Raw genomic sequence first — 144179 nt, 5'->3', positions numbered from 1 at the left:
TTAAAATGCAGCTATTTTTTCATTAAAAATATTATAGTATTAAATGCCTTTATTTGTTGTTCAACTGCTCAGTCGTATCCAACTCTTTGGAACCCCATGGACTGCAGCATGTCAGGCTTCCCTGTCCTTCACCATTTTTCAGAGCTTGCTCAAACTTACATCAATTGAGTCGGTAATGCCATCCAACCATCTCATCTTCTGTCATCCCCTTCTCCTCCCACCTTCAATCTTTCCCAGAATCAGGGTCTTTTCCAATGAGTCAGCTCTTCGCATCAGGTGGCCAAAGTACTGGAGCTTCAGCTTCAGCATCAATCCCTCAAACGAATATTTGGGATTGATTTCCTTTAGGATGGACTGGTTGATCTCCTTGCAGCCCAAGGGACTCTTAAGAGTCTTCTCCAACACCACAGTTCAAAAGTATCAATTCTTTGGCGTTCAGCCTTCTTTATGGTCCAACTCTAACATCCATGATTTTATTAAGATTATTTTAAATGAATTCATAAATATTTCTTGAATTTCTCAATGTCAAATTTTAATACAGTAACTACAGACTATGGACACAGGATCCTGGTGGGCTATAGTCCATGGGGTCTCAGAGTTGAACACGACCGAATGACTAAGCACAGCACAGCATATAGACAATATATAATTGTTCAGAAAACATAAGGAGGGTTCTCTCCAAAATAAAAGCTTAATCAGATAAATCCCTTGATTAAAATTCTTTCAAAATCACTCTCAGTTTTCCAAATAAAAATCTGGCACCTTGCTCAAAATAGCTCATCAAATGTTGGATTTAACAGTATCTTCTAAAATTTAATATGCAAGTCTATTTTAGTTCAGGAATTCTACTTCTAGAAAGCTACCCTCCACATAAGAGTTCATGACTATAGTCAAGAATGTTCACTGCAGAATTATTACAATATAAAAAAATTAATAAAATCTCAATGTGCAGCAACAGGGTCTAATGCTACAGCCATAGCAAGTTGCAGAAAAACATAGAATCCCATTTTTCTAAAAAAAAAGGTCAGTAAATAGAAATATCTTTAAGCATACACAGTAAATTTCTGGAAAGATATACATCAAACTGATAATGAAAGCTAGCTCTAGGAATTAGAAAACATTTTTCTCTTAGAGTTCTATGGCATTGCTTTTATATTTAGCTTTTTAATATATCTGAAAATTATTTGGTATGTGATATGAGATGGGTGAGTCTAATTTATTTTTAAATGAACAGCCAACTGCTGTAAGACTTTTGCTGAATACTCTTTCCTTGTAGATTTGAAATGTTACTTTTATCCTATAAACTGTGTGTGTGTGTACAGTACTGATATGACAGTCCATTCTATCCCACTACTTTTAATCTCTTCCAGTACCAGCCCCAAATGTAGGAAACAACTGTAGCTTTATAGTATGCATTTTGAGGGGGTGGTTAAATAATTTTATTTCTTTTTGGCCATGCTGGGTCTTCACTGCTGTGTGGGTTTTTCTCTAGTTGTGGAAAACAGGGGCCACCCTCCAGCTATGGTGAGCAGGCTTCTCACTGCAGTGACTTCTCTTGTTGCAGAGCACAGGGTTCTAAGGCATATGGGCTTCAGTAGTTGTGGCTCCTGGGCTCTAGAGCACAGACTCAGCAGTTGTGGTACATGGGTTTAACTACTTGTAGCATGTGGGATTATCCCGGACTAGAGATCGAATACGTGTCTCCTGCGTTGGCAGACAGATTCTTTACCACTGAGCCACCAGGGAAGCCCTACAGTATGTTTTGACAGCAGGAAGGTCAAATCCCCTCATTATTCTTATTCAAAACCTTTTGGGCATTTTGGCATAAATATTTTTCTAGGGAAAACTTTAGAATCAATGTATTAATTCCAAAGATATATTAAATGTGTATGTATGATTTAGGGAAACTTCATTTTAGTAAAATTGAGTCTCTCCATTGAGGAATATGGCATGTCTCTATTTATTTTGGTCTTTTTTTTTCTGTTCTTCAGTAATAAACTTTTTTTCGTTTAGAGTTAAGTTCACTTTGGGTTCTTTTAGTTTTTATTCTTATTATTGTGAAATATATCTCTTTTTTAAAAAATTATATTTTAAGACTGATCTTGCTGGCATTTAAGAAAGCTGTTGATTTTTACAGACTTAAAACTGGTCACCTTACAGAAATCAGGTACGGAACTTCATTTTGTCATAATTGTCTGACTTGCTTAGATTCTGTGTTCAGTTCAGTCACTCACTCTTGTCCAACTCTTTGTGACCCCATGGACCACAGCACGCCAGGCCTCCCTGTCCATCACCAACTCCCTGAGTTTACCCAAACTCACATCCATTGAGTCGGTAATGCCATCCAACCATCTCATCCTCTGTGGTCCCCTTCTCCTCTCACCTTCAATCCCCCCCAGCATCAGGGTCTTTTCAAATGAGTCAGCTCTTCACATCAGGTGGCCAAAGTATTGGAGTTTCAGCTTCAACATCAGTCCTTCCAATGAATACTCAGGACTGATCTCCTTTAGGATGGACTGGTTGGATCTCCTTGCTGTCCAAGGGACTCTAAAGAGTCTTCTCCAACACCACAGTTCAAAAGCATCAGTTCTTCAGCACTTAGCTTTCTTTACAGTCCAACTCTCACATTCATACATGACTACTGGAAAAACCATAGCCTTGACTAGACGGACCTTTGTTGGCAAAGTAATATCTCTGCTTTTGAATATGCTATCTAGGTTGGTCATAACTTTCCTTCCAAGGAGTAAGCATCTTTTAATTTCATGGCTACAGTCACCATCTGCAGTGATTCTGGAGCCCAAAAAATAAAGTCTGACACTGTTTCCCCATCTATTTCCCATGAAATGATGGGACCAGATGCCATGATCTTCGTTTTCTGAATGCTGAGCTTTAAGCCAACTTTTTCACTCTCCTCTTTCACTTTCATCAAGAGACTTTTAGTTCCTCTTCACTTTCTGCCATAAGGGTGGTGTCATCTGCATATCTGAGATTCTGTGTACTATAAAACAACTGAAAAGAGCTGAAAAGTGCAATGAAACAATAAAAACATGCTGCTCTTAACCGACACTGCATTCATTCCTGAATAAATACAGCTTATTTATGAGTGAGTATTCAAGGCACCACGAGCGCAGTATTCCTGGCAGCCAAAAAGCACAGGGAACATAGTTTGAGGGCATGGGAGCAATCTTCTCTATTAACAAATCAGACTATGTGAAAAGGACACTAAAATGTTACAAATCTCCAAAGTATAAAACAAAGTAATTCATCAATGTTAGAAATACACATTACCTCCTCAGGAAATCCAAATCTTTTAGCTGGGATCTTTTGAATGTACTTGTTAAGCAGGTCTTTTGTCAAATAATCATAGTTGCTAAAAGCAGTCTCGGAATAAATGGTTCCCTATGTTTAAAATAAAACAGGAAAAAACAAAGTACATAAAATTAAATTTTAATTGGAAAGACAACAAGGCAGTCTGTCATCCAACACTAACAATTAAGTGGTTTAAGTTTAATAGCGGTTTAAGTTCACATTTGTAATGTTAATTTTTCTCAATATGGTCAAAGAAATACAGTCAACCTCTACTAAAAAAGGATAATCTGAATGCTCATTTTGTGACCTCCCCTCCCCTAATAACCACCCAAGCTTGGGATGTTTTCATAAAAGACTTGGCTTCTGAAAGCATAATCATATGAACATATCAGAGAAGCCCTTAACTGGGGACAATAGAACAGGATAGTCTATTTTGTCTTCCACTAAGGCTTCTATGTTTTACGATGGAAAACTGGCCTATGGTTAAGTAGGACTTAGAAAATACAATATTTTCATGGCTTTTTATCTGGAAAGAAATCACAAACAAAAAATTTGAATCCAATATAAATAAATTAAAATTTTGTTTAAGAATTATTTTATTCAACTTTTAGTAGCTTTCAATGGTTTATAAAAAAAAAATTACTCAAAAGCTGTTTAACACAGGATAAAGCTGCTTGTTATTGGCTCATAACTACAACAGATTATTCGAAGGAGAGGAGAAGACAGGAGAGATGAGAATGTGAGGAAGAAACTTGGCAGTATTAATTACTCCAAACAATATTGGGGTGATATACTGGTTTCTGATTAATCAACTTCTCAGGCTTTCATTTAAAGAGGATGGAATCTTCCAGAGGTATTAAGCTTTAGACATTAAACCCCAAAACATCTCTGGAGGACAAATGTGACTTTAGTATTATGGTTACAGCATCAACACATCATTAAAGGTTGTCCAGAAATGCGTATGTGGAGACCAACATTCCAAAGAATCAACATTCAGAATGGAAATCTATCCAATCTGTCCTATAAATATTTAAGAATGGGTAGAAAAGGTAATGTCAACCCCAAAGGATTAAAAGGATGTGAAGCTTCTGGCTAGGAACCTGCATTTGTTAAAGATAAGATCTCTCTAACATCCACAAATCAGCTCATGCTTTAGTTTCCACTGAGTAGCATAGATAACTATCTATAGATATTATCTACATATATATATATATTATCTGTAACTATATAGATATTAATAGATCCACAGGTAATACCCCCAGACTAGGGGATGATCACTCTCTTAGCAATGACCAGGAATCATCACAGAGAAGTGAATTTGAGCTGAGTTTTGCAGGATATGTGCAAAGTCTCATTTATTATCCCTCTTGGATTATGTGGTCGACATAAAAGGACCAAGGAAGCTTAAAGTTCTGTCTTTAAAAGAAAAAACCTATTCATTTATTTTGGCTGCGTTGAGTCTTAGCTACAGAATGCAGGATCTTCATTGCATAGGTTATGTCTTATGAACGCGAAAGTCGCTCAGTCACGTCTGACTCTTTGTGACCCGATGGACTATACAGTCCATGCAATTCTCCAGGCCAGAATACTGGAGTGGGTAGCCTTTCTCTTCTCCAGGGGATCTTCCCAACCCAGGAATCGAACCCAGGTCGTCCACATTGCAGGTGGATTCTTTACCAACTGAACTATCAGGGAAGCCCAACATAATGTGACAGTTTCTGAAGCTGAACATATGGTAATTTTTTCCCCTATTGTTTACATTATGTTTCAGAGAAGTTTTCCCTTGACTTTCAGTTGACCTTCAACTGGAAATCCTTTCCTAGAACTTTGACTTGAAGTTTCTCTCTCTCCTAATAAAGAATTAATGACATACCAAGAAACAACAAGATAATCTAGGAAAATTCATTCCTTAAAGCAGTGATTCTCAACCTTCACTGAATCTGAATATCCTTCACTGAGAAAGTGAACCAGCTTTTAAAAACACCAATACCTGGTTTCCATAGTTGGGTTCAGTTCAGTTCAGTCGCTCAGTCGTGTCTGACCGTTTGCAACCCCATGGACTGCAACACGCCAGGCCTCCCTGTCCATCACCAACTCCTGGAGTTTACTCAAATTCATGTCAATTGAGTCGGTGATGCCATCCAACCATCTCATCCTCTGTTGTGCCCTTCTCCTCCCGCCTTCAATTTTTCCCAGCATCAGGGTCTTTTCCAATGAGTCAGCTCTTCGCATCAGGTGGCCAAAGTACTGGAGTTTCAGCTTCAACATCAGTCCCTCCAATGAACACCCAGGACTGATCTCCTTTAGGATGGACTGGTTAGATCTCCTTGCAGTCCTAGAGACTTTCAAGAGTCTTCTCCAAAACCACAGTTCAAAAGCATCAATTCTTCGGCGCTCAGTTTTCTTTGTAGTCCAACTCTCATGTCCATACATGACCACTGGAAAAACCATAGCCTTGACTAGATGGACCTTTGTTGGCAAAATAATGTCTCTGCTTTTCAATATGCTGTCTAGGTTGGTCATAACTTTCCTTCCAAGGAGTAAGTGTCTTTTAATTTCATGGCTGCAGTCACCATCTGCAGTGATTTTGGAGCCCAGAAAAATAAAGTCTGACACTGTTTCCATTGTTTCCCCATCTGTTTGCCATGAAGTGATGGGACCGGATGCCATGATCTTAGTTTTCTGAATGTTGAGTTTTAAGTCAACTTTTTCACTGTCCTCTTTCACTTTCATCAAGAGGCTCTCTAGTTTTTCTTCGCTTTCTGCCATAAGGGTGGTGTCATCTGCACATCTGAAGTTATAGATTTTTCTCCCAGCAATCTTGATTCTAGCTTGTGCTTCATCCAGCCCAGCATTTCAAGCTTATATATCACTATTTTGTAACTATTTCACAGATAATTCTCGTATACAGCCAGGATTGAGAATCACTGACTTAATTTAACCTTCTTGACAATCTGGTTGTAAATCAAAGCGTACTTCTTTCTGATTTTATCTATTTTTAAAAGCCAATCTTTTCTAGTACACATGCATATTAACAAATACCTCTATGAACAACACAAATGAAATCAGAAAAGCACAATTTGTCAAGAGCTTTCATATTGAACATTTACGTACGGGGGCAACACTATTGATCCTTACTCCACTGCTGGCCCATTCCAAAGCTAAGGACTTGGTGAGGTTGTAAACACCTTCTCTGGCAGCTCCGCTATGCCTTTAAAAGACAAAATACAAACATCACCATCAGCTTCTATTGACCATGTCTCATATTACCTAAACTGATAGGTTTACCAGTGACCTGTCAGAGTCCCGCAAGAAGATTCTTATTATGAGTCCCTGTCTGAGCCATAAAAAAGAACCAGGTCCTTCAATATTAAAGTGAAACTATAGCTATCTGCTCGTCAAACAAATCTCACATAAGTCAAGGCCCACATCTTCCTGTTTGCATGCATGTTCCGTCACGTGCAACTCTTTTGAGATCCCATGGACTGTAGCCCTCCAGGCTCCTCTGTCCAGGGAATTTTCCAGGCAACACTACTGGAGTGGGTTGCCATTTCCTACTCCAGGGGATCATCCCAACCCAGGGAATGAACCTGCGTCTCTTGCATCTCCTGCACTGGTAGGTGGATTTTACCATTGCGCCACCTGGGAAGCCCCAAGGCCCACACAAGTTCCCCCCAAATCACCATGTGCAAAACAGGAATATTTTGAGGAACTTTTAATTATGAAAGAAAATAAGTAAACTGGTAATTTGGAGGGTTACAAGTGTGGTTATTCTTTAAATCAATTTTAGGTAATAAGGTATATGAAATTCATATGTCAGGCTAGAAATAATATCAAAAGAACTTCTAGACATACCAAAATTTAAATAAATGTTAAGATATTTCCAGGGAAGAGGTTCAAAATATTTTGGTCTGCACCCATATGGTGCAAAAGGTAGAGACATACCATGGTTTAGAATTTCCAAGCATGTAACCACTCCTTACTAGAGATTACCGCTAGAGCCCCAATTTCCTGATGAAAGCCCACTCCCACCCCAGTGTCGGCTGCAGAGCCCTAGCAGGACTCCAGGCAGAAGCCAACTGCTCCCATCTGCCAGAGTTACCTGAGCAACCTCATCATCATCAAATGCAGCCAACACCTGTGTCACACTACATCCACCCATCCCGGGGGGATTCACACGACGGGTTTCCTTGCTTGACACCAATGCTAGGAGGGGCCCTTCTGGAGTACCTCCCAGCTGGGCAGGGTCACAGGGTTAATGCGTTGCTTTACACCACCGGAAGCAAGAGGCGGGAACAGAACAGATGAGCGTCTGCAGGACGCACAGTCAAGTCCGGGCCCTCTTCTGTGAGGAGGACCTAGAGGTGCTTCTCCCCTTGTCCTCATCCCCTGACCACCAGGGCCACCACATGAAGTCCAGACTCTCGAACAGCCCTCAACCCCCCACACGCCTCTCGAGAGAAAGAAGCAGGTGGAAGACCAGAGACAGAAAGCACTTTCTGAATTTCAGCATGGGAAGCAGTCTGCAGAATGTGAGCAAGAGGCGGGTGAAGGGTGGCGGAATACACCCCCCCGAAGTATGCTGCTGCCCTGGTGGAGCGATCATTTTCAGCTGGGGTCCCTTGAAAAACAGCAGATGCAGAGAGAGGCTTTCTCAGAGAGAGGCTTTCTCTGAACTCCCCTTATTGGCCAAATGGAACTGAGTGTCATAAATCCCTTCCCCGGGAGTCTCTTCAACCAGGGGAGGCTGACTGTTGTCACGGGTGGGAGACTAGAGGTCAACGCCACATCCGAACAAACATCGTCACCGACTATCATATCTCCCATCTATTCTTCAAAAGGCCCATCCATCTTTCCTAAAGATCATCTACTCCCCACCCCAAGAGGCCTATAACCCCTCTCCCCATTCCCTATTAAGTGAAAATGAAAGTCAGTCATGTCTGATTCTTGGCAACCCCATGGACTATACAGTCCATGGAATTCTTTAGGCCAGAATACTGGAGTGGGTAGCCTTTCCCTTCTCCAGGGGCTCTTCCCAACCAAGGGACTGAACCCAGGTCTCCGTATTGCAGATTCTTTACCAGCTGAGCCATGAAGGAAGCCCAAGAATACTGGAGTGGGTAGCCTCTCCCTTCTCCAGTGGATCTTCCCGACTCAGGAATCGAACCAGGGTCTCCTGCATTACAGGTGGATTCTTTACCAACTGAAAGATCAGGGAAGCCCATTCCCTACTAAGACTGTGTTTAATCCTAAATTCAAAGCCCCAACAGGCAGTCACTTATTTTTCCCTGGGTATCTCCCATGTATACATGAGGTACACATGTGAATCAACTTCTTTTTGTTTTTCTCTTGCTCATCTGTCTTTTATTACAGGGGTCTCAGCTAAGAGCTCAGAAGGGCACAGGGAAAATTATTTTTCCTCCCCTGCATAGTTCTCTCAAGGTTAGCTGATGAAGAGAAGGACATTTAATACAGACTCAGTGCAACCACAATAGCATCTTCAGACTACATCTCCACACTCAAAGATCTACTGAAGAGGCTGGCAGAGAAGAGTGTGATGTCAGAAGGGAAACTGCTGCTGGATGGTGAGACCACCTACGACAGGTATGACAACCTGAAGGCCCCAGCTCTCTGTTCGTTCCATAAGGAAGAAAGGATATGCCCTGCCTCTGCAGTATTTGGCACTGAAGAAAATTACACAGAAATTGAAAGTTACTCTGGATCTTTGAAACAGCACATCCTAATCTGTTTGTTTCTGGGGATTGAAAAAAAAAAAAAGGTAACATTTGTGAAGAAAAAGCAGAGAGTTTATCCAGAGAGATTTACTGCTTATCCAGTGTTGCAGTGAAAAGGGGGGCAAAGAAAAAGTGAGTTTTTCTTTCCTTTCCTGAGAACAAAGAAGATGGAGAGAACAGTGAGCAGATCCGGTTATTCCTCGTTTTTACTTTAACTGTTCCTAACCTGTTCTGCCCCCTAACTCTGCATGGACTACATTCTGCACCTACTGTCCTTTAACTCTGTGCTAATTACATCCTGAATTTGGTGCCACCTGTACAGAAGTCTCTTGGCAAACCACCCCTTGTGATTTTTCTCTTTTTCATTATAGAAAGAGGGCCGGAGTACAGTTCATAAAAGACAATGGATCCAACCACCAGGCTACTGGACTGCCAGACCCAATTATTGGGCTATCTGAACCAACCTATGACTGTTTTTGAATCAGTGCAAGAGGAAGAAGAATACAAGATCCTTATACCTTTATTCCTCATCTCCAATCCCTGACTGCTAGCCCTCATCTATATAATCCTCCAGATTCCTCTAGGAAGGCGGGGGCACAGCTCTTGAGGCACAAGCCTACTGTGTTCACCCCTCCACTGGCTGAGGATTAAAGCCACCTTTCTAGTTCCTCTAAACTCTCTGTATTTTTTTCTTCAGCTTCAATGGGCATAGGAAAGTAAGATTTTGGCAATATCACCAGCAGTCCTGTGTTCTGAAGGATTTGATTCTGGCTGGCATTGCTGGGAGTTCCAGGTGGGTGAGACACCTGAATGGACCACAGGGTTTATAAAAACACCCTTTCCAGGAAGGGAAAGTGACCCCCATCAAAACAGAACAGATGGCGGACAATTCAGCTGCAGGTTGGTGACCGTGCTATATGGGCTTTGTTCCAGCCACTCTTCTTTTAAAGCAAAAGCCCAGAGAGAAGGAAGGGAAGGGCATTTATCTGGACTACAAGTTCTGTGAGATTTCATTTCACCATCTGAATAACAAGCCTCATAGCCATTCTTTCACCGAGAACAGTTTCTGAAATACTAAGGCCTTATTTCTGTATCAGATGTGATTTAAAATGTCTACCAATCTGTGCAGGAGGAGATTATGAGTGATAAACCACCTGAAAGGCTAACACACTGCTTCATTTCCTTCCTATAATTTATGAATAGGAGGTAGAATAACATCCAACTCTCAGTGAATCTAGCACTAACAAAACTTTTAAATCCTTCTAAAACTTAAAACATATAAATGAAATCATACATACATGATCTTTTCCATCTGGCTTCTTTCACTCAGAATATTATTTTCGGATTTATCCACATTGCTGCATGAATCAATAGTTCACTTTTCATTTCTGAGGAATACATTATATAGCTAAACCATAATTTGTTTATTCATTCATTCATTGATAGGTATTTGGGCCATGAATTCTCTCTCCATGAGAGATACCAAGCCTGTCTCTTGCCCTTGTAATTATTGACAATGACCCAAAAGATCAGCCGGTCAGTCTAAGCTCCTTTGCATAGATTGTAGTGGAAATTGGACTACTCTTAGATGACACTGAAAATGTCAGGAAATGATCAGAACCAGAGAAGCATGTGTGAAAACAACAATGCAATTCAAACACACAAACAAGAGATACTCAGGTAGCCTTTTAACAAATGAATAGATGATCCACTGAGATACTATATCTTGCCCATCAGAGTTGTCCAGAAATTGACAATACACATTTTTCGTGAGGTTCTGAGGAACAGGCACTCTCGTTCATTGCTGATGGGACAGCAAAAAGCAAAGAAACTTGCAAATGCCTAACAGGATGCCTTTACCCTCCACCCAGCAATCCAACTTTGGGGATGTACCCTGAAGATGCTACTGCTGCTGTTGCTAAATCACTTCAGTCATGTCCGACTCTCTGTAACTCTATGGACTGTAGCCCAGCAGGCTTCTCTGTTCATGGGATTCTCCAGGTAAGAATATTGAAGTGGGTTGTCATGCCCTTCTCCAGGGGATCTTCCTGACCCAAGGATGGAACCCATATCTCTTATGTCTCCTGCATCTGCAGATGGGCTCTTTACAACTAGCACCACTTGGAAAGCCCACCCTAAAGATATACCTCTGCAAATATGAAAGAAGTATTTATAATGTTATTCATTGCAGAATTATCTGTAATAGCAAAATATAGAAACACAAATTTCTATTAAGTTTGAGACAATGTGTGCTTTTGAAATAATCAATTTGAAAAGAAGTCTGTGACTTCATAGTAGTATACTAAAAAAGTTAATAATATTAATAACATATATTAAAGAAGTGATGGTTGTAATGTTAATAAAAGTCTTTCTACAAAAGAGTATCATCTAAAGAATCTGCCTGTAATGCAGGAGACCTAGGTTCAATCCCTAAGTTGGAAAGATCCCCTGGAGAAGGAAATGCACTCCAGTATTCTTGCCTAGAGAATCCCATGAACAGAGGAGCCTGGTGGGCTACAGTCCATGGGGTTGCAAAGAGTCGTACATGACTAACTAAGCACTGTACCATCAACTAAAAAGCACAGAAGCAACTATGAAGTCAGAAAAACCCACATTTTCACAGCCCCAGTGTAATGAGTGATTCACAAAAGGGTCAACAATGGTTGCTAAAATCATGGTGGCAAACAATATTAACAGAGTACCAAATTATTGCCGTATCAATTACTTACTAATTGTAAAGGGATTAAGATCACCACCTTACTTAACAGGTTATTTCTGGGATGAAAGAGTATGGAGGACTTGACTTTCTACATTATATAGTTGTTTGTTTAAACTAGCATGCATAATTTAATACTAAGATAGGTCTACTCCACAAAAACAGAAATTCTGTGTTAGAAAGTTTTTTATAAAATTTTAATTTAAAAAATGGAAAGAATCAGAGCTTACAAGATACAAAAGGAATCAGCATAACTCATTTTTTTTTTTAATCATACTCTTTAACTATTAAACTTGGTCAAGTAGCTTCCTGGTATGTTTTTCAACTTTTTGTTTTGATTAGCCTTTTAGCTATTATGAAAGAATCTACTATGCCAGTAGGCTGTTCATTTACTTTCTTTAAAAAAAAATGTTAACCAACTATAAACCAATATAAAATAAAAAAGTTTAAAAAAATTTTTTAAATCAGTTTCCAAAATAAAAATTTATTAAAATCAGAATAAGAGTCAAATAGGTCAAATTCTATTATGGAATAATAATTTACTAGCAGTTCTATTTAAATCTGGATAGGTATATCCATAAGGCTCAAAACTAAATTATCATAGATTGGTTTCATTTCATCATTTTAACCAGAAAGATGTCTCCAGATACATTTAGTTACATCTGGATTAGGACTGCCAGATAAAATACAAGACATTCAGTTAAATGCGAATTTTTACAGGAGACAACAAATCATTTTTAGCGTAAGCATGCCCCATGTGGAAATTCCCTGGCAGTCCAGTGGTTAGGACTCCACCCTTCTAACTGCAGGAGGGCATGGGTTCTATCCCTGGTGAGAGAATTAAAAACCCGCAAGTGCACTGTGTGGCCAAAACAGACAAAAACAACAAGAATGCTCCATGAGATATTTGGGACATACTGATAAAAAAAAATTATTTAACTGGGCCTATTACTGTTTTTATTTCCTTGGAAAATTGGGTAACCCTAATAGGAATGGTAATGTTTTAGAAGTACGTTTCAAAGTTCAATAAAGGGAATTTTAAGTATTGGAGTCCCAATGCATTATAGGGATTAACAATCTCTATTTAAGAAAACCGCTCTAACCTACTCCCCAGCTATTCAATGGACAAACCCAAAGACATAGGAAGAAAAAAATGTAAGTGCTTACACAGCTCCTGGAAATCCATTTTTAGTCAGTACAGTGATATTGACAATAGATCCTCCATGTTCTTTCATCCAGGAGTTGTAAACTGCAGGAGACAGAAAGACAATCCTATTAAATAGTGTCCTGACTCTTCCCTGATACCGTGTTCCAGCTTGCTGCTTATACGATATTTTTAAAATTCTAATTTATATTTTTTTATAAAAATATTGAGGTATAATTTACTTTGACAGCACATATAGATAACATAAAATTCATCCATTTTCTGTGTATGACTTAATGGTTTTTAATAAATACATATCACCACAATCCAGTTTTCAAATATTTCTGTCACTCCAAAAAGTCCCTTTGTGACCATTTGCAGTCCAACCCATCCCCAGGCAAACGTTCATCTACATTCTCTTTCTATAGATTTGCCCTTTCTGAATATTTCATATATTTGGTCATTTGTGCCTGCCTTCTTTAACTCAGAATAGTTTTGGGGAGGTTCATCCATACTGTAACACATGAAAATAAAAATGTTACTTTCTATTGCTAAATAGTATTCTATCATGTGTACATTCCATATTTTATTTACCCATTCACCAACTGATGAACAACTGGACAGTTTCCACTTTTGGATGATTATGAATACAAGTCTTTGTGTGGACATATGTATTTGCTTCTAGTAGGGAGCTACCAACAAGTGGAACTGCTGTGTCATATGCTAAATCTGCATATGACCTGGTAGCTCAGATAGTAAAAAATCTACCTGCAATGCAGGAGACCCTGGTTCAATCCCTGGGTCAGAAGATCCCCTGGAGAAGTAAATAGCTACCCATTCCAGTATTCCTGGGCTCCAAAATCACTGCAGATGGTGACTGCAGCCATGAAATTAAAAGACACTTGCTCCTTGGAAGAAAAGCAGTAACAAACCTAAACAGCATATTAAAAAGCAGAGACATTACTTTGCTGACAAAGGTCCATATAGTCAAAGCTATGGTTTTTCCTGTAGTCAGGTATGGATGTGAGAGCTGGACCATAGAGAAGGCTGAGCATTGAAGTGAAAAGAAAGTGAAAGTGGCTCAGTTGTGTTCAACTCTTTGTGACCCCATGGACTATACAGTCCATGGAATTCCCCAGGCCAGAATACTGGAGTGGGTAACCTTTCTCTTCTCCATGGGATCTTCCGAACCCAGGGATGGGAACCCAGGTCTCCCACATTGCAGGCAGATTCTTTAACAGCTGAGCCACAAGGGAAGCCCTATTAAACAGTGCTTGACTCTTACCTGATACCATTCCAGCTTGCGGCTTATATGATATTTTTAAAATTCTAATTTATATTTTCTTTTTATAAAAATTTTTATTGAGGCACTGAAGAATTGATGGTTTTGAACCATGGTACTGGAGAAGACTCTTGAGAGTCCCTTGGACTGCAAGGAGATCAAACCAGTCCATCCTAAAGGAAATTAATCCTGAATATTCATTGGAGGGACTGATGCTGAAACTGAAGCTCCAGTAATTTGGCCACCTGATGCAAAGAGCTGACTCATTAGAAAAAGACCCTGATGCTGGGAAGATAGAAGGCAGGAGGAGAAGGGGACCACAGAGGATGAGATGGTGGATGGCATCACCGACTCAACAGACATGAGTTTGAGCAAGCCCTGGTGGATGGTGAAGGAGAGGGAAACCTGGCGTGCTGCAGTCCATGAGGTCGCGAAGAGTTGGACACAACTGAGCAACTGAACAGTAACAACCAGTATTCGTGCCTGGAAAATTCCATTGACAGAGGAGCCTGGTGGGCTACAGTGCATGGGGTCGCAAATAGTCTGACACAACTGAGCGACTAACAAACACACATACATGTTAAATCTATGCTTAACTTTTTAAGAAACTGCTTAACTATTTTCCAAAGTGTTTTCACCATTTTACAGTCTCATCAGAAATGCAGGAGGGTTCCAGTTTCTCCACAAAATTATCTGGCTTTTTGGTTAAAGCCATTCTAATGGGTATAGTGTGGTATCTCACTGAGACTTTGATTTGCATTTTTTTAATGACTTAAATGGTGTTAAGAATCTTCTCATGTGCTTATTCACCATTTGTATATCTTATTTGGTGACCCATCTATTCAAATCTTTTGCCTTTTTTTAAAATTTGGGTTGCTTTTATAAGACTTTTTGTATATTCTGGATATAAGTCTGTTATCAGATATGTGATTTGTAAAACGTTCTTCCCAATCTGTGGTTTATTTTTTCATTTTCTTATTGGTGTCATTTGAAGCACAAACATGTTTAATTTTGATTAAGTCTAATTACAATTTTTTATTTAATTGATGTATTTTTAGTGGGTATCTTAGGATTCTGCCTAACCCAAAGTCATAAAGATTTTTTCCCTTACTTGCTTCTAAGTTTTATAATTTTATTTCCTGAGTTTAGGTCCATGATCCTAATTTTGGACTTTCAGTTAACTTTTATTTATTATGTGAGGTAAGACTCTTTTGCATGTGGATATCCAACTTTACCGGCACTGTTTGTTGATGAGACTCTCATTTCCCCAGAGAACTGCCTCGGCACATCTGATGAAAATCAATTGATCATAAATATTAGGATTTACTTCTGGATTCTCAATTCTGTTTCATTGATCTATACATCTATTCTTATGCCAGTGTTATACTGTCTCATCTTAAAATCAATAAACAGTTTTGAAATCAAGAAGTATTTCTTCTTTTGTAAAATTGCTTTGGCTATTTTGAGTCCTTTGCATGTCCATATATATTCTAGGATCAGTTTGTCCATTTTTGCAAAAGGATTGATAAGGATTGCATTGAACCTACAGATCAATTTGGAAAGAACTACCATCTTAAAAATATTAAGTCTTTCAATTCATAAACACAGAATGTCTTTCCATTTATCTACATCTTCTCTCGTTTCTCTCAGCAATGTTTTGCAGTTGTTAGCATATAAACCTTATACTATTTTGCTAACTTTATTTGTAAATATTTTATCCTTTTTGAAGGCAATTTGAAATTTAGGCAAACTTTCTATTCACACAAATCAAGGCAATATTAGAGATGTACATCAGGACTCACTTCAGTGGACGTCCAGTTTTTAGAATGGAAAGACCAGAGAACAATTCAATACCTATTCTATTAAAAGCTTGAGCAAAAGCAAGCTTTTCTATCCACTACTATTTAATGCTTTCTAGTGAATTCTCACCAAATCGTGTTATGACAGAAAAAAAGGAGGTAAAACCACAAGAAAACATAAAATACAATATTTTTTAAATCTAAGGCAATTTTTTCATACCCTGGTGGCTCAGATGGTAAAGAATTTGCCTACAATGCAAGAGACCCTGGTTCGATCCCTGGGTTGGGAAGATCCCCTGGAGAAGAGAATGGCAACCCACTCCAGTATTCTTGTCTGGAGAATTCCATGGACAGAGGAGCATGGTGAGCTACAGTCCATGGGTGGCAAAGAGTTGGAAATGACTGAGTAACTGGTCCAGTGGCTAAGACTCCATGCTCCCAATGCAAGGGGCCTGGGTTCGATCCCTGGTCAGGGAACTAGATTTCACATGCTGCAACTAAAAGATCCTACTTGCCACAACTAAGACCCAATGCAGCCAAATAAATAAATAAACAAATATTTTTTTTAAAAAGAATTAATAATTAGGAAGTGTGAAGATGTAGAAACAAAGAATAGGTGTTGGGCTGGGAAACTGGTAAAAACTTATAAATCAGACACATAGCAGAGTCCCTGAAAGATACAGATAAAGGTTTGACACACATTCCTAAGTTGTTTTTACAGGAAGACCCTCACCAGATGAAAACTGCTGACTGCAAGCACGCATAAGCTAGACCAGTTGAAACCAAAAGATCAGTGATGCTCAAAACTTCACCTGGATGCCAACCAAGCTGAAAATTGTGCATGAGCTGATCACCTGCCCTGCAGCTCCCTCCCTAACACTGACATTAAAAACTCTCCCTTGGGGCTTCCCTGGTGGCTCAGTGGTACACAATCTGCATGCCAGCGAAGGACACATGGGTTCCATCTCCCATCTGGGAAGATCCCACAGGCTGCAGAGCAACTAAAGCTGGTACGCCACAACTACTGGGCCTGTGCGCTAGAGCCCAGGAGCCTCAACTGCTGAAGCTCGCCTGCCCTAGAGCCTGTGCTCTATACCAAGAGAAGCCACTGCAATAAGCCTTCCCACTGCAACTAGAGTAGGCCCCGCTCTCTACACTACAGAAAAGTGAGAGCAGCAACAAGACCCAGGACAGCCAAAAGTAAAATAAGTTATGGGGAAAAAAAACAAAACCCTTCCCTGAAAGCTATTAGGGAGTTCACATCTTTTGAGCATAAGCTGCTCACTCTCCCCATACTTTCCTTCACGGCAACCCAAAGTTCAGTTGACTGGCTTCACCACATGCAGGCGAGCAGACCCAAGTTTGATTCAGTAACATATCAGTATAGCTTCCTAGATTTCTGTTGGAACAAAATATTCTAGGCTTTTCGTGCACATTTACTCCCCCAGACCTGTAATAAGCTGTTTCACTAAGGAATCCCAGTTCCTTTTAACTGGAAGTAACATTCAGAGATCACATAAAGGATGCTAGGAGAACACACTGTCACTGAATTAATAGCTGTTTCTTTTCAGGGGACAAAGCCAGGGAATACATATTTTATTTTAAAGAAAAAATATATCTTGAGTCCATGCTAATGTTTCTAATTAAATTCTGGACTATAGGGGTTTTTATTCAGCCTCATCTGTCTACATTCACTTCTCCTTTTGCCAATGCCAAAAATCTTGGTTCTCAATTGCACTAAAATAACTTATTTACAGAGATATGGAGGCCTGGCATGCTGCAGTCCATGGGGTCGCAAAGAGTCAGGCACGACTGAGCGACTGAACTAAACTGATTTACTCGCTTTAGCCCACAGGACACGCCATAAGTCTCCGAATAATATCGCCAACACTACTAGATTTTAAGGGAAATTCCAATATGATTATGTGATAATTGATCTTACTGAATTACTGTATATTTCCTTTGGTGTGATAATGGTATTGCAGTTGCATAGACAACATTTCTTTATTCTTTAAAAATGTAAGTCAAAGTGTGATGATGTATGCAATTCACTTTTAAATTATTTGTGAAAAGGGTGTGGGGTGTTGATGGGAGATAGAAAGGGAGCGAGGATGAGAGGGGGAAAGACACAGAGATTAGAGAATGCAAATACAGCAAAATGTTAGCACTTGGTGAACCTAAATGAAAGGTATACAGACAGGGATCAGAGATACAGTAAGTTCAGTTCCAGACCGTCACAACAATGCAATATTGCAATAAAGTGAATCACACAAATTTTTTTTCTTTCCCAGTGCATATAAAAGTTATGTTTACACTATACTATAGTCTATTAAATGTACAACAGCATTATGTCTAAAAAAAAAGTACCTTAATTTAAAAAATATTTTATCACTAAAAAATGCTAACCATCACCTGAGCCTTCAGCAAGTCATAATCTTTTTGCAATAGTATCATCAAAAATCACTGATCACAAATCATCATAACAAATATAATAATGAAAAAGTTTGAAATATTGTGCTAACTACCAAAATACGACACAGAGACCCAAAGTAAGCAAAAGCTGTTAGAAAAACATTGCTGACAGATTTGCTTGATGGGCAATAAAACAAAACATAATAAAACAAGGTATGCCTTAGAAGAGTTCATTGCATTATTATTTCTTTAGCTTTTTCATATATTCAAAATTTTTCCAAAAACAAATGGAGAGAAAAAAATTTCTACATTAGTAAAATGAATAATTAAAGGTTATAAAAAAGTCTAAATTCACCAGAAATTTAAACGTGGATCTTTACACAATTCTTTAACAGCCGCATATGGTATCAAAGAGTACAAGCTGAAGAAGCTGAAACTTCAGGGCAGTCATGACTTAAATCATTTTAATTACATAAACAATACACATTCAATTTAGAAAAATTAGAAAAAGCAGAGAAGCAAAAAGAAAAAGATGAAAATAATATGTAATTTTACCTCCCAGAGATGTCAATGTTTTATTAGAAACTCTTTTAGAATTATCTCTATTTATATATAGCCATATAATAAATATATACTGTTTTTTGCAGAAATGTGATCACACTGGATAGAGTGTTTTAAACCTTTTTTTTCACTCAGTGATATCTAGGAATATCTTTTCATACTGAGAAGTAGACTTTTGTACCTATATTTTTAGTGGCTGCATAGTACTTTATCCTATAGATGTATAAACTTCACTCAACTAATATTTTACTTTAAAATATTTAAATGGTTTTCAGTTTTTCACTATTATTATTCTGGTATAGAAAAATATATGTCCCATATTCCTTGCTGTCAAAACCAAAAGCTAAGTCCCATTGTTTAAAGTAAAAACAAAATAAAAACTATAGGCCTTGGATTCTTTAATTCAATTCTGGCTAATAAAAATCATAACTGAATCTAGACTCTGCAAAGTTCTATTTAATGGAACTGATGGTTTGTAAGAGATTGCTGACTTGAGTGCTGGAAGATGTCAAAGCACTGAACTATGAAGGCTGAGTCAGAGACTAAAACCTGTCTCCTAGCACTCATTCTCCTCTTCTTACAAGAAATTGAATTTGTACTTAGGCACACAGCTAAAGATTCTATTTCCCAGTATCACTTATAGGTAGGCATAATCATTTAACTGAGTTTGAGTTGATGATGAATGTCAGTAAATGTAATGGTGCTACTTCCAGACAATGCTGTTAAAAAGAATGAATTTTACACTTCTCTGAATTCCTGCTGTCTAGAATGCAGTTATGATGGCAGGAACTGAAGCAACCATTTTGGACTAGGGAATGGACATGTTAAAGACTGTAAACAAGAACAAAGTCCTTATTCCCTAAGGATTATGAAACTACCATACTATCCCTGGACTATACACCTTGAATTTTTATGTGAGGGAGAAATTAACTATCTTATTCAAGCTCCTATATTTTTCTGGATCTCTACACTTCAGTAGTCAATCCTGTTGTCACAATTAATACAGAACTCTGTATTACCAGTTAGGTAAAGTCTGAAAATGTCTTCAAGACCTTTGACTTAGAAATGTTAAGAATATAAAGCCTAATCCATGTTGGGGTAAAGACCCTGTGGGTCAGAATTATACTCATTTCACATTTTGCAGCATAGAAATGTCCTGAATAGCTTGTAAGGAAACTCTTCAGTTACCCAATTTCAGGGTTGAGTATTACCACCTATGAAAGATAACCTTTAATCCAAAAACTATGCATGTGTGCTAGTTAATTATTAGTCAGAAAAAATGTAGACTCTGGTATTCTCCTTGAAGGTTTCACAGAATTAATAGGTCCTTACAATAGATTTAACAGATTCATTTCTTAAAAACAAAGTAAGTATGGAGTTTTCCTTAATTTAATGAAGCACTTTGTAGCTATATCTTTGTACAAATTCTTAATCATTTTTACATAACTTCCTAGAAATAAAATCAACAGATCAAGCAAATTCATATTTTTAAAATACTGCCAAATTACTCTCCAGAAATATAGCAATTTACATGGCTATATTGTATATAAGTTAAATTAGGGCAATAAGTGTTGATGACAATAAGTGTTGTGAGGGACTCAGTGTTCTGAGCCCCTCACAATTTCTCTTTCAGGTGCCCTATGATCTTAACATAAATACACTTTTTGACTTTTTGGATTATTGATCACACTTGCCTGCTTTGCACATGTAGAAGGTGCCCGTCAGGTTGGTTTCAATCACAGCATTCCACCCCTTTGAACTGATTTTTTCAGCAGGAGAGAAGAACTGGCCTCCTCCATTGTTTACTAAGAAATTGATCTTACCATAAATATCTAAGGTGGATTTGACCAAATTATTTACCTAAAGAAAAACAGTAAAAGTGAACTAGTTATAGACAAATACTGTATGACAGCATTTATATGTAGAATCTAAAAAGTACAACAAACTAGTGAATATAACAACAAAAAAAGAAGCAGATTCATAGAGACAGAGCATAAACCAGTGGTTAGCAGCGTCAAGAGGGAAGCAGGGAGCAACAATGTAGGGGTAGGAGATTAAGAGCTACAGCCTGTTAGGTATAATCTAAGTTAAATGAATATATTATACAACATGGGGAATATAGCAAATATTTTATGGTAACTATAAATGGAGTATCACCTTTAAAATTATGAATCACTATATTATACACCTGCAACCTATGTAATATTATACATCAATTATACTCCAGCAAACAAATAAAATTTTAAGAGTGAACTGGTTAATAACTAACTTGCTACTTGGACTTTATCATGTGCTTTAGGAGAGTAGCAGAGCTTACAATATCTCACAGTGAATAGTAACTCTGAGAACCATAATAAATGAAGACGTAGTCACAATAAATAAACCTGAAAACCCTGTGTCACCCACAGATCAATATGCTAAATACCCATATGCTTCAATATGCTTCATATCAATATGCTTCAATACCCATAGATCATAATGCTAAATTTAGAATTTTGATGACAAGATTTATCCAAGGATTTGGATCACTCATCCAATAATCTGTAAACTGTAAATATATATAATATCCTGGGTGTTCATTGGAAGGACTCATGTTGAAGCTGAAACTCCAATACTTTGGCCACCTGATGCGAAGAGCTGACTCATTTGAAAAGACCCTGATGCTGGGAAAGATTGAGGGCAGGAGGAGAAGGGGACAACAGACGATGAGATGGTTGGACGGCATCACTGACTCAATGGACATGGGTTTGGGTGGACTCCGGAAGTTGGTGATGGACAGGGAGGCCTGGTGTGCTGCAGTTCACAGGGTCGCAGAGTCGGACACAACTGAGCGACTGAACTGAACTGAACTGAATCTGTAAACAACTAACTCAGAATATTGGAGAGTGATGAAATAGACATTACAAAATGAGTTAAATGGCAGAGGGCATGAAAGGTAGCCTCCAGACTAAACTGTTCTTGCTTAGCTTCCCTCCATGTCTTCCCTTCCTCTCTTTCTCCTGAGACTACTTGCTGAGCGCCAAAGAATGGATGCTTTTGAACTGTGGTGTTGGACAAGACTCTTGAGAGTCCCTTGAACTGCAAGGAGATCCAACCAGTCCATCCTAAAGGAGATCAGTCCTGGGTGTTCATTGGAGGGACTGATGCTGAAGCTGAAACTCTAATACTTTGGCCACCTGATGCCGAAAGCTGACTCATTTGAAAAGACCCTGATGTTGGGAAAGATTGAGGGCGGGAGGAGAAGGGGACAACAGAGGATGAGATGGTTGGATGGCATCACCAACACAGTGGACATAGGTTTGGGTGGACTCTGGGAGTTGGTGATGGACAGGGAGGCCTGGTGTGCTGCAGTTCATGGGGTCGCAAAGAGTCGGACATGACTGAGCGAGTGAACTCAGAACTCAGCAAGATGGATGGACCTTGAAAATACCATACTATGTGAAATAAGAAAAACAAATACTATATGACCTCACTTATATGTGGAATCTAAAACATGACACAAATCAACATGTCTACAAGACAAAAACAGACTCACAGATACACAGAACACATTTGTGGTTGCCAAGGAGGAGGGAAGAATTGGGAGTGTGGGATTAGCAGACACAAGGCATTATATAAAGGATGGATAAACAACAAGGTCCCACTATATAGCGTACGAAACTATATTCAATATCCTGTGATGAACCATAATGGAAAAGAATATGAAAAAGGACACACACACACACATATATATAACTGAGTCACTTTGCTATACAGCAAAAATTAAACATGACATTGTAAATCAACTGTATTTCAATTTAAAAAAAAAAGAGAGATTAGCTTTACCTCCTCTTCATTACGGATGTTACATTTTATGGGAGTAACTTGAGCCTGGACCGTAGGAGACAGACTGGCATTCAGTTCATCTGCAGCAGATTTTAACCTATCAAACTTACGGGACGCAATGACCACATTACATCCTGAGGAGACAACAGTCAAAGAACAAGTAAATATTGATATATTTTCATTAATTGTCTACATTCCAAAAGCAAAAATGTTTAGAAAATATGAACAGAAATATGAATGAGAACGTCTGTTATGGTAATAGGAACTGAACTGATCCTAATTCAAACAGAACAACTAAAATAACTAAAACACTGAACAAATTATGCAACAAGGATTTCCAGGCATTGGGTATCAGGGGGCACAGGACAGTGACAGTGAACACAGGAAACAAATGTGAGCCCTATTATTATTCCAGACTGCTGCCTAGAGAGAGTCTTCAGACTGCAGCGTAGGCAGGAAGAATCCATTCAGAGCCCAGCAGGCTCCTGGGTAGAAGAGATGAAGTTGGGAGTCTGAGGAGGCTAAGACAGCTAGATTAAACAGCAACACAGAGACAAAGGAGGTACACAGGGAGAGAACTCCAGAGATCTCTCGAGTTCCCTCAGATCTTCAGCTGCGCACTGATCGGTACATATGAGAAAAGACACTATCTGAGGCTGGGGAAAGAACCAACCAAAATAAGCAGAAGGAACAAACCCTGACACTCGTACAGCACTAGACAAAAGTTAGTGTTCCAACCAGGAAAACACTCTGACAAGGTATTGGGCAAAGTACCCGGAGGGTATGGCCTCAATAGTGAAGCAAAATTAACGCTAGACTAAAGGCTGTTTAGGACAGTACTTAACAGAAAGAAAGCCTCTTTAAAGTATCAAACTGCTACCAAGTTAACTACATCACAGAACAAAGTTCAGCAATGTTTGCAACAATACAAAAATATCCATACAATGATAATAACATAGTTACCTAGGACCAAAGCACCCAAGATTAAGCATCTTGTTACTCCCCATGTTCTGCAACACAAACCCAGGCATATTGCTCTGAAGCAACAGCATACTTAAGAAAAATAAGTAATTTTTATTTTTTAATTTTGCAGAATGCAAAACTTTTGGTCGAGAGATTGAAGGAAGCGAAAGAAAAACAGCAGGAACAGATTGCCAAGAGAGGGAGGCTGTCCTCTCTGGGAGCTTCTACTTTCCAGTCCAGTCAAAATGTTCTATGAGTAACAAATAAATGTTAGTAACATTTGTTAACAAGTAACAAATAAAATGTTCCATGAGTAACAAGATGTTCTAAGAGTAACAAATAAATAAGAGCAGACATCAAAAAAAACAAAAAACAAAAAAACCAGCCTCCAACAAAGTAAAATTCAAATGTCTGAGATCCACTGAAAATCCACAAGGTACATAAAGAAGCAACGAAATACAACCCAGAATGAGGAGAGAAGTTAATTAATAAAAAGAGACCCAGGAATAACATTGACAACATAATTAAACAAACCAGAGATACAGTGGAAAATATTAAAAGCAGCCAGAGAAAAAGAACACAAAACACACAAAGACAGAAGACTTCTTTTCAAAAACAACACAAGCCAAGACAAGTACTTGAAAGTCCTAGGGGTGGGGAGATGACATGGGGGTTTTGGAACCTAGAACTCTTACCCCGTGAAAACAGATTTAAATTCCAGTTTCAGGGAAGAATGAATGGTGCTGTTATCCACTAAAATGAAGCCTGAATTGTTTGATGTTATCAGCTGGGGTTTGAAAAACGTACTGCTTGCCATTGTGTGTTTCTCCTCCCATTAATACATTAATGTTCCCACTTTTGTTAAATTATATATATCTATTAAATAATTAAATAATATAAATATTAAAAAATAATGGCAAAATAAAGATTCATTCACACATATAGTATCCAGAAGAATTCTTGAAAACAGAACTTCACTACAAAAAGATTAAAGGAAGTTCTTTAAGCAGAAAGGCAATAATACCAGATGAAAATCTAAATCTACAGAAAAGAAAAGAGAGAACCAGAAATGGTCACTATGTGAGTAAATAAATATGAAGACTTTTCTTATTTCTATTGAAATCCTGCAAAAGTTGGTGCTTGTTGAAAGTAAAAATGGTATCAATGTATTGTAGGCGTTATCACACATGTAAAAGCAGAATGTATGAGGACAGCATTTAATTGTTACATGAATGTCTCCTGTACTGGGAGGCGGGGTTTTCACCTGTACCACGACCTGGGAAGCCCACTGTATCCCTTACACTAATAGAGCATTTAAGCCTGTACTGGATAATAATTAACAGTCTCCTCCCACTCACTTTCGTCTCCTGGAGGACTGGGACCCTGTCATTGTTATAACTGTTATACTACAAACAGGCCACATATTCAATATTAACATATGGAACAGATGACATTTGGAAAGGTTAAAAAGTAAAATGGCTCTGCATTTTGGCCAGAACTAGTTGTATACACGGAGAAGGCAATGGCACCCCACTCCAGTACTCTTGCCTGGAAAATCCCACGGATGGAGGAGCCTGGTAGGCTGCAGTCCACGGGATCGATAAGAGGCGGGATCGCTAAGAGGCGGACACAACTGAATGACTTCACTTTCACTTTTCACTTTCATGTATTGGAGAAGGAAATGGCAACCCCCTCCAGTGTTCTTGCCTGGAGAATCCCAGGGACAGCAGAACGCTAGAAGCACAAGCAGAGCCTGGTGGGCTGCCGTCTATAGGGTCGCACAGAGTTGGATACGACTGAAGCGACTTAGCAGCAGCAGCAGTTGTATACGAGGAGATAGTTTCTGTATATTAAAATAAGTCACTTAAAAAAAACTATCTTTCAAGCTGAGGTTATAATTTAGTGAATTCCATATGCAGACAATTTTTGGAAATTCTGATAGGTAATCTGAGAGCTTTACAAAGCAAGTATTAACTTCACCATGAATTCCTTGTAAGACAAGACTAAAAGAGAATTCAATTTATCAAAATTGATGTGTAATTTTCAACAAAGCATATATTATATTGTTAGGAAATAGCTCAACTGGAATTCCATCACATCCACTAGCTTTGTTCATAGTGATGCTTTCTAAGGCCCACTTGACTTCACATTCCAGGGTATCTAGCTCTAGGTGAGTGATCACACCATCATGATTATCTGGGTCGTGAAGATCTTTTTTGTACAGTTCTTCTGTGTATTCTTGCCACCTCTTCTTAATATCTTCTGTTTCTGTTAGGTCCATACCATTTCTGTCCTTTATCGAGCCCATCTTTGCATGAAATGTTCTCTTGGTATCTCTAATTTTCTTTAAGAGATCTCTAGTCTTTCCCATTCTGTTGTTTTCCTCTATTTCTTTGCATTGACCGCTGAGGAAGGCTTTCTTATCTCTCCTTGCTATTCTTTGGAACTCTGCATTCAGATGCTTATATCTTTCCTTTTCTCCTTTGCTTTTTGCTTCTCTTCTATTCACAGCTATTTGTAAGGCCTCCCCAGACAGCCATTTTGCTTTTTTGCATTTCTTTTTCATGGGGATGGTCTTGATACCTGTCTTCTGTACAATGTCACGAACCTGCATCCACAGTTCATCAGGCACTCTATCAGATCTAGTCCCTTAAATCTATTTCTCACTTCCACTGTATAATCATAAGGGATTTGATTTAGGTCTTACCTGAATGATCTAGTGGTTTTCCCCACTGTCTTCAACTTAAGTCTGAATTTGGCAATAAGGAGTTCATGATCTGAGCCACAGTCAGCTCCTGGTCTTGTTTTTGCTGACTATATAAAGCTTCTCCATCTTTGGCTGCAAACAATAGAATCAATCTGATTTCGGTGTTGACCATCTGGTGATGTCCATGTGTAGAGTCTTCTCTTGTGTTGTTGAAAGAGGGTGTTTGCTATGACCAGTGTGTTCTCTTGGCAAAACTCTATTAGCCTTTGCCCTACTTCATTCCGTATTCCAAGGCCAAATTTACCTGTTACTCCAGGTGTTTCTTGACGTCCTACTTTTGCATTCCAGTCCCCTATAATGAAAAGGACATCTTTTTTGGGTGTTAGTTCTAAAAGGTCTTGTAGGTCTTCAAAGAACCATTCAACTTCAGCTTCTTCAGCATTACTGGTTGGGGCGTAGACTTGGATTACTGTGATATTTTATGGTTTGCCTTGGTTTCTCTTACCTTGGACATGGGAATCTGATTAGTAAAATGGAAAGGAGAAACAAGTTCCCCTGGATCAGCCATGGCCTCTGCCCTATGCTGTTCTTTCTTCAATCTTTCTGCCTTCAAGACAGGCATTATCTATTCTAGTTCCCAGAGAAGAGCACAGGCTGAACAAGGTAAGGAAATTGGATATATATAACTCTTCCTAAATCCACATTAAAAAAAAAAAATCCTCAGGAATTCTAGGTGATTAATGCCTATTTTGACCAAGGTCTCAAAATATGAGACATAGGGAACTGTAACTAGGATTAGTCACAGGAATTATCTAATTAGAAGATTCCCAAATTATCACTAATTACTATCTGAATGCTGAACACCTCTGGGAAGTTATTTAATCTTAGAACAGCTATCTTGGGACACAACTTTAAAAGGTATTTATTTTAACTGGTATATAAACTTGAACCAGGGTATAAATGTATTACAAGGCAGAATGTTGCAATGGTGGGTAAAACTAGAAATCTACAATTCCATTAAAGGAATGGTTAAATAAATTATTACATATGCATACAACAACAATACTACAGTCTTGGTTTTATAAATAAAAAAATACAGACACATGTGTATATTTGTGCATGTGGGTGACTTTTAGAAAATCACCAGGAAGGGGGTTTAGGAGATGGGCAGAATGGGAAAGCTCATTTTAGTTTTCTTTTATATACTTCAATACTGCCTGGTTATTGCAATGTTATTTTGTAAAATTATTATTGTCCTTCTCGTCACCCTTATGCTAAACGATTTGGATGAACATTTTTGTTTATATGAGTTGCAAGACAAACTCAGATTGATAAATTTCCTTAGAACAAGGTACCGAAGTAACTAGCAAATAATGAGTTATTTTCACATATGAGGCAATTGTAGCCAAATATATTGATTTTTGCCTGGGTTGATACTGATTTCTTTCAATCTTCAACTCAGAGTGCTCCATTTCAGCACCTTCTAGGTCCCAGGTGTTGGTAAGAACCCTGTCACCAGAGCAACAAAAAGTGCTGTCTTGCCTCACAATTTCCACTTGGAATTCCTACTTTCATTTTATCCACTGTCACAGAAGGTGAAAGTGCAAGTCGCTCAGTCGTGTCTGACTCCTTGCGACCCCATGGACTATTTAGTCCATGGATCTCCAGGCCAGAATACTGGAGTGGGTAGTCTTTCACTTCTCCAGGGGGGATCTTCCCAACTCAGGGATCAAACCCAGGTTGCAGGCAGATTCTTTACCAGCTGAGCCACTGTCACAGAAAGGGAATGACTAACTTGAGGACAGAGACAAGGATTTGGCTTGAATTCAATGTGAATGGTCTTAGGTTCAATATTCCTTGATGGAATCAGGGCTCCTTTTGTCTAACAGCATCTGTTAGACGTAGATGAAATAGATGAAAGAGAGTTCCAATTCTGTTCACTACATCTTACTCTTGTGAGCTAGGGCTTTCACCATCCTCACCGAAAAGGAATAGTCAAAATCATTTGGATGTGAAAGACAACACAATAATCACCACTTGCCTCAAAATCCAACTTGTATTTCATGCCAAAAAATAGTAGCCTTCTCACTGGAAAGAGAATTGGCTATTGTTTAATTTGCCCGATTTGGGTTTCTGTAACAATTTTCAGAAATAGCCATTAATTCTGGTAGAAAAAAATTAAGCTGAGCAAGTCAGAGTAAAAAGTATTTGTATATTCTTACATTGAAGGAAATGTATTTCCAATACAACACTACTGTTTTTTACAAGTACATTGGAAGGCTGAGCCAGGATCTGATGAATCTGCTGTGAAGCCTAGTACCTGACCTTCACAGAAAATGACAACCAAGATTACTTTTCTTATGGATTTTCCTGAACAGGGATACAGTTTGGTGTTGGGAGTAACGTAGAGAGTAATGGCCATGAAGTTGCACCAGGGTCAGATTCAGTTCAGTTCAGTCACTCAGTCATGTCCAGCTCTTTGCAACCCCATGGATGGCAGCATACCAGGCCTCCCTGTCCATCACCAAATCCTGGAGTTTACTCAAACTCATGTCCATTGAGTCGGTGATGCCATCCAGCCATCTCATCCTCTGTCATCCCCTTCTCCTGCCTTCAATCTTCCCAGCATCAGGGTCTTTTCAAATGAGTCAGCTCTTCACATCAGGTGGCCAAAGTATTGGAGTTTCAGCTTCAGCATCAGTCCTTCCAATGAATATTCAGGACTGATTTCCTTCAGGATTGACTGGTTGGATCTCCTTACAATCCAAGGTGTTATAGCCACACGTTCCGGGAAACAAACTCACTTAGAAGGATGATGCAGGCAGTGGAGTGTAGTTTATTACACCAGAGGGCCCAACACAGAGTCTCCTCTTAGCCAAGGACCCCAAACAGTTTTTGTGAAAACCTTATATACCCTAAGTGTATGTGCCCAAACCCACCTCCCAAATTCCCTGAAACTAGTCTGAACAAAGGAAGAAAAAGATACAATCAAAGTTAACCCGTGATTCATATGCCTTAAGCCTAGGTAGTTAATAGTGGACAATTATCAATAGGCTTGTGGTCATACCCCAATAAGCATAATAGAATTTATGATTCTATCTGGTTACACAGATGATTAGGGTATTCTTTTAGGCAATGAAGAGTCTAGGCATGAGCCCTGGTGTTCTTCCATCAAGGAGGCCTGGTTTTCCAGTTGGTATGTCGTTTCTATAGGTACTGGGCATATAGCTCAAAGTCCACAGTCCAGCCCAAGATAGAGTCCTGCTTTCAAGATGGAGCCTGTTCTGTCTGTTTCCTCCTACAAAGGGACTCTCAAGAGTCTTCTCCAACACCACAGTTCAAAAGCATCAATTCTTCGGCACTCAGCTTTCTTTATAGTCCAACTCTCACATCCATACATGACTACTGGAAAAACCATAGCCCTGACTAGATGGACTTTTAAGAAATGCTAATTTCCCTTTTTTTTTCTTATTAAGATGTATTTTTTCATTTTTTTAAGCTCATACTATGTGCCGAGCATTAGAAACATATGGGAAGCAAAGACAATTTACGTGTTCATTAAAAAGATCTGAAAAATGAATACAATTTAACCACTCATCATTCAAATCATTTCCAGAAACGGCAGTTGCTGATAAACAATGTTGTAAACTTCTTTCCAGTCTTTCCTGCATATACATCTTTCATTAACAATTAAATTGGAATGCTATATTTTGTTTAGAATCCTACTTTTTAAATTATATGGTATGCATTTGACAACATACATTCTTCAGTAGCAAGGTATTTAAATAGCAGCATATTTCAGTGTTACTGATTTATTCATTCCCCTTATCACATCTCACTACTGAACATTACACTCTTCTACACATATATGTGCTTGTCCCTGATTATTTCCAAAGAATGAATTCCTGATAGAGGAATTACTAGGTCACACAGCACGAACACTGTTAACATGTTTGGATTTTTTTCCCTAAGCTGACCTCTAGAAAGCTTGCAATATTTTACATTCTTGCCTGTCCTCTCTGTCATCAACATTTTCATTTTCCCTAATGTTTTAAACTTTTGTTAGAAAAACAATGAACCTTTTTATTGCTATATTTTGCATTTCATTGCCCCCAAATTGACTGTTTCTTCTTGCACTCACTGCCTTTTTTTAGTTCTTTAAAATGCTTGGCCCATTATCATAAGCCTATTTTTCTACCAGTGTGTCCCTTATTTATGAGATCTCTTTATACAGTAAATTTGTGCATATTGCAAATGTTTTTCTTCATGTACCTTCAAATTTTATTCATGTATATTTTTTAATTCAATGAGGATTTACATTTTCATATTTATTTATTTTCTCTTTTGTGGTTTCTTTCCTCTTTTTGTACTCACAAAGTCCTCCCTTCACCCAAGTCAAGTTAAGCTCAGCACATAATATGAACTTAAAAAAAAGTATGCTTAAAAAAAATGAAAAAATACATCTTAATAAGAAAAAAAAGGAGGATTAGCATTTCGTAATCTGACCCTGGTGAAACTTCATGGTCATTACTACCTACTTAACTCTGAAGTCAAGGTAAATATTAAGAGATTCAAGATTATATGATAGGAGCCTCTCCACATGTTAAATAAAAACTTTTCCAGTAGTCTTTCCATATTTCGTAATCATTCATCAGGCAATAAACAGAATGAAAAAACAGGGGGTTTTTTTGGCCACAGATGCATGGCTTGCGGGAGTGGGATATTAGTTCCCACTGCAGTGAAAGCGCTGAGTCCTAACCACTGGACCGCCAGGAAATTCCCTAGAATTAATTCAAAATACATAACCAATTCCATATGAATAATTAATTGACCATAACGATTCCATAATTACATATTAATAATGATAATGGTTTCATAATTAAGTCCATAGCAAGCTTCCACACGTTTCCTTAATCCCCACATCGGGCACTGTATCTTCGGCTCGAAAATTTCCCTTTAGTTTACAAATAGTCCATCCAATGCTTGTCCATAACTTTTTAGAAAGAACTCTCCTCTCCCCACTCGCGCTCGCGGTTCTAATTTCACCCACAGCTACACTTCCTTTCCTTTGCAACGCAACGCTCTCCTAAGCCCGGGTACCATCCGCTGGCTCCCCGCCCCCACCCCGCTCCCGGTTAAACCAACCTCTGAGGACCCCTTCCTCAGGATACCCTAGCCCAGGGACCTGTTCACGCACCCAGATGCAGGAGCTCGTTCACGATGGCCTTCCCGATGCCCGTGCCCCCACCGGTGACGATGGCCACCTGGTGCTGCAGCAAGCCAGCTGCTAAGCAGCTTTTGCCCTTAACCCAAGAATTCACGGCCATAACGCGTTTGAGCAATGGAGGGCAGGGCAAGCTAAGCCACCGAGGTCACGCCAGCGTCGCCCCGCCCCCTCTCCTTCGCCCCGCCCCTCTCCGTCATCCCGCCCCATCCCAATCACCAACCTGGCACGCCCGCCGCAGCGGCTCTGTGTCTCTCCAGTGCAGAACCGTTCCTCAGCGGCTGCATCCTGACGCTCAGCGCTCTCCGCCTGCCCGGGTCCGCAGCACATGTAGGTGAGACTCCTTGTTCCTTGTGTGTGTGTTTTATTTCGATGCTGTTGGGGAAGGGAAGAAGACAAAAAGTGGCGCTGTGCTCTATTTTGAAAAATTTAATGCTCAGTGGTATACCTCTCACGGTTTTAATTAAAATTAAATCTCCAATGCGTCTGGGAAAAGAGGCTGCAGCTCGGGAGCCTTGCTCCGCCCTCCCGCGGAGGGCGTGGTGTCGAGAGCGATGCTCTGGCTCCAGTTGCTTTGTGCAGCTGGCTGGAAAGGAAAGGGGCAGCCTTAGCCGAGGGGGAGAAAATCTTGCTTCATCCTCTGGAAGGGATGGAAACAAAAGGTGGAGGGGGCGGAATACAATTGTAATTATCCAGAGACCAAGATAATAAATGATTTTTAAAAGACACAGTCCCACCTCCAACTTATCTACCTCTCCTCACCCAGGAATGAAGGGAAGAAGGACTCTTTGAGGTTTGATTTGAGGTTTGATCCATTTCAGCTGGGCTGCATAAAATTGATGAGTCCAAAAGATCTTTTTTTTTGAAAGGTGTATGCTTCCTGCAAGAAGGCATCTGTAGGTGTGTGTTTGAGATCCTACCCTCTAGTTCATTTCTTATGCAGGCGAGCTCGCCTATTGAGGATGGTGGAGATTTATCACCCGCATTTTGGTGCCCATTAACAGTAATTCGCTATTCAAATTCTCCATCTTGCTTTGTGCTGTCTGCCCACTAGAGTGCAATTACACTAGCCTCAGGAGACTTTGCCTAAGAAAGTGGCAGATCTAGGGACTATGACAGGTGCTGTGATCCTAATCGTCCATGCAGGATGCTATTTCTAAGTCTGTAGGAAGGGGGACCCTCCAGGGCTTGAGAGTGGACTCTTGTCTAACACTCACAAAAGTATTGTCCAAGGAGACACACATGCTGACAAAGCAAGAGACTTTATTGGTAGGGGACATCCGGGCTTGGGGGTGGGGGTAGCTGCAGGGTAAGGGAACCCAGGAGAACTACTCTGCCAAGTGGCTCTCAGTCTTGGGTTTTATGGTAACAGGGTTGGTTTCTGGGTTGTCTTTGGCCAGTCATTCTGGTTCAGGGTCCTTCCTGGTGGCTTGCGCATCACTCAGCCAAGATGGATTCCAGCAAGAAGGAATCTGGGAAGTTGGTAAGACATGTTGCCTGGCATCTCCTCTCTCCTTTTGACCTTTCCCAAAATTTTCTGGTGGGCAGTAGCTTGTTAGTTCCATGTTCCTTACCAGGACCTCCTGTTGTAAGGTAACTCATGTAAGTGGTTACTATTGTGCCTGGCCAGGATGGGCAGTTTCAGTCAGTGGTTCCCCTAACAAGAATACTGTATTTCTCCCTGCAAGGTATTGAAGTAATGTAAAAGCAAACAAATGCCATCATTCTTTTGTTGGGTCCACCACCGAATTATTCAGAGTGAATTGGAAATGGATCTGGTTGAGAGTGGAATCAGACATCGCTGCCTCCCTGTTCCTCCATCCCCCTGCCCTCCTCTGACCTCTTTTGAGAAGAACTTACTCCCTATCTTTGTTGCTGACAGATTCCAAGTATGCGCCTTAAAGAAGGGAAGATACCTCTTCCGCTTCTTATTTGCTGATTAGTTTATGAAGGGATCACTTCTACTGGTCACCTCTCAGTTCTGAGAGGTTTCTTATTGCAGAAAATTTGAGGCCTTCTTTCTCCGGAGGAAGGAGCACTTTAAATTTCTTTCAATGATACTTTGATTGAAGATCTGATGAAATGTGGTTTGTGACCTGGCCTGTACTTGTGGATTCACGGAGCTCCGCCAGGGTGGTTCCGCATGGACCTGGCAGTACTGCAGCCGCTGTGTGTGTGGTGGCTCAGTGGCCTCAGAGAGGCATTCTGCGGTCCTCCAGTGAAAAGATGACTGACTGGACAGGCTTCAAGCCAATTTTGCTTGCTGAGGATGACCAGAAGCCATTTTGCAGGCTCAAGGAAGTTGCACTATGAGCAGACAGAAAGCTTTTTCACAGTCCAAAGACAGCCTATGATTTAGGGAGATGTGAAATCTTTTTGAGAGGTCTTTTTTTAAAAAGACCTGTAACATGGAAACTTACACTACCATATGTAAAACAGATAGCCAATGGGAATTTGCTGTATGGGGAACTCAAACTGGGGGCTCTGTAACAAACTAGAGGGGTGGGTTGGGGACGGAGATAGGAGTGAGGTTCAGGAGAGAGAGACATGTGTGTACCTATGGCTGATTCTTATTGATGTTTGACAGAGAACCACAAAATTCTGTAAAGCAATTATCCTTTAATTAAAAAAAGAAAGTAGCAAAAATAAATAAACTAAAATAAAACCCATAAAAATAATTCCTTTGTTCCATGATCAAGTGTTTCTAGATAGATTTCACTTTGGGAAGTTAAATTAAAAAAGACCTGTCCTCTCTGCCCCTGCCTCTGACTTCAATCAGTGTCTGAATGTCCGCAAACCCCCAACAGGCCTGGAGACCCAGCAGCAGCTCTGCCTTTGGGAGGCTCTTTGTTCCCAGATTGAGCCCTCTTTTTTCAGGGCATCCACGCCCTGCTGCGATGACTGCTCTTTTGGCTGAATCAAAGACCGCCTGGTGCTCTGCAACGCTGCCCACTTTGTCCTGGGGGAAAAGGCATCAGTGTGGCCATGATCCTCCCACCCTCCCGCTTTGTCATAGCCCATTAGCACTCCCTCGGTTCATCTTCTGAGATTCTCTTGCTGCTCACCCATCTTCCCACTCCCCCCCCACCCCATCTGCCTAGTATCTTCATTTTCTCCCCTCCACAAAGCAGCTGCTGGCTCAGACTGACAGGGGCCTGTGGGATTCTCAACACGGAGACAGAATCTCAGTGCTGAAGGAATATCAGTGGGGCATATCTAGCTCTGCCCTGCCTTGATGTAAAAGCAATCCAAAGCCAACTTATATAAGTAAGATTCTTAAAATGTGTTAGTTGCTCAGGTCACGTCCGACTTTTTGTGACTCCATGGACTGTAGCCACCAGGCTTCTCTGTCTATGGAATTCTCCAGGCAAGAATACTGGAGTGGGTATCCATTTCCTTCTCCAGGTGGTCTTCCCAACCCAAGGATTGAACCTGAGTGTCCTGCATTGCAGGCAGATCCTTTACATCTGAGCCACTATGGAAGCCAGTTCACAATATTCATCCGATATTTATAGAACACCTTTCATGTGCCAGATACTATTCTAGATATGAAAGATACAGTACAGTGGACAAGACAGTTAGGTGTGCTGAACTGATAGAGTTTATGTTTTAGGATATGTTGGGAGTTGAGGATGGAAGGGACATGTGTGCTATAAGAAGTAAAACAATAAGCAAATGAAAGATCAGACAGTAAAGATCTTATCTTATAGCTCTTACAGTAAAAAGATGCTCAGGCTGCTTATAACCGACTAGCTTCATTACCAGGAGCTATTTCCTCTATAGACAGATGCTCCTCAGGTGATGAACTAGCCTCAGTGTGAAAGCCTTCCAGGACCAGGAGACAAGAGAAGTGCTGCTTAAGGACCACAAAGGAAAAGGCTATAGCCTAACTGTGCTCACAGCCAATCACAGCAACGGGGGGAGACTAGGCGTTCTAAGTTGCTTCTCCATCATTTTGCAATCACTTGACACTCATCTGAACCAAATTTCCTTCCATTTTTACATTTGTGAGAGTATCTCTCTGAGAGGGTCTACTAGTCATTCTCAGTGGTGAAATGGCAAGCATTTCATCTCTTAGTTGGCCTACTACATCTAATGGTGTTAAGCCAAGATGCTAAGCAGAGAGTTTGGTCACCCCAGACAGAGGACTCTTATCTCTTCGAGTGACAGAGCCACAGGTAAGGAAACTGGAAGAACAGCAGGGCTGGAGCAAGGCACAGTTCACTGTTGTTTTTGTTGTTCAGTGGCTAAGTCGTGTCTCACTCTGCCATCCCACGGACTGTAGCGTGCCAGGTCTCCCTGTCCCTACTGTGTCCCAGAGTTTGCCCAAGTTCATGTCCATTGAATTGGTGATGCTATCCAACCATCTCATCTTTTACCACCCTCTTCTTTTGCCTTCAATGTTTCCCAGCATCAGGATCTTTTCCAATAAGGAACAGTCGTAAATGAACTTGAAAATGATGATCCTTTACCCACCTGGCCCCAGTTCAGGTTCCTTGGAGAAAGAAGATGTGTTAATTTCAGTGAAGGTACAAAAACTCAATTCCTGATTGTACTCAATTAAACCAGTGGAGCAGAGCACCCTAATTTGAAAGCTTTATAAATCAGAGATGGCAGAATGGCACCCTGTTTATGATTTGTTTTGGTTGTTTGTCCCCATGGTAATTTATTTAAATTTAGACTAATTGCAACAATTAAAATCACGAACTTCCACATGCAGTTTCAGACAACCCCTACTAAATGGGCCTGAATTTGTCTGTGAAAGCAGTTGGCTGAATACTGGGCTTGGTGGGAAAAAGAGAACAGTAACTTCTTATTTCAGATGAGACCTGAGCTCTTATATTTTCCATAGCCCCCACCACTCCTTGTGTCCAGATGCTAAGTCTTGGTATCATTGGCACTTATTAGCTTTTTTCCACCCACATTTCATCCATGTATGTTACTTGCTTCCCTGCAATTAATCTAAGAGCAGAGCCTTCAAAGCTTCGTGGCCTCTCCCACCCACCAAGTCCAGAAGTTCTGCTGAGGATCTGGATGGGTTTAGAGAAAGCACTGGATCAGGTCTGCTTCAGTGACTACCTGGCAGCAAAGTATTATAAACAGACTCCAGGAAAATCATGCCCAATGGTAAGAAGTCCATGAAGCACCAGTGTTCCACCACTGTGGAGGTGGGGTTAGTGACCAAGTGACTGACTGATTGGATGGGAGTAATGACCAGATGTGTGCTGATGCCCCAGCCCAACAAAGGCACTATGCCTGGGTAAAGAAGTTCATTTTGTGGTCTTGTGAGTCTTTGGTTGTTTACTGACTGCTTCAGAGCTATTGGTTTTCTTTTAATAAACCTCTGGAGGAGTACATAGGCAGCTAGAGTGATGGAAGCATTGGAGGAATATGTGAAGGAGATGGTGTAGGCTAGGATGGCAGGACAGGGAGGAGCCAGATCCACAGGTCTTTAGGCCACAGGACAAGTTTAAATTTCATTTTATACCAATGGGAAGTCACTGGAGGATTTTAAACAGAAAATGGCCTGCTTTTATGTATGTTTTTAACAGACCTTTCTAACTGCTAAGTGGAGAATTGATTACAAGACAGCAAGAATAGAATCCAGAAGATAAGGCACATTTTTAGAACCATAGTAAGAGATGATGGCCTCATAGACCACAGTGGTAACAATGAAGATGGGACAAAGTTGTGGATGCAGTTAAGAATTACTTGGAGAATTTCTTTCAAATATGGCTTAAAATCAGTAGTTTATGCATTAAGTTCCAGAGTTTGAGTAGTATATACTTTAAAACCTATTCCATCTACCTCAGAATGACTGAGGATTCAGAGCTCATGGTGGATTGAGGTTAACAGTCTGCAGTATCACATTCATTCATAATCTTTGGACTAGGGGTGGTGGTGGATGGGTGAAGCCTACCATGCAGGAAAAAGAGCAGGGTCCTGTCTCTTCTCTTAATTCTATTATTTGAAACCTTGGAAAAAGAGAATTTTTTTCCTGCTATATATCTTCAGTTCAGTTCAGTTGCTCAGTTGTGTCCCACTCTTTGCGACCCTATGGACTGCAGCACGCCAAGCCTCCCTGTCCATCACCAACTCCTGGAGCTTACTCAAACTCATGGCTATCGAGTCAGTGATGCCATCCAACCATCTCATCCTCTGTCATCCCCTTCTCCTCCCACCTTCAATCTTTCCCAGCATCAGGGTCTTTTCAAATGAGTCAGTTCTTCGAATTAGGTGACCAAAGTATTAGAGTTTCAGCATCAGCATCAGTCTTCCAATGAATATTCAGGACTGATTTCCTTTAAGATTGACTGGTTGGATCTCCTTGCAATCCAAGGGACTCTCAAGAGTCTTCTCCAACAGTTTAAAAGCATCAATTCTTCAGTGCTCAGTTTTCTTTATAACTCAACTCTCACATCCATACATGACTACTGGAAAAACCATAGCTTTGACTAGATGGACCTTTGTTGGCAAAGTAATGTCTTTGCTTTTTAATATGCTGTCTACGTTGGTCATAGCTTTTCTTCCAAGGAGCAAGCGTCTTTTATTTCATGGCTGCAGTCACTATCTGCAGTGATTTTGGAGCCCCAAAAAATAAAGTCTTTCACTTTTTCCATTGTCTCTCCTTCTGTTTGCCATGAAGTGATGGGACTGGATGCCATGATCTTAGTTTTCTGAATGTTGAGTTTTAAGCCAACTTTTTCACTCTCTTCTTTCACTTTCATCAAGAGGCTCTTTAATTCTTCTTTGTTTTAACCATAAGGGTGGTGTCATCTGCATATCTGAGGTTATTGAGATTTCTCCCGGCAATCTTGATTCCAGCTTGTGCTTCATCCAGCCCGGCATTTCACATGATGTGCTCTGCATGTAAGTTAAATAATCAGGGTGACAATACACAGCCTTGATGTACTCCTTTCTTGATTTGGAACCAGTCTGTTGTCCAATGTCCAGTTCTAACTGTTGCTTCTTGACCTGCATACAGGTTTCTCAGGAGGCAGATCAGGTAGTCTGGTATTCCCATCTCTTTAAGAATTTTCCACAGTTTATTGTGATCCACACAGTCAAAGGCTTTAGCATAGTCAATAAAGCAGACGTAGATGTTTTTCTGGAACTCTCTTGCTTTTTCAATGATCCAACAGATGTAATTGTTTCAGCATATATCTCTTATGTATAAGAACTCTCTTTTTGAGAAAAGATAATCACAATATCATGTGTGTGTGTTCAGTTACTCAGTCGTTACCTGACTCTTTGTGGCCCCGTGGACTGTAGTCCACCATGATCCTCTGTCCATGGAATCTTCTAGGCCAAAGTAATCGAGTGCCATTTCCTACTCCTGGGGATCTTTCTGACCCAAGGACTGAACCCCGTCTGCGGTGACTCCTGAAATGATGTCTAATGTTTGCTTTTAAATAATAGGAGGAAATGAAACAAAATTGGCTACTGGTATTTTGTTTATTGTTGAAATTGGGTGAGAGGTACAGAGAGGGTTCATTCAAATTATTCTCTTTGCTTCTGTAAAGGTTTGCCACTTTCCCTAATAAAAATCTTCTCCTTTTACATATTTGAAACTTTCCATAATATTAGTTTACAAAAATAATTGCGGTTGGTGCCAAAGTGATTGAAAATGCAAAAGTAATTGTGGTTGGTGCAAAAGTAAGTGCAGTTCAAAAGTAATTGTGATTGGTAGAAAAGTAATAGTAATTGCAGTTGATGCAAAATTAATTGAGGTTGGTGCAATAGTAATTGTTGGTGCAAAAGTAATAGAGGTTAAAAAGTAAGTGTGGTTGGTGCAAAAAAAGTGAAAGTGATAGTCGGTCAGTCATGTCCGACTCTTTGCGATCCCATGGACCGTAGCTTGCCAGACTCCTCTGTCCGTGGAATTCTCTAGGCAAGAATCCTGGAGTGGGTTGCCATTCCTTTCTCCAGGGGATCTTCCTGACCCAGGGATCAAACCCACATCTCTTGCACCTCCTGCATAAGTCAACCACAATTACTTTTGAACCTCAATTACTTTTGCACCAACCCCGTGTAATAACAATTTTGTTAAGAAGAATTTTTTAAGTGCCACTAGCTGGATACTTGCTAACTGGCACCTGTTTAGCAATAGCACTCAAAACATTACTTTCCCCTTTATGACTCATGTACCAAGAACACAGGCCGATCTGTTTTTTCTTTAAAAGATGTTGTATAGACTCTCCTCTCTCCCACTTTTTACCTGAAGAATAGAAGAGGAGAGAAAGTGTTACAAGTTAAATGTGTGCATTCTTTCCAGTGGTCTCCCAAAATGTGTTAGAACAGATCCCAACAATTCTGGGATCTTGGGCTAACAAGAAACCAGGAGACAAGTGTCCTTTATAGAATACCAGGGAAGGCATGGTTGGTGAAGTGGTGCCAGTGTTGAGTGGCACCACTTGCTCAAAGTTGCATTCAACCATTTGAGTATAGTTGTAATGTCTGACTTAATAGCCAGAAGCCTAGAATGCTAGTCCCAGCCATAGGAATCTCCATCTATGGTGCAAGGAAGAATGGTCCTTAACCTGTCTGTAAGGCTTCCTCACCCAACTTCTTTATACTTGGCATCCCCCAGCTAGATTGATGGGTTTTACATAATACATGCAACTCAAAATATAGCAACACAAATAAAATTTTATTCACGATTCATTCTTGTAAACGTAAGTCCATATTCAGTTCAGTTCAGTTCAGTCGCTCAGTCGTGTCCGACTCTTTGCAACCCCATGAATTGCAGCACGCCAGGCCTCCCTGTCCATCACCAACTCCCGGAGTTCACCCAGAGTCATGTCCATTGAGTCAGTGATGCCATCCAGCCATCTTATCCTCTGTTGTCCCCTTCTCCTCCTGCCCCCAATCCCTCCCAGAATCAGAGTCTTTTCCAATGAGTTAACTCTTCGCATGAGGTGGCCAAAGTACCGGAGTGTCAGCTTTAGCATCATTCCTTCCAAAGAAATCCGTTACTCTCGAAATAAAGTTTTGTGAGAAATAAATGGAGGGGAAGGCGTCTGCCAAGTTGAGGACCATTTCCTAAACCCCTTTCCATCTCACCTGATTCATTCCCTGTTGATGACTTTGTTTCCCTGTCTTTCAAGTGCAACTTGTCACTGGAATGCCTTTGCATTAGCTGCATCCTGGAAGAAGCTCTGTGATGTTATGGGTCATGAGTTTGCTCTGGCAGATTGGACTCTTGACAAGGAACAGCTAGATTTGAAGACGAGGATGGAAGAGCCAGCACTGGTGGAAGGCCAGAGTCAGCTCCCCAGCCCCCACCACAGCTCCCTGAGGAAAGCCATGGCAGCTGCTCTGGTCCTCGATGGAGAATCCACCATGGGGCGCAGGAAAAAGAAGAAGAAAGAGTCCCGCCCAGAATCTATCATCATCTACCGGTCAGAGAGTGAGACACTGGATGAGGAGCCTGGGGAATCGGAAGGTGGAGATCAGCCTAAAGAGGAGGAGGGAGATGATTTCATAGACTATCCTATGGATGATGGTGAGTCTCTCTGGGGTCACCTGCTTAAAGCCACAGGGAGCAGGCCCAGTGAGGATCCTGTAGAAGCCAGGCAGGCATTCAGTCACTGACCTGCTTCTTACGGATACATTTCTTCTCACGATGTTGCAGTCTTCATCCAACAAGTCAACAATATTTGTTGAGCATTTATTGTGGTTCTCTTCTAAGTAATAGGGAGGAGAACTCTACTTTTTTTGAAATTCCTGGTATAATAGAAGAGACCAATTTATACACAAAAATTAGTAATATAAGCTAACAAGGCTAACTATTTAATACATGTAGTTGACGTTCATAATAATCAGGAAAACATGAATTATAACATATGAGTTATAAAATTCCTTCACTATATAATATTCACTTCCTATATGGATGGCAAAAAATTAGGTAAAAGATATTAACATCAATGTGAGTAAATGGATATACTCTCATATACCTCATGTGGAAAAGGTATCTGCTTTTGGGAAATATGTCAATATCTATTAAATTCAAAATATGCATAGCTTACGTCGTAGAAATTCTCAGTATCTACCACATGCCCATGTGCATAAGGAAGCAGTTATAAAAATGTTTGTTGCTGCTAAGGAAACTGCAGGATGTCTATATTAAATGTCACTATTCAGCAGTAGACGGACATGGTAGATCTGTCTGTGTATACGGGTCATCCCTAAGACATATGCCCATGGTGAATGGGATGAGCCAAGTTGCTGCTCTTATGCCACTTACCTTCCAGTCAGGGGAAGACAGATAGCAAACAACTCAGCAAACAAAAGATGATTTCAAAAGATAATAGTGGTACAGGTTCCAAAGACAGTAAACCTCCATGACAGGAAGGGAGGTGACCAAGTGAGGGCAGGGGGTGGAGGGCTAGACCGCACAGCCTCTCAGAGGAAGGGACATTTGCTCTTGAGTTAGCCCCATTCTGTCCCTCATTCAGCCAGGGGCTAGACGTCCACAGGGCCTCGGGGAGCTGCCAACCAAACGCCTTCACATACTAAGGACCGTGGACTTTGCTGCATGTTTTACACTCACTACCTGCAGCCTCACTCCCAGGCCCACCAAAGAGCGGCTGTTTGGTGGGGGTGGGAGTGATGCTGCTGGTGGTGGGGATAGTGGTGGTGGTACTGGTGGAGCATCTGTGCTGGGGCATGTGTATGCGGTGTGCATGTGTGTATGTGTGGTACCTGTGTGTGTACAGAACTTGGATATGAAGCCTGGGACTTCGACTGGATTTCTCTCTCAGAGAGGCATGGAGGTAGGAATAAGGAGAGAAGAGGAGTGGGCTGCCCATCAGTATAGCACGCATACACGGTGCCACCTTCACACACGGTAGCCGATACTCAGGAACAGTATTTTCACAGCACTTACAGACCAGAAATATGATCACGCTGAAGAAGTATCTGTGGTAGAGTTCTCACTCCCTTCCATATTGCAGACATGATAGAAGCCCAGAGAAGTAGAGATAGTAAAAAACAAGCTTAACCTGCTTCACAGTCTTAGCAGGGCCCTGGCAGGAGAGTTGATCATGGGAATACTAAACCTTCCCTTGAGGGAGACTCATTGAATCTGCTGTGAAATCACTGACTTCGTGTGGTGTCAGGGGCCAGAATAAAGGACCTTCTTGTACTCGGCTCCAGTCTCAGGGGACAACCCTGATGAAATGTCTGTTCTTCTGATCTTGACTTTTGCCTCTCTGTGCCCTGCAGGTGTGTGGAACGTGCCCGTGGACAGCCGCTATGTCACATTAACTGGGACCATCACCCGAGGAAAGAAAAAGGGGCAGATGGTAGACATCCATGTCACGTTGACAGAGAAGGAACTGCAGGAACTCACCAAGCCCAAGGCATCGTCAAGGGAAACAACACCTGGAGGCAGAAAGGCCTGCCAGCTGGGAGCAGACCGTGGGCCACACGTGGTCCTCTGGACGTTGGTCTGCCTGCCTGTGGTTTTCCTCCTCTCCTTTGTGGTCTCTTTCTACTATGGCACCATCACTTGGTACAACATCTTTCTCGTATACAACGAGGAGAGGACCTTCTGGCACAAGATCTCATGTTGCCCCTGCCTCATCCTCTGCTATCCAGTGCTCATCATGGCCATGGCCTCTTCCCTGGGCCTCTATGCGGCCGTGGTCCAGCTCTCATGGTCCTGGGAAGCCTGGTGGCAAGCTGCCCGGGACATGGAGAAAGGCTTTTGTGGTTGGCTATGCAGTAAGCTGGGTCTGGAAGACTGTTCTCCCTATAGCATTGTGGAGTTGCTTGAATCAGACAACATCTCAGGCAACCTGTCCAACAAGGATGCCACCCAGGAGATAGAAACATCCGCTGTCTAAATTCCCAATGACTTACTTCATTCTCTGGTCTTAGTAGCCTGTTTATCATCTTCCAGTTTCAGAATACTCCTTGTTTAAATTATTCCTTCTCTCCCCACTATACACTGTTCTTCTGGAAAATTTTAGCCCACACTTATCTGTCGTACCATCTTGTTGGTTTTCAGGAGGGCGGGAAACAGAAAAGCAATTTGTGCCCAAATAGTCCATCTAATGGATAAACTCTTCTTTGTTCCTTACCCTAAGATAACCCTTTATCTGAGACAAGGAAGTTCAGGTGTGCAACAGTTCAGGAACTTGAAGGTATTCCTGGTGCCTGGAACCCAGGTTAGTATGTGACTAAATGTGACAGGGAGAATAAGGAGGCTCAGGGAAGACCAAATCCACTAATAAGATAATAGATAGTGATGGAGTGAAACATATAAGAAGCAGGGTTGCTACAGTGTAGCAGAATGTAAGAATTTGTGTGTATCACTTAGATTTTGATTTATATCTTAAATATAATCGAAGTCCAAATAGCAGTAGTTTAAACAAGACAAAAGTCTGTTCTTTCTTGTACAGAAGAAGTCTGGAGGCAGACCATCAGGGAAACTGATAAAGTCATCAGAGTTCCAGGCTTTCTTTTTATTTCCCAACCCTCATCGCCTTTATCCTCAGCAACCAGCGCTGACTACATCTCCAGTCGTCCCATCCATGTTTCAGACAGAACAGAGGACAGGGCAGAGAAGAGCACATACACTCTCCCTAAGCTAAGGAGGTTTCCCAGGAGTCCCTTTCAACACTTCTTCTATCTCATTGGCCAGGCCTTACTCACATGACCTCATGAGCAAAAGAGGCTGGAAAATGTAGTCTTTTGACTGGGCAGCTGTATTCTAAATATTTGGATTATGCTAATTTAAGAGACAAGGAAAGAATGGCTATTTTGGTAGGCAAGTAAGAGTCTCTGGCTTACAGTAATTATTTAAATACATTCAGATCCCAAACTGTGAATACAGTTCTATTTATGTATTTATTTATTTATTTAAGCCTAAATCTTACACAGAGAACTTATACATAGATACTAGCTACATATACTATGCATAAACCACACAGATATTAGCAACTCGTGTGTTGCAATTAAATATCTGTAATGCCATATGGTTTCAGGTGTTTTCAAAAGGAAGAGTGGATAGCTGAGTACAATTGTATCATGTACAAATTACAGTAGCATAGCTTTTTTCCAGGTAGTGAAGATGGACTGGGTGATGATATTTAATGTAATGTACAGATGAAGGACTGGGAAGAGAGGCATTGCATCTGTCAGACATTCCCCCGCCCCTGCCCCCACTCCACAACCCCCAGCAGGGTCAGTAACCCTAAGCAAAAGAAGATGGAGTCAGCTTTGGGTGTGTGTGTGTGCTCAGTCATGTCCAACTCCACAACCCTATGGACCGTAGCCCACCAGGCTCCTCTGTCCATGGGATTTTCCAGGCAAGAGTACTGGAGCAAGTTGCCATTTCCTCCAGGGGATCTTACTGACCCAGGGACTGAACCTATGCCTTCTGTGTCTCCTGCACTGGCAGGCGGATTCTTTACCACTGAACCACCTGGGAAGCCCCAGCTTGGGATGGTTTGACCAAACCTCACTCAGAATTTTCTGGAGTTCATCAACAAATACAATCTTTGCTGAGAAGCTTGGATCTTTGTGGCCACTGAGCGTATAAACCCTAGATGAATCCAGACTAATACATTCTGAACTTAAAAAAATTCCTGAGGGATCCCTTTCTAATAAAAAAAAAATCGTATGCGGTCACACAGATTTTTAAAGTTTGGGTCCTTACATGAAGAGCTGGTGTCCATGTTCATGTTTCAGGAAGAAGCTGTTGAAAGAACTGCTGTGAATCAAACCCAATGGGTCAGGTAACACTGTGCCACAGAAGGCCAGGGGCATTCGCCTAATGCATGGTGCTGAATTCCCCCTTTAGAGGGAAACCCATCCTTTTAAAAATAACTATCATTAGTTTGAAAAAACCCAACTCTGTCCAACATTATTGAAGATAACTTTGGTGCTGTCTGGTGGTTTTGCAGAGATACAAACAATTGAAATGAAGACAACAATAAAATCTAATTAACGTTTGCTCACTTTGTCTCTGAGTCTCTCCAACATTGAACACTATAGTTTTCAGAAAAAGAGTGAGTGTAGTGACTGTTTTATAGGTGTGTAATGGTCTTAATATGGGTCCTTAACATCTTGACTCTTCTCATCTACCACCAATTTGTGAGGCTTCTGTTTCGGTGGACTCTTCCCACAGATCACAGATTTACCTGAGCCTACATTAGGAAGTTGCAGCTTTATTTGCCACGTTTTTTTCAGAGGTTAAGGAAACCAGTGGGCAAGGTCCAAAGCAGTCACGATTAGGACAAAGGTAAGATGTCCCTGCGGGATGGAGGAGGGTGGGGTTAGGGTAAGGAACAAGGGATACCTAGATGAAGTAGATGTAGCCCTCACCCTAGTTGAGCTCGCCAGCTAGTGGAACCCATAGGTTCATAAAATCATGTCAAAAGGGCTCTGAGAGAGAGATGGAAAAGTCTTAAACTAGAGGAAGGAAAACCTCACCAAACAGACCCAAAGCAATCTCATCTCAGCTGTTAGCAAATGCCTAGAGAATTTTAGAGGAGAAATTAGAGATTTAAATGCCATATTTGAACATTCTGTTAGCTCATAGTTACATAATCTCTTTGGTAAATATCAGGAAGGAGGATTATGCTTTCCAGTTGCTTTGTGGGCATAATATACTGAGCTGGGTAAACTGTATTTGATCCAGTATAATACCAATGTTGCCAAGTGTTTTTTTTTCGGGGCGGGGGGGCACGCAGCATGTAGGATTTTAGTTCCCTGACCAGGAATCGAACTGTGCCCCCTGCATTGGAAGCACAGAGTTTGTTTTGTTTTTATTTATTTTAACTGGAGGCTAATTACTTTACAATATTGTGGTGGTTTTTGCCATACATTCACATGAGTCAGCCATGGGTGTACATGTGTTCCCCATCCTGAACACCCCCTTCCACCTCCCTCCCCATCCCATCCCTCAGGGTCATCCCAGTGCACCAGTCCTGAGCACCCTGTCTCATGCATCGAACTTGGACTGGCGATCTATTTCACATATGATATTATACATGTTTCAATGCTATTTTCTCAAATAATCCCACCCTCGCCTTCTCCCACAGAGTTCAAAAGTCTGTTCTTTACATGTGTCTCTTTTGCTGTCTCGCATATAGGGTCATCATTACCATCTTCCTAAATTCCATATATATGCATTAATATACTGTATTGGTGTTTTTCTTTCTGACTTACTTCACTCTGTATAATAGGCTCCAGTTTCATCCCCCTCATTAGAACTGATTCAAATGCATTCTTTTTAATGGCTAAATAATATTCCATTGTGTATATGTACCACAGCTTTCCTATCCATTCGTCTGCCGATGGACATCTAGGTTGTAGAAGTGGACCACTGGACCACCAGGAAGTCCCCCAAGCCATCTAGTCCATCGACATTAAGTTGCCATCCTTCATTTCAGTTCAAGTCCAGGGGGAGCAAAATCTCCTTGGATTATGATTATCCGTGGTTTCCAATGAAACAAGGTTCTAAATCTTTAAAAGAATTAATTTTAGATGACTTGATTCATTGCATCATTGAGGGCCATCCAGGGCTTAAGTTTTACAGTGTTGTAAAAGATTAGTGGCCAAAATCAGAAATTTCCTCCTCTTTAATTACTAACATAAGCTTGTTGAAATACTTCCTAGGCCCAAGATGGAGCCACTCCTGCCTAGGTCCCACACCAGCAAACCAAAATTTTAGATCACTTTTTTATCCCTTTAAATGCTCTGCTTGACCAGAAACACAGTACAATTGTCCCTAGCATCAGTGGGGGATTGGATCTAGGACCTCTGGGGAGACCAAATTCCGTGGATGCTCAAGTCCCGTATAAAAATGATAGGAGAGTTGGTTCTTTACATCTGGATTCTGCATCATTGAATTCAACAAACCAGGGGTTGAACTTGATCCACAGTTGGTTGAACCTGTGGTTGCCCAACCCATGGATGTGGTGGGCCAACTGTGTGTGTAGTCAGCCAACTCCCAGACAGCAAGCCAGCTCTGGGCTCTATACTTATTTCCTTGTTCCTTCTCATTCCAAACAAGGCTTACTATGTGCCCCACAGCTAATTAGATATTTTCTATTTTCCTCTTCCTTGTTGGTTATTATCTATCCTATAGAAGCTTCCTGCCTTTGTCCTATTTTGTGATTCTTTGAATCTGCTTCAAAAAGTGTTAAATAAAATCTGTATCACTGGCATTGTTTTCTTTAATCATTTTTAACAAGCATTTTATGTCTTTTTAATGGCATTTAAAAATCACATCAACATGGAACATCACTGTTCACATCTTTCTGGGATATAAACTTATTTCATATCTGTACTTTGTTAAGATTTTAAACTAATTTTTCCAATTGCCCATATAAACATCGTTACACCTCTGTCAGAACACAAAACCTGCACATTTTAATTTTGTATAATGTTCATAAATTCATCACTTATGTAGTTCATCAGAGCAATATCAGAACAATATCAAACTCGAATACATTTCAGCAACTCAAATTGTAATTTCAAGTTAAAATTTTTTACTTGCCTTTGTTAACTACTCCAAAGGGAAGCTTAGTCTACACTACAGCTAGAGTTTAAAATATCCCTGTTGTTTCAGTTATCTCTTGTTGTGTAACAGGTAAAACTTAACTGGATTAAAATAACAATCATTTTACTTATTTGCTCATAATTCGCAATTTGGGTGGAGCCTGATGGATATGACTGGTCCATATCTCTCTAATACTAGTGAGAAAAAAGAGAGAAGAAAATAGAGGCTACACACAAGATAAAATCATGGACATAAAGCATAGAGATCTCCTTCACCATGGTGAGTCACCAGTAATTATTTAACTGTCATACAAAAAATACTTTAATATTTCAGCCTTAAAAGAACCCCTTGAATCAACATCTAGGTGAACTTCCTGAACTCTAAAAAGCACAGTCTAAAAGTATCTGACTCTCCTGGCTTCAGTCTATTTGTAATTTGGGTTCCCTCAAGATCCCTCCCTCATCATGGCCTCCCCACATCTTTCCAGCTTCACATCTGCTTTTCTTAAGTCTGATTTTCAAGATGATTAGACTTAATGTTCTAGGTTGGCAGACACTTGCAAGTTGCTAGATCCTTTGTCCAATCAGCCGTCAGCTTGTGGGCCATTTGGTACAGAAAATAGCCTTTTCTGTGCGAGGTTCAACTTGGGCCTGCCTCCCTCAAAGGGGCTGCAGGCTGGACAGTTTCCTTTGAAAGGGGGTGGGGAGATTGTCAGGCACCGTAATTGACAGCTGCCACTTCTAGAACATCTCCCTAGAATTCTTCTTGAATTAAACCTCACTTCCCCCTTTCCTAACTAGGTATGTGCTAAGTCACTTCAGTCCTATCTAGTTTTTGCGACTATATGGGCTAAGCCCATCAGGCTCCTCTGTCCATGGGATTCTCCAAGCAAGAATACTAAAGTGGGTTGCAGTGCCCTCCTCCAGGAGATCTTCCCCACTCAGGAATTGAACCTGCCAGTCTTATATCTCCTGCACTGGCAGACAGGTTCTGTACCACTACCACCACCTGTGAAGCTCAGGGATACTCTGAAGTATTGGCAGATCTTTAGCAGATGCTGTTCATGCCTCCAGGCCTATATACATCCCACCTCCTCTTCAAGAAAGAATGCTGTTTCCACTTTTGATTGCCTGGAAACTACTTTTCCTTCAGGAACTGGTTCTAAGGTCATCGCATCTGCTGTCTTTCCTTATCCTTCTTATAAGAAGAAACATAATTTATTCATGCTCATATACAAGTAAATCTAACTCCAGATCTCTGACATAAAACGCTGTGTTATTCTCAATGTGAGAAAAGGAGAGTGACTCTTTCGGAGAAGAGATTCCTATTTACCTAATTCTAGAAATTTGGGAAGTTCGAAGACCACAAAGTCCCTTCAGTTCAGTTCAGTCGCTCAGTCGTGTCCGACTCTTTGCAATCCCATGGACTGCAGCACACCAGGCCTTGCTGTCCATCACCAATTCCCGAAGCTTACTCAAACTCATGTCCATTGAGTCGGTGATGCCATCCAACCATCTCATCCTCTGTCGTCCCCTTTTCCTCCCGCCTTCAATCTTTCCCAGCATCAGTGTCTTTTCAAATGAGTCAGTTCTTCGCATCAGGTGGCCAAAGTATTGGAGTTTCAGCTTCAACATCAGTCCTTCCAATGAATATTCACGACAGATTTCCTTAAGTTCCTTAAAATGAAAGTGAAGTCGCTCAGTCGTGTCCGACTCTTTGCGACCCCATGGACTGTATAGCCTACGACGCTCCTCCGTCCACAGTTCCTTAACCAGGGGACAAACGCAGTGAACCCGCGCATGCTCAGAGTCTCGACGCACAATTTCCCCGCCCCTTTCAGGCTCCGCGGGAAGCCGCTTTTCCCGCAACACTCCAGGCACTCCAGCTCTGAATCCTGTGGAACTGAGTTTCGGCGCCGCAGGTTCCCGCTCGGAAGAGGCGGTCGAGGCGCTTGTGGGGCGGCAGCATGGCGCGGTCCTGGGATAAGGTAGAAAGACCATTAAGCGTGGGCCTACGTCTATGCCTGGGGTCCGGAAAAGGTGGTTCGGCAGCAGGAATCATGGGATCACGGCGGTGCCATGGAGTGAGGAGGGGAGTTCCCGGTGGTGGGCTGATCGAGCGATGCGCTGTGAGAAAAACTGGGCATTTGGAGTCTGAAAAATGGGAATTGGGGCCTCGCTCAGTCCCCACCCCCGCCGCCTCCTCAGTCCTTCCGCGCTTACTTTATCGCCACCGGTCCACATTCTGTCCCCATCCCACTCCGACCTCTCCTCGGTACCTCTCCATCTCCAGCCTGCCTCCAACTCCTCCATTACTTCTGAATCTGGTTTGTAAAAATCTGTGAGGATGGACGTTAGTTATGGTAAGCACCAATCCCACAGTCTCGTAAAACATCAGAGAGGGATTGCAAGTGAAATAATTTGAAATGTAAAACACTCTTATTGTTGTTGTTTAGTCGCTAAGCCGCGTCTGACTCTTGCAACCCCATGGACTGTAGCCCGCCAGGCTCCTCTGTCCCTGGATTTCCCAGGCAAGAATGCTGGAGTCAGTTGCCATTTGCTTCTCCAGAGGATCTAACCAACCCAGAGATCACTGAGCCACCTGGGAAGCCCCGTTCTATTATTACCTCTATAGTAATCGAGTATCAAATATTTTGCATTTATTGAAAGCTTACTCTGATGAAGCACTGGTCTAAAGGTTTTATTCCTGTCTTACTTAATCTTCACAACAAGCCCAGAAGTTGAAACGTTTTTTCTCCTTTACAGTTGAGAAAAGCAAAGCTTAAAGAAAGTGATTAGCCCCAAGGTCACCCAGTCCATAAGCAGTAGAATCCGAATTTGAACACAAGTTTTCTGCTCTCAGAGCTCTGGAGAATGTTTCTCTTGCTAGGAATCGATGATTCTCAGTGACCCAGGTTAATAACGTATGGTGATGAATTTTTTAAATAGTGTTTTCAATATAGGCAGAAAGTGGTACTTGTCTCTGAGGGATCATAGAGGTAGGTGTGTTCAGAGGAGTTGTTCATTCATCCATCCATCTGTAATCTCAAGAACTAGGCCCTTTATTAGGCAACTGGTATACAGATAAGATTGGAGAAGGAAATGGCAGCCCACTCCAGTGTTCTTGCCTGGAGAATCCCAGAGACTGGTGGGCTGCCGTCTATGGGGTCACAGAGTCGGACACGACTGAAGTGACTTGGCAGCATACAGATTAAGATAGGAGTTGGAGCAGGTGATTCCTAGTGCCCTCACCTCCCCATAGGGAAATAACTGATTAAAATGGTTATAAACATATGCCACGTACCTCCTTTATTCCTTTCAGCTGCTGAAAACTTTCAGCTCTAATAAAGCAGATGTTTATGGCAGGTGGACTTATAGCAAAATTCTAATACCCTCGTTGCTTCAGTGTTTAAATGGCGGGCGGAGCAGGGCGGGGCGGAGGGGGGAGGTTGGTCACTATGCCACTCAGTTTCTTTTTCCTGGTTTTCTTCCTGCTGTCAGAAAAGAACTTGAGATACTACATAGACCATTCTCTGCTTTCAGATAAGAAGTTCCATACTGTGAAACCCTTTGTTGACATTTTTTGGATAGCTGATTCCTGGCAAAGGACCTTTAGTCCTCTTTTTTTAGAGTTTTCTTTTTTTAAAGTAGCTTTATGAACTTATTTATATATTAAGTAAGTACAGCAGCATATTTGGGGACTCTCTAACTTTTTTAAAGATTGTTATGCTCAGAGCATTGAAAGTATGGGATGTAAATTTTTTTGCTCTCAAAGGAATTTCTCCAAACATGCTATTTATAACCTGGAGCTCTCTTAATATTAGTACATTATGTTTAATTTTTTGTAAATTAGGGGAAAACTTAAATAGTCTTTCCTTTCCATAGTTTTGCCTTGCCTGAGATGTAACCAAATTAGATATCATCTGTAATGTCCCTGATAGGAGCTCACCCAGGTTTTTCAAAGAATTCTAGGGTCAGGAGATAGTTGTTTCAGAAAACAATTTCACTGATTACTTCTAGGTATCATTTTTCCTTCCCTTCAGTTTAGTTCAGTCGCTCATTCGTATCCGACTCTTTGTGACCCCATGGGCTGCAGCACACCAGGCCTTGCTGTCCATCACCAATTCCCAAAGCTTACTCAAACTCATGTCCGTTGAGTCGGTGATGCCATCCAACCATCTCATCCTCTGTCGTCCCCTTTTCCTCCCACCTTCAATCTTTCCCAGCATCAGGGTCTTTTCCAGTGAGTCAGTTCTTCACATCAGGTGGCCAAAGTACTGGAGTTTCAGCTTCAGCATCATTCCCTCCAAAGAAATCCCAGGGCTGATCTCCTTCAGAATGGACTGGTTGGATCTCCTTGCAGTCCAAGGGACTCTCAAGAGTCTTCTCCAACACCACAGTTCAAAAGCATCATTCTTCAGCGCTCAGTTTTCTTTACTCTCACATCCAACTCTCTAAGTCCAACTCTCACATCCATACATGACTCCTGGAAAAACCATAACTGTGACAAGACAGACCTTTGTTGGCAAAGTAATGTCTCTACTTTTTAATATGCTGTCTAGGTTGGTCATAATGGACTCAAATCAATTTCCATGTAACTTCCATCTGTTAATCCTATTATCTCTCTTGCAGAGCTGTTTTTTTGTAACACAGCTGTCAACTATATGAGGATAACAGTCAGGTTCCTCTAAATCTTCTTGTCTGGTTCAAATAGCCAGTTTTTTCCACCTGTTCCTCTCATCAAAAATGCTCCAGATCCTTCTCTAACCTGCTTATTTCATATTCGGTCTTATAAGATGTGATGATCAGAACTGCTCAGTTTGTCAAATGTGGTCCAGTCAGTACAAAGCATAGGTGAGACTGTCAGTCAATGTCAGATAATGTTAACTCTGGAAAAGACTTTAGATCTCATTTAGTCCACTTAGTCCAACAACTGCTTCCTGCCTCCACAGATTAGCAGTGAAGTTAAGTGATGTGCCTGAGAATGTAGCTATTTGGTAAAAAAGATGGGACTGATTCCAGGTCTCCAGATTGCTAATCTAGTCTTTTAAAAAAAAAAAAAAAACATTAAACTTGTCTTTTCCTTCCATGAATTTACTACAACATTGAAAATGTTTTTTACTGTACCATTTAGGACCAAAAATATTTTAGAGGGTGGGATAGGGTAAATATGGGGAATCTAGTACTGTAGCCATGCCATGCTGGTGACATTTTATAATCCACCCTGAAATTGTGAGCTGCTGTTTGTTTAGGTCTCCTCCAACCCAATTCAGTTAAATTTTGGATGCCAAATGTAGGACTTTACATGTATCCGTTTTACTTTCAGTTTATGTTTGCCCTATTTCCTTAGTCCCCAGTGTGCATGATTACTAGCCAATGACTAGAGTCTTTATTTGGTTTCCTCTCCCTGCGATTCCCCTCATTCACAGGACTTACTCCTACTCATCCTTTAGTTCACCCAAGGATCGTGTCTAGAAAGTCTTTCTGCTTCCTTACCTGTCCTCTATCACTTCCACTAGTCTTGGGTAGATGCCCCTCCTATGTGCTGTCTCAGTGCCCACTGCATACCTCGGTCATGGAATATTGTGCTGGTATCATTGGTGTCTGTGTCCCCTACAAGAATAGATTTGGTGTCTTAGTCTTCATTTTAGATTCTCAGTGTACAAACTGATTCGAATTATTGGAGTATATCATTTTAGCATATATAGATTGTGACAGTCGCCTATTGCCACAAAAATGCTTTATGACAAACTATACTCCAAATCAGTGGCTTGCAACAAAAGCATCTGTCCTCATGCCGTAGGGCTGCAGATCAGTTGAATTTTGGGTTTGATGGATTCGGGGCTGAGCTGGGCTGGACTTAGCTCTTGCCTGCAGGTTGTTTTCGGATCTGCTCCCCATGGGTTTATGCTCAGGCTCAGGCCAAAGGAGCAGCAGCTGCTTGGAGCATGCTCCTGTCCTGGCAGGTGAAATACTTTGTAGCTTTCAGAAATAGCAGGACTATTTAAAGTTTCTCCACAGTAAAAATTCATATGTCTTACATCCATTCTCTACATTGAACAACTCCCCTCCCTTTATCATGCATCCCCTGAATATATGAGTGAAATAAGCAAAGGACATGTCCTTTGTTTTATTTTTTTAATGACCATTAATATTTTCTCACACACTCTCTGGGACTTCGTTTCTAGGCAGCAGTGGTGCTGTGTATGGATGTGGGCTTGGCCATGAGTAACTCCTTTCCTGATGAAGAATCCCCATTTGAACTAGCAAAGAAGGTGATGACCATGTTTGTGCAGCGACAGGTAAGATTCAGAATGGTCTTGAGCTTGTAACTCATGGTTTAACTGTCTATGGCTTCAACTTAGTAGTGCAAGATGCCCACTTCTTTATGTTGTCCACCCTTGGTATTTGGGGTAATCTGAGGAGTTATTCTTATACACACTCATGTGCAAGTCCAGCTGCCATTAGAGCCTGATGTTTTTTCTTGTCTCGTTTTGGCTCCTCCACTGGATATGGCAGCTTTTCCGAAACAAGAGGCAATGTAATGTTTAAATATGTAACTGCTATAGCTAGATGACCTGGGTTTGAATCCTTGCTCTGCCATGTCACTTACTAACCTTGCTATCTTGATTAAGTCTTTCAACTACCCTGTGCCTATTCCATTTACCTTTTACTGGTTACAAACTACCCTCCCAAAACTTAATGTCTTAAATGACAGTTAAAAAAAAGTCATCCCTTGTGGTTTTGTGAAATAACTGGGTGTCTGAGACGGGTAGTTCTCTCTGAGGCCTCTCGTGCGGGTGCACTCAGTGGTGGCTGGGGCTGAGTCATCTCAAGGTTCGGTGAGGCCCTACCTATGCATCCGAGATGTCTCAGTCCCGTGGCTGACAGTGTTGCCTTCTGGTGGCTGTGTGCTCAGTTGGGCCTGTCCCCCAGAACCCTTACATGTGGCCTCTCCGTGTAGCTTGGGATGCTCAGTATAGCAGTTGGTTCTAAATTTCTAAGACTGGATATTCTAAGAGACCTGGTTATGTGACTTTTATAACCTAGCTCTATAAGTCCCAGAAAGTCATTTCCACTGCCTTCTGTTAGGTCACTTAGGTGGCTCACGTTCAGTGGGGGAGAAGGGGGCGGGAGCTAGACTCCCGTGCTGTTTTCAAGAGTAGCCTCTAAGTTCAGAGGGAGGAGGAATGGATGGAGGCCACTTTGAAGACGTGATGCCGCAGCGTCCTTTGTGTCAAAAGGGGGAAAATAATAGTACCTCTAAGAAGAAAGTGCTTAGAACAGTACTTGGTGTATTGTAAACACGGTATATGTTTTTATTATCATTATTACTACAGTTATTCATTTCTGCCCTTTCCACCTGGTTTGACTGCTGCTTTTGCTAAGTCCATGAAGCTCTGCTTCATCCACTGCTCTGCCGGACACCTCTGTGCTTCTTCTGGGTGTTACCTTTTCCACTTGGAACTAGTACCTACCACCTGTCATCCTAGAGTTTTTTTTTTTTACAAATTCTGATAACCTGAAGCCCTAATCTAATGTCTTAAAGAAGACAAGGATGCTCTTAACCCCGTTCTTGGTTATAGTAATTAGTGTCGTGACACTTAAGTAGTGGGGTTGTGCCCCCATGTACTGTGTGTGTAGTTTTAAACAGTAACAGTGCTTTCAGTCATTATTTGTGGCTCTGCCCCTTGCATGGGAGTCAGAGTGAATCTGGAAGGCCAGGAGACAAAACCTGGTACCACTCCATGCTGCATGCAATTCCCCCCCCCCTCCTGGCTGAGATTCTGTCATCAAGTAAGACTACCTTGCGTCAAGATGAATACTTGTGTGGGATACAGCTAGAACTCTCACTGGCCCGCCCCACCGGTGTGCTGGAAATATCTGAACCCCAGCAACTGGGACCTTCCTTCCATGTGCAACCGGCGGTTGTAGCTGGAATTGCTAACAGAGCAGAGAGAGATGAGGAACAACAGAATCCCACCCTTAACCCATAATGCAGCATTCTTCTTACCAATGGCTTATGTTAGTGAGCAGGTGGGAACAGGACTGCGTTTTGTGTCATACTATGTCTTGTTTTTTAAATTTCATTACGAAATGCTTTGTAAAAGAAGCAAGTACAGAGAACAATATAATGGAAAGCTGTTTTCCCATTGTCTAGAGCTATATCGCCCTAAAGTTTTACACTATTTGTTTGATTTCTTTTCTTTCTTAAAAAATCTTAAATTAAGGCCTCCTGTGTGTCTCCTCCTAACACTTTCCTTTCCTCTTCCTCCCCTCCTTTCCTCAGAATTTTCAGTTATTACTGTGCATATTTTATACTTTGGTTTAAGTGTATTTGTAAATAATATTTAGTATTGTATGAAGCTCTCAAAAGTATATGTCATAGTATTATGCAGTACATATAATTCCACAAGTTACTTTTTCTCAACCTTATGTTTTTGAGATTTATCCATGTTGGTAAACACTGAACAAATTCATTTATTTTTTTTAACTAGGGTATAATATTCCATTGTTAAATATTTTGCAGTGTGTTTTTGGATTCTTCAGTTGACTGTTTAAAGTTTTGCCCTGTTATGAACAGTGCTGAAGTAAACTTGAACTTTCTTGTCCCTTGTTGTCTTGTGTACATGTGTAAGGGCTTCTCTATAGTATATATATACCTACAGGGGAAATTGCTGGGATATAGAATATGAACCAGTAATTTTCTTTTAATCTCTGGAAATTTTCAACCAGGGATAGTCATTCCAGAAAGACAGACTAAAATCTTTTCAAATCATCTGTAATTAGTTTTCACTGAGAATGAGAGTCTGATTTGGGTGGAAGCACATCAAAGAAACTCATCAAAAGCAGTTAGTGCCCACCCATTCCTCCACCACAAAGTGTGTTGAAAGGACAGGACCTTTAGTCAATGAAGAAGTCCACTTAGAACCTAGGAACTGTCACTGCCCATCAATCCCAGGGGCCAGTTAGCCCAGTATCCTGTTGTTGCCAATGGCCCCAGGGGCCTCCCCAGGGGAAATATGCTTGTCTTGCTCCCAGAAGGTTAATTATCTAATGGCCTCCAGGTGATATTGTATGATTTGCAGCCCTCTCACGTACTTCTCTAGGTGTTTGCTGAAAACAAAGATGAAGTTGCGTTGGTCCTTTTTGGTACCGATGGCACCGAGAATGCCCTCGCTGCTGGGGATCAGTATCAGAACATCACAGTGCACAGACATCTGATGCGCCCGGATTTTGACCTGCTGGAGGACATTGAAAGCAAAATCCAGCCAGGTTCTCAGCAAGCTGACCGTATCCTTTTTTCAGCCAGAGACGACTCTGAAGAAATTTCCTTTAACCTAGGGAATTGTCATCTAGTTCAGTGAGGTTCTTTAAGAGTCCTTGCTCTGAGTATATGGACATTTTTGGCGCTGAGGACATCATGGATGTGAAGCACATTAGGACTTAGCGTGAAATAGTTACACATTAACTGGTTGGGTGGGTGGACTCCAAGCCCATTAATTGGTTGGGTGAGTGGACTTTTAATTACACATTAAAAGGTTGGGTTGGGTGCCTGGACTCCAAGCCCTCCAGTCTGCCCTCGTGACATTGAGAGGATGGGAAGTATCAGAAGTGTGTGTGTTGACTGTGTGCAGAAGGCATGGTGGTGGCAGTAGTTAGATATGTTTGGACGTAATGCTGTACAAAGAGTACAGCCTTAGCGTTCTCCTAGCCTTCCTGCATAGAGGATATTTGTATGCCAAAAATCAGACTGATGCCCCAACTGTGAGACTTAACAATTTCTTCCACAGGTGTCCTGTTCCTCTTATTTTTTTAAACAGTGACGCCATCTCTGGTCACTGGGAGGTGCTGCTGTGCTGGGAGTGACTTACAGATGCTACATTATGGCTCACTTCATGTGTAAGAATGGGCTGTAATCACAGAAGATAAGTTCTCGATACAGTAAAATGGCATCATAATTTTTCATTAAATGAGTGGAATATGTGAGATTACCTTTCGGCTTACTTCATTTTTCCTGGTTGTATGTTTTAGGAAGTCTACTTTGATTTTTAATATATATACGGATATATGTTACTGAAATAAACTTGGAAGAAGGGCACTTGGGCAAGTACTTTTAAATCATCACACAGTCAGCCCAGTGTCCACAGGTTCCAGCACTGGGTCTCACTGGGGAAAAGTTGCATTTTGGGGGGATAAAGGGACTGTTTGACGTTATCTTTTGCCCTTAACTAGCGGAGTCCTGGATGCCCTCATCGTCTGCATGGATTTGATTCAAGAAGAAACTTTGTAAGTATCTCAGCTGAAGAGAGTTGGAAATGAACCTCTCAGTGTGGAATCAGACTGTTTGGAAAATGAACGCTTGCACGGTTGTAGTTGTGGTGCCCTGCAAACCCAGGGGTTGAACCCAGGTCTCCCGCAATGCAGGTGGATTCTTTACTGTCTGAGCCACCAGGGAGGCCGGGAGAGTTCCTTGTTTATATTCTACCTTCTGAAGGCTGGAAGGGGATCCTTTTTATCATAGTGACCACACCTTTAACTGAGGTGGTTAAAGTTCGGAAATCAGAGACTTAATATTTCCATAATGCTCAAAAATTTTGCCTAAGATGTTTAAAGTGTGAGTCACAACTTTGTTGATTATGTGTTTAGTAAGAACTTAGCATCAACAGCATGTGGACTTCTAGAGTGTAATCACATTGTTAACTGGAGCTAATTGGTTCCTTACCCTTTTTATGCTCAGTGACCAAGTACATTTGAATTTGTAGGAAATGATTCAGAAGAATGATTTGTTAATGTGCTAACTCTGTCTTCTAGAGGAAAGAAGTTTGAGAAGAGGCATATTGAAGTGTTCACTGACCTCAGCAGCCCATTCAGCAGAGATCAGCTGGATATTATAATTCATAACCTGAAGAAATCTGGCATCTCCCTGCAGTTCTTGTAAGACCATACAAATAATAATTGTGGACAGCTCTTGTGCTCTCATGATGCGGTGATAGGACCCCTTCATAGAGCGCTTGGTTTGCAGGAGTCCTCTCTGCTCTTGAGTCAGAATCTGCCACATTAATAACTTCAGCCAGCACTCATTGACTCTCTGTGTTCCGGTAACTCTTCTGAGTTTTGATGATAATGGGATGAAAGTCACAGTGAAACATGGGAATTTAGCTCTGTAGCAGACTCAAAGAACTGAGGAATTAGCTTGGAGAATCTCAGGGACGGGGAAGCCTGGTGGGCTGCCGTCTATGGGGTCGCACAGAGTCGGACACGACTGAATCAACTTAGCAGCAGCAGCATTAAGATCATTCAGTTCATCCCCTGTCTACATAGAAGACTTTACTCAACAGTTACCAGATTGGTAGTGTCTTCTCTTAAATGTCCTAGAGAACTGTGTCTTAAAGACAGTAGATGTTTTTAGGATAGAGAAGAATGTCAACTTGGGAACCATTTTAAACACATATGCTTATTTTTAACTCATTTTCAGATCTAAAGGATACATACACATTTGTAAAATGTAATTTGCTGTGTGTTTTTACAGATGAGGTAACAAACTTAGGGGGAAAATATATTTCATAGTTTTCTAGGGAGAGAGTCCCTCCTTTCTCAATAACTTGAATTTCCCCTCCAGGTACTTTATTTTATATCCCTTACAGAAAGTTCTTTTCACTACATTAATCCTTCCTGCTCCATCTAAAACCTGTTTTTCCTTGTCCTATTTTTTGGTAAAACCAGAGTGATACTATAGAATGTTGAATTATTAGTCTTCTGAGGACACTCATTTTTCAGACTGAAATCTCTACCAGGAAGCCTCCAGCTCCGAGTGGTAAGCCCACGGCTTCTTTAAAATGTCTGCCATGGGGAATTAAGAACCTCTCTTGCATGTATGTACTTCTTAAGACTGCTGAGGGGCATCTCCTTTCTGTAGAACTGTAGAAAAATAGTTCAGAATAAGCCATCAAGCTGATACTTGTTAAGATGGTACTTCAGAGAAATTAAGTGCTTTTTAAGTGATTCTTCTTACTGAGTCGAGGTTTTCTCGGCACTTCAAAAGCCCAGCGTGGTTTCTGTTCCCTGCTCATAATCTCAGATGTCTTTATATCCTTCACACGTCCTGTACTTCTGTCAGTTTCACTGGAAAGGGCTACTTTTCCTTTTGTGTGAGCAATACTGTAAAGCAAGCTGAGACAGAACAGAGCCTTTTCTTTCACTGGCTTGGTATTTGACTGGTTGTTTATAAAATGCTGATTGGATTGTTTAACTCTCTCTTCCTTTGCTGCAGACCTGTAGCATCCAAAGTAGAGTTTTGGGTTTTCTTGTTTGGTGTCTCCCATGTATGATTGATTCTTCTAGTTGGACCAGACCTTCCTGATCCTTTATTTTCATCATCCCTTCTTCCTGGTTGATGCTCTGGAAGCAGCAATAGTCTCATGAAACATGATGTGCCATATCCTGCTCCCTGGAAGCTCTTTTTTCATGTAATACAGGACATATACATCTGTCATGCAAACAATATGTAGAAAAAAATGTAAACGGGAAGCTCTGTTTTAATAATGGCAAATAAAATGATAAAGGAATCACCTTAAAATCCACATGGGGTCACTAACAGATAATGTTGAGTAAACTGAAGAAGCCATTTGGGTTTCCAGGGACACAGTGGGGTGACGTGCTACAGTGGAAAGAACCTTGCTCTTTCAGTCAGATGACCAGGTCTTTGCTCATCTTTAGCTATGCGGCTTTGGCTAAATTATTTTGTCTCTGTATATTCCATTTCTTTTCAAAAGATGAAGATAGAAATCTCTACCTATAATATAAAGATGAAATGAGATTGTTTATATGAAAGCATTTATAAAGTGTCATATAGATTATTATCATAAAATGTGTTTCGTTGGTTTGCTTTTCAATTTGTATATTGATTATTGACTATTCCCATGACTGTTGATCCCAATCTAGTTTTAGTCTCATTTCAGTCAAACAACTGGAGTGAAGCAAGAACAAAACTGGTTTTACTTATTTCTAGCAATTAACTGATTTCTGTATAAGAATTTTATATCTAAAATAATGATGATAATGTTTGTGGTGTAAGTATTTTAACACTGTATCTTACTGATCTTTATAATAACCTTGAGAAATCATTAATGGGCATTTGTTTGTTATTTTTGTCTGCCTAGAATGTCACCCAGCTTTTTTCTAGGAAGCATTTCTTCCTACTCTTTAACCTTATGGCTTGAATGAAAGCTGACCTTCCAGATCTGGCCCCCAGGTTACCATTGATTCCTGCTTTTGATGTTGTGCTTTTTGAATTGGAGAGTAGAGGGTTAAACCCTCAGTCCCTCTTTGGTAGTAGAATTGGGCTTTATGCACTTGAGGGTGTTCAGAAGCAATGTGGAGGAGAGAGCAGGCCAGCATAAAGGCAAATGAAGATGAAATACGGAGATAGAGTGAAAGGCTCACAGAATCCCTGTGGTGTTTGAGACTTTGGATCTAGTCATCCTAAGGCCATGTGCAGCCTCGCTCTTTGAATTATTTTGTTATGTAAGCCAATAAATTTCCCCCATAAAATCCAAACCAAAGAGGTTTCAGTTACTTGAAACTGGTAAGAGTACTGGCTAAGGTAGCTGAGTGCTATTTGACAGCTGAGAAACGTAAAGCTCAGAGAAGTTGACTGACATGCCCATTTTCTCACAGCTAGTGAGTGACAGTTACAGAATTGGAACCCAGTTTATCATTTGGCTTCAGAACTTGTGTTCTTAACTACTGCTGATCTTTTCTTGGTAGTTTGCCTTTCCCGATTGGCAAGCAAGGTGGAACTGGGGACAGAGGAGATGGCAGCTTGCTCTCAGACCACCACGGGCCTTCCTTTCCTCCAAAAGGAATCACCGAGCAGCAAAAAGAAGGTATTCAGATGGTGAAAAAGGTGATGATGTCTTTAGAAGGTGAAGATGGGCTGGAGGAAATTTATTCCTTTAGGTAAGAAGTGAAAACATTGTCTACAAATTTCAGTTGTAAGCATATTCATTTCTCTTTTGATCAGAGAGCTCTCTAATGCTTTTCCTTTTCTGAGCCATTCTTGAATTAACAGTTATACTAACACTTTAATAAATACTCTGGTTTTTATTAAAAAAATGGTATACCAGCCTCTAATCCTTTTCTTTGAAGTTTGCATGGTTGGCACAAGGTTGCTCCTTTATTTCCAGGACTGTCAGGAGAGGTTGGAAATATATAGATATAATGAAAGATTTAACAAGTCAAATGATAAAAGATGAGGTGGTAGATTTCTTCTTTATGCCAAGCTTGGGATACATTTCTCAGGCCCTTCCTTGTCATACACCTAAAAAATATTCTTAATTATAAAAGTGGTATCAGATCTGAGATAATACTCAGTATCCTCTTGTCCTCTGATTTAGGTTTTGGAGGCAGTATACTATAATATAGTAATTTTTTGCCATTTATTTATTTATTTTTAGCTTTTTGACTGTGCTGTGCAGTGTGCATCCAGACCAGGGTTCAAACCCATGCCCGCTGCCGTGGAAGTGCAGTGTCTTAACCACTAGACTGCCAGAGAAGTCCCTATATATAATAGAGTAATTTCTTTTTTTTTTTTTAAAGCTTTTGTCACAAAATAGTTTGGTCAGGCAAACACAAAACAAAACCCCCAAATTTATAACCTACTTATTCCATATGGGCTTTGTAAAGGCAAGAAATGTGAAATCCCGGAAGTACCATGTAACAATAAAGCAAGCTGCTTTTTTCAGCCATCCAGAGATAGTGGAAGAGACTGTTATTCTCTGTTGGAATTGGATATGCACTTAGTTTGAGCAAAGAACGTGACAAGGGCCCCTGGCATCTAGAATGGTGTATATTTGAGGGGCTTGATTTGGTAAAAGTGGTGGCGGCATACTCTACTGCACAGTATTCCTTTTTTAGAGTTTCAGATTTTCAGGAATACTACCTAATGTTAAAGAATTCATTTCAGTTTATCAATAAATACACAAAGCACGAGCCTTTTAAATAAAATTCTTAATTGTTGAAGTAGATCAACAATTAAGATTTTTTTGAGTAGTGATAGTGTATATCTGCTCTAATTTTTCTTCTCAATCACAATTTTTACATAATTCTAATGAGCTATAGTTGATAAGTGATAAACCTGCTTTTCTAAGTATAGATACTCTTGGAAAATTGCAGGTAAATGGGGATTTTGGAAATTAAACTGTAATTTCCCAAGGGATTGGTGAAAGAATCAAAGAGGAATCCTATAAAGTGATGTTTCTTTGTCTTAGTATATGTTCTAATTGTAATACATTCGAATGTGTTTTTCTAAATTATTCTCTCAAATTTGAACATGGCTTGCTTTAATGTGGGAATACATGTCTGAAGTGAACACGTTCACCATGATATTGAAAGAATTATCGGCCAATAAAATTATTGTTAAGAGTTTCTTACAGCAAGGAGGGAAATGACTATGTGTTGTCCTCACCTTTTTTTTAAATGTTTATTTATTTGGCTGCACTGGATCTTAATTGCTGCATGCAGGGTCTTTAGTTGTGACACATGGGATCTAGTTTCCAGGGTTAGAACCCAGGGCCTCTGCATTGGGCGTGCAGTCTTAACCACTGGACTACCAGGCAAGTCTCTCTTCCCATTTTTGAAGCTATGTTGATTTCAGGTCTCCCATGAAGGTATGGATCAGAACTTGGCCATCTGATATAGTAGCCATTATCCGCAGGTGGCTACTTAAATTTAAATTCAGTAAAATTACATAAAATTAAAACTCTAGCCCCTCAGTCATACTCTCCACAGTTCAAGTGCTCAGTAGCCTATTGTACAGGCACAGTTGGAAATACAACACTTCCCTCATTGCACAGAGTGCTACAGGACAGCCCAGTGCTAGGCTTGTTCTTATCTAGAAGACGTTAGTGGGAGATAACGTGACTTCTAATTTGGGGAGGTTCATATCTACTGCAGAATTTATCCAGTTGTTCTTAGATGTTACCTATAAAATGCTGATCTTCAGAACTTCCCCTGGAACAGAATCCAAACCTCTTGATTATTTTAGACATGACTCATAGTACAACTAGCAATGTTCTGTGAGGCAGGTGAAACCTGATTTCAGACCCACTCCTTCTTCAACGAATACAAAGCCAAGGTGTACCATAAGCTTTGGGGCAGAGTATCAGGTAGAATATCTACTATTCATTGTAAATTGTTCCTGAAAATTGGAGTCTCTTGAGGCCTGTTTGTCCGTAACTCTGGATAATGCCAGATAATCCTTAGTGAATTCCATAAGTTCCACCTCTTGCCTGTATTTTTCTTTGCTATATTTGATCAGGAACCAGATGAAAGTAGAGTTGATCTTCACTAATGTTCAAAGGAACTAGCTCTGTACATTGTGTTTGCTACTTCCCAGTTCCCCTTCCCTGCCGACTGAGAAACGTAGGATTATTATATCTGCTTTATTTTAAGACAGTATGGACTGCTCAGTTCCTTTATCTCCTGAAAGATCATTTTCTAACTCTCTCCACAATGTGCATATACTCATCATGTCTTTTATTTAAGAGAATGGAAACGAACTAAAGAATTGCGGAGTTAAATGACATTGAACAGTGACATTATAGGATGGAGCCCACCCTTTGATATCCTAGAGTAGGGCTTTTTATCCTGAGGTCTGTGATTTTAAGGGAGTTGTGCAAATGCATTTATGAATGTGCTTGTATCATATCCTCACAGTGTCCTTAATCCTGAAAAAAAAAAAAAATGTTACAAACAACTGGCTGAGTTGAAAGAAAAGATTGAATGAGGGAAGATAGAGATGTTCCTTTTCACCTGTTAGTGAAATTCAGCTGGGATTCAGCTCCTTCCTCAGCCAACTCATTTGTACTCTGGCTCTCTCCCAACTGAGAGTTGCCACAAGTTTTGCTTGTCATCACCTGCTGTTCCTCTCTTTATGATCAACAGCATCTCACTTCTCAGTCTAGAAAACTAAATGCAACATCCAGCAAAGGTTAACATTTTAAAATTGCTGCTTTCATAATACATTTTTCTTTGTTAAGTGAGGCTCTGAGACAGCTGTGTGTCTTTAAGAAAACTGAGAGGCGTTCCATGCCCTGGTCCTGTCAACTGACCATTGGCTCCAATTTGTCTATAAAGATTGTGGCTTATAAATCGGTAAGTGGTAGGTACACATTTTTTAAAGAAATGTTACCAGGCAGACAAATGTGCTTATATAAGAAACTGGCAATTCATGTGTGGGTTATTCAAAACCATAATTACTGCTTCTCTAACTGCTCTCCCTGTTTATTTCATCTCTATTTAGCTTTTATGTAAAAAGCATGCTAGGAGAGGAACTTTTAAGAATTGTCTGTAATAGTAGTTGGTTCCCTCCTCTTTCTCTTTCTCTCCATTGACAATTGATTGTTAATCACAAGTTTCAAGTCTTTCCCTCTCCTTTTCTTTTTTAAAAGAAAGAAAATGCATTAAAAAAAAGAAAAGTTGCATTATTGTAGTATTGTAGCAGAAATACAGATACAAACCAGAGTTAAGCTCAGAGTTTTTAAAGCTCAGTCCCATCTAATTCAATTATAAATGATCTGGTAGTAATAGCATCTAAAAAATATGAGTACATTTTGACCTATTAGTGTGAAATGGCCTCTTTGTAGCATATGTGCATAATAGCACACTTTCAAAAATGAGTTGTTTTTGGTAATGACTTGATGACATACCAGTTTGAATGTCAGCCTCTGATCCATGCCTCCACATGACCCTCCTTGCCTTTTTTCTTTAAATGTACAAAATAAATATATAAACACACTTAAATATATAAAATGTAAAAAGCATGTTTTTTTATAAACTGTTTTTTTTTCTTTTAATATTCAAGGACTTAATTCCAAAGCATACTACATGCATGAGCACCATGGAGGTACTTCAAGGCCTAGAATAGTGTCCCTGAGAATGAGAATAAGTCTCTTGCCTTTTTTTCCCCTTTTGGTAGCTTCTTTTTCGTATTTTCTTATTGATTTCTGACTACTGATAGACTGCTTTCCCCTTTCTTCTCTATTGAAAAAGTATGGTAACAAAATGTAGGGTCTTCTTTTATTAAACAGTCTGTGGGTTTTGCATAGAAAGTGTTTGAGTATCTATGAATATTAATATTTATCTATGGATTACCCTTGGGGAAAATAAAATGTAGAAAGGATTATAAAATAAAATTTCCACAGTAAGCCAGAGACGACAAACCAGTGTAGCTGGAGTGATTGTTTTGGATTTTTTTCTGTAAAGCAGAGAATGTATTAGTTTTTCCTCTTTCTTCAGTCTGAATCCTGACTTTCCTTGTTTTCCCTTTATTTTTCTTTCGGAAATCAGATTACACAGGAGAAGGTTAAAAAGTGTTGGACAGTTGTGGATGCAAGAACTCTGAAAAAAGAAGCTATACAAAAAGAAACAGTTTATTGCTTGAATGATGATGATGAAACTGAAGTTTCAAAAGAGGATACTATTCAAGGTATTATGCCAGTGAGAGTTTCACTGTTTCCTGGAAGATTTTCTTCAAGATGATATGAGGCAGGCTAGGTTTTGTATTGTTATTTGTCTAGAGACACATCTGTGTGAGGGAATCATGGGATGCTGGGTTCTGTAACTCATCTACTGGGGTTTGGGCAGGGCTGTTCTGAAACAGGAGTATGCTCATGCATTCGGTCTCTCTGGGTTTTATTTATTTTTAATTGTTGATGATTGCTTTACAATACTGGTTTGATTTCTATCATACATCAACATGAATTAACCATAGGTGTACATATGTCCCCTCCCTCTTGAATCTCTCTCCCACTTCCCGCCCATTCCCACCCCTCTAGATTATTACAGAGCCCCAGTTTGAGTTCCCTGAGTTGTACAGCAAATTCCCATTGGCTGTCTGTTTACATGTGTTAGTGTATATGCTTCCGTGCTACTCTCTCCATTCATCTCACTCTCTCCCTCTTCTCAAGTGACAGGACTTAATACTTGGCTTTGTTTTGAAGTCTGAAGCTTACTAGCTAGGCAAATGCTTATATTAACATGGGTGAAGCAACTTTTTTTGCGAATCTTTGACTTCCATGGTGATCATTTTTCTAAATGCCAATTTCAGGTCTCATAATGTGCCAGATTAGCTCCCTTAAGGTAATTTAGGGGTTAAAAAAATTATTTATATTTGTCATGTTGCTTTATATTCATTGGGATCTTTAGAGTTGTACTTCGTATATTTATATGCATTAGCTCTGTAGAGTGTATTTAGATCATGTCTCTATCCAGAGAGCTTAGAAGCCAGCTGAATGTTCAAGAGCTAAAGTGATAAGATACCAAATGATGGTTAAGATAGAAGCCAGAGTCTTTATATAATAAATTTATCACCAGACTACTATGTGCTAAATAGTCTCAGTATAATTTTAATTTGCAAGCCTTGAAAAAATTCCTTTTATCTGTGTGGCATTGTATCACAGTGTTTGTGTATATTTATATGTTTTGCAGGGTTTCAGGGGGTAGGAGAGTGATTAAAAGTGGTAATGGTTATGCCTCCTTTCTTTGTTCTCATGAGTTATATTTAGAATGTAATTACCATCCCATCATCTCTACTAATTCTTTAATTCAGCTCATCGGTAGAGTGTGGTTAAGAACAGAAATTTTGGAGTCAGACTGGTTAGAATCTTGGCTCCACTACTTGCTAGTCATTTAATCCTAGTATAATGACTGTCTCATAGTAGGAGGATTAACATGATTAAGGGCATAAGACCAGAAAAGTAGAGGGCCTTCTCAGTGATACTGAGTAGTTGGGTAAGATGTACTGGGCATATACAGATTCGTGGTCAGAGCAGTATATAAAAGACAACCTGCATTTTCTCTTTTAATCTTCACAGCAAGCAGTGAAGTAGGCACTCTTGTCCCCATTTTACAGATAAGAGAACTGAGGCTGAAAGACATTCATTAACATGTGCAGTATCACATAGTTAACAGCTAGTAGATTTGAACCCAGGGCTGCAAGAGTCTGTGTTTCTCCATACTATTCTGAGTTAGGAAGGGTTCTGAATGATACACTGAAGAGTTGATGCTTAATTTTGAGAGCAGCATGAAGCTGTTTATAATTTTGAGGAGCAGAATCTCAGAGTTGTGTTTTAAGACGATTAATAGGACATATGGATATAGGATGAATTGGAAGGAGAAGGGACTAGACATGAGGGTGCCAATTCTTTTGGTTGCAAGCAAAGAAAGCAACTCTGGTTTATCTTAGGCAAAAAGCAAATTCATTGGTAGAGCAATGGAGAGGAAAGAGTTAAATATGGTTTAAGTTTAAAGAGTATAGGTGAGTAGCTTTTCTCTCTTAGCTTTTTGCAGTTACCCACATGCTTCCTTTGCCTGTCCCCTACTCTCTACCCCCTAATAGGTAGAGTTCTCTCTTCTAGATAGAGGGATTAGTTAATACGAGCAAAGACTTGTCGTATTTGTAGTCTGTTCTCTACTTTTGGCCATATACAAAAGTTGCAGTACTTGATTTGCCCTTTAAAAGATGAACCAGAAAACATGACACTTTTAACGAGAAGTTTCAAATTACTCTTAAACAATTCAAGTAAGATGTCTGAAAAAACATGTACTACTCTTATGTGCCATGTATTTCCCTCTTAATTTTTTGTTGACATTTTTTTATCATTAGCTTTTATTAAGACATATAGAAACATGTTTCTTTTTAATCAAATACTTTGCATGAACAGAGTGAGAGGGGCTAATAAATAAACATTGGATCACAGAATCTGCCCCCAGACACACACGTTTCTTTGTTTCTTCGAGTGAAGATGCACGCATGTGCTTTTCCTTTTTATCCGCCCAAGGTCAGACTCCTTGGATTTTGATGATCTTTCTCCCTATTAAACATACAATACTATATAGTGAAAGGGCTCGACCGTACATAGAACAAAGACCCTGAAACAGGGTTGGAGTTTTTTTAAGGAGCCAAGAGCCTATATGTGTATGAATACCTTAAGTAATTAAAAAAATATATATATAGACAATCCTACCCCAGAAATAAAATAAATTTAAATGCAGAAAAATATCCAGCATATCAATTGAATGTTTCTGAATAGAAAAATTTTGGCATCTTCCGTTAGGCATTTATAAATCTCCAGCATCCATTTTTGGGAACATTTTGTTCTGAAATTTTCCAATAGGAGTTTTTCTCTGTAGATTTCCAGGTTTCTGAATAAATGTGTTCTTGTTATTATTTGTATAAATCATGATTATACTTTATAGTCATTCATGGTTTATATTTGGTTGGTAACTAGTACATTGCATTTGCTGCTGTTCTTTCTTCTAGGCTGGATAATCATCAAGGTAACTAGATGGCAGAATATGCTACTTAAAAAAATATAATTAGATTTTAATTATCTCTATATTGTATATGTTTGTGGATCTGCTGCTTCCTTTCCCTCACTGATCACAAGGGACAGAAATTTGATTCCAGGGAACAGTATATAGAGGCTTGATCCGGAGTGTGCATATATTGTTAATGTATATGTGGGGCCAATTTCAGCTTGTAGAAAATGAGGCCCCATATGCTTAACAGATGCTCTTCTCTTGTTCTCCAGGGTTCCGCTATGGGAGTGATATCATTCCTTTCTCTAAAGTGGATGAGGAACAAATGAAGTATAAATCGGAGGGAAAGTGCTTCTCTGTCTTGGGATTTTGTAGATCTTCTCAGGTAAAGCATATATTCTACTAATTGTAAACAAAACAGACAAGCTTTTTTCTCATTATTTGAAATGGTGTGGTTTTGATTGGACCTTTTATGTATACTTATTTCACTTTTAATTTTTCTAAATGCAGTTTGCGGTGCTATCTTTGATTTTTGAAGATTGAAAATCAAGAGGTGGAGAAGTCAGCATAAATCAGAAGAACAAACTCAATGAAAAGTCACTTCTTAGCTTTGGTGTCAGTGGTAGCTCATGGTAGCCTTAAAGAAACAGCAACCAGTTCTTTGCTGTTGTATTCCTTTCTCTAATTGTAAACTGGAATGTTTTATAGGAATGAAAGTCTAGTTGGATTTTGAATGACCATAGATCTCTTAGAATATCATTGATTTATGCCAGTCACCCTTCTCAGTGCCCAACAGAGATCTAAGATGTGAAGCTTGTTCATAAGTCATCTGTTTTTAGACTGCAATACAGAGATGCAAAATAGACACATGGGGAGATGAAGTAACTCAGTGAAGGCTGTGAGATACAATACACGGTCCTAGAAAGAGTCATTAAAGATTCATAGAGGTCTTAAGTGAAATGTTCTTGAAATGTACTTGAATAAGTAGAAAGTGCATCTTTTCAGGCTTTTTAGAGATGAAGAGATTCTTGTTGGCTCCAGAAGAACTCAAGTGAGAATTAAAATAAATATATTCCAGTATACCAGATTTGAACTTCTTCATGTTGCTCTAGCATGTGGTCCTTGTGTAAGTCAGTGTTAGAATAATTCAGTGAAGTTGGGGAGAATGTGTTTCATGATATGCTCAAACTGTTAGGTGCATTTTTAAGATTCATAAGCCAAAAATTGAGAATATTTACTTAAAGTCAATACAGTTTAAATGGTGAGATTAAATACTTTTTGGAAGTTGAGAGTCTCTAACAAATTACAATCAACATACTTTTCTTTAAAATTATTTACTTTGGGAGGAGTGATTAAACTTAAAATTTATGTTTATTAAAGTCAGTGCTTATGAGGCAAGTGAAACAGAGCCTCCATTCAGACCTGCTTGTAGAAACTGGCCTCTTGGGAACTAATTCCAGATAGGCAGAAAAGAATTGCCTATCTAAAACCGCTACAACTGTAATTCAGCACTCAAAAAACTTAAATCATCTGTGCCACAGTGGGTGTGGGGGCCCATTTAGTTAAATGATGAAGCAAGAAAGAGTGAGCTGAAAAAATACATATTCCATTTAAAGAGATTTTTATTCACTTAAACTGAAGTTTTAAGTCATGAAGTATTTTCTAAATCAACTTTTTTTGATGTTAAGCTCTAAGTTATTTTTATCTTAAGTACATTATCAGACAGATACAATAGAAATAGTCATGCTACTGCTACTGCTAAGTCACCTCAGTCGTGTCCGACTCTGTGCAACCCCATAGACGGCAGCCCACCAGGCTCTGCCATCCCTGGGATTCTCCAGGCAAGAACACTGGAGTGGGTTGCCATTTCCTTCTGCAATGCATGAAAGTGAAAAGTGAAAGGGAAGTTGCTCAGTCGTGTCTGACTCTTCTCGACCCCATGGACTGAAGCCTACCAGGCTCCTCAGTCCATGGGATTTTCCGGGCAAGAGTACTGGAGTGGGTTGCCATTGCCTTCTCCAAGAAATAGTCATAATAGCTACCATTTACTGATTACAATATTACAGTCAGTATACTAAGCATTTTATGTAAATTCCCATTTAATTCTTGTTATAACCCTCTTCAGTTCGGTTTAGTCGCTCAGTCGTATCCAACTCTTTGTAACCCCATGGACTGCAGCACACCAGGCCTCCCTGTCCATCACCAACTCCCAGCGTTTACTCAAACTCATGTCCATTGAGTTGATGATGCCATCCAACCATCTCATCCTCTGTCGTCCCCTTCTCCTCCCACCTTCAATCTTTCCCAGCATCAGGGTCTTTTCAAATGAGTCAGTTCTTCGCATCAGGTGACAAAAGTATTGGAGTTTCAGCTTCAACAACAGTCCTTCCAATAAATATTCAGGGCTGATTTCCTTTAGGATGGACTGGTTGGACAACCCTCTTAGGTAGGTGCATGATACATACTTTATATATTAGGAAATTGAGGTTCAGAGCTGTTAGATAATAGGCCCAAGGTGACCCAGTTCGAAGGTGGTAGAGATGGGTTTTGAACAAGGTCTCTCTGACTCTAAAGCTATGCCATTAATCAACTGTGATCTGTGCACCAGTAGACAGGCTCATTTTTGAATAGTCTAGCTTTTATATCCAGAGAAGGCGATGGCACCCCCCTCCAGTACTCTTGCCCGGAAAATCCCATGGGCAGAGGAGCCTGGTAGGCTGCAGTCCACGGGGTCACCAAGAGTCGGATACGACTGAGCGACTTCTCTTTCACTTTTCACTTTCATGCATCGGAGAAGGCAATGGCAACCCACTCCAGTGTTCTTGCCTAGAGAATCCCAGGGACGGGGGAGCCTGGTGGGCTGCCATCTATGGGGTCGCACAGAGTCGGACATGACTGAAGCGACTTAGCAGCAGCGGCAGCAGTTTTTATATCAGAGAAGGCAATGGCACCCCACTCCAGCACTCTTGCCTGGAAAATCCCATGGACTGAGGAGCCTGGTGGGCCGCAGTCCATGGGGTTGCTAAGAGTCGGACACGACTGAGCGACTTCCCTTTCACTTTTCACTTTCATGCATTGGAGAAGGAAATGGCAACCCACTCCAGTGTTCTTGCCTGGAGAATCCCAGGGACGGGGGAGCTTGGTGGGCTGCTGTCTATGGGGTCGCACAGAGTCGGACACGACTGAAGCAACTTAGCAGCAGCAGCAGCAGCAGCAGCTTTTATATACTTGCTTTCGTGTATTGTGTTAACAAATGCATACACAGCATCTTAAGAAGGTTTTTCCATAGCAACTAAGGTAAAGTGTACGTATGTACCTTCTAACAGACTAGTAATTAGCTTTAAATAAATAAGATCACATAGTTTTCCAGATTCCCTTAAACTGAGGGACACTAATATTTCTGGATTGAATTAGTGTGAAACTTTTCATTATATAAAATGGACTCTTTTTTTTTTGAATTGTGAATTACTCTTTTAAATTTTCAGGGGACTTTTCACTTTTTCTTCTTCCAAGTTGTCAGTATTCTTGGTATCTAATTATAGGATGGATAAGAATTTAGCCAGAAATTCCCCAAATGTCTGACTGTCCTTTGAGAAGTCATTTAGGTGCCTTAGGAAAAGGTATCATTAACTGTTCTTGAATCAGTCAACTATTACAGATTCTAATAAAAGGGCAAATAAATTTATACAAATGTAGCAGACTGAAAATATAAAATTATTCCCATATTTCTTCAAATAATGGTTTTCAGATGGGGAATGGATGTGAAGATGGAGGGTATTTAGATTACATGGGCCTCACCCCCACACCTTTGAGACTCAGTTTTCTTGAACTGCTGTTACTGTGAAAGTGCTCACAATTTCTCAGCATTAGAGGTGGGAGTGCAGAAAAAATATTTGAGAAGCATTACTTCTCTTATGGCACCTTCTTAGAAACTCTGGGCTCAAGATGACATAGATCAAAGAGATGTTGATCTTGGTTGATAGATGCAGGTGGTTATAATATCAGGAACTCTTAGTATTCATTTTCTAGTCTGTCTTTGACTCTGATGCTCTGCTAGTTAAGTAATTTAAAGGACAAATGGTACTCTAGTCTCTTGCAATTCATCAGTGCTTTGTCATTGCTCTTAGGATGAAGTCCAAACCACTTTGCTTATGAGACTTCATGATCTGACCTATGCTAAATCTTACTCATCTGACTTTACATTTATTGTGTTTAATTTATTTGAACCTCAAGTAGTAAGTTGTTTCTAGTGCCTGTGAATGTTTTTCAGCAAGAGCATTTTGAATAGAATTTCTTAATAACATGTGGCATTATGGTTTCATATGTTCCTTACTTTGGATCTAAACCAGTTCTTTTTCTCACTTCCTCGTGTAGGTCCACATGAAATATTTTATGGGAAATCAAGTTCTAAAGGTCTTTGCAGCAAAAGATGATGAGGTGAGTTGACAGTAGGTCTTTAAGGCAGGGCCACAGAATTGAATTGTCATTTTAAGTGAGTTGTTTGGGGCTTTTATAGTTTAAAATAACATTAATTCTTGCAACAGCAGTGGGAAAATTCACTGACCTTTAGCTTTGAAAATGGAGAAGTGATAAATGAGTTTGTCATAGCATGAGCACAAGGCCTGAGAACGTAGTCCTGCAATTGGAGATCAGGTGAATATTAAAAACAAAAACGTTTGAGCAAATATATTTAATTTGGGGATCTCATGGTCACAGGTTCAGGAAGTGTGGCATTACGTTAATATTTTCATTTTCATAAGCAGAACATTTAGTGCTGGCTTGAACTGAACAAAGCTAGTGGAGGTAATGAAATTCCAGCTGAGCTATTTCAAATCCTAAAAGATGATGCTGTGAAAGTGCTGCACTCAGTATGCCAGCAAATTTGGAAAACTCAGCAGTGGCCACGGGACTGGAAAAGGTCAGTTTTCATTCTAGTCCCAAAGAAGGGCAATGCCAAGAATGTTCAAACTGCCAAAGTACACTTATTTCATTTGCTAGCAAAGTAATGTTCAAAATTTTTCAAGCTAGGCTTCAACAGTTCATGAACCGAGAATTTCCAGATATTCAAGCTGGATTTAGAAAAGGCAGAGGAAGCAGAGATCAAATTGCCCACAGCTGGTGGATCATAGAAGCAGCAACAGAATTCCAGAAAAGCATCTATTTCTGGTTTACTGACGATGCTAAAGCCTCTGATTGTGTGGAAACAAACTGGAAAATTCTTAAAGACATGGGAAAACCACACCACCTTACCTGCCTCCTGAGAAACCTGTATGCAAATCAAGAAGCAACAGTTAGAACTGGACATGGAACAATGGACTGGTTCAAAATTGGGAAAGGAGTATGTCAAGGCTATATATTGTCACCCTGCTTATTTGACTTATATGCAGAGTACATCATGGAAATGCCAGGCTGGCTGAAGCACAAGCTGATATCAAGATTACAGGGAGAAATACCAATAATAACATCAGATACGCAGATGACACCACCCTTATGGCGAAAGCAAAAAAGGAACTGAAAGGCCTCTTGATGAAAGTGAAAGAGGAGAGTAAAAAAGCTAGCTTAAAACTCAATATTCAAAAAGCTAAATCATGACACCCAGTCCCATCACTTCATGGCAAATAGATGGGGAAACAATGGAAACAATGACAGACTTTATTTTTCTTGGGCTCCAAAATCACTGCAGGTGGTGACTGCAGTCATGAAATTAAAAGACACTTGCTCCTTAGAAGAAAAGCTATGACCAACCTAGACAACATATTAAAAAGCAGAGACTTTACTTTGCCAACAAAGGTCCGTCTAGTCAAGGCTATGGTTTTTCCAGTGGTCATGTATGGATGTGAGAGTTAGACTATAAAGAAAGCTGAGCGCCGAAGAATTGATGCTTTTGAACTGTGGTGTTGGAGAAGACTCTTGAGAGTCCCTTGGACTGCAAGGAGATCAAACCGATCAATCCTAAAGGAAATCAATCCTGAATATTCATTGGAAGGACTGATGCTGAAGCTGAAGCCCCAATACTTTGGCCACCTGATGTGAAGAATGGACTCATTGGGAAAAGACCCTGATGCTGGGAAAGATTGAAGGCAGGAGGAGAAGGGGATGACAGAGGATGATATGGTTGGATGGCATCACTGACTTAATGGACATGAGTTTGAGCAAGCTCCAGGAGTTGGCGAAGGACAGGAAAGCCTGGCATGCTGCAGTCCATGGGGTTGCAAAGAGTCGGACAGAACTGAGCGACTGAACAACAGCAACAAAGCATGCTGAAGATCCACTTACTCACTGGACAGCTTCCATCATTGAGAAGTTTGTCTTATTCTCTTTGCCCCTTTCTCTTCATTCTCTTTCTACATCCCAGGAGGTTGTGTTTTCAGGCTGGTTTCTGTCTGATTAACAACCCGTGACTGTTACATCCTATGTGCACACCTGCCCTCTCTACAGATACTTCCTGTGCAGTCTTCAAGTCAGAACTCCCTTGGAAATTTTGATGTTAACTGGAGGCTTACCATCCTGTGTCTGTTTCAGACTACTTAAACAGGTCTCCAAGTTCCAGAAGTTATTTATATTTGGAACTGGTAAACTGGATGCAGAAGGCTTGTTCGGGTGGTGTTGTTAGGGATCTAGTCCTCCTTTTCCCCTCACCTCTGAAAGGTAGCTGGCTGCTGATTTAGTGAATGGATATGCCAATATCCATTAGAGCAGTAAAATTAAGAGAAGAAAATGCTTGGCTTCCACTCAATGTTGGATTTGTTAATGCACAGTAGGTGTATGTGACTTCTCAAATTTGAAACTCCTACTTCATGGATTTCTCCTGAATCACATCCTTTTGGGAATCATGCAGTTCAATATATGTTGTCAACACAACTGCATTTTTAACTTCTGCCGAAGTTTTAACTCCAGCTTAATGTCCTTTTACCCAAAGAAAATTTTGATCACTTCGTGTGATTGCTGGGTATGAGTAAGAAAAGTCACGTCACAAAGCCATGTTAGCATGTGTCATTGTCTAGACTTGCTAGCTCAGGTCAGGGCAGCCTTGTGGCTTGTGTAGTTCACATCCAGCCTTATACGGAACCTATAGATCACAGGGTCACTTTGTGACACTCAAGAAAAAAAAATTCTTCTACTAACGGGTCAGGGCTATTCTGTGGTGTCAGTTCTTGATGTCTTACTCAAAGAATAATATTAACTAATTGGAGCTTAATGAGATAAGCTGAGGAAGAAAGAAATTGTCATGGAAATTTTCAGTAAAAGATAACATGGAGAATACTTGTGTAGGTAGCAGGAAAGTAGGAGGGATGAGGGATGTGATAGCCTTCTTCAGATACTTAGCGGGTTATCATATGAAGCAGGAGCTAGACTCTGCTTCCTGCCAGAGGATAAATTGGAACCAACAAGTGGTCGTTTTGTTCACAATGAAGAATTATTTTATCAACAAGGATTACTGTCTCCATATGGATTGGTTCCTTGTGAGATGGTCCAGTCCCCATTCCTGTAAGTTTCTAAGCAGAGTCTCCATCAGTCAGATGTGGAAGGCAAGTCCTTCATCATGTGGGTTGCCAAACTAGATGAATACTTTTGTTTTCAACTCAAATATTCTAGGAATCTATGAATATATTCCTTTTTAAGAATATTTTCTTCGGTTATTAGCATTTTTTTTTTACAGAGAATCTACACTTAGGTCCTGGTTTTCACTGTGTGGAAGAGAAATGGAGGAGAAAGGAGAGGAAATGGAGCCTTAGTTGAGAATCTACACTTAGGCCCTGGTTTTCACTGTGTGGAAGAGAAGTGGAGAGGAGGAAGGAGAGGAAATGGAGCCTTAGTTGAGTTTCCCACAAGTGTAGTGTTGTGTTAGAGCAGACACTGGGGACCCCGTCCTTCCTTCTTTAAATACCTCAGTTGGTTCTGTCAAAGACATCCACATAAAAACTTGCAGATACATTGGAAGTAATCTCTTCTTTAGTTTCCCACTGTGCTGATATGGTCTCTTGTATGGGACTTGTTAGAATACATACATTCTGTACTTGGTACACTTGGCTATGGACAGGGAGGCCTGGTATGCTGCAGTCCATGGGGTCGCAAAGAGTCGGACATGACTGAGTGACTGAACTGAAGACATTACTTAGCCAAGAGTAGGCACTAAGTTAATACTCCTTGAACTGAAAAGGTAATCACTCTATCATGACATCTGTAGAGGATTTTGATGGCAAGATATTGATATCATCGTTTTTTTTGTGGAGAAGGTGGGAATATGCATAGCTAACGTTGATGGAAGTTAGCTGTGGCCCCTGAGAAAAATACAAAGTGTTTGAGAGGTTAGTGAGAGGAGGGAGGGCTTAGTAAAGCAGATCTGAAATGGACTGCTTGTCAGTTTGCTGATTCTTGAGGATGGGTTCAAAGCTTGAGAGCCCAAGCTTGAGAAGCTTGAGAGAGAGTTTTGGAGAGAGCATTCCAGTGAGGAGAAATTGTACATGGAAAAAGCTACTGGGGCGGGAAAGCACAAGACTTGCCTGTGAATAACGATCTGCTCTACCAAGGCTGAGAAAGAGGTACCTGTGGAGGTTTTTATGGAAGAGAGTGACATAGTCAGCTCTCGGAACAGGGGACACCATGATGGAACAGGGCGGATAGAATGTGAAAAATGGCATAAAAGTCGAATTTGTAGAGCCTGATGAACACTTGAAGTTGAAGGACAGTAGGCAGGCCTTATCAACAACTTTCGGACTTCTCATTTGTAAGTGATGTTTGTAGAAGGAGGGAGTACAGGCGGAGAAGAGGGGAGTGATACTAAAGTTAGTTTTGGTCATGGACAGTTTGAAATACCTGAGGTATAACAGTACAAGTTATCTACCAACTAGTAGGCTGTGTAAGTCTAGATCTTAGGAGTTTTAAAGCTGAATATACAGATTTTTGATTCATCAACTCATGGGACTGGATGAAAGAAATTGTCACCAAAGTAGAGTTCTTTTAGAGTGAGAGGAGGAGAAAAAGGCCAAGAGCAGAATTTCAAGATTGGAAGACAAGAAGAGCTGGGGGAATAGTGGTCCACAAAGGTAGAATAACCAGAGGAGAGTGTTACTTCTGAAGCCAAAGAAGGAGAAAGTGTAGAGAAAGAGGGGTGGTCAGATGCTACTGAAAGGTCAAACAGATAGAATGGAGACTAAGAGTTTGGCAACTTGGAGATCACAGGGCACTTCAGAGTAGTTTCAGGAAGGAAATGGCTACGTAGCTGGTTTAGATTGAAGAATAATTGTGTTCTAAGTGGTGAAACAAGATTATTTCATGAAATTTAAGATGAAGGAAAAGAAGGTTACAGATAGTAATTTATGGAGAGAGGGCAAGGAAAAATTTTGTTTAGAGTTAGGTATAAATTCAGAGGAGAAGGAAAGTTGAAGGAAAAAGAGCATATAACAAAGTTCCCGAAGAGGTACAGTAAATGTGATCAAATGCAGTGTGTACAGTGTAGCCTTCAAGTGGATAGAGGGGTATTTAATATCCGAAACAGGGAGAATGTGGATAGCAATCTTACAAGTATTCAGTTGTGCTGTGAAAATCCTCACATGTTGGACACATACTAACACAAACATCTCTCTTACTAGGCAGCAGCAGTTGCCCTCTCCTCCCTGATTCATGCTTTGGATGAATTAGACATGGTGGCCGTGGTTCGATATGTTTACAACGAAAAAACTAATCCTCAAGTTGGCGTGGCTTTTCCTTTGATCAAGGACGCATATGAGGTAGAACCTGCAAGTCGTTTATTCATATTAATTTTTTCCCTTCAGTTGCTTTGTTCTAAACAGTGTTTTTCAACTGTTCATGTGCATGGGAGGTACTGAGGGGATCTGGTTAAAATGCACATTCTGATTCTGTAGCTCTGGGGACGGGGGTTGCCTGAAATTCTGCATTTCTCACCCACTCCCACCTAATGCTGAGACTGCTGGTCTGGGAATCACTTTCAGTTGCAGTGAAAGAACATAAATTACAAGAGTGTACAAGGAGCTTCCTAATAAAACAACTGGTAAAAGTTGACTATGACTTACTGTTTGCCCAGTCCAGTGACTTCCTCTCCATTCTCATCCTTCCTGACGTCTCAGAACCTCAAGGGAATACAGATTACTTCCCTTTTTACAATAGTCTTTACTATGGATAAAGGCTGAGGGTGTGATTTTCTTGTGATCCTGCTGAATTTACGTTTTTTAGGGCTGTCCTGTTGAAAATACAGATCTAGATTCCTTGCCATTTCTTGTGTCTCAGCGAACTCACTGTGGCAGAAATGGAAGAGAAGGCAGGTATCCTGACTTCCACGTCAGCCTGCCAATCACCTTGACTCTTCTCATCTGTTATGTTAGTCATGCGTTTTGTAGATATTTGATAGTCTTTCTTTGAGCATTTCTTTTATATTTACTATTTTTGTACTGTTTGCAGTTGTGTACAACTTATCACAGGGCTTCCCAGGTGACTCAGTGGTAAAGAATCCACCTGCCAAGCAGGAGCCATGAATTCAGTCCCTGGGTCAGGAAGGTCCCCTGGAGAAGGAAGTGGCTACCCACTCCAATATTCTTGCTGGGAAATCCCATGGACAGAGGAGCCTAGCGGGCTACAGTCCATGGGGTCGCAAGGAGTCAAACACGACTGAACTGAGCAACTGAACAACAGCAGTGGCTCATAGCAGAGATCAGAGCATGTCACTCTCCATGTCCTATACTTTTGCCTTCTAATTTTTTAAATCCTTCTGTTGAGCCATTTTCATAGCATTTGGGATCAGCTTTAAATTTTTCCATTAATTCAGTTGTCTGTTTTTATCTCCGCTGTCTCTCATTAGTGTTTAGTGTACATACAGCTGCCTTTCATGGAAGATTTGCGCCAGTACATGTTTCCATCCTTGAAAAATAATAGGAAATGCACTCCCACAGGTGAGTTTATTTCCATTTTGCTCACTGATTTGCTCTAAACACAGACTGGGGGAAACCACCTGTCTTTAGTCGTGTTTGAGGGCTAGGATTTCACAGGGTGGGATTATAGTTGACCCTTGCACACTGAAGAGGTTTGGGGCACTACTCCCCCAGTTGAATATCCATGTATAACTTTACAGGGCCCTCAGTATTCACAGATCTGTATCTGTGGATTCAGCCAATCTCAGATTGTATAGAAATGTACATATTTGTAATCCACATGTAAGTGGATCTGAGCAGTTCAAACTGATGTTGTTCAAGAGTCAACTGTAGTTGGATTCCAATCACAGTGATATACAGTAATGATGAAAGGTGATTTTTTCCCCAGTAGTAGGGATAGGTTTGCTCCAAACGTTCTCCAGCATCCCCCTTCTGACTTAGAGGTTGTATCTAGGGAGCAGTTTAATGGAAATGGATGTACATTCTCTAATTATGAGCAGAGGGTTTGTCCTTCAGTGCAGTGAATTGACACAGAGTATCAAACTTGTGACTAGTGTCCTACATGAAATATGATGTAACTTTAACCATACTTTTCTCTTTGCCCTTTCTTCCTAGTTCACATTTTCAGTCCAAGTCCTGTTGCTCCTTATTGCCAGGAGTTACTGGGAGCTTAATGAGAAGAGGCCTTTATTAAGCATCTGGCTGCAGATGTCAGGATGCTGTACACAGTGAATCTTACACACATAGATCCTGTCTTCCGTAAATCTCACAGTTTAAGACAATTATCATAGATATAATAGTGGGCTGAAATAGAGAACATACCAAAAAGAACACAGAATGATGAATAGATGTTTTAGTTGACAACTTTAAATCTGCCTTGGTGTAGGATGAGGGAGCTGTGAGGTGAGTTCAGAACTGGGTGCTCTCTGTATGTTGGGAGCAGGGTGTGGGAGAAGAGCCAATAATCAAATCCTCCATGTGGAGTCAGGCATGGACTTGAATGTGTAGAAGATGCCAGTGTATTATAATATTCAGTCTTTTCCTCTTGATAATTCCAAATTTTAAATGAGAAGAACATTTAAAAAATAGAACTTTGTTGAGAGAGAACCTAATAGATATAAATCACTCAGGATCTAAAACATTATTTTTCGATCCGTTTATTTATTTCCTGTGAGTTGACACTTTTGTTTGCATTTGCTCCATTGGAAAAATAGATCATTAAAGCTGTTTGACATATTTCCCAAGTCAACATTTATGTAAGGGTGTGTGATGCCAGCGTGGTCTGGCCTGATACTAGCCTGGAGTAGCAGATGGAAATCACTGAATATTCACCCACACAGTTTCCACCTCCTTCTTACTGCCAGGTGGACCCTGCAGTCGTCAGTGTGAGATGGTGCCTGAAGCCTCCTTTAGAAAGTGAAAAAATGGAACAGAAATGTCTCATGATAAATGTCTGTATGCTCATTCCTTTTGTAGTAGCTGTCTGAAAGGGATGTTTGAAAGGTGAAGAACAGAAGTATAATAAACTTTAAGGAGCTGCTTACTCTTTTCCGCCTTTTGCCTAGTGGCTGTGAATGATCCCAAAATAGCACTTCAGCTTTTTAACAGCTGAACTGCCATATGAATCAGCAGAATGAAAGTTCCTTGTGGTAGTTTAGGTAGAAGCATTTTGGGGAGAGTTGCTTTGGGCTGTGCCATTTTTATTGACTTTGTAGATTTTTACTGGGAAGAGCTTGCTTTCTATCTGGTATCTGACCGACGTAAAGAAGAGGACACCAAGTTTCTGTTCTCAAAGATCCTTAGAATTTGCCTGGAGTGGGGTAAGACATGTATGCAGGACATTTTTCCAAAGAAGACATACATATGAATGGCCTGCAGACACATGAAAAGATGCTTGACATCACTAATCAGCAGGGAAATGCAAGTTAGAACCACATCTGTCAGAATAACTGTCATCAAAATGACAACAAATAACACGCTTGTGAGGATGTGGAGAAAAGGGAAACGCAGGGCACTGTTGTTAGAATGTAAATTGGTGCAGCTTCTATGGAAAACAGTACGGAAATTTCTCAAAAAATTAAATTTTTACCATACTATCCAGCACTTCTGATTCTGAATATTTTCCCACAGAAAACATAAACACTAACTCAAAAAGATATATGTATGCCTATGTTCATTGCTGCATTATTTACTACAGCCAAGATATGGGAGCAACTTAAATGTCCATCAGTAAATGAATGAACAAAGAAGATGTGATACACACACACACACACACACACACACACACAGTGGAGTATTACTCATCTATAAAAAAGAATTAAATCTTGCCATTTGCAGCATGGATGAACCTAGAAGGTATTGGGTGGCTTTTTTGGTTACATTTTATGGAAAAACCTGAACAAACTTACTGGCCAGCCCAGTATTATTCCAGGTAAAATAAGTCAGACAGAGAGAAATACGGTATGATTTCACTTAAATGTGGAATCTAAAAAACAAAACAAATGAACAAACAAAACAGAAACAGACTCATAGATACAGAGAACAAACTGGGGGTTGCTAGAGGGAAGTAAAATAAGAGGATGAGTGTAATAGGTAAGAGTGATCAGAGGTAAAAACTTTTAGTTATAAAATCAGTCACAGGGATAAAACACGTTTTACGTTGCAAATATAGTCAGTCAGTCAGTTCAGTTGCTCAGTTGTGTCCGACTCTTTGCAACCCCATGGACTGCAGCATGCCAGGTTCCCCTGTTCATCACCAACTCCTGGAGCTTGTTCAAACTCATGTCCATCGAGTTGGTGTTGCCATCCAACCATCTCGTCCTCTGTCATCCCCTCTCCTGCCTTCAGTCTTTCCCAGCATCAGGGTCTTTCCCAGTGAGTCAGTTCTTCGCATCAGGTGGCCAAAGTATTGGAGCTTCAGCTTCACCATCAGTCCTTCCAATGAATATTCAGGACTGATTTCCTTTAGGATTGACCGGTTGGATCTCCTTGCAGTCCAAGGGACTCTCAAAGAGTCTTCTCCAACACCACAGTTCAAAACCATCAATTCTTCAGTGCTCAGCTTTCTTTTTGGTCCAACCCTCACATCCATACATGACTACTAGAATATAGTCAATCATATTGTAATAACTTTGCATGGTGACAGATGGTAACTAGATTCATTATGTTGGTGATTTTATAATGTTTAGAAATACTGAATCACTACATTATACACCTGGAACTAATGAAATGTTGTAGATAAATTCTACTTCAATTAAAAAAAGATATGCATGCAGGTCTATATGATTAATGCCATGAGATTTGTGAGAGGAAAGAACTCTATCTGCCTTGCTGCTGCTGCTAAGTCGCTTCAGTCGTGTCCGACTCTGTGCGACCCCATAGACAGCAGCCCGCCAGGCTCCCCCACCCCTGGGATTCTCCAGGCAAGAACACTGGAGTGGGTTGCCATTTCCTTCTCCAATGCATAAAAGTGAAAAGTGAAAGTGAAGTCTCTCAGTCATGTCCAACCCTCAGCAACCTCATGGATCGCAGCTTTCCAGGCTCCTCCGTCCATGGGACTTTCCAGGCAAGAGTACTGGAGTGGGGTGCCATAGCTTGTAAAAGAATCTACTCCCTCTGGTCCAGTGACGTCTTCCTGTTAAGTTGGTATACTCCAATACAGGTTATGTTAAATCCTTATAAAGCTGATGTTTCATTACCAAAGGAATGCTTTTAATGTTTTTCTCCTTTGCCAGTTCCTAGTTTTTTTAATGTCAACTCAAGGGCTTCCTTGGTGGCTCAGACAGTAAAGAGTCTTGCTGCAATGCAGGAGACCTGGGTTTGATCCCTGGGTGGGGACGATCCCCTAGAGAAGGAACTGGCCCTGTAGTATTCTTGCCTAGATAATTCCATGGGCAGAGGTGCCTGGTGGGCTACAGTTCACTGGATCTCAGAGTCAGACACAACTGAGTGACTGACACTTTACTTTTTCCATAAATACCCAGTATTTTGAATTACCATATGGAAGGTGGGTTTTGTTTGACTGTGGTGCATTCCTCTAGAGCACTTTTGATAAGATATCCCGTTGTCAGAAGTTCATCAATTGGTAGACCTCAGAAGTACCTAAGAGACCAGCTATTCTAAACAGCTCTCTTTGCCGATAAGAAAACTGAGGCTTAGGTTAAATGACTTACGTAACTGGAGAATGCTTTTGGCAGGGCCAGGACTGTCTGTCCTGCCAATGTTGCTGTGAACATCTATGAATGGAAGGCCTTTGTTTGGGAGACTAATGGAACTAATCGTTGTTTCTTTTTGCTGTTTTGTTTGTCCTTGTCTTAGAGGCACAGTTGAGTGCTGTTGATGCTTTGATTGACTCCATGAGCTTGGTGCAGAAAGATGAAGAGGAGGGCACCATTGAAGACTTATTTCCAACCAGCAAAATCCCAAATCCTCAATTCCAGAGACTGTTTCAGGTGAGAGAAGAAAGATGAACCAATCATAGACTTTTTTAGATGAAAGAGAGCAGAGTGAAAAGTTAGGGCAATTGGCTGGTCCAAGTCAAATCAAGAGCTCAGTTGCTCTGTTTAATGAAAGATTAACACCTTTCTCTTCCTACTGAAAAGCGATTAAAAAAACACTCTGAATTTTTAGAAAGAAAGAAGTAATTTCAGATGTTCTTAAATATTTTTTTCTGGGAGAAGGCTAGATTTTTGGTTTTGTGTCTTAAATAGGAGGGCAAAATAAAAAGCAGATTCTTCTGTTATATATATATATATTTTTTTTTTTTAACAGAGTTTTCTCCTATGTTTTATGTGAATGAGACTTTTCATTGTTTTTTATATTCAAATAGTTGGGGATTTTTTAGGGACTGTGTAGTATATAACCATGACTTCCCTGGTAGCTCAGATGGTAAAGTGTCTGCCTACAATGTGGGAGACCCGGGTTCAATCCCTGGGTCGGGAAGATCTCCTGGAGAGGGAAATGGCAACCCGCTCCAGTATTCTTGCCGGAAAAATCCCATGGATGGAGGAACCTGGTAGGCTATAGTCCATGGGGTCGCAAAGAGTCGAACATGACTGAGGAGAAGAAGTGTTAGAAGTCAGATAGAGAGGTTATAGTATGAACTTATTAAACAGTAACTAAAGAAAAATTTAAATTTCTGAATCTTGGTCCAAGGGAATTAGAAGATGGAGATTGGATTAAAGGAAACTGGGAACTTGATAAGGGACATATCTTATACGATGGAAGGGGAGGAATGGACCACTGATGAAGGTTGGTCCCAGTCCTGGAATAACCTGGTGACAGCAGGACATAGGCATCTCTGAACCCCACACAAAGCTGTGAAAAGTCACCAGCAGCTTCTCTAGGCAGACTTCTCCCCAAAGGGGAGTGGAGGGCCTACTCTCATGACAGCTGGGGAGAGGCAGGGAGGTAGGAGTGGAGGCTTCGTATTGGGGGTCCACTGATTGCCCCTTTGACTCATTTCTCAAAGCATCCTTAACTAACTCAAGTCCAAGTTAGGGCCTGTTATGATTTTATGGGCTCTTCTACTCAAAAGAAGCTGCCTAGTTTTTTGATACTACACAGTTTCCTTTAAACTTTCTTTAAAAAAGTCTTTTGTTCTAAAATCAGTACTATGAAGCTTAACAGGTCAAGATCTGACTCAGTAAGTATTTTTGTATTCTAAGTATAATCAAGTATAAATTACTTGTATAAATTCCTTTGCTGTCTTTGACAAGTGGACTTCAAGACCTGCTGTTTTTGACAAATGGCCATTGCCACTGGACAGAGAAGGGAGGCATAGATTAGTTGGTATGGAAAGCTTGCAAAAACAGGTCACCGTGGTGAAAAATAGAAACTTCTAATACTTGGTAAATTTATCAAGGGTGGGTACTGAACAGATGCAAGCCATAAATGCAGGCATTGTTATCTTTTAAAGCTTTAAGAACTGGCAACTTTGATTTTTACAACCTGCTAACTTTGTTTTGTTTTGTGGGGGTGAGTTTTTAATATGGCTTATCTGTATAAAGAAGTATCATTACTGGGGTATTTATAAATTGAATTCACTTTTTCTACAACAAACATTGGGTACTCCTAGTGTATGAAGGCAATGGCACCCCACTCCAGTACTCTTGCCTGGAAAATCCCATGGATGGAGGAGCCTGGTAGGCTGCAGTCCATGGGGTCGCTAAGAGTCGGACACGACTGAGCAACTTCCCTTTCACTTTTTACTTTCATGCATTGGAGAAGGAAATGGCAGCCCACTCCAGTGTTCTTGCCTGGAGAATCCCAGGGGTGGGGGAGCCTGGCGGGCTTCCGTCTATGGAGTCGCACAGAGTCGGACACGACTGAAGCAACTTAGCAGCAGCAGCAGCAGTGTATGATGTGCTGGAGATACTGGAAGCTCACTACCTGAAAGGACTCCTCCAGGGGAATGAAAGAGAATAGAGAGAAGAGAGGAATAGAGAGTAGAGTAGTAAAATTCATAGGCTCAACAGTGGTGGGGTACAAAATGCTATGGGAATAAGAGGAAAGAGAGATTCTTGCAAGTGAATGACTTAGGAAGATTTCATGAAGGAGTAAAGCTGATGGGTGATGTGACGAGAGCATGCCAGGCAAAAGAAGTAGCACATGGGAAAACCAGAGAACACAAGAAGTGTGATGTATTTAGGGATCCACAAAGAGTTCCCTTTGGCTGGGAAATAGGCTCTATGGGAAAACGATGGGAAAGGTGGCAGGTAGCAGGCAGGTCATGAAGATCCAGTAATTTGGGTTTCTATCCCATAGGCAGTGGGAAATCAGTAAAGGCTGTTTTCAGTAGGCAGGTGATGTGAATTTTAGAAAATAGGTCTGATGGTGGCACAGGAGATGGGCTAGAGACCAGTTAGGAAACCTGCAGTGGCCCCTAGGAAGACTTGAGTTACAGCAGTAACAGAGAGTAGAGAAGAGAAAATTTAGAAGCTAGAGTGGATAGACTTTAAGGGATTGGGTGGTGGCTGATGAGAAATAGAAATTGAAGAAAACAGAATCCTAACTTGGACCACTGGAGGAGTGATGTCACCATGAATCAGGATAAGAAATATAGAGCGAACAGATAGAAAAGGTAGTTCATGTATTCTTGCAGGTGTTCAGTTTGAGTTATCTGTCAGCTATTCCAGTACAGACACTCAGGGGCAAGTTGGAAGTAGGGGTGCGAAGCCCAGGAGGGCCTTCAGGACTAAATGTCTGTACATTTGAGAGCCCTCCTCATTTAGATAGAAACAGAAGTGAATGAGGTCACCTGGGAGAGTGTTGAGTGACAAGGGCAGAGAACGAAGTCCTGAACACCGGTGTGACTGGACAATTAGGGAGAGACAGAAAGGCTGCTAATCAATGTTCCTACTTCCCTGCCTCCTGCCGCCCCCCACAAGCTCAGAGAGGTAGAAAGAACTAGAAGGGTGTTGGAGTCAGACATTGCGCAGTGGTGAAGAGAGCTGAGCCTGGCAAAGGGCCTCTGGGGTTTGTAGTGATGTCTGATGACTTCAAGGACCCGGCGACAGTGGAGTGATGGGGCAGGAGCCAGGTTACAGAGCCTGGAGGAGAAAGCCGCACTGATGAAGGGGAAGAGAGAGAGAGGAACCAGGAAGCTACAGGAGGAGGTAGGACCCAGGAAGACTTTTCTTTTTTTTCTTTTAAAATGTCTTGTAACTAAGGGTGAATGAGCTGGGAGTAGAGGGCAAAAGGGAGGAGAGGTTAACAATCAACTTGTTGGCAGGAGGAGTTAATTTAATTCTAACTTTAGAAAGAAAGTCTGAAAAATATCCTTTGTCAAGTGTACACTCCTGCCTTTTAAATAATTGATACCTGGTTGCTAAAATCAACATATTAGTAACTTACGAGCTAGCCATGTGGCCTGAAGTTTTTATTTTTTATTCCTCTAGTCTTTTTCTAATTGTAAAAGTCACATAAAGGAAAATAGTTGCTTAAAGGAGAAATTAAGTAGACTGAGGACTGAGATCTCAGCGTCTTGGCTACTGAAAAGTATGATTTTCTCATAACCTGTTTTTTTTTAATAAATTGAAATTTTTTATTGAATTTTTACCCCACTGAGCCTTATTTAAAATGTGACCTTTGAGAAAACATGAGAGTTTGATGGTTTTGAATATCTCTTGTGGGTTCCTTATTACTGACTTAAGGATAATGATACTATTTGAAAGAATTGCCTAGAATTCACAGTTCTTTCCCCAAAAATGTCACTTGACTATCATAGATAGAATCTCCTAGAGTATTTGAGAGGTAGTGTGCTGTGTTGGGTATTAGATTTCTGCTTACTTCTTTAGGACTTTCTAAATTGTTTTAGGTATTTTAATGACTGACCTAAGGGAGAGCGTGGTGAATTATAAATTATTTATGAGAAGGTCAGGGTAGATTCACAGAGTTTGAGATCTTTTTTGGTTTCCCCTTTTGCTGTGCATTAAACAGGCCTAATGTCATTGATGTGCCAGGGAAAGTAATTAGGAAAAAGGAAATCAGGACTCTGAAACAATGAATTTACCAAGAGAAGGAAGGCTTGGTGTTGGTCTATTGAAATCAGGGAGCAGTACATGAAATTTCTAGAGGAGATTGGTATTTAATTCCTACCTCGGGGTTTTCTTAATTTATAAAACATTGACTCTGATGATATTTACTACTTAAGCCCAAGTATCTTTTTTTTTAGAACTAAGAAGTCTAGCTTCCATTTTCGACAGGGTAGGAAAACAATACATATATACCTTGTGGTATGAAACAGTAATTTTAAAATTGTAGGAGCTATTCAGTTCCCTGGGTTTTTTCTTCACAGTTACTAACATATAAATTGTTTTAAAAAGTGGGAATAGGAGTTTTGTTCTCCAGCCTAATTTTGTAATTATCCTCTAGCAAGGGGAATAAAACATCAGTATATTCATAAGTTTCACTTTTTCTCTTTTTTTTCCCTAAATGGTTACTTTATTCTTTGATGACATTCCTGCATTCCTTTTACAGTATTTACTTTTCTGGGCAGATAACAGTACTTTGCCAAGGCCTGGCTTCCTAGTCTGAGAACAGTTATCAGTGATTGAATAGAAGTGGCCTGCTGTCCGGGTTTCCACTTGCGTGAACAGTGGAGAACCTGTCCTAGCCTTGACCTTGGCCCCACTCCTGGTGCAGCTTCCTGAAACCTCTGTCAGCAACTGGAATTCTGAGGAAGAGCACCGTATTCACTCAGCCAGTATCTGTTAGGTGCTTATCATGTTGAGGCGCCATTTTCAGCACTTGGGATTCTGCAGTAAATAAGACCAGCAGTGTTTCTACTTTCAGGGGGAAAGTGGAGGTAATAAGTAAACTAAAAGGTTGATAAGGTAATTTTAGATAATGATAAATACTGCACAAAATATAACATCAGGTTCACGATAGAGAATGACTGGGTGGTAAAATGAAGATAAAGGTCTCCTTCATATAGTGTCAGGGGAAGCCTCTCAGAAGAGGTGATAAGTGAGCAAAGAACAGAATGATTTTAAAAGGGCCAGCTCCATTGAGATCTAAGGGAAGGCAGAAGAGGCCAAGGAAGCCTTACACATGGGACCTAAAATCTGCAGAGAGCTGGTCTTTGAGTGGAGAAGGAGGAGCCCAGGCTAGTTGGGTTGTGGTGAGTAAGGAGGAGAGAGGCAGTCAGTGGCTCTATTATGGTTGACTCCAGACAGGAGAGCCATGAGAGTGGACATGGGAAGACCAGTTAGAAAGGGGTTGTGGTAGCCCATGTGAGAGGTGAAGGTGCCTGGACAAGAGTGCTGTGGTAGAGATGGATGGAAGTGAGTGGATGACTTGGGGAGGTTGGAGAGAGACCTCTGGTGTCATCTCTTGCACAGTATTCCTGGGACTCACTGAGCACCTACCCTTTAGCACCTGATTTATCCAGCTCGTGTTGTTTTCTAAGATGGTGCAAGGGAGAAAGCACAGCATGCTGAAGGGAGATAAAAGGATTATAGCTGAAAGGTTATACTCCCAAACTGTCAGAGGCTGAGGAAACCCCGTATGTCTTCCATGAAGCCAGAGCAGGGGACTCTTTTTGTGGGATGAGGCTCTTTTCCAGGAGGGCTTCAGCTGACGGTGCTTCTAGGCTGGGGTCTGTTTTATGGTTGCTTTTAGACATTACCACCGTCCTGCTAACCAGGGCGGTTCTGGGTCGGCCTGCTTTGCTGTCTTTGACTAGTGGTAGGAATCTTGTAGCCCTCCCAAGCTAAAGTGGAGGATCACTGGTCAGCTGTGTGTGGTGTCCACGTCTGCATTTCACAGTCCTTACTCCTCTTTCACAGTGTCTGCTTCACAGAGCTCTCCATCCCCAGGAGCCTCTGCCCCCCATTCAACAACACATTTTGAGTATGCTGGATCCCCCCACCGAGGTGACAGCTAAATGTCAGGTTCCTCTCTCCAAAATAAAGACCCTCTTCCCTCTGACGGAAGTCATCAAGAAAAAGAACCAAGTGACTGGTCAGGACATTTTCCAAGATAAGTAAGTACTCAATGGGGTTGTGTGTGAGGTTAGAGCACAGAAGACTGGTGGTGGTCTTGGAGGGGCTCTGTCATTAAGGATTGCAACCTGGGTTTGTAGAATCACAAAAGTGGGAGAAAGAAAACTCTTGCTGTTTGAGCCTTGCATTGGAAATCCCGCGTGGATACGTTTTATCCTGCTTGTGCATCTAGAAATTAGAGCTACCTTTGGGGCTGTTGACTTTTTGATCCACGTCAGATTCTTAGTGAATTTTTATATATATATATATAGGAAGATAAACGATCTTTGAATATCTGCAACTAAATTTTACCATTTTTAAAGTAAGGTACTGGGGATGAGAGGAGAGGGGTGAAAATCATCAAGTTTTTCATTTTGGGGGTAGGCTCTTAGGAGAATATCAGTGAGATTTTCGGAAGGAAAATTGGGAGAATAAGAAACCTGGCCGTCTGCAGCTGTGCTCTTACTGTGTTGACGTGTTTAGTTATACCATTAATGAGGTAGTTACAGTTTAAGGATTGTAAAATGGTTTTCATGCCCTTAGATCAAGCTTGTAGGTAGCTATTAAGTGTTTTTTCCCTGCACATCAGAGTCTGTTTAGAATTATATAAGTTTCCATTCAAAGCAGAACACAAACAGACCTTAGGCTGTTCTTATCCAGAATTATTTGGGTGTATGACATTGATTTCACCAGGTTTTGGTCTGATTATTGGTAACTTTTCCCCCCAGATCAAAATGATCTACTCATTTTTGTAGGTTGTATGCTGAGATCCTATTTTATATCACAGTTTTTTTTTTTCCTTTTTCTTTGATTTCCTTCCCACAGCTGTGTCATTATTGACAAAGTTTTTATTTGTCAGTACCTGATTGGAACCGTATTGAGTAACTTCCAGAAATCTTCACAGGGTTCTGTAAAGTGTTAATTCAGTGAATTATCTTCCAAGTTAAAAAGACATCTTTGCATTTTCTGTGGCTTTTAAAGGCTACTACCCCAAGCTTTGTCAGAATTGGGGAAAAAAAAGAAATCGTAGGGTTTAAAGATTCTATCTTGTGCATTTCTAACACATCTAGAGAATTTTATGTTTCTCTTTAGTCTGTTGTGCCTTTTTCTACATCAGAAGATTGTCACTAAAAACCCTCTTTCCCTCTGCTACCTTCAGCTACCTCTGGATTCCTCATGTCTCAAAGCAGTCAATAAAACTCTGAGTCCATTTCTTCCCACGACAGGCTTGCTGTCATCTCCCAACAGTCATATGGCTATTCTCTCTGTTTTAAAGCTCTCTTTCACGATCTTGATTACCTTCCTGTGTCGTGGGAAAGAAATGGGCCATTTTCCCCTCCTCCTGTTGATTAAAATGTAAATTAGCTGGTTAAAAAAAAAAATACCACTGAGACCCAGACCCTGAAGACTGTTGTTCTGTGATTTGATCCCTGCTTGTTCTTTGCTCCCATAAAGGTTCAGTTTGCCACACAGCCAAGTGAGCTGCCTGGGACCAGAGAATAATCTTGCTCATACACACCTACTCACACTCCACTGCTCTAGTCTTCCTTCTCAGAAATCTTAGTTTTTAAGAATTGCAGAAACGACACATTTAATAAGTATTTATGGAGCACCTCGTATATTCAAGAATGACTCAGTCCCTTCTGCAAGGTTCTAGAGACTTTCAGTTTTTATGATTAAACCCCAGTCAGCTTTAGAGGTGGTCTCCCTAAGGGAAAGAGAGATTGCTTACAAAAAGCTATAATTTTGTGTATATTCAACGTCCCTGTATCCAGGGTACATATTTCCATGATGATGATGGTGATTTCAAAGAGAAAATAGAAGCCCATAATAGGTCAGAACACCTCGGTTCTCCAGCCCATCTTACCGAAAAACATATCTGTCTGCCTTTACTTCCTTTCTTCCTGTCTCAGTGGAGGAGGATACCACATCCTGTCCCGAGTTAACCCGTTAACCTGTGTCCTAGGATGCCTGGACATCCTTCCATCCTGTCTGGTGCCTTTCAGTCCACTAATAATTGCTTCCTTCCTTCCTTCTGTGATTTTCAGCTTCTCCCTCTGTACCAACCCCCTTCCCTCCACACATTAACATTTTATTTCTTTCCTCTAAAAGAAAATGAAATAATCCTCTCAGTTTCCTCCCTCTAATTACTCCCTGTTATCATCATCTTTCCTTCCACAGCCAGGTTTATTAGAAGACTAGCCCACACTGCTGCTGTTCCCAGCGCTTGTTGGCCCAGGCTGATGCCTCCACCACACCCCTGCACCTGGTCTCCTGAAAGACACTTGCTGCTAGGTTTACTTCAGCTTGGCAGTCCTTTTCTTACTTGACCTCTTTGTAACACTTGACGTTGTCAGTTATTCTTTCCCTCTTGAAATTCATATATCTTCCTTAACTTCAGCTTCTCCAGACTTTTCTTTCTAAACCTCTGACAGCTCCCTCTCAGATTCCTCTGGGGCGGCTTTTCTTTCCCCACGAGTCTTGCAGGTTGATATTTTGTAGATCTCTTTCTCTGAAAGGGCTGACATTTATTGGATACCGGTATGTTCTGGGAGCTTTACGAGTATTATCTGTTTGGATCCTCCTGGCCATCCTATGAAGTAGGTTCTTTTATTTACTCCATCTTAAAGCTGAGGACCCTGAAGCTTAGAGAAGATAAGAAACTTGCTCAGGATCACAGCTGGTTAAGTGTTTGAGGATTTAAACGTGGTAGTTCGACCCCAGAGCTTATACTCTCAAGGATTATGCTGTGTTGCACATCCTAAGACCTTAATTATTTCACATATGGGTCTTCAAAAATAACTGAATACCTGTCTATCCTAAAATATTTCCATCTTATGTACTAGATCTTAACTGTCTACAGATAACTCAAGGTCAATATGTCCAGAAATTACTTTATCACCTTCTTTGTCTTTCCACACTCCTTTCAGCCCCCTCTTCATGTTATTATTTTCAATTTTTTAGTGAATGACACCTAATTTCTAGGGAGTCATCCCTTTTCTTCACTTTCCACATCTAATTGGTTTACCAGGTTGATTTAGATTTACCTCAAGTTTACTCCTTTCACTTCAGGTTAGTATAGTGGCTAATAGCATTGATTTTAGAGTCAGATAGATTGGATCAGGAGAAGGCAATGGCACCCCACTCCAGTACTCTTGCCTGGAAAATCCCATGGGTGGAGGAGCCTGGTAGGCTGCAGTCCATGGGGTCGCTAAGAGTCGGACGCGACTGAGCAACTTCTTTCACTTTTCACTTTTATGCATTGGAAAAGGAAATGGCAACCCACTCCAGTATTCTTGCCTGGAGAATCCCAGGAACGGGGGAGCCTGGTGGGCTGCCGTCTGTGGGGTTGCACAGAGTCGGACACGACTGAAGCGACTTAGCAGTAGCAGTAGCAGCAGATTGGATCAAAACTCAAGCATTTCTTTTTAATAGTGGTCAAAATCGGCAAGTTGCTCTGTGCCAAGCTGTGATAACAAATACCTGCCTTTTAGGAGAGTCGTTAAAAGTACAGGGTTAGCTGTGGACCCCTTACTGTGTGCTTAAGACAAAGTCAGGCCCTTTTGACTCTTGATTTTGCTCATTTGTAAGAGGACAGTTTATAATAGCTAACTCAAATGCTTGGCATCATGATTAATGGTAAGCATTTATTTAAAAAAAAAAAAGGTTAGTTCTTACTGGCATTACCCACTGCCATTGCTTTTATGTAGGTTTCACTTTAGCCTGCTTTACTGATACAACCCCCTTGGCCAGTTTCCCTCATTCCAGGCTTCCCCTTCCAGTTCATTCTGCAATCTGCTATCTGAGTGATTTTTTAGAAAACAAATCTGATCACATCACTCCCTTGCTTAAAATTCTCTAATGCAGTGATTCTTCATCAGTGTTTGTGTGTGATGGACCCTTTTATCTTCTAATAAAAACTATGAACCATCTCCCCAGGAAAATGCCCCAACATAATAAATTTTGCATATAATTTTGGGTGGTCACAAATTCCTTGATGTCCTTCTTGGATGCCTGGTTAAAAACCTTTGCTCTCATGGCTTTCCATTACCTTCAGCTTCAGATCAAATTCTGTTACACAAATGAGAAAACCCAGATACACAGAAGGAAAAGAAGTATCTATCTTGCTAACTGGAGAACCACTTTCTGTCCTCAGAAGTTTTTATGCCTACAGTTTAGATATTTTCTATGTTTATCTCTCACTACTTCCCAGCTTGTGCCTCATGCCCCAGCCCAGTACAGCCTCTCGCTGTTCTCTCAAGGGGATGCACTGCTTACCACAATATTTTGTTAATTGCCTGTTTATATATTATCTTTCTTATTTGACTGAACTTCTTGAAGGTGATGATTATGTATTCTCGTGCTGGTACTCAGCCATGTCTGACCCTCTATGACGCCAAGGACTGTAGCCCACCAGGCTCCTCTGTCCATGAGACTTTCCGGGCAAGAATACTAGAATGGGTTACCATTTCCTTCTCCAACCTTACAGATTATAAGAGGCTATATTCATAAAATTTGCTAATCTGCTGCAGAATACTAGGATAGGACAGATAATTTGCAATTGTCTACTTCCTAGTTTTCTGTATAATAAAAATTGCTAATGGTTACAAATTTTAGAACCTAGAGCCTAAGAGTAAATGAACTAAGGTATATGTACTTGTAAATGATCTGCTGCTGCTGCGTCGCTTTAGTCGTGTCCAACTCTGTGCCACCCCATAGACGGCAGCCCACCAGGCTTCCCGTCCCTGGGATTCTCCAGGCAAGAACACTGGAGTGGGTTGCCATTTCCTTCTCCAATGCATAAAAGTGAAAGTGAAGTCACTCAGTCGTGTCCAACTCTAGCAACCCCATGGGCTGCAGCCTACCAGGCCCCTCCGTCCATGGGATTTTCTAGGCAAAAGTACTGGAGTGGGGTGCCATTGCCTTCTCTGTAAATGAGCTACAAGGTATATACTCATATATGAAAGAAAATGAGAAAAGGAGAGACAGCAACAAACCGTCTAGGGCCCCAGCATCCAGACGCAGCAGCTGTTAACACTTCTGTGTCTGCCGTGACCTTGCCTGGATGACGTGTACTTTCCAGGGCTCAGCTCATTCTTAGATAACTTGGGGATGAGAGTCATTGCACTTTCTCACTTCAAATAGACATTACGAGTTTAATATATGTAAATTTCCCATTAATCCTGTTAAGTGTTTCAATCTTGAGATTATTAAGTGTATTTTTACTGCTTCCTGCTCTTTTCTGGACTGGCCTTTATCTGCCCAGTTCTGGAGAATTGGTATGTATGTTTTCTAATTCTTCCTTCCCTAGAATCTTATTTGGGAGGGTTGAAGCAGTTCCTCCATGTGATTTGACCTTGTGTTCTCACAGAACTTAGCTTTGTATGTTTGACGCTTTTTAATACTTCTGTATAAGTTAATTTGTACTTTTGGAAGAGAAAATGTGAATAGTTGATATATGCATGGTGTTTTTCATCTTAGTGTTTTCCTGAGGAACAAACTGAAGGTCAGAGAGGACAGTCACTTACTAGACTCTAAATGTACAAAAATTAATACAGAGTCAGTACCTTCAAGAAGGTATAAAACTCCAGGGCTACCCAGTAGCAAAAACTGAGACTAGAGTCTGGATGTTTTTAATCTGTAGATTTTCCCTGAACCCTCTTATCTTTCTCTTGGGAAGAGCTGGCAAAGGTTAACTAAAGTGGCTGTGACTTTTTTTTTTTTTTTAAGAACTACTCAAATTCTGATAGAATTTCATGCTTCCTCAGGTTTGTGCGTTTTCCCTTGTTTTCGTCAGCAAGGTTTTGTGTGTTTGTTTATTCTGCTTGAAGGAAAGAGCTCTGAATGACTCACCCCTTATCTTTTCTTTACTTCTCAAAGGGAAGAAGGCAAGTGGTAAATGGGAAAGATGTCAAGTAGTAAAACTTTTAATTCGTGTTTATAAGACTGTAACGATGACTTTAGTTCTTTCATCAGGCTGGAAGAGGAGATTCATTATTGAAATATTATTGAATAAGCTAACTTCTGTCGTATTTTTCTTTGCTTTACTTTTAGGATAACCTCTTCAAGCCTTACTGTCTGGAAGTTGGGCTTTTGAATAAAAACATCCCATTTAGAATCGTAGTTCTTAGTTACTATTTTCCCTTCTCATTCAACCATTTCTTGGCAGCTTCTCTTCCCCCAGATTGACTATTTGTCTGGGAGAAAAATCTTCATGTCTGTCTGTTCTGTAGCTTAAGTAAGATTATGGTCAGAGTCTTTGAATCTTTCTTATCCTTTGCAATTAACCTGACCTCCTCTCGACTTTAAGGCAGACTGTTAAAGCCAGCCTGTTACTTGAGGCAAGATGTTTGATACACTTCTTTGGAGTCATCATTCCCTTATCACACAGATGCTTTTGCACTCTCTTAGCATATTGCCCAAAACACAATTAGGTTTATAAAGGAACATATTAAAAGTTTTCTTTTGAAAGTGGTTTTTTATAGTTTAAGACTTCTTTAAGAGCACGCTCTTGCATATTTAATTAAGGATTGTCTAGTAAGTTTTGACAGCTGTAAGTAGGAACTTATAAAACTCTCACATTCATGATGAAGAAGATAGGTTATTAGACACAAAGGTCTTCTATGTATCTGGAAAGCTAATATTACTAGCTATCAATTCTCAGGTAGAAACTAGCAAATAATAACCGAAGGATAAATGGGTTTTGTGCTGAAATGTGAAGTGTCCATGACCTGTGCTTGCAGTTTCATCTTTCGAAAGGGCTTTGTGGTGCGACTGCTGATTAAGCTCGGGCCGCTGCAGTTGCTTGGTCTGTCAGGAGCTTGGAGCCTGGGAAGGGGAGGTAGCTGCTTGTAAAGGAAGACTAAGGGTGGCTACTTGTTTTTGATTCTTGAAAAATAAATTTATACTTTTCACATCAGCAGTTCTGGGTTTTGTATTGTTTGTTCTATTTTAAGGGGAGGAAAAAAACCATTTATTTCTTTTCTAGTCATGAAGAGGGACCCACCTGTAAAAAACTGAAGACTGAGGAAGAGGAAGCCCACTTTAGTGTCTCCAGTCTGGCCGAGGGCAGTGTCACCTGTGTAAGCAGAGCTCCCCTGCTGTGCTCCCCTCTTTTGGGGAAGTTGGGACTTGGGGAGTTGGCATCAGTTTCTGTTAGTCCTTTGATGTAGCACTTTCTCTGGTCCTTTCAGTATGTAAGCCATGTTTGTCCATCCCACACTTCTTCCTTTCTTCTTTTAATTATTGTCCGTGAATCACCTGTAGGATTATTTATATGATATGTAGTATCAATACATAGAGCACTATATACAGCATGAAACATCACTTTGTAAAGTTTTTCTGGTGACTTCATTTTGCAGCTTTCTGTTTAGTCACAATGGTAGGATAAGTGGGGGCTTAGTGATAGGAGTCTTATCTCCAAGTATATTAGCTTTAAGAATATAAGTCTCATTTCCTTTCTGATGTATAACTCACTAGTTTAGGATTTCTCCAAACCATGTATCCTTTGACACTTGAGATCTTTAATGGAATGGTTTTTGGAACTTGAACCTATTGCCTTATTTTAAGTGACATTGTTTTGAATCAGTGGATCTTAAAAATTGTTCTTTACTACTAGCCAAATAGACTAGAAAGGGTAGCTAGTATTAGGGCATGCCTTTTCCCCTCCTGAAAAAGCAATGCTCCAGAAAAATTGAATGTCTAAAAAATTATTTGGATTTTAGTGCAATATCTTTATAGTAAAGGGAAAAAAAAAATCATGACCTTTTCTATTCTCGAAGCTCTTCTGATGCTATATAGAGCAGACTGGAAATCCAAATACTTTTGTACCAGCGTTTACCAGCCTTTATAGAACCCCATTGTCTTCTCCCCCTTGAACTCAACTTAGCCCCTATTAAGGTTGCAATCAGAAGATGAGAGACACGGTCATGATCAGAAAGTGCCATATAGCGTGGCAGAGACTTTTGTCTTTGGAACTCTCCAACCTAGCACTGATTTGTTTTTATTTTGGGGCCATGTTTAATTTGGGCATGTTTGAATAGTCTACCAAGGTTTCAGTGCCACAGGTTTGATCAGCAGCAGTCTCCAGAAAGGACAGTTCAATGAATCAGGGCATCAGGCTATCAGTTCCTGTGTCTCTTAGTGGGACAGAGATACTCTGAACTGACCCTGCACCGCAGCATCCTCCCCGTCCTAATTGGTTGGGTATCAGGATGGACAGGTAGTCTGCCTGGTAAGCTAAGCTGCCTGGTGCCTCGGGCGTCAGACTTCTGACCCCTCTGGAATGAAGTCAGTTTGCATGAGGAGAGGTGAGTGGAAGTACAGACAGACGGCAGCCCTTTGAACACAGGAATCTGCTAGTTTTTAACAAACCATGGAAATGAAAATGAACAGGAAGGGCCTCTCTTTGTCTTTGCCTATTTTATAAGAACACACTACATTAAGCTGTCTTGTCTTGCCTGGGGTACTTCCGAAAAGAGACGAGATCTGCAGGTTTACTGTCTGTGGTGTGTTCTAGGTTGGAAGCGTGAATCCTGCTGAGAACTTCCGTGTTCTAGTGAGGCAGAAGAAGGCCACCTTTGAGGAAGGTAAGAGATATGCCGTGGGCTTTGCACTTAAGGAAAGGTGTTCGGTTAGGTGTGATTTAAGTCTAGACTAACAATTGTCACTTTTTGTTACACTGTTTTATAGAACGATTTTCTTTCCTGGTAGATCTTTGTGACCGTCCCTTGTTGGTGAGCTCACCAAGGCCACAATATGAGCACAGGAAGGTAGATTTAGCACTGGTATTTTAAACAGAGAAAAGCCAATTCAGAGGTCTCCCTGTTAAGAAAACAGTGGGCTGGAATCCTGTAGCTTTTAGTTCCACTTCACTGAAGTTCTCTGGGAATAAAACATTTTTGTGTCATATCCTCCCATTTTCTGAGACATAATTCTTGTTTGCTCCTAAGAGTTTGAGCCCCTTGACAGTAATCTCAGAAAGACCTTTCTCCTGCCCTTAGATTTGATCCTTCTGAAATTGATTACATCCTCATATTTTTCTTATCAGATGAAACCTAGAATTCCATTTAGTCTTGAGCTGATACCAAAGCAACTTGAAAGGATGGATAGAGGGTCTCGGACTGACATTCATTCACTTGATTGCATTCCGGTTCCTGTTCTTTTTGCCTTTAACAAGTGGCCACTGGGAATTGTAATCCTACAGCCTTGTATATATAACAGTATTGTATTCATTATTGCTACCCAGGGTCAGGGCCTGTGAGCTAAATAGAGGCTTGAGGTAGAGGCTGAATCTGTGTTCCCCTGGGGGACAAGTACTTATCAAAGGATTTTCCCAATAAAAATCATTTTTTCAGAAAATTCTGGTACCAGTTTTGAAGCTCTAATATTTTCTGTACTTGCTCACGTGACTGCAGGATTGCTCTGTAGGGTATTGAGACAAAAAGTGAGGTTAGGGGCCGGTGGTGGGGTTCAGAGAAGAGGGAGGCTGCTGGCACCATAGAAGTGGAAAAATTGAAGCTATTTCAGGAGAGGAGGGAATGAGGAGAAACAGGTAAGAGGAGAGGAAGTGAATAAATTTGCATAAGGGTGCAGTGTTCTACAGTATATTCTCAACTCATGACTGAGGATATTCTTCAGTGTTGGTAAAACTCTGGGATGCTTGGCTTGAGTGCTCTGCCTGGGGAAGTTGGTGAGGAGGCAGAGTTTTGGGTCTGGAGTTAAGTTCAGGCAGAGCAGAGAAAGCTCCTGAGAACACCAGATGCCAGAGTCTAAAGAGGTCTTGCTGCGATTCATGGGGTCGCAAAGAGTTGGACACGACTGAGTGACTGAACTGAAAGAGGTCTTGAGAGAGTAAATTCTTGAGAATTTGCTTATATCTTAGGAAGACATTGTTTTTCCTAAGCTAATTGGGGATCAAAGCAATCTTGTGAAAATACAGGGGCAAGTGACCCCTCAATGGCATGTAGATCGCAATGTGTTCATGCTCAGTCATGTCTGACTCTTTGTGACCCCATGGACTGTAGCCCGCCAGGCTCCTCTCTCCATGGGATTTCCCAGGCAAGACTGCTAGAGTGGGCTGTCATGTCCCTCTCTAGGGGATCTTCCTGATCCAGGGATCAGAACCTGTGTCTCCTGCATTGGCAGGCAGATTCTTTACTGCTGAGCCACCTGGGAAGCCCATAGATCACAATAGGTATTATCATTATTCCCATTTTACAGGAGGAAAATCTGTAAAACTGGAAGAAATGAACTTCCCCCCAAAATCACACAGGGATTCAAATCCATGTCTCCTTCAAATACTGAATTTTTCTACTTAGCAGTACTATTTCTCCTGATTCCTAATGCCGTCCTTTCCTATGCTGTTTATTTGTTTAAACGTTATAAGGTCAAGCATCTCAAACCTGTGCCCGTAGCTAGGATTTTGGTCAGTAGACTGTTCTTCCCTGTTGAAGGTGACTGAGTCCTGGCACACTGCAGCATTGTGATGGTGGATGTCCCTCTGGACCTCATTCCGGAACTTGGTCAGTCAGAGATCTCCAGTGACCTCACAAAAGCAGACTTCCTGCCGAGCTGCAAAAAAGTGGGACTGCCCACTTGTTAGCAGTTAGTTCTGTCTCATGGTCCTCATTTGACTTCCCTTTCTTGCTTCAAGCTTCAGAAATTTTGTGTCTTCATTCCTTTTCTACCTTCCGTGTTCTTCTATTTGAACATCTCTTGGTGAGCCAAGACTCACCTTGTAAGCCTGAAGAGCTCTCCCAAACTTAAAGCTACCTCCCTGGTTTTGATCTTCTAGAGATCTCTGCCTTGGGCAGGGGAGGCAGAAGTCCTTCTCTCCTCTCCTGTGTATCTATTTTTTAAATGGAGTGGCCAAAAATGTGATTAATAATGGGTAGTTTTACCCTTTGTTAGAACTTGGCCCTTTCACTTCTGTTATAAACCAAAGTATGGGTGTAATTCCTTTGCCCTCGAACCAATGGCAGAGTCATCCAAAACTCTCAACTCAAATAGTTTTGTGATCCTGTCCCCTTGACATGAGCAGTCAGCAGCACACTTTCTTTTCTGGTTTTTAGTGTAAGCAGTGTTCCTTGTCCTAAGCTTACTGGCATAGAGCAAGTAACACCGAACCCCAGGAACCTGTTCATTCTGGCTGTTGATGCTTTACTGCTGCTGCTGCTGCTAAGTCACTTCAGTCGTGTCCGACTCTGTGCGACCCCATAGACAGCAGCCCACCAGGCTCCCCCGTCCCTGGGACTCTCCAGGCAAGAACACTGGAGTGGGTTGCCACTTCCTTCTCCAATGCATGAAAGTGAAAAGTGAAAGTGAAGTCGCTCAGTCATGTCTGACTTTCAGCGACCCCATGGACTACAGCCCACCAGGCTTCTCCGTCCATGGGATTTTCCAGGCAAGAGTGCTGGAGTGGGTTGCCATTGCCTTCTCCCTGATGCTTCTCTAAGAGGTCTTTAATTCTTATGTGCCCTTCTCTTTCTGGTCCAACTTTCCTCCTTCCTTGCTAGCCACCTGCCATTCTGTTACTACAGTTTTACAATAGAAAATTCTTGACCACAGCTCTGTATAAAATAATCATCTCTCAGTTGTGAAGGTGGATCTGTTTCCCTCACACAGTATTCATAAGCCCGTCAGTTCCATCATCTGTGGTGTCTGTTATGTGCAGTTGTGAGTTATTGAGAGAACCTGAATCCACAGTTCTCGGAGACCCCTGAGTCGTGACGAGGTGGCGGAGCTCTGTTCCACCAAAGTGAATTCACAGGAGCATGACTGGTTAAAAAACAAACCTGTCAAGAAAAGACATCCTAAGTAGGAATAGTATGGACTCCTCTTTGGGGTCTGATATCTAAAACGTCCTAAGTTGCAGTGATACGGACTCCTGTTTGGGGTCTGCTATCTAACATCAGATTTATTTGCAGTGAGTGTAACGTGCACAGCCATTTGATAGATGATGATCACTCAAGTCTGTGGCCACTGAGGTGTTTCATGATTCTCACATCTTTTTCTCTCACTTTGTTTGGATGATGTCTCATCCTCTAGTCTGCCATCTTCATTCTCCAGCCTCTTAGTCTCATATATCAAACAACATCCTTCCAATTTTAAAGGACATTTCTTAAAATTTACTTCTGTAGGATTGCCCAAAACTAGGCAGAATGTTATTAACGCAACTAGTAATGAAATTATATTATTCAGCAAAGTCAAATAATTTCTTTCAATTCTGAGAGTAGAGCACTGACCCATATGATTTTCTACCATGAATCAAGTCTAACCTCTGGGTTCTCAATCCAAGTTTCTTAAGGGATCTGGGAAAAAATTCCCATATGTGTGTGTTTTATGTATTTTCTTTTGTTAATGGTTTATTAATCTAAGCTATGAATCATATAACCTATCATACCCCTTTCTAGATAAACATAAGAAAATAAAAAATATAGCCTTTATTTGCTTTGCACAGAGCAAATAACAGAAAAATAGCTTCTGTTAAATACCTTAAACATCTTGAAAAAAGGATACTAAATACAAACAGAACTAAAATTTTTAGTATTGTTAGCCCTATAAAAGTTTTTTTTAACTATTTGACATACTTTATTAGTTTTTCCCAAAACAACAGTGATCCATCTGATCATTGGAGAGAAAATACATGATTACAGATTCCAGAGATTTAGTCTATACTTTTATATTTTTTATTAACTATTTTACTTGTCCTTCATTGACTTTCTTTTTGACTAGTTTTAAATTGTTACACTCTAAAACTTGATGATCCATGCTTATTTTATACCTCACTTATCAATGTGAATTTTAAAATGAAAGCTTATTTGGAATTGTAAAGGACCCCTACTAGAAGGATATGCTATTATTTGATGTGATAATTGTGTATCAGTGACCCTTAGGGTCTTGTTCATCTTCCATGTGGCCCATGGGTTTAGGCCCAGAATGGTTGAGATGACTTTCCACAGATTATTGCAAACGTGTGAATCAGATTCAAGAGCTAGTTGTTGCCTTTTGTGGCCTAAACATCTCCATCGGTTGCTTACATTTCATTAGATGGTACACAACTGCTCTGAAGTTTACATTTTAATATAATAAAATTCATTAACCAAATAATTCCAATGAAATCATTGAAGACAAAAAAGAAAAAATAGAAAAGACATGACATAGAAATCAAAGACTAGCACATACACACAACCACTTTATAAGTAAGTGTTTTCAGTTTTCACATTTGTCCCTAAAAGGCTCCTGTCCATTCTTACCCAGCTTCTAACATCTTTTCAAATTCATGTCAATCTGTGGATCAGAGTATCTCTAATTACGGAGTATGGCTCTTGTAAATTGTAGCCTAGCTGTATGTTAAAAATGAGAGCATGCAAATCAAAACCTGTTTGCTAATAGGTAAGCTCTCTCAGTAAGCACCAAGATTTCTTCCTGAGAGCATTAAAGGACACCTATGTGTGATACACAGCATTTTCAGTCTCCCAGTGTTTTGTTTTCTCATGCCAGGTGGTAAAGTTGCTTGTCTTAAACTTGCTGAGTATTTTTTTTTTCCTTTTTTATTTTAAAAATAGAAAGGGTGTTTTTTTCTCTGGCTGAAAATGTGGAACTCACGTGAATGGTTTCCCTGTGTCAGAACAGCTGGAACACAGAGTTCATTGAAGCCTGCATGTAATGTGGTGACCCACTGGCTTGCATTGCTGACCCGTGCCAGCAGTGCAACCAGGCAGTGCTCACAGTTGGCTCTGCTGGAAACACAGAATTAATCATGGGTTCTCTGGAAAAAGGGTCTGGTATCCAGCTTGCTGTTGGTGTTCACCCTTGCAAGAAGTGCTAATGAGAGTGATTTGTGAAGCAGAGAGCTGTTGAAGCACTTGTGGCCGTTTGGTTCTTTTTCTTCATTGCCTGTAATTCACGGTGCACAATAGATCACTGTCATGCAGGGCATTGTACTTGGTTCTCCTAGTTGTCCTTGAATTGAGCTATCTTTCATGTAAGCCCAGCTGATTGAGAAAGGAAACTGATTTCTGATCTTGCTGATCTGCAAACTGCTGTAATCAATGACTGAAAATGACTGTAGCAAACATCAGAAGCTCTTAACCAATTGAAACGTTTAGGAAAGGATGTTAGTCTTTTGTTAAAATAGCCACTAATAGGTTGAAATGTGTTAAGAGGAACTCAGAAACACCTTAAATGCAGTAAAAGTGTTTTGGTTCCCCCGACCCCACCCCACCTTCAAACTGCAAGCCCAGGGCAAAAAATATGCTGACGAGGAAAGAAATGCTAAGTATAATTTGATACTGTTAGTCCTATCTGTTTCCATGTCTACATAAAACTTTAAAAAATGGCATACTTATTTCTTGGGCCAGAAAAGGGAAGAAATTTGGTTCAGGTATAGAACACAGTTCCAGCAGGGCTTGAGAATATTACCAGCATAGATGTCCTTGGATATAGAGGGAAAAAATCAACTTTTCTTTTTTTTGCAATTCCTTCTGGACAGTTGGAGAAAAAAAAAACTTTTAGTTAAGAGTTATGATTAAAGGCCTTGCTGTAGACTGAATTGTGTCTTCCCCAAATTTGTATATTAAAGCCCTGACCCCTCAGGTGATGGTATTTGGAGATGGAGCCTTTGGGAGGTCATTAGATTTAGATGAGATCATGATATTGGAGCCCTCATAATAAGATTAGTAACCTTTATAAAAAGAGACACTAGTTTGCATTCTCTTCTCTCTTCTCTTTCTTTTCTCTCTGATGTGAAGGTGACTGTTTGCAAGCCAGAAAAAGGGCCCCCACCCAAACCTGACACCAGCTTCCAACTGTGAGGAAATAAATTTCTGTTGTTGAAGCCAGCTGGTCCATGATATTTTGTTATGTCAGACTGAGCTGGCTAATATAGGCTCGTTTTCTTTTCCTTTGTCAGATTAAGCTGCTGAAATCCTGTATTTTATCTCTTTGTCTTTTGGCAGTAATGAGACGCAGCCATAACACGCAGGACGGTCACTGCACAGTGTTTCCCTGGTAGGCCATTGGAGTCAGGAGCCATTCCTCATATGGGAACTATCAGACTATAATTCTCTTGCCCTTGGAATCTAGGAGAGTTCCCTTGGGACATTAAGGACAAGATTTATTGTTTGAGCTTTTTAGTGGGTATTCTGTAGTAGAACACCTGGTGTCTGACGCCTTCTATCTGTGGTAAATCTCCACAAATCTTTAGTTAAATTGCACTTATTTATTGCCAGTTTTTAAACAGTTTATTGAAGTAGCATTTTCTGCTATAAAATGTACTCATTCTAAGTATAATTTTGTGATTCTTTATAAATAAAAAAGGTTATGCAGTCATCACCGCAACCCAGTTGAAAAACTTTTCCCTCAACTCCTCAAAGTTTCGCTTGACAGTTTATAGTCAGTTCTTTCTCACCACCACCTCAGCCAACCACTTTCTGTCTCTATAGATTTGTCTTTTCTGGAGATTCCATGTAAATGGAATCACTCAATATGCAGGCTTTTGTGTCTGGCTTCTTTTATTTAGCATAAGGTTTTTGAAGTTTGTCTGTGTTGTAGAATGTATCGATAATTCTTTTTTGTGCTGAATAATATTCCATTTTAATGAATATGCCACATTTTGTTCATCCATTCACCAATTGATGGATATTTAGATTGTTTCCAGTTTTTAGCTATGAAGAATAATGCTGCTATGGATATTTGTATGTTTATATATTCCTTAGGATTTTCTACTAACAGGATCATACTGTGCAAATAAAGGCAGTTTTACTTCTTCCTTTGTGACTTGTATTGCTTTCGGTTTCTTTTTTTTTTAATTTTACTGGCTGGAACATCCAGTACAATGTTGGCTTTTTAGTCCTTCACCACTAGTATAACGTCAGTTCGAAGTTTTCTCAGATTCCCTTAATCAGCTTGAAAAAGTTTTCTTCCATTCCTAGGGGACAGAGAGTTTTGCTGTGAACGAGTGCTGAGTTTATCGGGTGCATGTTCTACATCTGTGAGATGATTACATGGGTTTATTTGTCTATTTATATGGTGTGCTGTATTCATTGATTTTCAGTTGTTAAACCAGTCTTGCACTACAGGAATAAATTCCAGTCAGTCATGGTAAATAATCCTTTTTGAATGTTTCTGAATTCATTTTGCTCGTATTTTGGTAGAATTATTTTGTGTATATGCATAAGTGATACTTTCCTGTAGTTTTCTTGTGGTATCTTTGTCTGGCTTTGGTATCTGGGAAATGCAGGCCTCGTAGAATGAGTTGGGAAGTATTCTTTCCTCCTTTTCAGAATTGGTATGGTTTCTTTATTAAATATATGATAAAATTTGCCAGTGAAGCCTTCTGGGCCTGGTTTCTTTGTGGGAAAGTTTTTAATACTAATTCAGTTATTTTACTTATGATAAATTTAGTCAGATTTCCTATTTCCTCTTGAATCACTGGTGGTAATTGTATCTTTATACAAATTTGTCCATTTCATCTACGTTGTCTAATTGCTGGCATAGCATTGTTCATATTATTTTTCCCTTATAAATTTTAAGTTCTGTGGTTGTTAGGTATATGACTGCTTTTATTCCTGATTTTTACCAATTTGTATCTTCTCTTGGTTAGTCTAAATAAAGTTTCTCTTTTATAGAAGATCTAACTTTTAGTTTTACTGATTTTCTTCATTATTGTTTTTTTTAATTTCATTGATTTATGCTCTCATCTTGATTTTTCCCTTCCTTTTGCTTGCTTTGGATTTAATTTGCTCTTTTTTTAATTTGTTGTGGTAGAAGTTTAGATTATTGACGTGAAACTTTTTTTCTAACATAGGTATTTAAATCCGTACATTTCCCTCTAGGCAATTCTTTATGCACCATAAATTGTTTTTATTCTCACTTAATTAAAATACTATCTAATTCCTTTTGTGATTACTTTGATCTTTGGATTATTTAGAACTGTGTTGTTTAATTTCCAAATACTAGGAAACTCCCAATTTTATTTCTGTTGTTGAGTTTTAATTTAATTCTGTTGTGACCAGAGAACATTTCAAGTGGCTTCAACTCTTTTACATTTATTGAGACTTATTTTATGGCTTAGCATTTAGACTCTTTTGACAAATGTTTCATATGTCCTTTAAAAGAGTATCTATTCTGTTCTTGACAGGTTGAGGCTTCTGTAAATGTCAAGTTGATCACTTTGGATGATAGTTTGTTCAAACCTGTACCTTTGTTGATTTTCTATCTAGTTGTTTTCCATGATGTTTTGAGTATAGAAGGTTATTTACCTCCAGACCTTGTGGGTTAGTGAGACCTTTATAATTTTTGCCTCATCTAGCTAAACAACTGTCTAGAAACCCAAGTGAATGTCTACTGCTGCTGCTGCTAAGTCAGTGTCCGACTCTGTATGACCCCATAGACGGCAGCCCACCAGGCTCCCCCGTCCCCGGGATTCTCCAGGCAAGAACACTGGAGTGGGTTGCCATTTCCTTCTCCAAAGCATGAAAGTGAAAAGTGAAAGTGAAGTCGCTCAGTCGTGTCCGACCCTTAGCGACCCCATGGACTGAAGCCTTCCAGGCTCCTCTGCCCATGGGATTCTCCAGGCAGGAGTACTGGAGTGGGGTGCCATTTGCCTTCTCCAGTGAATGTCTATAGAGTACCAATAAAGAAACATTGTCAATTCAAATAATAGGGTGTATTTTAAATTTAAAAAATTTTAAAAAATAAACGTAGGTATATATATCACAGGATTATGTTTGTATTTCAGAATTCTCTGCTTCGTGGGAGGAATTCATTTACATTAGTAAAGTATTGGTCACTTAGTTCTGTCCAACTCTTTGTGACCCCATGAACTATAGTTCACCAGTCTCATCTGTCCATGGAATTCACCAGGCAAGAATACTGGAGTGGGTAACCATTCCCTTCTCCAGGGGATCTTCCCAACCTAGGGATTTAACCTGGGTCTCTTGCATTGCAGATTCTTTACTGCCTGAGTCACCAGGGAAGTCCCTTACATTAGTAAATGACAAGCTTATACAGTACAGGGAAAACCGTGGCAGTTTTAGGAACTTGTTAGCAAGTCTCACTTTAGTGTTTATAGATTCGGAAAATCAAAGATTTCATTGCTTCCGCCTTTCATTTGTTTCTTCTTTGTGCCATTTTTCTCAAGCATGGGTGTATTTTGTTTGATTCATTATTTGTCTCACACATAAGGTTGGATTATCCCACAATGGTCCCATTTCTGATTACTCTTAGATGTACTACAATGAAGCCACTTACACATTGGAATTTTAAATGTGAGGAATTATAGAGGAGATTGAATCTATAAACAAAAGATAAAATTTGCCTTCTACAAATCTGATTCAAATTGGTAGACTTAACCTGAAGGCCGGTAGGTGAAATTAAATATTTTCTAAGGTCTTTTTTCATACTGCCATTTAAGTAAATGAGTAATAAACAGAAAGAAGTAGGTGGTCAAGAAAGAAAACAAAAGAAATTAAAGGATCAGTGAAATAGAAGTGTCCAGAGTAACTGCCACCCATAAATGCCAATCCATAAAAAATGTGTTTCCATTTAGAACTCACTAAAAATAGAAATAATTGTTTATTGTTTACATATCTAATAGTCTCTTACAGTTTCAAGATGATTTAATTGCTTCTTAGACCTCTCATTAAAAAATAAGTATATACTGATTGGAAAAGAGTCAAATAATAATACAGTAAGTAGCACATAAAAAGAAGAAATCTCTTCATTCATTGTCCCCCTCTCTTCCAAACCCTCCTTATAACCAGCATTCTCTGTCTTGCTTTTTCACTCTCTCTTCATAGGAATAACCCTGTTAATCCCTGTTAATGTTCTATATTATAGTCAAGATGATTAATTGTTTTAGAGTACGGTAAATTGAGACTATAGCCATAGGCAGTGGGGTCAAGCATGTTGACCTAAGAGGGTAGAAAGAGCTTACAGCAAGATGGGGTGAGCCTAATTCATTCTTAGTAAATGACAGCAGCAAAGATGCCTGCATATATAGTTATAGTAATGTGGAAATGATATATCTGACTCCTGTATACATCTTTTGTAGGCTGTTACTCTTTGTCTCTGCGTTTTCTCTTTTAAGGGATCTTTGTTTTAATTATTTCTTTCTCTATAAAAATTAAAGAGTGGTGATAAGAATTCTAGGCTGTCCATTCCCCCTAGTGATAGCCAATACTGAATACGCAATGTATGGATTTAAGTTGAAGGAACACAAAAAGACATCTTCGTGTCTTTTAGACATGAAGCTTTTAGAGGAGTAACTCAGGAGGGCTCGATCATTTATTCATCCATTCAGCAAATGGTTGTTGAATGCCAATTATGTGCTAGTCTTTTTGGCAAGATACAGACAGTAAATGAATAAAATCTATGTCAAGTGGTGGTAAGCACTTGGATTCGTTTCCTAGGGCTGCTGTAATGAAGTACACCAACTGGCTGGCTTAGAATAACAAGTTTATTTTCTCTCAGTTCTGGAAGTTAGATGTCCAAAATCAAGGTGTCAATAAAGTTGGTTCTCTCTAAGGACGCTTGGAAGAATCCATTCCGTGCCTGTCTCCCAGCTTTTGGTGACAGCTGGCAATCCTTGGTGTTCCTTAGCTTGTGGATGCATCCCTCCAGTCTGCCTCTTCGTCAGCTGGAATTCTGTGTGTCTGCATCCAGATTTCCCTCTTCTTACATGAACACCATTTTACTGGCTCAGCACTCCCTCCCCCTTTTGAACTCATCTGGACTTGATTACTCTGCAAGGACCCTGTTTCCAAATAAGGTCACATTCTGAAGTTCTGGGAAGAACGTGAATTTGGAGGGAACCCTGTTCTACTCATAACAGCACCATCACTATAGAGAAAAATTAAAATAGGATAGTGAGGGGAAAGTGAATGCTGGGGTTGTTACAGGCTAGTGATTTTATGTAGAGGACCAAGGAAGGCTGGCTGCTTGGTTGTCATTTGAACAGAGAATTGAGGAATGTGGAAGGTAGAGTGTGGTAGCTATCTCTGGGAAACACTTTGCAGCCAAGAGGGAGCATTGCCCAGGAGTATTGGGGAAGCCAGTGTGGCTGGAGGAAAGAAGCAGAGATGAGATCAGAGCGGTATCTGGGGCACTCGTCATGTAGGGCCTCCTAACCTTTTGCTTTTACTCTGAGTGAAATGGGAAATTGCTGAAGAGTTCTGAGTAGAGGATGAGCTGATTGATTATGTTTTAAAAGGCACTCTGGCTGCCCTGTTGAGACTGGGCAAGGCTGAAGTAGGCGGATGAGTTAGAAGGCCACTGCAGTGATCCAAGTGAGAGGCAGTGAAAAGAGGTCAAACTCTGTCTTGGCAGGTTTTGCTGATAGTCTGAAAATAGGACGTGAGAGAAGGACACAAGTCAAGGGTGACTCTTAAGTATTTGGGCCTGAACAGCTGGAAGGTGTTGACGTTTATTGAGAACATAAAGACATATTAAGTTGGTTATACAGGTCCTGACTTTAGGAAAAAGGCCTGGGTTGTAAATATAAATCTGGGAGAAGTCACCGTAGAAATGGTCTGTAAAGACATGAGAAAAATGAGATTCTTGAGTAGGGGGAGGTGTGAGTTCTAGGGCACAGGTGGAAGGAGTAACTTAGATAGTTGCACACACAGATAGTCTATCCAGAACAATAGGAAGGATGCAGAGTATGGGTGTAGGTGCAGGTGGGTTGACTGGTGTAAGGAGGAATTCATGGAAGAGGCTGGCAGACCTGGGCAATAAGAGGCTGGATAGGAGAGGGCCCCGAGAGAAGCATCCCTAGTGAGGCAGCAGCCAAAGTGATGGGGCGTCCTAGTGCCGTGAGCGTTAATAGGACTTTCTGCAGAAATAAGGGATTTTTGTTACTGCTGTTATTTTGCCTCTTGAATTTACTGCTGATGAGTGTTTCTAACCACTTTGTACCTAGTTATAAGTTTTTTGTAATTTTTAATCACTTTCTAATCCAGTTGTTTCATATCTGTCTTTTCCTTTCCATCCTAAATACCACTACTACAATTTAGGCTTCCATCATTTCACCGTTGGACAGTTATAGCATCCTGTCTTAATTACCCTTAAAATTCATCTCATCCTATGTGTTGGTACAGATTTAGCTTCTTATAGCACAGATTTGATTATGGGTCAGCCCTTCTTAATCACTCTGTGTGTCTTTGAAATTAGTCCTCCAGTCAAGACTTCACACAACCTGGTCGCATCCTGCCATTCTAGACCAGTATTCTACAGGTCCCCTCTGTGTACCCTGTGCTCAGACCACACTGGACACCTGCTAATACTCTTGTGCCATTCACTTTGCTACCCTTCTGTATGAATGTCCCTTGTTTTTCTTACCCCACCAGATCCCGGCCCCAACCCCACAGAGAGATTCTTGAGATTTAAGAGCCTGTGTATCCTGGGATATTAATGCCTGGTAGTAGTTTTATTGTAAAATGATTCATTATCAAAGATGCTGCTGCTGGTCTACGCAAATATAACCTCCATTTGTTTTTATGCTCTCTGAGTACTGCCGGCTAGTAGTGATTTTTTTTGTTTGCATCATTGTCCTTAATAAAATAGTGCTTGGGAATCATCATGATTTGAATTTTTGAATTACAGCCAGATTAACCCTCAGGTTTTCTGGATTTAATTATAAATCTTAGCCTCATAAGAGAAGAAGCATCTCTGTATTTTGAGTTATAGAATATTATACAACTTTCTTCATAAAAATCAAAAACAGAGGGGAAAAAAATGAAAAGAAAAAAAAAAAGAGGGGTCTGAAGGGTCCTTAAGGAAAGATACCAAATAAGCGCAGGACATCATTATTTACCAATTTTTAAGAAGATTGATACATGGAGTATAGTTTTTAAATTTCTGGTTCTTGATATTCCATTTAAGAACTAGTCAGATTCTTGAGGCATTGTAAAGCTCTGTGTCCTGCCTCCCCCTCCTCTGTCATCCCCAAAAGCACATTCAGCTAGCAGCCATCTGCTTCTCTCCTTGCTGAGGAGTCTGACTCATCACTCATCACTGTATCTCTTCAATTGATACATGAATTTCAGTTCCATTCGATTACCACCTGGATCCCACTGCCAAATTGGTCTCCTGTTCCAGCATTTTCTCTTGGCTGCACTGTTTCTGTGTCTGCTTGGTTCCTTCTGCCTACTTCCTGTATGAGTTTGATGACGTCCGCTCAGGTATGAAGCTGGACAGATACTATAAAATTCATACAGTACCAAACACTGTCATCTTGCATTCTACCTCTCTCCCACTACTCATCCAGAATGAAATCTAGATGCTTTAGTTTTGAATTCGTCTGTATCACTGTAGTATTTAGTAAAATATCTTATTTTAGTATGTTTCGCCATTGTAGAATTTAAAATTTGTTATAGGACCTTAGAAAATTATGAAGATGCTCTTTCTCTGCCTTCTATACTCCCTACTCCCATCTTCAGTGCATACTTCCAAGCATATAGCATGTACATTACATTAGTGAGAGGAAGATATCACTTCCTCGCTTGATGAAAAGGACTTCCTTTCGTTTCTTCCTTATGTTAGTGTCATGCCCCAGTTTTGCGCTACTTAAAGTACACTCCTCTTTGGAAATGAAGGAATTAGTTAGACTAAAGAGAGGATGTTCTTTGGTCTTTAGTTAATTGCTATAAGCCTTGTACAGAGAAGGCAATGGCACCCACTCCAGTACTCTTGCCTGGAAAATCCCATGGACGGAGGAGCCTGGTAGGCTGCAGTCCATGGGGTCGCTAAGAGTGGGACACGACTAAGCGACTTCACTTTCACTTTTCACTTTCATGCATTGGAAAAGGAAATGGCAACCCACTCCAGTGTTCTTGCCTGGAGAATCCCAGGGACGGTGGACCCTGATGGGCTGCTGTCTATGGGGTCGCACAGAGTCAGACACAACTGAAGCGAGTTAGCAGCAGCAGCATAAGCCTTGTAAATATGAACTGATAATATTCAGGTTTCATGGGATGTATTTGGTGGGTCTTTAAGAGTTAAATAAATCGAATTTTTAATAAAAATTGAAAGGCCATAGAATTCCATAAAACCCCCACCCACTGACCAGCAAGCCTAAAAATTTCCAGCTGACTTGGGGGCAGATTTAGTCTTATACCCAAGTTATTTAAGATGGGAAATATTATTCATGCAGAATGAAAAAGTCTTGGCATCATGTTCCCTTTCATAAACTGATCTTGAAGGCAGTGGGCTGAACCAAATGCCATTTTTCTAGTTTCTCATTAGCTTACACTATCACTTGTTATCTAGAGTGAGCTAAGACCAAGAGACCTTCAAAATCTTTCTTCCTGTGGCTACAAAGCAGGCCTCACAGTTAGCTCAAATAAAAACAAAAATAAAATGAAAGAGATCTCATAGTCTGCCGGATTGGAGTCTGAACAATAAAGACTTTGCATTTACTCTGCTCTTTGTGCCTGGGGTTTTAATTTAACACATCAATGAAAAGGCAGCATTTAAAAAGAGGGGGAAAATACCCAGCAAGAGTTACTTTTATTAGTGCAATTTGTAAGAAATTACTGCACTTAATGAGAAAATCGTTAAGCATGAAAAAACAGGCTGTGACTTAATTTACGGAGTTTAAATGGTGAAGTTTTAATTGAGTTTTTTAGTTATTGGTAAGAAAAATATTAATAATAATAAAAAACAACTACCAGGGCTGTATCTGTACTGTTGAAGTGGTCATCGCTTTTACACACCTTAGTTCAATTTCCTGTGCCACTGGTCATGCATGATATTATAGCTGTGGTATTCTCTGTCATATCCGCTGACTTTTTCTGTTCTTTCAAGGGAGGCAGGCAACTTCTTCTGTCTGCTACATGAGGAAATTTGGGGCAGAGAGTCTAGCAGAACAGCTTCTAAAAGGGGAAGGGTGGGGCAGAGGTAAAAGGGCAGAGCTGTGTCCACTCCACAGTCCACCTGCTCAAAAACGAGACAGCAATTGAATGTCCCTTTCAGATCCATAACGCTTATCCTTTCCCCCTGGTTCTTAGTTTCTCTTCTTGCCACCAGTGATTTATTTTTCCCCAGTAAGCAGATTTCATTAAAGACTACAAAACTAAAAACAGGAATAATACCAGACCAAGAAGCACAAGCATTCAGGACAAATTCCTGGGATCATAGATCCAAATTCTTTTGGAAGTAGAAGTCGAAAGGGTATTTAAAGAAATAAATCGGCACATCTTAGGTCATTTAGAGAGAAAATGTTTAGGATACCTTCTTTTTGTTCTTACATTCCCTGAAGTGCAATTGACTCCTTAAAGGTCATGAACACCATGGGAAGGGTTCAGTAATGAAGAAAAGTCCTATACACTTTATATTCCTTTATTATTTAAGTTAAAGACGGCTTTGTTAATTTCTGTCTCCTGCAAATATCTGATGTGTAAATGGGGCGTTCAACTCCTGTGGGTTCATGATAACACACTGTGCCAGTGGCCCCGAGATCCTCTGCTCACCCTTTCCCTGTGTGCCTTGGGTCTGCGGGGAGGAGTGGGGTAGAGCCTGTCCCTGCAGGTTGCATCTTCAGGCTCCCACAGGTACAGGCTTCCTACTGGGTTCAGATCCTGGTGAGAAGTAAGGAGGGAGGGATAAGCCAGGGTATTTCTCTTTCTCCTCACCCATCCCCAGCCCCGAGTAGGGCAGCATCTCCAAGTCCTCCATGGTTTCTGCCCCTATAGGACAGGCTTTAGTTATCCCCTCCTCTTATCTCCTTTCTGCTCTGTTCTTGTTCCCCTGCGGTGCCAGGGGGTGCTAGAGGCTTCTTGCTATTTCTAATCTCTGGGTTACAGCACCCATTCTCAGTTGGCTTTACAGTTCTTTATCACCTGTGTTAACAGTTGCCTGCATTAAACTTCCTTGGTTAAATGTTCAGTGATTTCTGTTCTTCTCTTTGGACCTTGCCTGATAACGCACAAAGCCTCTACCCACGATGGCCAGTTTATACCCTATTTGAGACACAGGGAAGCCTCTTTGTGACTGATTTTTGTTCCCTGTATTAAAACAGACTTGTTTTCTTACCAGGCAAATGTTTCTTGTTAACTTTTTGCTTTAAAAACAGTGATAGTAATTTACATGTGGATTTCATTGGCTATAAACTGGACTACTCACTTAGATTTTTATTTGTTACTGAAAGATGTTACTCCTTTTAATTCTCTTAATGACTGACCTGATCATATACTTTTTTTATTTAAATGCTAGATTTTTTATTGTCACTTTATTTTCTTTAATAAAGATGCCATTATTATTGACTATGTAAACTGTTGAACATTTTTAAATGATTTGACTGCTGACATCTGTAAAATGTGCACCTCTTCAATAATTAAAATTCACATAAGGGCATTGAGATCACGAGAAGAATTAAATTGAGAAACATCCTGAATGATGCCTGGGTTCAGCAAAATCATTTGCGATAGCTTTCCAGTCCCTTATACATAACACGTGACGGTTGAGTGAACTACTGCTCTTTTGGCTCTGTAGGATAGAGGGAAAAAAACCCCTCAGTAAATGACTTCCTTTTACTTTGTTGGAAACATCTTTGCAGAAAAGAGAGGAGTAAGTAAATGTCAAGTCAGAGACCAGCAAGCACATGGCCCCAGACGGTCATGACTGAGCAGCAGGAAGAAGGATGATTCATTTTGTAGAACTTTGGGGGGCTTCCCTGGTGGCTCAAATGATAAAGATTCTGCCTGCAATGCAGGAGACTGAGATTTGATTGCTGGGTTGGGAAGATCCCTTGGAGAAGGGAATGACAATCCATTCCAATATTTTTGTGTGGAAAGTTCCAGGATGGGGAGCCTGGTGGGCTACAGTCCATGGGGTCGCAAAGAGTCAGACAGGACTGAGCAACTATCCCTTTCACTTTTGGAAGGTGTTGAAGGTTTTCTGGAGAGAGAAAAAAAGCATACATTTCAGATTAAAACAAAAAAACACCACTGTTTTCCTCTTACATAACACTTTTGAATCTTGATAAGATTTTAATATAACACTAAAGTATTATAAGTATGAAAACTCATTTTGCGTATCAACGATCTGTACTCATGTCAGATTCTAGATTAACATATTAATGCCTCTATTAAAAACCTCAAAATCCAGAACAGACAGGTTTGAAATCCAGAATAGACATCTTGATTTTGAAGACTTCTTGAGATAAATGACAGCCTTTGCTTGACTACTGTCCTAAGATGGATGGCCCTTCCAGTGGCCATTTTTTATATTAGCTGCTAATGAGTATTATTGAGCCTCTGAGTAATTCTGAAAAAGCATTTTCGTGAACTATAGTTGGAGCTGTGATTTACTGAGCGTGAATACTGTGATTGATGTGGAAACAGAGGAAAGCACCCCAGTCCTCAGCATTTCCTGTATGAGGAGGAGGAGAGAAGGGGGCATCAAAAGCATAATCCAGCCAGAGTTAGATTACTTTTGTCAGCCACTTCTGCATTTTTACATTTATTAAAAATGGCAGGGAAATGCCACCAAAGTTTAGATAAGAAGTCCCTCATCCACATCCCATTCTGATATTCAGTATATTAGAGCATCGTCCATCACATCTATTCACTGGTGTTAAAAGGTTCATTATAATCAGTGAACCACAAAATAGTCTAGGTAGGGGGCCAGATGCACAGGCCACATAACTGATTGTTCCGAGAAGGATAGAGTCTGGTTCTGTGTATTCATTGGGTTTGTCTGAAGTTTGGGTATGTTTATCTACCTGCATTCCTGAACCTTCTGGGGGAAAGGACAGAACAGTCCAACATGTAAATAAGAAAACTAAATCCACATGGGCCCACAGATACGTAAGGATGTCATTCTTAAATGGAAACTGAGAATTGAGACTGCTACTTCCTTCTCTTTGTATTCTTTCTTATCCATATCATTATTGCAAGTGGGTTATTGGCTTTCACATTTGCTTTATTTTAGTTTCTTTTGAGTATTTTTTTCTATTTTTTTTCTGTAAGATGTGTGTGTGTGTGTGTGTGTGTGTGTGTGTGTGTGTGTGTGCCATCAAGATTCAAGATAAGGATGGGTGCAGAGCCTGTTTTGCAGAGCAATTCAGCACTGTCTAGTTGTTTCATGGGCTCCCAGGCCCAAGGACACCCTGTGTTTTAGAGTCCTTTATCTTCTGTGCTCATTACACTCTTTTCCTTGCAGAATTTATGTAATAATAATGTGTAATATTATGTATGTAGCACTTTATAACACAGTAGACAATTCTTCTCTTCAGATAATTTCTTCTCTTAGTATCTGTGGTGCCATACCCTCCTGACTCTCTCCTGCCTCCCTAACCATCCCTTCTTGGCCTCCTTTATCAGCAGCCTTTCCTCTGTACAGCCTCTGAATCCTGAGGTTCCTTAAAGGCTTGGTCTTGAACCCTTTTTTTCCTGTACTTTCTCTGTCCTGCCCCAGCTCCTCTTGCACACTGTTCACTCTCCTTGGGACGCCCTTCCCTTCCACCTCTCCTCCTCTTTCTTCGCTACTCCTGGCCATGGACTCCACGCGCTGGACCGTGTCCTTTCCTCCACATACACCCCGTGCTTTCCCACCTCTCTGCTTTATACTTTTGCTCATTCTGTTTTTTGGCTGTCTGATAGCCAAATTCTACTTTTCCTTCATTGCCCAGCAAAAAAGCCAAGTTAATTCACAAATCTTTCTTATAATCACCAAAGAGTTTTTAAAATTCAGATTAGTTGATATATTTCTGTACCACTCAGCTCTTCATGTCGACCTCTGTTACTATTTTTATGTATATGTGTTATATTCTCTATTAGCATGTAAACTCCCCACCGGCAAGGATCTTATCTTCAACTTCATTGTGTTTCCTATAGAACATAGTATAGCATCTTATATGTTGCAGTTACACAGTAAATATGTATTAGGCTAAATTAAAATAATCACTGTATCAAGCAAAGAGAAATATTACAGCTTTACATTATAACTTGCAGAGATTTCCTCATTCACCTTTCAAAAGAAATGAGAAATGTGATGTCTCTGGGATTATTGCCCTTGGCCTTTAAAAATTCTCATTTGTGCCCAGATAGGAAACGCTGAGTGAACTTGCTATCAGACTATCTGAGAAAGCAGGCTGCTTGAGTGGAAATATCAAACATTTCTCTTACTTTCCCTTTCCAGGCTAAAAGAAGGAGATAGCTTCTGTTGGTCTCAGCTTCTTGTTGATAGTTTTCTGCTCTGCTTACTGATCAGGGTTGTATTATTTAAAACTTTGTTTCAAAAGTCCTATCCAAACATTCCTTCTCTGCTTTGAATCATAGTTGGATGTTAATTCACTGCTATAGGATACATGGGTAAAGATTTCTGAAATTTCAGAAAAGTGTTTTCTTTAATCCCTCAAGTTGGTTAAGTAGTTCGTTGTGATGGAGATCATAATCTCCTATTTGGTAGAAAAGATGAAATGGTTACCAGGATGTTTTCACTTGCTGCAAAATTATTATATTAGGAAATACTTCATCCAGTTTTTGAATCCTTTCCACATGCTATAGGATCCTTGGCAAATAAGTTGATGGCTCTGCATTTCATGTCTTTCATAAGGTATTGAGTAGTGCTCCAGTCACTGTGATTCAGCTGGCGGCCTTTAGCCTTTATAGGGAAGCCTTGAAAGTAGTTTTCATTAGTACTGCAGGCACACATTCGTAACTATGGGAAAGCTCAGATGAGGCCACAACAATGGCACATGTGCACTCTTAGAACATCTTGACCATTCAGCACAAATTGCTGAACAGCCAGCTAGCGAGCAGTTTCAGGAAACAAGTAAGAATGAGCTTTTAGGTCATGACTTATGCCTGTCTCCTTGGTTTGTTCTTCTGCACAGATCATAAGTCTGTTTTGACCTGCTTAACCACTTTAAGTTCCCTGATGACTTTATGTTTTAATTTCCTCTGCTTTTTTAAATGAAGAATGTTTTGTTTATGAGGCAGTCTCAAATTGCAGCCCACCTTGGAAACCGTAACGTTATTAATGCATTTCCTCTTTCTGTATCACTTATGACGTTGCTTGCTGACCATTATCATTTGTTAAGTATCCATGGCTTCGTAGAGTGCTGAATACCTTAGAGACTCTTGAGATTCAACTGAGGGCAGAAGATAAGTAGCAATGATTTTCCATTCTATAGGGATATTACTAAATTAAGTTGAGGGCTGGTCTTTTCTAATGTGATCTGTGATTGGAAGAGGGTGGAGTGTCCCTGGCTGATTATTTTTCTTTGTCTGACACTATTTGACATTTATCCTGAGTGGAATTAGGGGAGGAAATAGAAGATATGTTTTTTATGATGTTATCAGGAAATGCACTTTTGAGATACCCAAATGGTCCGTAAATTTTGGGGGGTAAATAAAAAGCAATAACAGCTTAATGTTTGAAATTCCAAAAGAAATATTTAGCTATAATTCTAAGCACTTAAGAAATTTTATTTCTTGACAAATGTCAGTATTACCCAAACCTTTTAAATGTAGACTTTTGAAATCAGCATTCTGCATTTCATCTTTCCTTCCCATCCACCCCCTTAAAAGAAGAATGGCTTTTGTGCAAACAGACCACAAGGGAGGCTCTTGATCCATAAAAACACACTACTTACAGGCACACAGGAGCATCCATTCTCTCTAACAAGCGTCACTCAGATTGAGGAAAATAAAAGTATTGTCTTATGTCCTAGCGAGTCACCAGCTAATAAATCACATCGAGCAGTTTTTGGATACTAACGAAACACTGTATTTCATGAAGAGCATGGACTGCATCAAAGCCTTCAGGGAAGAAGCCATTCAGGTAACTCTATCCTGTGTCCTCTTCCTAAACAGTTGGCCACCATCACAGGGGAGAGACATACAGCACCCCACAGATAAGCCTGGGCTTTGAAAATGATCATCCTTACTGTGAAGAGCAACATATGCCAAGAGGAGTAGAAATGACTAGCTCATGTTACTATTGCTGTCATTTCTGAGGAAGAATAAAGATGGGTGGGTGACTGGGATGTTGTATCCCTCGAAGTTAGCTTTTTATTACACTATAGCCCTGGCTTTATGATTTCTACTTAGTGAGCCAACCAAATTTCTCTTCTATTGGGTTCTGTTTGGCTAACTATTTTAAGGAAATGGATGGAGAAAATACAGTTAGATAATTATTGAGAGGATTGATGAATGACCAAATTACTTCTTGAATTGTTTAGGTAGTTACAAAGAGTGATAAGAAAATAAAAATATTGTTAAAATTAGAATGGGATGAAAGATTCAGAAGTAGATAAACCAAATGCCCTACAGATCAATATCAATTTTATCAAATATCAACTTTTGGCCAAATGGAGTCAATATAAGACTAAAGATGACTCAGTCAGGTGGAGAAAGATTTGCTTAGCTGAAAAGGTAGTGGAAGTGTTTTTTAGTGCGCACATCCCCCGCTGCCTGGAGAGAGCATCTGAGAACACTTCCGTGCACTGTCGCCACCGCGTGTCCTTTAAACCAGGTCATTGGACTCCAAAAAAGAAAGAGAGAAAGGTGCAAGAGGAGCCAAAGAGGCCTTAGAGACATATTAGTCAATCTTAATGACCTTTTTTAAACTAAAAATATAAAAAGAAAGTTGGGAATATGTGAATACTGACTGGTTATTACTCTTATAATTAATTTTTTGTGAATTTTTTAAGTTTATACTTTAGATATTGCATATTTATAGATGAGCTAATATGGTTGAAATTTGCTTAAAAACAACCCGAGAGTCGTGGGAGAAAGTGAGGGTATAGATGTTACAAAGGTGATGGGTGCACAGCATCCACTAAATTGCTCTGTTTTTGTTTGAATTTGTCTATATTAAAACCTAAAAGAACAAAGTACCAGGCCACAAAAAAACCTGGGTAGCTATGGAAATTTCTGTGCCTTCAACAGATGGAAAGATTTACAACTCCTAGCAAACGAAGCTGAAATTTACCAAAGAAGAACATTTTATGTGTGTTTAATAATTAAATATGGTGGATTTGTGTGTGTGTATATATGTGTGTGTGTGTGTGTGTGTGTATATAAAATGCTTTGGGGTGAATTATGTTTCTGTATGAGCTCTGACCTGCCACCTTCCCTACCCCCACACGCTCTTGCAGTTTTCAGAAGAGCAGCGCTTTAACAATTTCCTGAAAGCCCTTCGAGAGAAAGTGGAAGTTAAACAATTAAATCATTTCTGGGAAATTGTCGTCCATGGTAAGGTGTCTTTTGTCTTTTTCTTAAAATAGTTATGCTATATTTTCCAAGTATAAGTTCTAAATATAAATTATATTGTGTGATGTGTTATGTGAGGACCTGATGACGTCCCGTGTGGATTTTTCCATGTGGATTTGGGAAATGCTCAGTATTTGGTGAACTGAAAATCTTGATTAATAAGCAGAACTACAAAGTGATAAATAATAAGTAAACATATAAGTCCCATCTTAAACTCTTTGTGTAGTGTGGCCCTTTCATGACTGTGCCTTTCTGTTTGATGACCGAAGAAGCTGTATAGGCAGTCATTGATCCCTGTCTCAGATTCTTAGACCTGTAAGTCCTGCTGGATCCATAGCACTTTCGTTAATCTCCCCCACATTTTGCTTCCTCCGTCTTTCATTGCCATGTTCTTGGGCATTTTATATTAGCCAACCAGTGTCTTCATGCACCAAAGCCACTCACTTATTCACAGTGACTAATGCAAATTAAACATAGAAACAGGGCAACAAACATTCTTTCACTTTTAGGCTTGTTGTTTGATTTCCATCATGCCCTTTGCCCATTTCCTTTAACCTGGCTTGATTTTCTTTCAGAACCGAAACACAAGATATTACCTATTAAAAGTACATATTACGAAAACAATGATGTTGCAAAGTACAAAACTTCGTACTTGAAGTAGAGCCCCCAAATTAGTTTCAACCTGTCCTTCTTTGCAAACTCTGTAAAAAAAGGAGTCACATGCCCATCTCTGCTTCTAACAGGCAGTTTTTCATCACACAGACAACCATTTCCCTGACAGTTAATTTTTCAGCCCTTTAACTTCTACACTGGGGAGCAAAAGCAATTAGAATAGATGGTGAATTGGGCTTACTCAAATCACTTTTGTGTCTCTGCTGTCGACCTAGTAGATGAAAGAGTTTGGTTTTGGTAGCTATTGAATGCCTCCGGTATATTGCTTGCTGAAAAGAAATTTGAAGGACATACACAAGATAGATATATATATATACATATATATATATATATCTCCATCCTGTTGAGAGAATACACATGACCTTGTGCCATTTCTAGGTACAAATGGATGTTAAATGCATGTGCTTTTCTGAGAACGTTTTGTGCATTAACCATTTGAGACAGAAGAAAATCTTAAGAAGAGAAAACTAAAGGGTAGATTTTCCATCCTTAATTTGCTCTCACTGAGTTCAACTCAACACTCTAGGCTAAATGATAGGCAAGATCTTTGTAAGAGCGTGTTTCCTTCTGACCTTAGCTTTCTGCCATTCCATCAATAGCTGGTCACACTGCTAGAAGTCAGAAAGTCTACAGATTCCCGTATCTGGTACCTAATGGGTTTGGACCAAAGCATAGTTACTCAATTTGCATTTATTTACTGAGCTCCTGCTATGACATACACTGAGGGAAATAGAAGAATGAATAAAATGTAATCCCTGCCCTAGAGAAAGTATAATCTGTTAGGAGGGATAAAATATTTACAGTCATACAGGATACAGTATGGTGAGAGCTATTTCAAAGGGATAAACAAAGTGATCTGAAGAGTTCTAAGGGAGAGATTGAATCAAGAAAGACTTCACACAACAGGTAACATTTGTGATGTGGCTTTCATTTTCTATAAGCAAACATAGGAGAAAGGGCGATGGAAGATGGAAAAAATGATGAGAGTTCAGCATCTTTCATAAAGCTTTATATTTCCTATAGAGAAGAGCACCTTTATATTAATAATTCCAAAAATCTCCCATGCAAAGCTGGGAGGAGGTGTGGTGGAAAGGAAGGTGGGATTGGGCTTGAGTCTCTGTACTTGAATTTTCCTCTGTGAATTACTTTATAGATGGAGTTACTCTGATCACCAAAGATGACGCCCCTGGAAGCTCTGTCACCACTGAGGAAGCCAAAAAGGTATTGCGGGCTAACACCCTGGCTTTAGATGAATTATTGTGGTGGAGATTATTTTCTTGGTGCTCATTCTTCCTTGAAGAAGTAAAATTCTAGGGGTAACTAGATTACTGTACCGTTCTTTACTCAACCAACAGGCAAATTGCTTCAGCTGCAGCATCCTCATAGGAGAAATTGTAATCTCATTCAGTTTGCCATAAACTACGATAATGTTTCTAGAACTCACCTACGGTTGCACTTCAGTACCTCTAGAGTTTGTGATCCATAGTAGACCCTGGTTAAGGCTAGGAAATCCATCTAGCCCAGTGATCCCCACCCAGGCCACACATTAGTCACCAGGTTATTTTTAACAACAAAAAAAGACTTCATATTGATGCAAATGGTCAACATACTTGGTGTCTTCCTGTGTGGAGGATGAGCATTACATCTGATTCAGTTGTGAGTCAAAAACATACAGCTGTTCAGCTCAGTTCTTCTTCATTATACTGCATATTTGTGATGAAATTTCAATGAAATTAAATTGAGTAGCTCAGAAGTATATGGTTCATAACATCCAGTGTTATTTACAGTCGGTGGTTGACCCAGCCTTGCTAGTACAACACATGGCAGCCGTCAGTTATGTTTGCTGGGCTACAGTATGTTTGCTGGGCACTGTACTGAACGATAAAACAGCACCCCCGCCCTCTAGAGACTCAGTTGCTTACAGAGTAGCAGAAGGAAGCATTGGAGACTCAAAAATTAACTGCCGGGTAAGGGAGAGCTTGGTCAGGGACTCATGAACAGGAATCTAAGGGAATAGTGGAAACAAGGCCAGAGATGTTCATCTATGGGCTAAACACAGGCCAAAGTTTAAAAATCTTGAATTTTCAGTTCAGAAAACACATTTGGCAAAAAAACATGATATTGTTTGGCAAAGAAATTAGAATATACAAGACTTTTTATTAAGCACTCTGCCTGGCAAAAGCATTTTGTTAAAGAACAGATATGGCCCCTGCTCTCAGGAAGTAAGATCTCAGAATTTAAAAAGCATTCTTCAAGATGCTGACGGTTGTCTCAGAGAAAGTTCTGTGATGTCTGTACCCACTGCTGCCACAGTCAAGACTGAGTACTGTGGGCTTCAGAGTGCCCTTTAACTGGATTTATTATTTTATGCAATGGCATGATAATACTTCCCCCTGGAACTAGGTTGTGTCATTCAGGGCTCTGCAGAGAGAACCAATACTGTGTGGGGGGAGGGTGTGGAGGGGGGATTGATTCATTTTAAGGAACTGGCTCACACAGTTGTAGGGGCTGGCAAATGTGGAATATATAGAGCAGGCCAGCAAGCTGGAAATTAAGGCAGGATTTCTGTATTACATTCCAGGGGCATAATTCCTTCAACTGATTGGATCAGGCTTACCAACATTATTGAGGGTAACCTTCTTTACTTAGTCAGCTGATTGTAAATGTTAGTCACATTCATAATGTACCTTCACAGCAACATCTAGTGTTTGCCATAACAGCTGGGCACCATAGAAGAGTTAAGGTGACACGTAAAATCATGTAGAGTGAAGGCTTATCAATCAGCTTTTGGTAAACAGGTAAAATAAGGCAGATAGTTTCATTTTAATCATTATTGCATTCAAAAAAATCTGTCATCCAGCTGAGAGCTGAGTACGTTACAGTTTTGGGAAGAAGCGGAAAGCCCTGACCTGAAAAGGCAGTCTTTTCCCCTAAGCAATACCTCTTAACCGAAGGTGTCAGAGTTGAGTGAGGCCAGAACACGAGAAAAGGAAGAAAGCTAAGAAGGGATAATGTGCTTCCTGCGAGTGTGTCTGGGCCTTAGTCTTTGTTGCAAATGTAATCACCTTTGGAATTAAAGAGCACAGAGCATAACCATCAGGAATTTTAATGTCTGGTAATGAAGCTGCAGAGAAGAATTTCAGTGAAGACTAGATACGGGTGGGTGTCCTTACATGATTCTAATATCAACAGAACTGATTTCAGTTGGTTAAGATAAGTCCGAAAACATCACTGTGTTTGAACAGAGAGAAAGCCTGGTCAACATAGCAGAGTGAAGCTTGCTGTTGTGACTGACTCTCGGCACACACTGTGTCATGTCTGACCTGTAAGATTATGCTTTTGTGTCTGCTTCGGTATCACAGGAGCCCCCCCTTTTTTTTTTCCAGAATAAAAACTTAGTCCTCTATGTTAAAAAAAATTTTTTTAATTTTTAATGGCACCTGTTGATTTTTGGAGGGAATTATGGAAGAGAGAAGGTACATACGGATGATAATGGGGAGAATTAGTACAATTCTGGCTCAAGGAAGTTGATTCCTTGTGGTTTTAATAGGAGAGACATGCTTCAGCTTTTTCTCTTAGCCAAGTTATGGAAGTATAATCAGTTTTGACCACACAATAAAATACTCATTTACATTTTCTTCAAAGCAACTGTTATGTTTGGTCACTTCCCAAAGAATCAATTACAGAAATTTGGCTGTATTCAGACATTGAAGAATAATCCTCATAGTCCATTAAAATTATTTCAGGATATTGACCATGTTATTTAAAGTTGGCACACTGTCACATTATTGCTGTTAAATGATGATTTGAAAGGAGTTATTATTCAGGGATGCCCATTTTAAATGAAAATTAAATCATGACTTTACACTTGCCCATCTTAAGGACAGCTGTTTCCCTCTGATATATTCTAGAAATGTGTGGATTTTATGGTTCTTTGAGAATATAGGTAAGTCATTCTTGCTGTAGAATTAGAAAGTTCTCTCATGACATAAGCTTCAGTTCAGTTCAGTTCAGTCACTCAGTCGTGTCTGACTCTTTGCGACCCCATGAATCACAGCACGCCAGGCCTCCCTGTCCATCACCAACTCCTGGAGTTCACCCAGACCTATGTCCATCGAGTCAGTGATGCCATCCAGCCATCTCATCCTCTGTCGTCCCCTTTTCCTCCTGCCCCCAATCCCTCCCAGCATCAGAGTCTTTTCCAATGAGTCAACTCTTCGCATGAGGTGGCCAAAGTGTTGGAGTTTCAGCTTTAGCATTTTTCCTTCCAAAGAAATCCCAGGGCTGAGCTCCTTCAGAATGGACTGATTGGATCTCCTTGCAGTCCAAGGGACTCTCAAGAGTCTTCTCCAGCATCACAGTTCAAAAGCATCAATTCTTCGGTGCTCAGCCTTCTTCACAGTCCAACTCTCACATCCATACATGACCACAGGAAAAACCATAGCCTTGACATAAGCTTAGACAGTCACTTTTCCTTTCGCTAACTGATACCTCTGTTTGATTTTGAAGCCTAGATATAAATATAACTCCTGTTTTCCACTCGTGAATTCTTTCACTTTTTCTGTTTTCTGGTAGTTAGTTAGACATGCCATTAATGTTTGATGTTTGTATATGTATTTTTCCTCCAGTTTTATTTTGTTTCTTTTTATTGAGTTCACATTGCTTTATACCATTAGTAAATTTCTGTGTACAGCATTATAGTTCAACTTCTGTGTACACTACACGCTCACCACCAAAAGTTTGATTTCCATTCATCCCATACAGTTGACCGTCTTTACCCATTTCACCCTCCCGTCATGCCTTCCCTTCTGGTAACTACTAGTCTGTTCTCTGTATCTATGGGTTTGTTTTTGTTTCATTTGGTTTGTTCATTTGTTCTGGTTTTGGTGAAATCGTACATTGTTTATCTTTCTTCATCTGACTTATTTCACTTAGCATAATCCTCTCAAGGACCATATTTCAAAAAGATATATACACCTTGGTGTTCACCACAGCATTATTTATGATAACAAAGATTGGAAAAAAAACAAACACCTAAGTGTCCATTGATGATGAATGAGTAAAGAAGACGTGGTATACATACCCCACGGAATACTACTCAGCCATAAAAAGATGAAGTCTTGCCATTGGCGACAACATGGAGAGGACTTTGTAGCTCCTGTGCACGCTTTGTCATCTCATTCACAGGGCTTGGCTCTGTGGTGGGTAGGAGTTGTGCCTGTTTATCCTGCCACATTCCAGGAGCATCACAGTCCAGGACCAGGGAACCATCCGTGGTCCATGAGAGACCTGGACTTGTAAAAGGTCAAGAAAGGCTGATTCTTCATTCAAAGTTTGTCATCTTTATAAAAAAAATTTTTTTTTAATTTTTTCCTACTAACCTGTGTTAGGGTTAAAACAGTGGTTCTCAGCCAGGAGTGATTTTATACCCCAGGAGATATTAGCATTGTCCAGAGACATTCCAGGTGGTTACAGCAGGGGGCATGCCACTGACTCCTAGTAGGTAGAGCCCCTGACAACAAAGAATGATGGGAAGCCCTGGGCTAAAAGGATTAAACAAGTCAGATTCTTAACTAAGGCAGAGGATATTGGCTTAAGTTGTATAGAATTTTATTCAGCTGGAAGGAATCCTAATGATGATCTAGCTGAGTTTTTATTTTTAAAACTGAAAGCTTAAAAGGAAGCCTGATACATAAAACACAGAAGGGTGATACTTCTCCCTTGATGGATAGTGGGAGTGGAAATTTGGGGTTACCCATGCTCTGAGAACTTAGAAGAGCCCTCAGGGAACAGAACCTGAAAAATCCTGATCTGGTCCAAACTCCTTATTTTATATATACACATGAAGAAACTTAGGGCTGAGACATAAAACCATGTGCTTACAGTCTCGCAGTGCCACTGGCCAGGAATCCAGTGGTAGGACTGAGCCCCAGCCCTCCATTCTTTTTACTCCATATTAAGAGCACAGAGAGGAAAGAGAATTTATTCCCGTGGCTTTGGAATATTGTGTTTCACAGGATTCCAAGGTTGAGATTTGTCTAAATAATCATTTGATACAAACTCTTATGGGGGAAAAGGCATCATGTTAGCACTTGTTTTCCTTATAGTTGCCTAATCTGGCCTTCTGTATTGCTGTTGACGTTTATTGATTTTTCCATCTTAGCTTCATAGATGCTCAAAGCTTAGTGATCTGGTCATTTTCCAGAGGCAGTCTAGAGAGGTGAAGTTGACTTTCTCAGTGTCACAAGTTCATGGCCAGCAGAATTGGTTAGAGTCCAGACTCTGGACTCTATGCGTTTTTATGCCTCCACCATAGAATGCCACCAGCCACGTGTACATAAAAGATTCTCATGCTGCCTCTTCCAAAAAAGATCCCCAAAGCATTGTGAAAGATTATAAGATTAGAATTAAGGATCATTTCTTGAGAACAGTTGTCTCTGACTGCTGGCCCCTGTTGGACCCCATGACATTTTCCTTTGTTCTTGTCTTCCTTTTCTGCCTTAAATCCCTAGTGAAGTTCTATATGTTAGTCCAAGAAAAGCAGTAGTTAAAAGGTCACATTGTTACTTTATATTTGTTTAGAGCTTGATATTTTTAAGATATGATTTTAAATTTTTTATTGAAAAAAAAATAAATTTTTTATTGAGCTAGAACATACAGTAAAAGCACAAATCTCAAATATGAACACTGCTAAATTCTTACGTAGTCATATATCTGGGTGCCCACTGCCCAGATAAAAATACAGAGCATTTCCAAAACCTCAGAAGGATCCCTGATACCCTGCCCAGTATTCTGACATCTGTCACTTGAGAGTAGTTTGCCTAGCCCAACCTTCATATAATTGGAATTGTGCCTTTTATGACTCATCCATGATGTTAAAGTTGTTCATTCTTTATTACAGCTATGTAGTATTCTCTTTTGTGGTTATACCACAATTTTTTCATCCATTCTCCTAATGACGGACATTGGTTGTTTCTAAACACTGGCAACTGGGAATAAAAATGCTACGGGTATTCTTGTGTATGTCATTTGGTAAACATATATTGAGTGTATTCCTAGGAATTGGAACATAAAATCTACAATTCCACAAGGCATTTTTTTGTATCTTTTATTTCATCTGAGAAGCAGTGCAACTCCAAGAGATAAATGAGGTCAGTAGTAGTATTCCTATTTTATTTTTGAGGAGAGCTAGTATAGACGGAGAAGGGAATGGCAACCCACTCCAGTACTCAGTCCATGGGGTCGCTAAGAGTCGGACACGACTGAGCGACTTCACTTTCACTTTTCACTTTCATGCATTGGAGAAGGAAATGGCAACCCACTCCAGTGTTCTTGCCTGGAGAGTCCCAGGGACGGGGGAGCCTGGTGGGTTGCTGTCTATGGGGTCGCACAGAGTCGGACACGACTGAAGCAACTTGGCAGCAGCAGCAGCAGTTATAGAAAGGTCAAGTGGCTTACCCAGGGTTACTGGGAACAGACAGTGCCTCTATTATATGGTTCTTTTCCCCCACACTGGTTTGCAGATTTCTCTCCTGAACTGTATTCCCTATAAAGCATGAAAATAGCATTAATGAAACCTAAGTATGTGTCATTTTAAACAAAATACATGCAAACAGATTTTCATTCTTTGTGATGCTATTGTATATCTAGACCTTGGTGTTGGAATCAACCCGATGGAAGCCATGTGTTTTCAATTTGGGGATTGCTAAAGGCCTTCTATGTGGTCGCACAGAGTCGGACACGACTGAAGCGACTTAGCAGCAGCAGCAGCAGCAAGGGCCTTAGGACAAGCTGATTTTTAGTTTTTAGTCTTATGGAGGAATAGGACTGGAAGCTTCTGTGTAGAAGTGATTGATGCAGTTTCTCTGCTTGTGGATTGTATTTCAGTGTACCTGAGAAGTAGTGGTTTATCCATCTCATAAAGATCTCCAAGTAAGAAGTTTCTTTCTTGGTAACCGCAAATACATGATGAGGATGGAGGACTGTGTCACACAAGTGTTTTTTTTTTCCTATTTGTCCTCTTTTTTCAGCATATTGCAGAGAGAAAGAACATAAGAAAAGTCAAGTGTTGACTCTTGCCGCTTGTGGCTGCATTCAGAGAATCTGTTGCTTTTATTGAGAAAACAGGCCAGTCGTTGAATTCTCTGCTGTATCTCTAGCTTCCCTGTCATGCACAGCCTGGAAATTACTTGTAGTTAAAAACTCTGATGGTGAGGAGTGATAAGTGTAAGAGATCAGCTTTGCCTGGGGCTGTGGGAAGGATAATGGATGGCAGCCTGCTCTTAGCTGTAAATTGCTTAAGTAGTAATGTAAAGTAGATCTGTCAGGAAATCAGCTCCAGATGTTTAGCACTTGATGGAAAGGAGAGTTTATTTGCCGCCGTTCCTTTCTTCCTGGAATTTGGCCTCATCTCAGAGACGTGTCATTTATGTTTAATGGTATATACTATGGTCATATTGTGCAGACAGTCCTATCTGAATTTATCCTGTAATTGCAGTGTGAAAGGGGCTTTGCAGGTGGGATGGGAATAGGAATTGGAGCTTTTAGAGACTGTGTGCCAAAAAGCATTAGGGATTTTCTAGATTCATCAATGGTTTAGTCACTAAGTCGTGTCCGACTCTTGTGTTCCCATGAACTGTAGCCTGCCAGGCTCCTCTGCCCATGGGATTCTCCAGGCAAGAAGACTGGAGTGGGTTGCCATTTCCTTCTCCAAGATTCATCAGTGCGTACCTACTATGGGTCAGGTTTCTAAGGGGGTAATACAAGATATAGCAGACTACAAAACGATTAAGACCACAGAGTTTGTGTTTGAAGGTACCAGTCACTTGTAGCCCCCAGAGGCTTCTGGTAAGACACAGCTCTTCTTTTTTATTCTTTTCTCACCTAAAGGATACGTCTTTATCTTTCAGGCTGATGTTCTTGATGTAGGGAAGATCACCTGGGGGTTAATGATAGTAGGAGAGGAGCAAAATAAAAATCGCTCTTTGTTTTTGTTTTTTTTTTAATTTTATTTTTAAACTTTACATAATTGTATTAGTTTTGCCAAATATCAAAATGAATCCACCACAGGTATACATGTGTTCCCCATCCTGAACCCTCCTCCCTCCTCCCTCCCCATAACGTTTTTAATATTGAAGATAATTAGAATCATAAATAAAGATTAATTTGGGAATCCAGGAGCAGAGTCTGACCTTTAGATGTAAACCAGCTGCAGATGCACATGTGGATTGCTGACTCATTTATCTCTATGTGGCTCTCAGGTATCTTTATTTATAATCAACCCGAATAAATAAGTAGAATTGATGATATGAATCAGTTCTGTTCTGTTCCAGGCTGTGCCTCCACTGCTAGCGTCTTCTGTCTCCTAAACCACAGATTGATTTCCAGCACTGACCACAGTCCAGTTCATAGTCAGCAAAGGGCTATAGAAAGGTATATACATGTCCTTAGAGAAAAGTGAACTCCTTAATCTCTCAATCAGAATTGAAGTCAGTGATTGATGAGGTGGTTTTGACTGAGGGGGAAAAAGTCCAGGAGGGAGGATGAGTCAAAAACAGACTGTCATAGCCACATCCCGGCACTAACGCAGCCTCGCCCAACTCTGCACGTGCTGCCTTCCTCTTGCCCTTCTTACCCACGTGAGTAAGTTTCAGTACACAAGGAATTAAAGGACACACAGAGCTTGCTTCCTGAGACTTGTTGTATACAGCCTTGTATTTTAACTGTGGCTTTGGTCTGTGGTGTAAGGAGATATCAGTTCAGTTCAGTTTAGACGCTTAGTTGTGTCCAACTCTCTGCGACCCCATGAATCGCAGCACGCCAGGCCTCCCTGTCCATCACCAACTCCCAGAGTTTATCCAAACTCATGTCCATCGAGTCAGTGATGCCATCCAGCCATCTCATCCTCTGTCGTCCCCTTCCCCTCCTGCCCCCAATCCCTCCCAACATCAGGGTCTTTTTTTTTTTTTTTTTAATTTTATTTTTAAACTTTACAATATTGTATTGGTTTTGCCAAATATCTAAATGAATCCGCCACAGGTATACACGTGTTCCCCATCCTGAACCCTCCTCCCTCCCCATACCATCCCTCTGGGTCGTCCCAGTGCACCAGCCCCAAGCATCCAGTATCGTGCATCGAACCCAGACTGGTGACTCGTTTCATATGTGATATTATACATATTTCAGTGCCATTCTCCCAAATCATCCCACCCTCTCCCTCTCCCACAGAGTCCAAAAGACTGTTCTATACATCAGTGTCTCTTTTGCTGTCTCGTATATAGGGTTATTGTTACCATCTTTCTAAATTCCATATATATGTGTTAGTATACTGTATTGGTGTTTTTCTTTCTGGCTTTCTTCACTCTGTATAATAGGCTCCAGTTTCATCCACCTCATTAGAACTGATTCAAATGTATTCTTTTTAATGGCTGAGTAATACTCCTTTGTGTATATGTACCATAGCTTTCTTATCCATTCATCTGCTGATGGACATCTAGGTTGCTTCCATGTCCTGGCTATTATAAACAGTGCTGCGATGAACATTGGGGTACACGTGTCTCTTTCAATTCTGGTTTCCTCAGTGTGTACGCCCAACAGTGGGGTCTTTTCCAGTGAGTCAACTCTTTGCATGAGGTGACCAAAGTATTGGAGTTTCAGCTTCAGTATCAGTCCTTCCAATGAACACCCAGGACTGATCTCCTTCAGAATGGACTGGTTGGATCTCCTTGCAGTCCAAGGGACTCTCAAGAGTCTTCTCCAACACCACAGTGCAAAAGCATCAATTCTTCGGCGCTCAGCCTTCTTCACAGTCCAACTCTCACATCCATACATGACCACAGGAAAAACCATAGCCTTGACTAGATGGACCTTTGTTGGCAAAGTAATGTCTCTGCTTTTTAATATGCTGTCTAGGTTGGTCATAACTTTCCTTCCAAGGAGTAAGCGTCTTTTAATTTCATGGCTGCAATCACCATCTGCAGTGATTTTGGAGCCCAGAAAAATAAAGTCAGCCACTGTTTCCTCATCTATTTCCCACGAAGTGATGGGACTGGATGCCATGATCTTCGTTTTCTGAATGTTGAGCTTTAAGCCAACTTTTTCACTCTCCTCTTTCACTTTCATCAAGAGGCTTTTTAGTTCCTCTTCACTTTCTGCCATAAGGGTGGTATTATCTACATATCTGAGGTTATTGATATTTCTCCCGGCAGTCTTGATTCCAGCTTGTGCTTCTTCCAGCCCAGCGTTTCTCATGATGTACTCTGCATATAAGTTAAATAAGCACGGTGACAATGTACAGCCTTGACGTACTCCTTTTCCTATTTGGAACCAGTCTGTTGTTCCATGTCCAGTTCTAACTGTTGCTTCCTGACCTTTTAATCTATGTATAATTCTTAGGTTTCAGAGGCCCTGATTGTGTCCACAGTACCATAAAAATTACAGAAAATACAGGGAAAGCAGTTCTTGCTCTGCTTTCATGTCAAGAAAGTGTATACATGAACACACCTTTCCCGCTTGGGTGGAGCTACCACAGGAGTGAAGTGGGCTGGAAGGCTTGTTTACCGCCCACCAGCTCCATGCACACCCACCCTGAGGGATGCTAACTGGGAGAGGCCTACCACACTTCCACCTCCCCTTTTAAAAACCCTCCCTCCTACAGACTGGTCTCTGCCACCATGCTAAGTACTTATCCTACAAGAAGATCAGCTCTGGTGTTAGGATGGACAAGAAATTGATAAAACCTAGATCTTCGATTCAGTTATCACACGCCTTGAAGGATAAGAGTCCCCACTGCTGTCTTTGGAGGGCAAGAATGTTCAGATAGTCTTCATGGGCACTCACTCCCTTTTGAAAATCTGAGTTGCATTCCTCGATCCTTGCAGACTTCAGTTCAGGGCCCTTTGATTTTCTGCATATCTGCCTTGTAGAAGTTCCAGGTCTAGAATACTGATGCTAAACAGAAGCGTACACTGGAAGTGTTCTCATCCACCTTCCTGTTTTCAAACAATTTATAACACACATTTAAAGATTGCCAGAAAAAGAATTGAACAAACCCACCCATTTTTGTGTTTCACATCTCCTAGAAGAAGTCCTTCCTTTTACCTCTTTTGTCCTCAGTGGAATTGAGTAGATGCTTATAATCTTTTAAGTCCAGACACTTGACCCTTAATGCTCCCTTCAAAAGAGACTGAGATTTATTGTATGCCAATTACACCTCAGTAAAGTTTGCTTTTGTTAAAAAAAAAAGAGAGACTGAGTCATACTAGTTTGGGGTGTTTGGTTCTTTTCTTGACCCTAATGAGCCCATATACCCGCTGTGGAAGCAGAAATGGGGATACCTGGTGTCCTCGGGGCCTGATGCAGGCCCCTCCACATGCTCGCTGCCTTGGAGAGCCACATCGTCTCCTCCCTCTTCCCAGGAACTTTCTCCGTGACTAGTTAGTGGACTGTTCAACCTCACAGGGGTCCTCTCATCCAGAACCAAAGGAAGGGGCGTACATCAAGATGGTGCTTCTTTGGGGCCATTTGCATGTGTTCCTCCATCAAAGGAGGCAAAACTGTGCTTGTGGTATCATCCCTGACTTTCTGTTCACAGTTTCTGGCCCCCAAAGAAAATGCAAATGCAGACTCAGCGGCCGCCTTTGAGGAGGGTGGGGACGTGGACGACTTGGTAAGTACTTTTAATGTATACCGGGTGTTCTCCTACTTAAACTTGGCTGAGCTGTAAATACAGCCACCAAGCCTGCTTATCATGGACTTATTTGTGTTTTAGTTTCTGACACACCAGTAGCTCTCAACACTATTATTATTTATCACCATTATAAATGTAATCAGATAAGTAATTTCATAATAGACAGTCCTGTGCTCTTTGGTTCTTTAAATTTATTGTTCATTCAGTTTAATCCTCTCCTTGAAGGACTGAAAAAGAGCTGGGAAGGCTGTTCCTTTAGCAGCAAAATGTCATAATTTACTGAAATTGCTCTCCACCAAAATAAGCAATACAGTGTGCAATCTGTGTGGTTTGACAAATAAAAACAGCATTTAAAAAGCCTCATTCTTAAATGTTCTCAATGGGCTTAATGTAAACAAAATAGACTGATGGGCATTTGGGGATTTCTGGACCTTATCACACCATGTCTGGATGCCTGGAAGGCTGGGTCGAGTGTTGGCTCTTATATCCATCTTTCATGTGTGGGGACTTCCTGCCTTTAAGCCTCACATGACCGCAGTCCAGTAAAAACTTTCAGCTTTTTGTGGAGAAGTTCTTAATATTGAAATAAAAAGAGGTGCTTCGAATTTAGCTCCTGAAATAGTTTATTGTTTGTTTGCTGTCTAGTCACTCAGTCGTGTGTGACTGTTTGCAATCTCATGAACTATAGGCCTCCAGGCTCCTCTGTCCATGGAATTTCTCAGGCAAGAATTCTGGAGTGGATTGCCATTTCCTTCTCCAAGGGATCTTCCCAACCCAGGGATCAAATACATGTCTCCTGCATTGGCAGGCAGGTTCTTTACCACTGAGCCAACCGGGAAACCCCCTAAAATAGTTAGTGGTGAGTAAGTGTGCAAGTCCGTGCATGTCACCAGTGAGGAGAACCATTGTTGCTTATGGTCCCCTCCCCAGAGAAGCAGTGCTCTGAAGCTGGTCTGCTCCCTTCCTAAATGTGTTGTTCCTGTTTACAGCTGGAGTTGATATAGCTCATGGATGTGTGGAGAACTGTGAGCGCTGCCATCACTGTGATGCCGAGAGTTCTAAACACAGCAGCCTGGAGGAGGTCCCTCAAGCAGACCTGGAAGTTCTGGCGGTGGTCCCTGCAAGTTACACAGAAGTGAATCACCTGATTTCTTGCAGAATGAGTGCACACAGTTATAAGGGATAGTTTAGACCCCATACTTGTTTATAAAGAGTCGTTTTCTGATTGGTGTATTATTTCTTTTTTGGTCTTACTGGTCTTGCATGTGTATTACGCATGTGCCTTCCTGATCTGGTACAGTGGTGAGGATGCGGCCCTCGTGAAGTTATCTCATCCAGAACAATAGCATGGCCACTGGTGGGCTTCTCAGTCTTCCCCAGGAAGTCTCATCCATTGTCTGATCCTCTAACAGCATCACAACTTACTCTGATCAAATGGTGGCATTAGTTTCTTACCAACAGAAAGCTGTCCTTGGGCAGTCACGGCTAAGGGCGGGCCCATTCCTCTTTTTATTTAAGCCTTTGAGTCATCACATTACTTTGGCCTGCAGCAGGGAAGGAAGGGGAATACCCATTTTAAGCAGAGTTATGGTGATGTTCTCATGAAGGAAAGAGGCTATTTTGGCCCAGCCTCTGACATATCAGTGAACCTAAAAACAAAAGGAAACAAAAACACAATAACTGAGAGATTCACCGCCAGTAGTTAGGGTTCTGTCATTTCATTTCACTCTACCTACAGGTCTCCCAGAAGGTTTGGTTCTGTTAAAACATTTCTTCCTTAATTTCCCAGTCTTCCCCAGCTCTATTCAAGTCTCCTTTTCCTGTCTTTCTGGATGATGTTTCCTTTCCTAAAATAAGAAAACAGCAAAGTCTTTTTTTCTATCTGCATTTCTTCCCTGAACTCTGACTCCTTTCTGGGTGTCACAGACGCAGTGGTGCCCTGTCTCCCGCATCGCAGCAGTCCCATCCATGCATGGTCACTGATGCACTTCACTCTTCGAACATTAATATTAAAGGTGTCAGTGATTCGTTCCTCCTGTGGACTGCTGTTCATTACTAATTGCAAAAGAATTCTTCAGTGTTGTGCTGAGAATTAAAGATGCTCTGTGCTTTGAAATGCATCTCCACGAGGAGAGAGGGGTGTGCTTTACTCTGGGCCTCTAGGACGTCCTATTCCACTACACACACTTGACATACAAGTGCCCATTTAAAGCCACCCCAGTGAGGCAGGTCATATCTTACAGTACAGTCAGATAGTTGAGGCCCAGGGGAGGTTTGTGACTTGGATAAAACTGAGACATGTCACAGAATCAGGAGGGAAAACTTTGTTCTATGTTATTCTCATCAGATCCTCCTGGCAGAATGAATCAGTTCAATGAGTATGGCCTCACAAGCACCCCGTCTTTGACAGTTTGGGGAGTTCTTTCTCAGAAACATCAGTTCTTCTGTCAAACCAGGAAGTTTGAATTGAGTTAGTCCTTCGTGATATGTTTTGATTTATTTTATACACAGTGGAATTATCTGTGCTTCCCCTAATTCCACTTCGACCTAAATTATCTGCATACCTGAAAGAAGAAGCAAGTTTAACAGACCAGGGAGAGACAGGACTCAATCAGCATGAAAGTTCTGTCTCAGTCTCATGTAGGCGGCGTGTGTGTGCTGTGTGGTCTTGCTCAGAACATGCTGCTCTGACTAGAGACGTCCTGTTACAGATGAACACAACCAGGTCATGTCTCCCTGAAATGAGATGCGCAGAGCCGTGGAGCTCCTCGGTGCTGTGCCAGCTGTGGCCCCGGAGAGCAGCTCGCAGGACATCATCCCCAGGAGACCGCAGGCTGGTCCTCGGGAGACCACCAGAGCCACGGATAGTAGGCTCGTGTGGGGACTGGGGGCCACCCTCGGGCCTGGCACCTTTGGTCGTCTGTGCCCTAGCATTCACTGACCTACAGGGGAGGCAGAGAGAAAGGAGGGCACTCGGCCCTGATGACAACCCACATGGCCCCTTGAGGTTATATAGTACCACCACACCCCACCAAGAACCACTGTCTCAAATGCTGGAGGGTTGGTCTTTTGCCAATTAATATTATGTATAAAGTTTAGGGTCTTAGAAAATTCCTCAGAAAGCCATGTTGGGAATGGGCAATGTTTCATTTAGTCCAGGTTGGTTTTTGAAAGTAAGTGACCACACGTGTATTTCTCTTTCCAGTGTGCACAGTGCTAACGCCTGGCTTTGCAGTTCACTTTGATTCAGACAACACTATAACGCGGTCCACCATCTCCCAAAACCTTTCTTTGGATCTTTATCCCAGGCGGTCTAGGCTCAGAGAACAAGCTGGTGGCTCAGTGAGAGTGGAGGCAATCAGGGACACGGTGGGTGAGAACAGGCTCACCCAGATCCTGGATCTGCGCTCTCTCTCTGCTTCTCGCTCTATGACCTTCTCAAGATGCTGATCATATTACCTGCCGCCCAGGCTTATTAAGGCAAAGTATGCTCATGAAAGTACTTTGTAAACTATAAAATGCTTTACATGAATAAAACATTGTGGTATTATGAAAACTCCAAGTAGAAGGCATAGGCAGAACTTTTTAATAGGTCTGTCTTTATTTCCATCTTCTTGCAGACCCTTAAGCGTTCTAGTCTCTGTGTGATCGAGGTAGGGTGTTAGGACCCAGGGAAGGTTTTTAAGGTGACCATACACTCCAGTTTACTTAGGAGTTGTCCTCCTGGCACAATTAACAGTGTTTCCTCTCACTCTCAGAAGTGCCCTCCTAATGCAGATTATAGATTATGTGGTTCTGCTGGGTTTTGGTCATACTAGTATCAAAACCTGGGCCCAAGGAATTGACATATCTTACCTTGCCAACCCGCACTCCAGTACTCTTGCCTGGAAAATCCCATGGACGGAGGAGCCTGGTAGGCTGCAGTCCATGGGGTCACTAAGAGTTGGATACTACTGAGCGTCTTCACTTTCACTTTTCACTTTCATGCATTGGAGAAGGAAATGGCAACCCACTCCAGTGTTCTTGCCTGGAGAACCCCAGGGATGGGGGAGCCTGGTGGGCTGCCGTCTATGGGGTTGCACAGTCGGACACGACTGAAGCGACTTAGCAGCAGCAGCAGCAGAGCTAGATACACAGGGAGCAAAATGGAAGTCAGGAACAGCTGGGTTGTAGCTCATGGCTTAGGTATGTAGTCTGCCTCCTGTGTCCAGATCTGGCCACCAGAGGAGAGAGAAATGCATGTCAAGTTTAACGTACTTACAACCTGTCAGGTTTTAGTGACCCCTAATAAATAAGGTCGAGTCACCTTCGTCCCTGCAGCCAGCAAGATGGCCTGGGAGAAGGCAGGACCTTCTCAAAGAGGGTTCACAGCCAGCTTTGTAGGAGCCGCTTGAATAAGGGAACAAGTGCTGCCCAGGGCATGAAGGAAGCAGCCCAGGCACACCCCATCCCCAGCCTCACATTTGTGTTTCCCCAGGCCCACTACCTTTGCACTGGCACATGTGGGGCGGGGGGAGGGGGCACTGATGGGGGTCTGACAAACCTAGGAGGGGTCCTGAACTATTGTGCCTTAGCTTGGGTGAGTCTCTGAATTTCTGTAAGCCCCTCTTCCCATTTAGCATGCTGGGAATTGTGATAACCGTCATGGAGCAATTGTTAGGGTTAGTGAGCACACAGTGTGACAGCAGGGTGGGGAGGGGGCTGCAGAGGGAAGACGGTGTCGTGTGGATAAGCTGGAAGAATGGCAGTGGCGGCGTGGATTGTTCTGGCTGATTACCAGCCTCCTTTTGGATGAGCGTTCTTTTGTCAGTGGGAAAAGAGCTTTCGAGATGGAGGCGGGTGAAGAGAAAGAAGTGTGGTCGGGCAGCTGGCAGGGAGGGAAGCCTTGGGAGCAGGGGCACAGGCGTCTCGGGGGCATGTCATTTGAAGTCCTGTCCTGTGCGGGATGTGAGTGAGTCTTCATCTCCCCACTCAGTGTCCAGTGACATTTCTGCTTCCCACTGATGTGTTTCAAGTTGGTTATTTTAGGGGATGTATATAACTGTGGTGAACTCTGACCTGCTTCAAGGAGGGCATGGGTGAAACAGGCTGCCTGCGGAGAGTCCAATCATATCTGGCTGTAGTCCATGGGGTCACTAAGAGTCAGACACCACTGAGCGACTTCACTTTCAGTCCATGGGGTCACTAACAGTTGGATACTACTGAGCGTCTTCACTTTCACTTTTCACTTTCTTGCATTGGAGAAGGAAATGGCAACCCACTCCAGCGTTCTTGCCTGGAGAATCCCAGGGACGGGGGAGCCTGGTGGGCTGCCGTCTATGGGGTCACACAGAGTCGGACACAACTGAAATGACTTAGCAGCATACTGTGTTGGTGTCTTTCTTTCTGGCTTACTTAATTATGTTAGTTCAGTCGCTCAGTTGTGTCCGACTCTTTTCGACCCCATGGGCTGCAGCACACCAGGCTTCCCTGTCTATCACCAACTCCCAGAGTTTGCTCAAACTCACGTCCACTGAGTCAGTGACGCCATCCAACCATCTCATTCTCTGTTGTTCCCTTCTTCTCCTGCCTTCAGTCGTTCCCAGCATCAGGGTCTTTTTAGAAAAATCAGTTTTTCTCATTAGGTGGCCAAAGTATTGGAGCTTCAGCTTCAGCATTAGTCCTTCCAATGAATATTCAGGACTGATTTCCTTTAGGATTGATTGGTTTGATCTCCTTGTTGTCCAAAGGACTCTCAAGAGTCTTCTCCAACGCCACAGTTCAAAAGTATCAATTCTTTGGTGCTTTCCTTTATGGTCCAATTCTTAACATCCAAAATGACTACCAAAAAAACCATAGCTTTGACTAGATGGACCTTTGTTGGCAAAACAATGTCTCTGCTTTTTAATATGCTGTCTAGGTTAGTCATAGCTTTTCTTCTAAGGAGCAAGCATCTTAATTTCGTGGCTGCAGTCACCATCTGCAGTGCTTTGGAGCCCTAGAAAATAAAGTCTGTCACTGTTTCCATTGTTTCCCCATCTATTTGTTGTGGAGTGGTGGGACCAGATTCCATGATCTTAGTTTTGGGAGAAAAGCGAGTGGCCATTTTAGTTTGCATCCTAGTCTTTATCATGTTAAAATGCTACAAAGTATGGAGGGATGAAATAGAGTGCCTGTCTTCTGCTCCCCTTGCTGTTGTGGCAAGGATGTGAGCTCCCCACTCAGAGGACAGTCAGGAGAACTTGAGGCTGTGGACAGTGGGAACACCAGCTAACACTGGCCGAATCACAACAAAGCTCTATTCTCTCCACGTGCAAGAAGTGTGACACGGGCAACTGATGCCGTGGCTCAGCAACGTTGTGGGGGAGGCCACTTCTTTTGACCTTTTCTTCATCTCGTTACCATTCAAGGCAGGAAGAAAGGTGGACAGGGCAGCACCAGCTGTGGCTGCCTCTTTATTAGGAAAGACAGGGGTGATCCTAAAGCCACATACTTCTTTGGGCAAAAATTCAAGGGCACTCAGGGAAGTAAGAGGATCTGTATTGTTTCATGGGCTTCCCTGGTGGCTCAGATGGTAAGGAATCTCCCTGCAATGCAGAAGACTCAGGTTCAGTCCCTGGGTTAGGAAGATCCCCTGGAGAAGGGCATGGCAACCCAGTCCAGTATCCTTGCCTGGAGAATCCCCATGGACAGAGGGGCCTGGTAGACTACAGTCCATAGGGTCGCAGAGAGTCAGACACGACTGAGCAACTAACACTCTTCACTTTTTCAACTTGAGACAGGCCAGGGAGAAGCAGGCAGAAAATGGATGTTGGGCTAGCCAACTGGCAGTCTGTCACCCACTTCCTTCACGTACAAGCTGTAAACTCAAGAGAAGTTGCCTCCCCTTTCGAAATTTCCATTTCGCTCCACATATGGTACTTGGTGGGCTTGTCTGAGATTTAAAATCAGTTAATTAAAATAACACTTCGACAAAGTGAGCCAGTAAGTGTTGGTAAACGCCAGTCCTCCAGGACTCCTGCTCACGCTCCTCCATCTTGTGTCGTAGCCAGAGATTCTACAGAAATCCCTGAATGTATGGAGCCAGGACCGTTCTGCCGTCTGCCCTAATGCTCAGGGCCCACTGTCTGGGGCGTGCTGGGTCCCTCCCTCGGCCTGTCTGCTATCTCTGCCCCGGAGCTCAGGAATGCACTGAAGAGGTGCAGCTCTCCTCATACCCAGACCACTGGCCCAAGCTTGGCGGCTATAGGAGCTGGGGGACAGGGGAGGAAAGCGGTGCCACTGGTGATCCCACAGCTCTCTTTTCATTCCTCCTCTATCCACAGAAGCCTGCTTTGTAAGTTCCACCAAGCATCATGAGTAAGAGCCCAGCCTAGGATCACACTGCTTCCCTTTCCAATCCAGTCATTGCCTAGCTGTATGACCAGGGCCCAGAAGCTCAGCCATTCTCAGCCAGTTGATGCAGATGTCAGACAGGGCCTGTTATGTTCACTGTGCCTCGCCTCCAGAGTTGTCAGGATAGATGAGGACAACCCACATGATATGCTTGGTACATAATCAGTGCATGGTAACACTTCCCATTACCATCGGCCCCTCCACTTCCGTATTTCTTCCTTCTCTACAGCAGCATCTGTCTGGCTTTAAAATGCCCCCTTTGCTGGCTGCAAATGGACCCTGTAGCCTCCATGGATTAGCTGATAGGCAACTCCACTTCTGCCCTTAACTTGCTCTGGGTCTCAGAGTGTGTCACTCCCAACAGGCCATCTGTTTTCTCCTATAAAATGGACACCTGCTTCTAAGGGATAGGGTAACACAAGATGAATGGAAAAGCTCTCTAAGAGAAAACAACTTGAAGGCATTTTGAGTCCTGGCTGGGCAGAGATGTGTGTGCACACGCATGGGCATATGTTCCAAGTCATGGAACCTCAGGAGGTAGGTCACATTGCAAGGCATCACTTCACCAGACTCCTTCATTTAAAGCCTTCCCTCCCCTTCTTCCAACTCCCTGAGCCTTGAAAGGTTGTTGCTGAACCACAAAAGATGCCAGGATTCTTGGCCTCCGAAGGAGAAGAATTCAATCTGGGGCCAGAGACAAGGCTTGATCACTCAGAGCTTTTGTGTAAAAGTTTTATTAAAGTATAAAAGAGATAGAGAAAGCTTCTGACATAGACATCAGAAGGGGGCAGAAAGAGTACCCCGTTAGTCTTTAGCTGGATGTTATATAGCTACTAGCAGTCTGCTAATGAAAGAAAGGAAATGTCTCAAATGGCACCAGGCCCCTCACCCACAAGATGCATTTTGAGATCATCTTGGCACCAGGTGAGTCAGCCTGGGCCATAAAACAATTGACATGAATCTTGAAGAAAGGCAGATTCCCATACAAATATATAGTTTCATTAACATAGATTAAAAGAACAGTGTCTAAGTATAACATACTGGTTTGTCAAGTCAGTTCTGAGCCTTTAGGTGGAACCGACTTGAAGACAGAGTCTGGGGTAAATGTATAGTACATTAACAGAGCTTAAGAGACACATTTCCATAAGAAAAATGCATTGGCTAGCTCAGGGTTTGAGAAAAGTTCAGGTGGAGCCATGTGTCATTATGGCAACACAGTTTTCAGAGAAACCTCTTTTTAAATGTATAGAGAGGGGAAAAAAATGTAACACTAGGTTATTTCTTCCTGCCGCTTAAAAGAGAGAAAAAAAATGTCTGACACTTGCAGCCTATTTCC

At 40.9% G+C, this 144179-nt stretch overlaps 3 protein-coding genes across 5 annotated transcripts in view; 2 read left to right on the top strand and 1 right to left on the bottom strand.

Moving 5' to 3' along the window:
- The window catches only part of PECR (peroxisomal trans-2-enoyl-CoA reductase), a 53853-nt gene extending 22038 nt beyond the window's left edge, over positions 1–31815 (bottom strand). The window contains exons 1-6 of the mRNA XM_005896179.3: positions 31651–31815; positions 22784–22917; positions 20653–20818; positions 12928–13009; positions 6424–6520; positions 3289–3399 (exon numbers count right to left, since the gene is read on the bottom strand). Of these exons, the coding sequence (XP_005896241.2) occupies positions 3289–3399; positions 6424–6520; positions 12928–13009; positions 20653–20818; positions 22784–22917; positions 31651–31780 (720 nt within the window). The 5' untranslated portion in view covers positions 31781–31815. The remainder of the gene's footprint in view (positions 1–3288; positions 3400–6423; positions 6521–12927; positions 13010–20652; positions 20819–22783; positions 22918–31650) is intronic.
- Positions 31816–31895: 80 nt separating this feature from the next.
- On the top strand, positions 31896–45759 carry TMEM169 (transmembrane protein 169). 2 transcript variants are annotated; one of them, XM_070380162.1, is made up of 3 exons: positions 31896–32007; positions 40785–41182; positions 42904–45759. In XM_070380162.1, exons 2-3 carry the CDS (start codon positions 40846–40848, stop codon positions 43524–43526), a joined length of 960 nt encoding a protein of 319 aa, XP_070236263.1. In that variant the 5' UTR covers positions 31896–32007; positions 40785–40845; the 3' UTR covers positions 43527–45759. The 2 variants fall into 2 exon arrangements, with proteins under 2 accessions (XP_070236263.1, XP_014333842.1); XM_014478356.2 differs by having other exon boundaries at positions 31903–32011.
- A 4254-nt stretch (positions 45760–50013) lies between these two features.
- XRCC5 (X-ray repair cross complementing 5) lies at positions 50014–136694 on the top strand. 2 transcript variants are annotated; one of them, XM_005896176.3, is made up of 21 exons: positions 50014–50180; positions 54381–54494; positions 57303–57486; positions 58434–58482; positions 59008–59130; positions 61963–62154; positions 65235–65349; positions 66544–66682; positions 69789–69901; positions 73891–73953; positions 79110–79247; positions 80333–80423; positions 84720–84853; positions 90692–90888; positions 97875–97968; positions 99405–99474; positions 120567–120676; positions 121995–122091; positions 123935–124002; positions 135374–135448; positions 136459–136694. In XM_005896176.3, the coding sequence occupies exons 1-21, from the start codon at positions 50160–50162 to the stop codon at positions 136471–136473; spliced, it is 2202 nt and encodes a 733-aa protein (XP_005896238.2). In that variant the 5' UTR covers positions 50014–50159; the 3' UTR covers positions 136474–136694. The 2 variants fall into 2 exon arrangements, with proteins under 2 accessions (XP_005896238.2, XP_070243062.1); XM_070386961.1 differs by lacking the exon at positions 50014–50180 and adding an exon at positions 50403–50555.
- The last annotated feature ends 7485 nt before the right edge of the window (positions 136695–144179 follow it).

The sequence above is a fragment of the Bos mutus genome, chromosome 2, assembly GCF_027580195.1.
Source record: "Bos mutus isolate GX-2022 chromosome 2, NWIPB_WYAK_1.1, whole genome shotgun sequence".
Taxonomy (NCBI): domain Eukaryota; kingdom Metazoa; phylum Chordata; class Mammalia; order Artiodactyla; family Bovidae; genus Bos; species Bos mutus.
Note: the sequence above shows the minus strand (reverse complement) of the source record. Positions and strands in the feature narration are given on the sequence as shown.

Bases quoted from the DNA above. Each gene is read 5' to 3' on its own strand.
- TMEM169 (XM_070380162.1), top strand. From the start codon at position 40,846: ATGGGTCATGAGTTTGCTCTGGCAGATTGGACTCTTGACAAGGAACAG. The intron at 41,183-42,903 runs GTGAGTCTCTCT...TGTGCCCTGCAG, and splicing joins AGACTATCCTATGGATGATG to GTGTGTGGAACGTGCCCGTG.
- XRCC5 (XM_005896176.3), top strand. From the start codon at position 50,160: ATGGCGCGGTCCTGGGATAAG. The intron at 57,487-58,433 runs GTATCCTTTTTT...TAACTAGCGGAG, and splicing joins AGGTTCTCAGCAAGCTGACC to TCCTGGATGCCCTCATCGTC. The intron at 79,248-80,332 runs GTAGAACCTGCA...GTCTCTCATTAG, and splicing joins TGATCAAGGACGCATATGAG to TGTTTAGTGTACATACAGCT.